Raw genomic sequence first — 108,576 nt, 5'->3', positions numbered from 1 at the left:
CAGCAGGAATCTCACTTCACTCAAGTAAAGTCTGAAGGCTAAATAATTGGGCTATATTTTAGAATAAAATGAGCTATGTTTTGACTACTATTATACAAACTGTTAAAGGAATAATTTATAGTACATAACTATATATATATAGTATAATAGGTTTACTTAGGTTAGCTTAGCAAGCTAAATACCTAGTCTGTGGAAACAACTAGCCTGGCTTTGTCTAAAAGACACAACAAAATCTGCCTACCAACACCTGTAAGTCCCACTAATAAACATTATATCTCATTTGTTAATTACATACAAAAAACGAATTATAGTAACATAAAATGCACATTTTAAGGAGGGTTAGTTCTTTGCCACCTTTTTCTTGAAGGGAGGTCTTGCCAAGCAACCAGCTGAGACTCAACTGCCAAGAAATAGTGGGTAGCCTATAAAAATGTGAATTTTTACACTTCGGGTTTTGGTCAAATTTAAAAAAGGAGATCTAAGATGTTAATTAATCACCATTTGAGGTGGTGGTAAGTGGATGTGTTACCTTTGGACAGACCCAGGCCCCTTGTTTCCAGTCTTTGTGCTATGCTAAGCTAACTGGCTGCTGGTGTTAGATTTATATTTACTGTAAATCAGAGGGGTATTAATCTTCTCATTAACTTTTGACAAGAAAATCAAGAAGTGTATTTCTCCAAATGTCAGACTATTCTTTTAAACAGAATTTCAAACATTTTAGTTTGTTTTCTATAATTTTGTGTTTGTCTTCTATTCTTTCAACTACAGTATGTAAGCTAAGTTATCACCTGCTGACTGGTGGCTAGAATGAGTGCTATCAATCTTCTTATCTAACTCTCAGCAAGAAAGTGATTAAGCATGCTCTGTTTACCGAAATGTCAAACTACCGGAAGGTGTAACTTTTGAAATTCACTTTTCTGAGAGAATACACTCAAGAGTCAGTCCTGAAACCAATGACACTATCATATTACACATCAATAAGCTATTATTCAGGAAATGAACAATAAAATAATACTTGCGCTTTTGCAGTGAAATAGTCTCTCACCTGCTTCAGATGGGGTAGGTGTGATACCTGTTGTAGTGATACATCAACCTGCCTCCCTCCAGGCTCCCCTGTGATGTGATGTCCTTGAAGTTATATCGCGGGATGCAGGAGGCAGGCGCCAGACTGCAGCCTCCTCACTCTGACAGGAATGCAAACACCAGCAAAGTCCCAAGGAGGGAGTCTATATATCCAGCACAGTTTCTGCTAGAGATCAAAGGGGATTCCCTCCCCCAAACCTCAGCTACATCCTCTGAAATGAGACATATAAGGGCTCAGATATAGCTGGTATAATGTTAAGAATAATCGCTTGAGCTTGTTTTGTGGACGTGTTATTTTGGCACTCCACAGCCACTTGTGATAAACAAGCTGTCTGCAATTTACAGCATCATCAAAAACCATCATCTGAATGACAAGTTTTCGGGGGCTGAGGATGCATCTAGTGTTAAAGAGCCATACATCAGAGAAAGGGCTGGGTGAATGAAGCACAGAGATGTATGACAGGTAGACCTACTAACTGTCTAGGTGATGGCATATAAATATATCTACAGTAAATCTGTGAGCGAGTTTAAGATACAGGTTGTTTACAGTATGCTTAGTTAGTCTAAAAGGTGGGAATAAGGTGTTATTTATCCACAGATGTCAGGTTTTTGGTATCACTGCCAAAGAAACAGAGAAAGTCAAACAAATGTATTTTGAGAGAGATAAACCACTCAGGATAGTCGTTATTATGTGTCCTTGTACACATTTAACTTCTGAACTAACCTAGTCAACAGGCTCTGGATCAGCTAAATTGAGAGAATTCTTGGAGACAAAAACCACAAAACGACAAAAATGTCATCGGGTGACACCAAAGGCTCGGGTGGTGAATCTCTGACTTACATTTAATAAAATTTTGTTGGTGATATCTATCAAAAAGTGGATCTTGAATTTACAAAAACAAAACCTGTGTTGTAATTTGACAATCTTAACTCAAGGTCAATTTATAATCGCTTCATCTGCAGCTCCCACTTTAGCCATATCACACAGTCTTCATGAACAAATGGAGTTTAGATGGATCTCTTGATAAGCTGTTTTCAGTTGGGAATATTTTGTCCAACAAAAACACACTTATTTGCGTTCTTTCTGTGAGTTAGATCAATAGCACTCTTGCGTTTGTGCAGTAAATATGTAGCTGGAGCCAGCAGCCGGTTAGGTTAGCTTAGCTTAGCACAAAGACTGGAGACAGGGCTAAAAAGATACCCGTACTCTGTCCAAAAATAACAAAATCCACCTAGCAGCGCATCTAAATCTGTTGAAATTTCAGTCTAAATTATTAGGGTCTGACCTGGACTTTCAAATTTGTCACAGGGTACTTCTTGAGGTTTGTCAGTGTAGCAAGGACAGTGTTAAGATGAAAGAGGTTGTACGCTTTCACACGGCAGCCCACCACCTGGAGATTGCACAAGACAATCCCCCGGCCCCCAGTTAGTCAGAAAGACAGACAACCAGAGCATGACTCAATGTTGCATTTGAGCATGTACGTCCATTTTGTGTGTGTGTGTGGTTACTGTGAATCACGTCGGCAGAAAAAGCCAAATGCATGACCAGTTGTGCCAGGAAGCCAGAAGAGAGAGCTAAGTGTGAAAGAGGGAATGAGAGACAGAGAGAGAGAACATTATAATTTCCTCTCTCAGCTGCTGGACCATTGCAGTGGAAGGAGGGCGTTAAAAAATGAGAGAGGAAGACAGAGCGATGGAGGAGGATAGGACAGAGGATCGGAGCGATAGGGGTTAATTATTCCAAATGAAAGGTTTCATCGAGGCAATGTGCAAAACCAAATTGTGCAATTTCATGGCTCACAGTCGCTGGTTCTTTCTTTTTTCCTTACAATTATTATTCCTGTTTATAAGTAATGTAAGAGCCGTCCTCCTTAATAGGGAATCCTATTAATCTGTTATACCAATGTGACCTCCTCCATTTATCCTAACCTTGAGGAATTTGCTCTTGTTTACCTGCCACCACATGAGACAGCCTGTAAAAAAAAATTTGAATTGTTTAGCAGATTACATCAGACAGTACATTCCATCCAGGCAGACTTTTCCATTTGGAGGCTTGTGGTCAAACTATTTTCTGTTTTGTTTTCATAACCTGCTCTGGTCATTTTCATACATTTGTTAGATATCTATTCACTTCCTCAGGGAATATGATGATTTTAAAATGTAAACACCCCCGCTGCCTGTTGGGACGGGGGCGCCATCTTGTGAGGTAACGGCTGGTTCACCACTTTGGGCCAGACTGAAATATCTCAACAACCTTTTGATGGTTTGCCATGAAATTTTGTACAAAAATTCGTTATTTCCAGAAGGATGAATCCTAATGACTTTGGTGACCACCTGCCTTTTCCTCAAGCACCATCTTGTGTTTACCTGTGAGCCTCCCGGTTGCTATGGTGGTTACCTGATTACCTACTGGGAGAAATTGAATGCCAATAAATGATATTTGGACAAACTAATAACAAACAACATACATTTATATGACTTGGCAGCCCAAGACTGGATTGCAGACCAGGCACACTACTTAAGACAATGTCGAGCTTTTTTGACTGAGTGTGTACACTTTGCATGAGTTTGCCATAATACACATGTTTTTCTACTTGCAGTGGGCAAGTCCTACAGTGTGTGCATAAACCCATAATTCAACACAACATGACGTCAACTTCGCACTCCCTAATGAGTGCAGACTGTGGAGAAGTAGATTATTGAATCCATAGAATAATAACTTCTTCTTGTGTTCACATTTATTCAGAAGCTGAAGTTGATGATCAATAACAATATTAATGTAGTATACAAATGTCACACTGTACCATACAAAATGCTCTGGAGCAACGGTAACCCGATAATGGTGCTGAGGAAAAGGCAGTGACCAGTCACCAAACTCATTAGGATTCATCCTCTAGAAATCAGGAGTGTTTGTTCAAATTTTCATAGGAATCGATGTAAAAGTTGTTGAGACATTTCAGTCTGGACAAAAATGGTGAACTAACCAACTGAAAAGATAGTACAGATTCATACAATTTAACTATGATTTATGTCTGTGAGCTGAACGTATCACTGTAAACAAATCACAACATGTGGAATAAGGTTAGTTTTTCTTGTAAACTCGCTTGATCCATTGATGCCGTTACCGCTCACTGTGTCTCGAGTACCATGTGGACAAGAAATCCCTCTCAAGCGTTGTCACACTTGCATGTGCCAAATTCCACATTTTGCCTCTTTCTGGTAAGTTCTCAACCACTCTGGGAGACTCAACATGTCAGCCAGCTATTCTTGGAGTGTAGTTTCCTGCTCACGCACATGGTGTTTGCATCAATTTCTGCCTGGTGCCAACAAAGAAGATCAGTGTTGAATCAGCGGTATCACATTCAGGGTAGAAGTAAAAAGCTGAAATAGCTAACGTATGGTTGTAGATATCATAAATAATGATGCATTCTTTTTTATCATTAATGCTCTTCACAGTGACTTTTTAACAACACCATGGAAAATTGATGGAAATGGGATTTTCTAGTTTGGGAGGATTAATATTATTGTCACTGTATCAATGGAGATTCTGTGCCATGAATGCTGTCTAATTTAACACTGCCGCAGCTCTATAATTTATATGGACCATAATGCACTGCATTTCTGTAAATGGAATAATTCAAAGCAAATACGTGAAAGATGATAATACAGATTTTAATTTGAATGATTGATTGACTGCAAATGAATGGAGTACACCGTCAATTTATTCTCTGTGTCCTCAGCTCAAAGCAAAACTAGAAATGTTAGCGATTTACCAATGACCCAGCATGACATTACACACACATATACACACACACACACACACACACATGTCCCAGCATGTGTTACAGTAATGGGCAAATGGATTCCCTTAGAACCAAGGCTAATTAGCCCATCTTATTATGAGCCATCTTAGGAATAGTCTCTGCAGGGGACACGACAAAGTAATGAGAGATAGGAGTACGGTATATATGTGTGCGTGTGTGTGTGTGTGTGTGTGTGTGTGTGTGTGTGTGTGTTGTGTTGTGAAAGAGAGAGAGAGGGAGATTTCACTTTAGACAAACGTATGTTTAAATGACTGACTGACAAATTATAGTTAGAAAGTCAAATTGTGGAATACATTGGTCCAATGGTTAAGACACAAATTAATTTTTTTTTTCTAGCCAGGGACCTTTGTTGCATGATATGCCCCTTTTTATCCCTACATTTTGTGTCCTCATCTACACTGCCAGCTGTCCAATAAAATAATATTATTAAATTAAGTTAAATTACTCATGACTCCGACTTCTTTATTTCAAAATGACAGCAAGTCCCTTAATTAAACCATTTACACTATTCATTAGTTCAGTAACCGCAGCTTCACCAAATTTTAAATGTCTTTCACTTTGGTTTTATAAGTTTAAAAGGATAGTCTGACACTTGAAAAATACAGTTATTCGCTTTCTTACCCACATCAACACCACTCCGTCTGTAACCAGTTAGCTTAGCCTAGCATAAAGACTGCATCATAAAACCACAATCTGTTGTTTTTATATTTCATCTTGTACCTGTATGCCTAGAGCGGTAGGTGATTAGCTTAGCTTAGCATAAAGACTGAAAACAGGGGGAAAGAGCTAGCCTGCTTCTGTTCAGTTTTAAAAAATACACCGATGATCAAATGTAAAGCTCAATAATAAAAGTAACATGTTAGCTGAGCATTAAACAAAAACTATCTGGAGAATTTGCTGCTGACAACCACGGTGTAGACATGTCACTCACAAAATTGGTATCAATCTTCTCATCAAACTACCTGAAGGAATGTGAATGAGTGTATTTCCCAAAATGTTGAACAACTGAAATGTGTGTGTGTGTGTGTGTGTGTGTATGCACTTGCAAGAACATATACATAGCGGGTGGATACTTGAAACGTTTTAAAATGCTAACGTTGTCTCAATGTGTCTCTGCTGATTCATGAATGTTTAGCATCTTACACTTTGAAGGTGTTAAACTGAGATGAGATTCCTTAAATACCTGCCTGAGTTAAACCTAGAATTTGCTTTATAGTCTCACAGTAACAAAATGCACCGTCAGTTTTAAAAGCAACATTTCATTAATTAATCAATGAATGAAGTCTCCCACAGAAACATTACCACAAAACAGAAAATTTGAATATATACTGTATATATCTTAACAATTTATGCTAGTCCTTATGCTATAAGTTTAAATAATACATCCCCACAATTGTAAAAGATAAGGCTGACATGACGTTACATTTTTTTTCTTGTTAACAAATTCTAATAGGACCAAAACGAACAATGTGTTAATCCATCTCTCAGTACTTTCTGATTTTAGTTCCCTGTCTGTGGCACTCAGCCCTGAGCCTGTTGGTTCCTATGAAGATGGAAAACTCCTTTCAGATATATAGTTTATTTTTTATAATGTTACTCAAATAGGAACAAGTAGTAAATGTGATGAGGACTCATGACCTGATTCACATTGGCTCCAACACTGTGACATGCATCGTGATTTCCATGAGATCGACATCCGCTGTCTACTCTCTGCCTTCTTGCTATGCCGTTTTAATTGCTTCACTCTCATTAATCAACACTGTTCTACCTATCTGTACTTACCCACATGGCTAAATCTGGCACATTTACTTTACGTACATGATGGACCCACGTGTTCATGTTAATTAGGGTGCATTGTCCCTTCTTAAATGAAAAAAACATCTACTCCAGAAATAAAATTGACTTGACTGTTTTCAGCTGCTGATTGATACACATTTGACTCACTACTAAGTATATAGGCAGAATAGGATGGTGTACATGAGACTGACTCAAACTAAACCACAGTGCCTGTGTCCATTATTATAATGGATGGGCAGTATTTCTTATAAATTTATTTAAGATACGTATTTGAAATACAAAATTGGATTTGGCATTTAATAGGGTTGATGAAAATAGATATATATATATTGTATCAAAATACTTCAGTGTTTTGTACTTTGTAGCTTAAAAATACTGTAAAATACTTTTGTGAGAAGTGTACATGGTGACATCATGATTCATCCATCAAGTTTTAGCATAAATGGCTACAATTCTTTATAGTTCGTTGTACTAGCCTAGGCAGAATCATTTACCAAATTACATAATGTTCTAGCTAACTATTTGATCTGCAAAGCAGTTAATGTTACCTTCTTTCAGCCTATGGTAAGTTTTCATCGGTTGTGCATGAAAGACATAATAATAAAGCATTTCATATTTGAACTGTTTGTCAAACATTAAACTGTTTAACCTTCATCTGGGTGATCGCAGGATTATGTGAATATTTGTTTTTGTATATTTGTATTTATTTGTTAACTGGTTGCATATGTCAGATTTATCACAAGATTCATTGGGCAGAGAAAAGCTGTTGCTCTCATACATTTTCCACTTCATTAGCTGAGTCAGTGTACTAGTAAAGGGAGAGATCAAATAGACTGATTGATCAAATGTTTGTTAAGTGATTTCATGGTACCTTGGAAAAGTATATTTATCATTTTTGAAATACAAAAATTACATTACATTTAGCTGACACTTTTATCCAAAGTGACTTGCAATTGCTATATATATCAGAGGTTGCACACCTCTGGAGCAGCTAGGAGTTAAGTGTCTCACAGCGGATTCGAACATGGATCTCTCACACTAAAGGGATGTGTCTTATCAACTGTACCATCACCACCACCCAAAAACACAGCAGTCTATTTTGATACATGGCTTTAGCTGCTATATTTTGTAACTTATTGCGATACACTTAAAACTAGGGTCTTTAAAATACATATTGATGCATTGTTGCCTATCTCTGATTGTACTGAAGAAACATGTCAGCTGATGGTATTGCTCATATGTGTTTTAAATACATACACAGGGTCAATTAATTCTTGGTTTAGTTTTTTTAATTGGATTTGTTGAATGAAGAACATAGTCAGCCTCACAGATAGGTTTCTGAGACAATGTTTGTCCACCATGTACTGTGGTTTTTAAATCACAGTCCAACTCAACTCAAATATTCATGATGTCCTGCAAAGCCTATACATTTTAAACAGGTCACATTCTCTTTGATCACTAAGAGAATGAGATATTTCTGGTCTCATGACAAATAAATAAATAGTACTAAGCCATCATCTGACTGGTTTTAACTAGAATTTGATCAACATTTCATTAAACATGCAGTAATGTATAATCACCAGTCTCTTATTCACACAGTTGGCCTGTGGTGAGATGTTTTATTTATATCATGGGTAGGTTCAGCCAAGCAAACTGATTTATTAAAGACGGGTACTTCCAACCGTGCTGTTAATCCCAATAAAACATGGCTAGCTAGGCTTTATTGGGATCTATGCCAATTCCTGTGGTAACAAGGGAGCTAGTTAGCGATTTCTCTTTTTCTCTTCTGTCTTTGATTCAGATGTATTTACAATATTCTGAAAATACCTATTATACACTTGAGGACACGCCTCACTGTATTTATAAGCACTTCAGTGCTGCAAGTCGGATGCAATAGCAATGCAATACCCATAAGCGCAGCCTTTAAAGCGAAATGTGCAAATGATGACGACATACTCTCATACGCTGCTTCCATTTTCTGGTCTTGCCTTATGTACATATCTGTTTTTTAATCATTTTTTGACCCCAGTTGTTTCAGCTCTGGTTGTAGACATTCAAGCACCACATATCAGATTTACCTATCATGTTAGAATGTGACATGCAGAGGTTTGATGTAGCTGGTGGTGAATAATCAATATTTTGATTGCTCATGGCTCCATAGTTTGCTGGTCAAAATCCTGTAATTGTTTTATTTATAATTTATTTGGTCTAGTTAATTTCCCAATAACAGGTCATTTCAAAGATAACTCTTGTTTACTTGTACTCTTTTCTTAGAATATGACTAGCTCAAATTTAGTCCAATATTTCTTTTTGTGACCTTCTTTTCAAAATGTAATTTATTTTCCACTAGGTTTGCAGGTGTACATCGGCAAGTAAACACTGCAATGACTAAGACACTAAAAGATACAGAAAAGCAACAACCTTAACACTGACCTACCCCTTGCCCATGGTCTTTCTCTAAATTCCACAATACAGGAAGGATATTTTACTAACAATGCATTGCAAAGTAATTTTGTATTTTGACCAAAACTTTAAATCCTCTATGTAATTCAACTACTATAAATGCATAGTGTATCACAAATGTATGTAGAGAGCATATTGGCTTTGTAAATTAGTTTTTTCTACAGAAGCTGCATCATTTATGAATGACAAAGGCCATGATACTGGGGTACCATCTGGGACTTACAAACCGGCTCTTATCAATTTCTTATCAAAACATGACTGAGCTGGGGTAAAACATGTATATTTTTTGTGTCTCTCTCTCATTGGGTGAATTTCTTTAAACAGTCATAAACCTGAGATCATATCTCTTCAATTGATTTAACAATGTTTTTTAAAGAGACTGTTTAGGACCTTATTTTGAGCTGACCAGTAAAAAAAGAAAAGCTGACCATTTCCTGATGAGGCTTTTGAGATGTTCCTACTAAGGTAGATGATGAATGGCAGTTGTCACCCATGAGGAGCTGGCAGGCTAAAACAAGGCCATGGTGATGACTTGCTCCAATTAACAGTGTAAAATGATGGATATGAACACACCACAGATATCTGGGTGCTGCGCTGTCCTAATACAGATCCCATCAGCCTCATCTGTAATCCCTCCTCATTATGCCATTCACTTCTCCTTCTTCACCGCTTTCTTCCCCATGTATCACTTCTTCTTTCCTAGGGGCACATTTTGGAGGCCACATTTGAAGGAATATTCTGTCATTTTGGGATATATGCTTAGCTGCTTTCTTGCTGAAAGTTATGTGAGAAGATTGATAAGTAAAATATAAGGCTACAGACAGCGGCTTATTAGCTTAGATTAGCATAAAGACTGGAAACCGGGGGAGACATACCTAGGAAGTCATTGCTCCCAGCCAAGAAATATAGACCCTTGTAAAACTACAAATGTCAATTTTACATGCTCTAGAGGTGCTAGTAGAAGGATTTTGTTACTTTTGACAGAGCCAGGCTAACTGTTTCCGTGCCCAGTCTTTATGCTAGGCTAAGCTAACCAGCTGCTGGCTGTAGCCTACTATTTTCCATATGTGAGAGGTATTGCAACACTCTGATAGAAGGTGAACAAGTGTATTACCCAAAATTAGTTCCCAAAATGTCAAACTACTATATTTGAAGGTGCAGTGTTAGGAACGTGGTTCATTCATTCAACGTGGTCTGATGTCTGATGAAACAACAGATATATTAATCTACTTAAACACAACACTGTAAAAAGAGCAACAGGTTTACCACAGTGTTACAGTGAGAGGCACCGCCAACACTGCACTAAAGTACTATCAACAGTTCCACTTATGGACGCAATTTACTTTGCATCACAAAGCCATCATGTGTAGAGGGCAAACCCACTAATAAGACAGAAACACGGCAAAGGCCCAAAAATAGAAACAACAGAGCAAATTCAGTGGAGCTACAGCCACTCAAATGGAGTTGTTGTGAGTCATAAGTGTTAGTTTTGTGTCTTGATGACGCGGGCGGATGCGTGGGTGACACTGGGGGAGGGTGGGTGGTTGGGAGCAGCAGATGCATCGCTTGTGTTCCCCCAGACCCTTGTCATCCACTCAGTCTCGGCTTCATTCAGCTGGTTGTTGCTACGATACAACATGGGAGATGACACTCGAACTGAACACGCAGACCAACACACAAAAGCTGTTACGTTCTTACACATGCTGGGAAATCTTGTCTGTTTCTGCGACAATTGAAGCGTCTTACCCATGTGAAGTTGGTGTGGAGTGAAACCAGGATAATTTAGCGTTTAACACTTAAGATATCACACATTAACTAAGTTTGACATGTTTATTACAGCAGCTTTTCTGTCAAATGAAAAGGATGATGACATTTTCCTAGTATTTGGATTATATGGGGAGCTCTTGGCTCTCAGGTTTACTTCCTCTTATGTAGATAATGAGGAGGACAGAGTTTGGGAGCTGTTTTGATCATCAAGCTTAGTGCACTGTGGTATTTCCTCTGGTATTTCCAAAGTTGAGGGCCATTCAGTTTAGAAAACTATGCAAAAAAGGGCACAACTTCACAACCACACTGAGAAAAGTATTTTCTAAACTCACTTGTGTTAAATGTAGTTGTACCCAGATAACAAAATTTGTAAATTCAATGTGAAGTTATGGTCACTCTATATGGTCTACTTCGAATCAACAGTACACAAACAACAGTTTAAATGCTGACATAAAAACGTATTGGATAAGGGCAAACACGTTTTCAACAGTGAAGTACTAACATTTATTCAATATTGTCTCAATACTGCAGCTTTCCCACCAAAATACAACCAGTTTTTATTCACTGTCAGTATGAATATATCCCTGCTGCTTATTCAACATTTTCAATGTGAGGCATCAGTGTAGATTCAAAGCTCCTGTCTTATGATATTTCACTATTGTTTCAAACATATTTTGCTGTCTGGGTAGCTACACGTGTCATCTTGGGAAAACACCTTTGTAATTCCAAAATAACACTTTGTACAGTTGCTTCACTTTGATGACATAACTTTTCCCCTGCCGTTTCAACTATTATTTTGAACAGGCAATGGTAATACAGAATTTTTAGACGATGAATGAAGGCACTTCCTGTCACTCCCAGAAGGGTACAGATATGCCAATAAATAATACCTCCTGTGACATGTTTTCTGTGACAAACTGCTCTATGAGAGTGATAGCTGCTGGAGTGATCAGTGCTCCCCTGGTTTCGCACCAGCTCAGCTGTAGCTTGGCATTACCCTCACACATTAATCTGTCTGACAAATGTGTCAGACAGATTAATCAAAACCAAAAACCCTAACAATGTATCTGTCCAAAGTAAAATTTCTATCTATTTCAACGGCACAAGACAGTTCTCCCTCCATGAAGAGAAACCAAAAAGCAATAGCTTTTATAATATTGCTCATGAAAGTAACAAATGGGCTCGAAACCTGACAGCTTCTGGGCAGCATTAGAAAACATCTAGGACATTGGAGAGACGTTTCTGTTTCCAATGACAGGTCTCCTTAAGAAGAGCTTCCAGAAACATAATGAGACACTGATGAAACGCTCTGGGGCTCAGGGAGATGGAGGAGGTACGTTGACCAGTCAATATGACAGATACTCTACCTGTTGGCGTGTTTGCTGCTTCACCGTCACTTATCATGGAGTGGGAACTTGGCTGGAGAGCTGCCCAATGTAATGAGATTGGAGTTGGCCAAATGACAGAGGCACTGTTGATGAGACACAACACTGGTGGGACAAAGTCATTGTCTTGCAAGTCACAAAGTAAGTCTCAAATATTGGTGAGTCAAGAAAAGTTTGTGTTTTGAAACCTAAACTAAATCCTATGTCACTAAGCACCCTTCACCAAATTTAGGCTAATGCCAATTTCAAAGTAAGTGATGCAATAAATGTCTTTCTGTGACTCAGTCCACCACTTTGGTTCAGACTGAAATATCTCAACAACTGTTGGATGAATTGCCATGACATTTGGTACATACATACATAAATGTCTCCCTTAGGATGCACTGTAATACCTTGGTGATTAATTTCATCTAGCACCATCATCAGACCAAAGTTGAACTTTTATCCAATGTATACCAAATTCCATGAAAATAAATGATGTTCCTATTTCCCTCAGCTGTAAGTATGCAAATGTTAGCTTGATAACATGCAAAACTAAGATGGTAAACAAGGTAAATAGTATACCAGCTCACAGCTTTTTAGTATTGTCATAGTGAGCATTTTAGTAGGCCTAATACATTTCTTACTTACAAAGATGATAACACAAGTTATGATCTAGTTGTTTGATTGGCTCAAAGTATATTTGATGTCAGAAAAATAAATAGTTTATTCGCTGCACACTTTTTAAATAAGATGATTTTTAATCTATAGGCTTGGTCTTGGTCTCAGTCATTCCAAGTTTAAAGGCTAAAGTCTAAGTTAAGTCACAAGTCGTTGGTATTAAAGTCGAGGTGCAAGTCTGTTTTAGTCAACTCATCATATTAATGACTCTGAAGTCTGACTCAAATTCACACCTATGGGCATCACAATGCTTCATCACTATAAAGACTTTTCATCTCAGTTTTACAATGTAGTCACCGTGTTGTGAGAGGCCAACTGCCCATTCAAGTTTGTATTAGCCTGCTTTGAAATTCTTCTCACACATCTCATAATGATTAAATTGTGTCAATGTCACTTTGAACTGAAGGCCTGTATTTTATAACAGAGCCTAATTTTGACACTGAGCCCTATTAATTGAGCTCTCCACAGACATCTCCCTGTATCTAAAATAGGTAGGAAGTCCATTGTGGAGGTGAAGAGGGACAAAGTAGGCCAAGGACTCTCACAGAAAATAGACTGTGACTCACTGAGAGGCCGTATCATCTTGGGAAAGAACAGGAAATGGGAAAGAATGTGGGTTAAGAATAATCCTCGAAATTACAGGCCCCATGGTGTGATGAAGTGAAGAGGTAATATGTGTTACAACTGTCTGTCAGGCTTCATTCAGCTAAAATAGTGTTAAGGTGATTTGATATTCCAAGCACGTATACTTCGTCAATAAATAGTAGATACTCATTTTATGCTACTTCCTCTACCTGAATATTTTCAGAGTATAATATTGTATTTTCCTTTTACTCCTTTACTGTTACTAGTTACTTTGTAGGTAAGGATTTCACACATGAAACTCACTTTATAAAGAAATCCACATTGTTATAGATTAAACGATCCACAAGTATATAAATTAAGTAAGATTAGCTCCATCTTGACAGCAGTGAAAAGCTTACACATTAATGCATCGTTGATATAAGTCTGAATAGTGTCATACTGCAATTGCATTTTAAGTCAGTTTTGTTGATAATACTTTTTGAATAACATTTTGAATGCAAGACTTGGAGTACTTTCAGACTTTGGTATTGCAACTTCTACTTAAGTAAAAGACCTCAAACCACTGATCATCTGATCACATGACGGACACTTGATAGGATCTGGTCACTCCCATGTACATAAACCGCATATTTGCACATTTTAAATGTATAGGCACTATCACACTTATATTTAATTTTTCTGTTCGTACGGACCATACTCCCATCCATACATTCTGTAGGATTGCTGCTCTCTTCATTGTTTGCTTGTATATATTTTTCCTCTCTTTGCTTTTTTAATGCCTACTGCATAGCTATAACAAGCCATGTCACAAGATTTTCTCTGTTCTGGGTAATGCAATGTTATTCAGTACATTATATGACAAATAAAATGACTTTCACCTCTTCCACCACTGCTTGATATTAAAGTGAATGTAAAAGCCTGTTTCTCCATCTATTTTGTCCGACTCCTAATAATCTCAGCCACTGACAGTATCCTCCTCTTTTGCTTAATTGGTGATCAGTCCTCTGTATTTGTAGTAAATATGTAAATGAAGTTGCCTAGTATTCCATGTGGCAAAAAATGAGAATTTTGTTCACCTGCACTGCCCCCATGTGGCAGTACCAAAATAAATGAACTGTTCCCACAGACAAAACCGTTTCAAAACATCAGCCAATCTTTATTTACACGTACTAACTTCACAAAAAAAACAAAACAATCAAACATACAGATAGTGATGGGCTCAACCCTATACAGAGGTAAAATGGTGAGAAACTCTTAAACTACAAACAAAGCCTGTGAAAAAAAAATGATCCTCTCAACTTATTATCAGGAGTAGTGATGCAGTTGGTAGAGTATGATGTGAAGGTTCAACATCTCAAGTACAGACATACAATTAATATATTTAAACTTGCATATAGTAGATTTCTCAGCTAGTTAGTTTGTACTTAACTTTGACCAATAAGGAAATTACCTATAGAGAAGATTACCAAAGACAAGTTGAGGGCCAATTCTATTAAGACAAAACATATTTTAACTCCACCGCATTCACCGATACACACGGGCACATTCATGTTCAATCCAAACAGACAGACTTGGTGCTACCTTTTCACACTGCAAAACTACACCAAAGGATTCACAGCAATGAAGGCATAAACGTGAGAGATGAAAATCCGAGTTGGAGTGACGTGGGTGGAGGTAAAAGTGACATAACAGCAAAATCTTTTCTTGTGTGGGGTTATTTTTAAACCATTCAGCAATACCACTACCACCAAAGGGCAGGCAATGAGGGGTGTGCTGATAAAAACAAACCCATGGCACTTGAACTAATGCAGGAATAAAATCCGGCACTGGAACAGGCAATAGATCTGTGGTAAGGCGTCAACAAGAATATTCATTATCATCAAGACTCACACAAGAATTTCACACATGGTTTTGTCAAAACTCCGCATACAGAATGATGTAAAAGCACTCTTACACGAAGCTCAGTTGTCTCTCTACCCAAACTGAAATCCCCTCTTTGATGTTGCGTCATTAAAGAACATCATAAAAGGTGGTTTCATCTACCAGTTAGCACATTCTGCAAACTGGGAAAGGGGTATCTAAAAGACTTGTGCATGCTTGTATCTGTTGCTTTAACTGGAAATACAAACAGCTGAAAACAAAGATGCAATTTCACTCACATACCTCATTAAGTATTCCTTGGACTTATACACCTCAAACATTAAACTCTATCAACAGCATATTATAGTTTGGGTTTCAAACCTAGTGTCTTGTGGTTCAGTGACTATCAATATGTTCATTACAAACAAGAGGATAGGCATAAGAGGTGCAGTGGAGAGCAAGCAACATGATGCTGTGCACATGTGCAAACTCAGTACTGGGATGCAAATATTAAACAGCAAAGATCCGAAGTTATTTTCCCTCCATACACACTGTATTAAGCTACAGTACATCTCAGCATGTACACAAGATCGGTTTCTTATGTACATAAAAGGTTTTCAAGTATGTTAGAAGACTTCTTTACATAACTGAAAAAACAAACAATAACATGTTTATTTGCATCACTTCTGTGGAAAATAGGGACTAAAGATTTTTTTTTTTTAAAGGGACATTCCTCACTTGTAGTCCCATGAATCTGTTCTAATTGTTTGGATGTCAGCCTCTCCACAATGTGCTATAACACACACACACACACACACACACACACACACACAGACACAGACACAGACACAGACACAGACAGACAGACACACAGACACAAAAATAAAATCAAAAACGCCCAGACACGGCAACTTTCTGGACCGCAGTGGAACCAGTCTGCTGAGTCCTCATTTAAAAATTATTCCAAAAATAAAAAGCCTTTTACAGACAGAAACAGACAGGATGCAACACGCGATGCAGTGCTGAAACTGATTATTGTTATGGAGAGTTGACTGTTCCCCCTCACACCGCACCAGCGCTGTGAAGTTCGCATTTGGTTTTCAATGTCTGGGACAAAGTGTTTTTTTGTTCTAACTCTGGCAGACAGCTATTGCCTTGGGTCTGAGGAGCAAGGTTGTGGATCCAAGGGTACATATTCCACAGGCAAAAGCCTAAAAATAATAAGGGAGAGAAAACAACAACATCTAAGAACCTACAAGTGAGCTAAAACATTCTGCCACTGAATACATTACCAACAATAACCTACCACATGCCTTCAAGGGTTAATTTTACAAAATATATATGTAAAAAAAACAACTACAATCTACTATCTTGTCCCAACTTACATGGAGCAGCGAATCAGGTATTGATAAACATATGGTTCAGGCTACTTCCGTTTCATAGCGGCAGTATCTTCATCCTTCAGGACGAACTTTTTCCTCAGAGCTTCTGAAATCAGACTGGCTGAGTCCTCCTCTCTGAGGGACGTACAGCCTCTGTTGTACCTGCACCAACCAAGATACAAACCATATAATGTAACAATGGTTCAGGGTTATCAAAATACTGTCCTAATCAAATGATGTAATGACAGGGAGAAATGTTAGGAATATTCTTTAAAGCTGGGGTAGGTAGTGCTGAAGAGACTAGCAGCAGGCAGCTAAATTTTGAAAGTATCCAACCAAACAAAATCCCCACCCTCCCTTCAGGCCTCCCTCAAAATACATTTTCATGAGCAACGATTGCATGGGCAGAGTGAGCGCAGGTCGGCAGGCAGAGAGTTAGACAGGTGGGCCAGCCAGTCATTTCATTCGGACCAAATGATTGTCCGTGCTTATTACATTCCTGCGACAGCCAAAGAATTCTTTTCATGTTTTCTGTCAGAGCGTTGGATTTATTGATTACTGTCGGGATGTATGATGTATGAATTCCAACAAATATAACAAAAAATGCTACTGAAACACACTGCCTACCCTAACTTTAAAGGAGTTGTGGAGCATTTGGGAAAATATACTTATTTACTTTCTTCCAGAGAGCTAGATGAGAAGATGGATACCACTCCCATGCCCATGCCCAAACCAGTAGCAATTTTCTGTTTCACAGGACGTTATGTGCTGGACTGTATCTTGTCCAGACACAGACACTTCCTGGAGTCTCTACTCACGATGACGCCAAGATTCCCGGAGAGTTGCCTTTTTTATGATAGGACAGTTGAGAAACAGGAAAGGGGGTGACATGCAGCAAAGTGCTGTGGGTGGGAACATGCGGCGCACGCTCTAGTTGCAAGCTAACCGGCGCCCGACAATGTGTTATTTAGGAGAGATGCTGATAGTTGGAATTTTTTGAACAATTCCATTATCACACGCACATAACAAATAAGCAAACTCAAACTTTGTAGTGTTCAGCCAGCTGACAACCCTTACCTGTCTTTGCTCATCTTCATGCGGTTCATGTCCTTCAGGATGTCCATAACATCAGCAAAGCTGGTGGACTTTGACAGCGACACTGTATCCTCCTCTGCCTCCCGGAAGTCCATGCTGGGTCTGTCCAGGTCAAAGGTTGCTGATGCCGTCATGGAAACAGGCGGCAGAGGGTCGGGGACAAGCTCCGACACCACAGAGACAACATCTTTCTCATCTTCATCTTCTTCCTCCTCCTCCTCCTCCTCAGTGACATCGCTGATGACAAAGGAAGCGGCAGCCGTGGCAGCCGGCTGGTAGGGCGCGGTCTCGAAAGGCGCCATGGAGAAGCTCATACTGGTGTCGTCAGGGGAGAGCAGGTCTGGGGTCAGGGGGTTGGAGCCTGAAAGAAAGAGCAGGGTGGAGAACTGAGTGGGTCTGTAGTTTGACAGTGTTGAGAAAAAACAGATAAGGAAACTGAAAATATCCAGTAGTCCAAATGCCATTTCTATTTTTCTGTTTGTTTCCAATGTGAATTTGAAGCTTGCATATAGGTATGTTGTTTTCAGTAGCTTCCCTCCCAGGCACTATTACAACTTAAGTTGAGTGCTATGGGAGGGTGTTCTCTTAGCAGTATGTGATTTCTTTATAAGATAAGCATTTATTATTTTATACCCCTGAAAGCCCACATACTTCAAGGATCACATTACCTACCCCACAGCTAACTGCATCATTGTACTTATACACATGACACTATGATATACAAGCATGGAGGCCCAGTCTACGTGAGGGCCTTCCCCTAATCACAGACCATCTCACGGCACAAAATCCACAGAACTCAGGGTGCAGACCAGCTTGACAATAGCTATTTAAATCTGATAGCTGAAGTCTCTTATGTTCCTCTTTTAGAGAAAGAATTAAGTTTAAAATCAGCGGGAATACAATACACACGATCAAGGCACTTTCTCTCATGCCATCCCAGTTGGATTTTCAATGAGTGACACCCAACTGACCCTGAACTGCAGAGATTATCTTTGGTCGCTAACCTACAAACTGATGCCAAGACATCGTAGTAGCAAAGAGCTTTAGGAGAATTAGGTCAGCTTACTTGGCAACAAAAGGATCCCAGTCACATGAAGACAGCAACTCAGTGCTGAAACACAGGCTCAATAAAGCATAGTCTGAAGTTTCAATAAGTAGAGTTTCAAGATTTGTTACCATATCTCACATCCCTGTGTGTTTATCACAATTCAAATCTACAGTCAGTGTTTCTCACAGAATTAGAATTTTCTGAGTCAGCTCTACAATGAGATACAACTTTACTCATTATAAATAGTAAAAAAGAAAATTGAAAATAGCTATGTTGTATGTGATATTGTGGCTGGCTGCCACAAATAAATCAATGTATGGGAAACGAGTTTAAATTATGTACACTGCAACCCTTGATTTGGTTACCTACCAGAATCACTTGCCACAATCTTGGCGATCTGCGCACGGAGTCTGCTGAGCTCGTCCTGCAGGGCGGTAGTACGGTTCAGCGCCGTCACCCCAGGCTTCCTAAGTCCCTCCATCCTTTTGCCCTCACGGCGGAAGTTAGGCACAGATGAGTTCCTGTGGAGAACCAGGAGGGGCGTGGGCCGCCATTCGTGTTTCAGAGGACGAGAGTCACTCCTGAAAACAGAAGAGAGGGTGATCAGTGTTACTGAACAGTAACCTTTATTATATCAAACCTCATAGGGTTGGGTCCAGCTTATGAAGAATGCTGCATGCCATCTGATGCATTTCTGTTCTCCTCATAAAATGTCGCAGTATTAATCAAAACTTTGCCAGCAGTTTATTAAAGACACAGCCCTATCCAATAGCACAGTAATAATGCCGGTCTTCCTTAAGTTAATAATGTTCAACTTTCACCACAACCTAGGGCTGGATAAATCATTATAGAGCTGAATGCACACCTCTCTGACACAGTCTCAACAAAAACAGGAAATTATAACCATATACTGCATTTCTTTAGGCTGCACATGTGCTCCTAATAACTTAAAAGCACAGAAAGTATCTGATAATGCATTTGTGGAGTAGTGACTTGGCATTACTTAACAACCTTAGTGGTTGTCACTTAGGGCTTGACTGGATAATTACCGCACTCTGGCATATGTCTCTTCTTCATCTGCAACAATCCAGGCTATGTCTGCCAAAGTAGGAACCATAGGGCCATCCATAGGCCTAAGAGGGGGCAGGCCTGGTAGTTCCTAATACACAAGGACATAAGTTAATGGTGTATACACATGCATTTCTATTGGGGAATATACTTTATACAACAAGCATGTAGGACTTATGAGATCTGATATGTACCTGGAAACATGCCCTTTGTGGAGGTCTAAGTGGAAGAGTGGAACCTATTCTTCTCACAACGCTACGGGTGGATCCATGAGGCTTATTCTGCCAAATGGGAATTACTTCCTGCAAAGCATTTATAAATGAGTCTGTAATTTGCAATCCTGTACAATAAAGTGGGAGAAAGGCACTGTTAAGTTTAACAGGTTATGGTCAGCTAGGAAGCAAACTCACTGTTTCTGTTTCCATGATGATAGTAGTTCAGTCTCGTTCACTGGGAAGTTGCACACCAATGCTTGGTGAGGAAGAAGCAGTTCAGTAAACAGCCATGCCAGTACCACTGCCAACTCTTGGGATTTAATGAGTGATTAGTTACTGGAGCATCTGTTGATATAAACAACCAGCAGGAGAAATTAAGTGCATCATTACTTTACCGCCAAATTAAAACAAACAGTTTAGAGAGCATTAGAAAACTGGCACAAGAGAAACTAATCATTATTTTGATGACTGATTGACTAAGCAAGTAACTTTTCATGGTAAGGTCTCAAATTCATGTGGTTGATAAAGCTTCTGAATTTGCTTAGTTTTTGCTTTTTAGTATCACTAGAAAATACATGATATTACTTGGGTACGTACGCTTGCTTATGTTGGTAAACTTAATCAGCTCACCGTGGTTTGATCAACATATGAAGGAGCAGTGCTAACACAGCTAGCTGACTAACCAACACAGATTGTGTTAACGGTGCAGCTACAGCCTACTTTGACGGACGCGGACAAAACAAAATAATGAACGCCAGAAAGATCACATTTAGTGCAGTGATTTGTGAATACATCTGCTCAGCTCATCATTAGCCGGTAGCTAAGTTACGGGTATCAAAAACACACACCGTCAGTTAGCTTTAGCAGCACCAACAACGACCCCCTAAATGACCCTCAACTGTACACAAACACCAACATTTTTCAGTATGTTTCGCTTAAATGCAATCAACGGTGCGAGAGTCCGGGAACTTACGGTAGATTATGCCTGTATGTGGAAAAACTAACCCGTTAAATAATTTACGAGACACGGCCTCTCCTGTTTGTCTTTCAGACCGGAGTTGTGTTGTCGTTCTTTAGGCCGGAAACCTGTGCCTCTTCTTCTTCTTCTTCTTTAGGGTTTAATGGCGGTTGGCAAACCAGTTTAACGGTGCATTACCGCCACAAGCTGGACTGGAGTGTGGAACGAGAGATTAGGCAGGAAATAAATGAAATAAACAAAACCAAAACCAAAAAAAAAAAAAAAAACAACAACAACAACAAAAAAAAACCAAACAAAAATAAACATAAATTAAATTCTTTTTCCTAACTCAGTTTCTTTAAGAAACTTAATTATATGACAATATATCTGGCCTGCTGTTTTCCCCAAGAGACCCGCCAATGAGATATCATGATGTTTTGCCTTCCGTAATGACTGAAAGAGGCGTTCCCTATTGATAGTGTATCTCCTACACTGAAGGAGAACATGTTCAACCGTTTCTAGTTGGTTACAATATATACATTTCCCAGTTGGGTGCTTACCTATTTTATATAATGAAAGGTTGAGACCTGTATGTCCTATTCTCAGACGAGTGATATATTTTCTTCCCTACGTTTCCAGCCCACCATCCTTCCGGCACCAACCTGTCTCTGTACATTATATAGGTGCCTTCCAGTTTCACTGTTGTCCCAGTGCTCCTGCCAAACTGACTGTGCATAGGTCCTGATAAATGTCTTAGCTTCATCTTTAGTTAAAGGGGTTTTTAGGTCTACATGTTTGATTTTGAGTGTTCCTTTGGCCAGAATATCCACCTGCTCATTTCCCTCCACACCAACATGAGCAGGAACCCAAAGGAAGCATGTGGATAAGCCCTTTAGCTCCATCCTGTACAATATAAGGAATATGTCATTGAGGATTTTGGATCTAAATGATGATTTGCCAGATTTAATACTCATTAGAGCAGACAAGCTATCAGATGCAATGACAGTATTATTTGTTTCCCTCTCTTCTATCCACTGCAGGGCCAGTAATATTGCAGTCAACTCTGTGGTATACACTGAGACATGATCTGATATTCTTTTCTTGATATATGACTCACTTGCTGGGAAAAAGACTGCTGCACCTGCACGCCCTGTATCAGGATCTTTGGAGCCATCTGTGAATATAAACATGGAGTCTGAAAAATGTAAATCAAAGTAATTCTGTACTATACTGCATGCTGGAAGTTTCTTTGACATATCCTTCAACTCCTGCTGTATGTTTAGATCTACAATTGGTGTTGGGAATAACCAGGGAGGAATGGAAGACTGTGACACTGTAGGGCTGTAGTCTAATTGTCGTAATCCTATGACTTCTGCCTTTGCATCACCAATCCACCCAAAACTTGTGAAATTTGTCTCATTGTGTTCCCAGCAATCTATTAAGAGACTCTTGGCAGGATGAGAGTCACATTGCCCCTGGAGATTAACCCAGTATGCCAACATTAACTTTACTCGCCTGATTCTTAACGGCATTTCTCCCATTTCCACCTGCATTGCTGACACCGGAGATGTTCTGACTGATCCACTGCAAATTCTCAAGGCCTGAGCTTGTAATACATCCAACTTCTTAAGGTTTGATTCTGCTGCTGACATGTACGCTACACATCCATAGTCAAAAACGGATCTCATGAGTGCCCAGTATATATTTTGTAGAGCTGCTCTGCTTGCTCCCCACTCTTGTCCTGACAGACAACGAAGTATATTGATGACCTTTTTACACTTGTTCTTAACTTTATCTAAATGAGTATTCCAGGTGAGCTTCTCATCAAACCAAACCCCAAGAAATTTAATTGTTTTGACTTGCTTAAGTGGTTGTTCATATAACTTCATGGAAATAGGCGTGACTTTATGCCGCCTTGAGAAACAGATCACCTGTGTTTTGCAACAGATAACTTGAATCCCCATTTATTTGCCCATTTTTCCACAGCAGCTATTGCAGCTTGCATTTTCTTACTGACGTGCAACACATTGCGGCCTCTTACCCACAGAGCCCCGTCGTCTGCGTACAAAGATTTCCCTACGCTTAGTTCAACCTGAGAGAAGATGTCATTTATCATTATGTTGAATAGCAATGGGCTGCACACACTACCTTGCGGAGTTCCATTTTCCACCTTATATACACTGGAGTATTCTGTGCCAACTCTTACTTGTATTTCCCTGTCAAATAGAAAGTTCATAACCCAATTATATGTTCTACCACCAATACCCAATGACTTCAACTTAATAAGTAACCCTTCTTTCCAGAGCATATCATATGCTTTTTCAACGTCAAAAATACAGCTATCAGTATTTCTTTGTTGGTCTGTGCTTTCCTGATGTCTGATTCTAGGCACAGTACTGAATCCATTGTATTCCGACCTCTACGGAACCCACTCTGGTACGGGTACAGAAGAGCTTTACTCTCTAGGAAGTATGTTAAACGCTCTGTGACCATTCGTTCCATAATTTTGCACAAGTGTGAGGTTAATGCAATAGGTCTATAACTGGAAGGGTCTGACTGATCTTTTCCTGGTTTTGGAATGGGCACTATTATTGCTTGTTTCCAAGCTAAAGGAAGTTGGCCAAGATCCCAAACTTTATTAAACAAACCCAACACCGTGTCTAGTGCACTATCTGTCATGTGTGCCAACATTCCATAACATACAGCGTCCTTCCCTGGAGTGGTCTGACGAGCACTCGTAATTGCTCTTCTTAGCTCAAACATATTAAACGGTAGATCTAACGGATCTCCTGACACCTCCCTTTTCTCTGTTATTTTGGGATTCTTCATTAAGATTTCCTCTCTACACTGCCTAGCCTCATCTGTGAGATTACACGAACTATGAACCCTTTCAAATGTTTGTGCAAAAAGTTCCGCCTTTTCTAAGTTATTGACAGCCATTTTGTTCCCAGTGTTCAACACTGGTATCTCATAATTTCTTCTAATCCCCCCCATTCTTCTAATCATGCCCCATACATCTGACAGCTGTACTTCCCTTCCAATAGTGCTACAGTACTGCCTCCAAAATGTTCGTTTTTGTGTTCTAATTGTCCTCCTTACTATTGCTTGGGCCCTTTTATACAGGATCAATGCATCCTGAGAATGAAGTTTCTTGAGTTCTCTAAATGCTTTATTCCTGGCCTTTATGGCTTTACTACAGTTGTCATTCCACCAGGGTACACTCTTGGTCCGTTTAGTTCCTGTACTCTTAGGGATTGTTTCCTCAGCAGATTGAATAATCTCATTAACTATTGTACTATTGATTATGTTTACATCTGTCTGGTTCTCCTCTTTGAGTTTCTTGAATCTGTTTGTACTGATCTTTTGAAAAACATCCCAGTTAGCATTTCCCAATTTCCATCTGGGAGTTTTCTTTCCCTCATCATAAAAACCTTCAATGCCAACTTTAGTTACCACAGGGTAGTGATCACTTCCTATTGTGGTATGTTTGATCACACTCCATGTGCTTAAACCTGCTATTTCACTAGACACCAGTGTTAAATCAAGCGCTGCCTCTGTGTTTTGCACACTATTGTATCGTGTTCCTTCCCCATTATTAATACATACCAAACAGTGATTATCTATAAATTCTTCAACTGCTAAACCATTTAAATCGGTTTTATTGCAACCCCATAGTGAGTTATGTGAATTGAAATCCCCACACCATATCACATTATCTTGCAATAGTCCTCCTACATTCTCTAGTATATCTAGACTTATTTTCCCACAAGGATTATAGTAATTAATTATGCCAATATTACCTCTATTAGTCCATACCTTAACCGCAATTGATTCATGATCTGTGCTTATACGTATAACCTTATAACTCATTCCATTTTGTATGAATGTCACAACGCCTCCACCGTTGCCAGGATTTCTGTCTCTCCTAACAGCAGTATATCCCTTTATAATAAAGTCCAACTGTGGCTTTAACCATGTCTCCTGTATACAAATTATATCAGGTTTCTCTTCCAATTTATCAATATACTTTTTGAACTCTTGGCCATTTGAAATTAAGCTTCTTGCATTCCACTGGAGTATAATTAGCACCATTAAGAGGATCCAACACATGTCTGAGATGACTGATTATCTTCATTAAGAATGTCTTTAACTGTTTCCCAGTGCAGCCCCCTCACATCAAGGTACTTCTCAGCTGATTTGACAATTATTTTGATCCTTTCATTTCGGCTTTTTGTCTGTGCTGAACAGTTGACAATATCTGCCATAAAGAATACAAAGTCATTCTTGTTCACAATCAGAGTTTCCTCCTTCACTTTATCGCACCCTACACATTTCCCTGCATCTTTATTTCTAGTGTCATTTTGCCTTGTCACCTGCGCGTCTCCTGAAACCTTCTTTGCTGCCTCTGCGTAGCTTATTCCCTGAGTAGCCTTGACTCGCTGCACCTCTGCCGCTCTTTTACTAACTTCGCATCCGCGGTAAGCTGAGCTATGTTCTCCTCCACAATTACAACACTTCAGCTTTGTCCCCTCTGCACATTTGCCATACTCGTGGTTTCCACCGCATCTACCACACGTTTGCTTTCCCTTGCACACGGATGCTACGTGTCCGAACCTCTGACATTTAAAACATCTGAGAGGTGGGGGAACATACGGCCTCACATCATAACACATATATCCAATAAAGATCTTTTCCGGGAGTCTTTCCTCATCAAATGTGATCAGTACAGAGAGACTGTCACTTTTAATCCCATTTCTGCTTGCTTTAAGACGTCTGACTTCACTCACTTTGGCATTTGTTACATTTCCTTTAACATCATCTGCTGTTACATTTACTGGAATCCCTGTAATAACTCCCCTGACCAATTTTCTGTCAGTCATCAGAGAACATTGTACTTTCTTGCCATTTATTTTATTCATTCTGACTGCTTTTCCTTGTTGTACTCCATCCTTACATATAATTAGTAATGATCCATTTCGCAATATTTTAGCACTCCTTACCTCCCCGATTTCTTTACTTATGGATTTAGTTAGCTGTATTGGATTCCAATCGCAGAATGAAGCCCCATCTTGCACAAGTTTTACTATTGCCTTGAAATCCTCTCTCCTCCTTTCAGTTACAGTTGCTCTCCCGTCACTATCACTCCCATCCGATCTTAGGCTCTTTTTACGCTTATTTTTCCTACCTGCTATATTCCACTTTTCATAACTCCCGCCACCTTCGACCATCTCTCCTAACTCACTTCCTGAACCGTCACTTCCTTCTGCCATCTCTCGTCCACCAACCACAGCTCAGCTGGTAGATCAAACCTGTGCCTCTCTTTCCTGTGATTTGATTGGCTGAACCGACACGAGCGTTCTCTATCAGAACTGGTACAAGAGCGCCCCCACAGGTGGAGGTGAGCAGTGCTGAATGCAGGATACTATGGAGTAAACTGTAACCCATGGCAAGCCGGTTTAACATTTATTCCTTAAAATTTACTAGTCGCTATTTAAAAGATACTAGTACTTATTTACTAGTCACGAGTAACTATTCAATTAGATACTCTTTAATATTCCCGTTTTACTAGCAACAATTGATTAGATACAAGTACTTATTTTCTACTAGTCACTATCCCATTCTTACTAGTAAAAATGTTACTATGACTACTACTACTACTCATTAGTGAATGACTGGTAGACTCCAAACATTACTAGTAAGAAAGAAAATGTTACTTGTAGGCTATCTTTTGGAATAGTTAGCCTACAAGTGACAAATTAATAGGTACCAGCAGGCTATCTAAATTACCATTAACTAATAACTATTATTAATAACTATGGAAATAGTTACTAGTAACTATTCAAATGGTTACTGGTAACTAATGAATAGATGATATCTGAGCTGAGCTCCATAGATTACAATGGCAAAAATGTGCAATTAGTCACTAGTAACTAAATATAGTTACTAGTGACTAATGGTATAGTCACTAGTAATTAAAATTTAAGGAGGCCTACTAGTATTTAATCGTTACTAGTAAAATGGGAATAGTTACTAGTAATTAATGTAAGCAATCATTTACTACCACTACATGTATTGAAACGATATTGTGATATTATTTTAAATAATTTAAGATTCAGCATAAGTCTGCAGGAAGGATTCTTTCTGCTGCTACTGGTTTCCCAATGTAAATTTTAAGTAAAACAAAATACATACCCAATTGACCTCTCAGCAACAACTATAATGCTTCTGAAAACAAGCTTATTTAAATTTTTGTTTTTTGTTTCTTTTTTAATCTCATAAAATATTAATTTATAATCATGAAGATATAGAAAAAAATATAAAACTGTTAGTGAACAAGAGGCATTAAATAAAAAAGAAATACTATAGGATTAAACAACTGTATACAACAGACACAATAACATAAAAATCAATTTAGAACTCAAGAGCAAATCAATAAAAGAGAAATGGGTCCTTGGGGTCTGAAATCATTTTCAGTTCTTCATGAGCTCAGAGCATAGACTGTTTATAAAAAGGCTCAGAGGAGAAACTTGAGATAATATGTCTGACGGTCTGACAACACAAGATGAATCACTCCCAACTACTTCTGCCTTCGCTGTTGCCTGCCGGTTGGGGGGGAACTATCTTGACAATCGGTGCGACAGCACTGGGCGGAGCTTGAATATTGAACTTGTTAATGTTGTCTGCGGTGATACCATAAACACTGCAATATGAAGACTCACATGACCGCCACCCGTTTCCATCCCTGAACAACACACAGGTCAGTAAAGATACCGCTCACTTTACATGATGCCCCTATGAGTTCTTCATTTCTGCTAAACTGCTGATGTAAAAAAATTAAAATAAAAAAAATTCTGCCATAGCTGCAGTCTCGATCATTCTGTAATCTCGTCTGAAATGCTTCCTTCCTCCACGGGTTATCATTGCAACCCCAGCATTTACAGGAAGCAAAATGTAATTTCATTGTTTTAACCATATGCCTGAGTAATGTGAGAAGCTCTGAAGGATGCACGACCAAGCTAAGCTAATCCTGTTGCTGCTTGTAAGGCAGAGATGACTGACAAATCACCACGCGAAGGGATGTGTCATGAGTTGCCGAAATGAGGCTTTTGCACGATGTAGCCAGATGCATTCCATGATATGAAATTAGTCGTGGGTCATGTAAAAATATTTCTGTGCACTGCATACAGCCAGGCAATACAGTATGTGATCCATTTAGATGCACCATATTCATACATAATATTTTACTTCAAATTATTATATAAATATTAATTCTTAAACTAGTCAGAAGTGCTGGTCAGCAACCTTGGAGCACAAGTTCAGAGATATTGATTTCAAGCACACTCATGCAGGCTAATTATATGGATTGACAATTAAATTGAAGGCTCCATTACAATGTTAAATGTCTAGCTCACTTCCTTATGGGGGGATTGTGGCTGCAGGTACAACTTTGACCCCTTTCCCTCCCTCTGCCTAGATGTTTGTAAAATCAGCCCACATTTTATGTGTAGGTGCTGTAACTGGGGCAAAAAGTAGACATGGGGAATAAAAGGAGGAGGGAGGATGCCAGCTGAGACCCTCATCCCTATACAACTGCCAACATCAGACTAAAAAAAAACACAGAGAAAATGGCTCAGTCTGTGAGGAGGCCCAAGATTCTAGGAGCCATGGACCACGAGCCACAGAGGGACATGACCAGGACCAGCTACTTTGGCAACGTCAAGACCAGGTCAGGCCTCTAAATACCTGCTGGATTACTGGAAGGAAAACAAAGGAGAAAGCTCCAAGTGGACATGTGACATGTTTGGCTGGCATCTGCTATACAGATTTAAGCATGCTACAATTCACTCTTTCATTATTCTATTAATTTCATAAGAAGGGTGTCGTGTCCAGTACCACTAAGCAGGTGTCAGACTACAATACATAAAGGGTCTATTTTTTATCCGCTGTTGTCACTGAAGGACTCCATCATGTGCGTGAGAGCTGCGGCATGTTGCCAGAAACTTCCCTGGCCATCGCGCAGACGACTCCCACTCCCCTATAAATAACTCTGATCAGACTATGAACGCTGCTCTATACAGCTATTTACGCATCAAATACTCGAACAACGAACCCTTAAATCCCTGCAATTAAAGGGGAAATCCAAATGTATTTTTATAATTATATTATTATTTATATATATTATATATATATATTTTTATAATTCTATTGAATATCCACGCTCATATATATATATGAGCGTGGATATTCAATTTGACCATAAGGAGCGGTACATGTACAGATGATGTAAACTTAACGAATTAATTCTGAATAAAGACTGAGATGTGTTTGAAAGCTGCAAAAGCTAGTATGTGGACCTTTGAACTTAGACTATTTTGTTACTATAATTTTGTTGTGTATAATAATTAGTCGATTGACAGAACATTTATTTATATAACTTATAATCACTTTGATAATTTAATCATCCTTTAAGAAATCTTTCCAGCACGAATGCCAGAAATTCCCTGGCTCCTGCTTTTGAAATGTGTGCATTTGCTGCTTTTCTATTTCTTACCTGATACTAAATTGAATAACTTTGGTTTGTTAGATAAAATGAGCAATTTTAAGATGTCACCTTGGTTTTCCATAATATTTGATGGCCTTTTTTCACAATTTTCCAACTATTTTATTCTATAGACAAAAAATAATCAGTATAAGAATGTAGATGTATTATAGGTAGTATTAAACACCTCAGTATTTATTTGTGAATTTGAACCTGCAGCAGAGACTGTGGAGATCATTGTTGTCAATAAAGAAATCAGCTGTTTTATAGACATTGGAAAAAACAAATCGTATGATACATGACCATATGATTCCAGTGAACTCATAAAGTGGTTTTAATGGAATAAGAGGACCTTTTTATGACTTACATGGACTGAGTTATTAATGCTTTGTTGTTTTTTTTAGCATAAATTTAGACTTGTGTGTGCAGATGTGTAACCTACTTAAATATAAGATAATGGATTCATTTACATCTTATCCGTTTTTTCTGCTCTCTCTCTCAGACTGGGTTCCAAGCTCCCTCCTGGCGTCTCTCAGCCTCCGCAGTTTGCTAAGCGGCCCTGGGAGACTTCACCCCGTGTGATGGAGGAGCCAGCAGCCAGCAGCCAGCGGCAGAACCAGCCCATTGTGGGCCGGCCCCTGAACCACATCCCCCACATCAGAAATCCCAAACTGCGACAGTACTACCTGCAAGGTGCTCCTGTGCTGTTTTCTATCCCTGGGCAGGGAGAGGTGCTGTTTGCATCCAAGTAGAGGCACAGGAGAGGCCGTAGGATGAACTCCAGCTTGAATTTACATTTCATAATTCTCACACTTTAAGTTAATAAAAGTTATTTTCATACATAGAGGAATGGCGAGCATATGCGCCATAGTGTATTAATCCTGTTAGGGGCTCTGCTTCGTCACACGTGCAGGATGTTCTGTCACAAGGCGTGACAGAAATTGTTTTTTTGTTTTTTTTTGCTTACAGGGACTTCATGGGATTTAAACAATACTGCAGTGATGCAAGAGCACAAGGATGGGTCATCAGATAACAACACAAGCTGCAGGGTGAGTCACATGTTTTTGACTTTTCAGGGAACAGGTAAGAGAAGAATTGGGAAGTTTGGGAAGTTTGACAGGCAGATAATGGATTTATAACTGCATCTCTATATAATCTGGTTAGGTATGCTGGAGGAAGCCTGTGGCTGCTCGTAATTGGTTTCACAATTTATAGTCTTTAAAGTGTTTGATAAAGAGCGTCCAAGGTTCACAGCTGTCAGAGCCGTTCTCGAACACCATGAGAAAACAGAGTCTCTTTCAGAGCCTCTGCCACAAGTACAGCCGGAGGAATGTCTATTCAGACGTTTATTCTAAGGTATTTGTCAGCTGGGTTTGTGTGCTGTTTCTGTCTGCCTGTGAGTATTATCATGAATCTGGAAAGGGAGTTAGCGCTTATTACTCAGCGCTCTAGTCTGATTTGTTTCACCTTTGCTTGGAAATTTACCACATCATCCTTGTTTATCATCATCTTTCCTTTTCTTCCCTTCCATGTTTCCTCTCGCTTTCAAGTCATTAACCTTTCACAGCTTCTTTTAGAAATAGATGATTTTTCCTGGTTGCAGTTGTAGCATTCATATTTTTGAGCCGAAGAGGAAGCACAATGTAAAGTTGCCAGTTTATTAGGTACACCGACCTAAAACTAATGCACTCTAACACAACAACCCTGCTTCAGTTATTGTTGAAACTGTTGTTGTAAAAAAGGGGTTGATTCAACTTCATGTATTTTGTAGTGATGTTGAATTGTATTGCTTTATACTAAGATTGAATGTTAGAAACACCTCTCAGAGTGTATGTTGACAGTGAAAGTAGTGATTTAAAGCTGCATATCCTGCTTTTTTAAATTTCTGAGCAGCTTGTGTTTGTAGTCTCAGAAGTCATGTTTTAAAACAAGGGAACGTTCAAATCACACATACAGATCCAGACACATCCACACGTTCACACACATAAAAAAACTACACCGTTTTTTCTTTACTCGAAAATAGTAATGTATTATATTCACGCGTTTGCATCCAGTTGTTCTGATTCACAAAGGTTTGAACTGATTTAGAGTGGAAGAACTGCAGTGAGACCTGCACAACAATAAAAACCTAATAATTATAGAATTATTAATAAGTAGTTCCTGAATATCTCAGAATCGAGGACTGTATCGATGATAATGGAGAGTTACAAGAGAACAGACTGGGAGATACTAATAGGTCATTACATACTGTAGTATTAGTTCATAAATATCTTTGTGAGTGCAGTTTTGACGATGGATGCAAAATATGTTGTTCACCCCCAAAACAAACTCACTTATCTTACAAATGAATTTAGAACACCTCCTTGAGAACTGGAGTGTGATCAGATTTTTTGTATTTTAGGGTCTCCCTGAAGACACAGTGTTCAGCGTGTCATCTCAGTTCAGCAGTAACAGTAGGTCCTCGGCAGAAGGAGGCAAAATGGGCCACGTTCCCTCCCATTCCTCTTCAAGTGTACCCTCCTCCTCTGCTTCCCTCCTCTCTAGAGAGGTAAGAGTCAACTGTAAGCACATGATGGAGCTTGACGCACTAATTCAGTGTGTGTATTACATGTGTAAAATGATGGCACTGTTTTTTTGCCTGCTGTGGTTGACTGGATTTGCAATGCAAAACAGGACATTTGACCTCTCTGCCTTATAACATCGGCTACGAGTTTAGCTTTGGGCAGGAAGTGTTGCTTCATCTTAAACTATTTCAGGCAGTCAATACCTCACCCAGACACCTATCCTTGTGAGCAAACACAGACTGATAATATGTAATTTGTACTCTTTATTCACAGTCTTTTTAATGGCATATATTGTAGCTGTAAAAATATTCTTCCAGCCCTCATCCAAAACCATCATGAGTCACATGGAGCTGAGATGTCACTACAAACAAAGAGAAGTGGGGAAAACAGGCCTGTAGAGAGAGGAAGTAGTCACTCTTGTCACCGGGTTATAGTGTGTATCTATTTCAATGTCAGAGCTATTCTTATCATGGCTTTCACTCTGAAGCAGCTGGTCGTACCAAAGGGAAAGAACACTCCCACCGGTGGAGGATCGTCTCAGCCAGAACTGGACTCTGATCTTAAACCAAAGCAAGAGCGGGTTGCAGATCCAGACTCTTTGGATATACTCGCTGCTCAGCCTCCTTCCCCCTCACCAGACGCAGAGTATGACAAACTACTGGTGAGTAGAAAAAATAACTTCGATGACATTTTCTGTAATTCAGAAAGCACTAATTTTGCGATGTGCTATAACATACACGTGTTACTGTAGTGAAGAGCAGTGGAAAGTAAAGTACTCTAGTACTGTACACTTTATACTACTTTAATCCACTACATTTGTTTTACAGCTGTAGTTACTAGTTACTTTTCATATTAAGGTTTTAAGATTGGGGGTTTGTAAGATTTTACATAAAATACATTACATTGATAAACATTAAGTCAGTGATTTCCAATCATGTTGACCATTCTCCCCTCTAAACTTTGGTTTCATTTGAATAGCCATTGAAATGGGTCAAATTAATCTATTATTTACATTACATTTATTCATTTAGCTGCCGGTTTTATCCAAAGTGACTTACAAGGTTTCGAGAGATGCCTTTGGAGCAACTAGTGGTTACATGTCTTGCTCTGGGACAAATTGGTGGATGTGTCACAGTGGAGAATTGAACCCTGGTCTCTCACACCAAAGGCATTAGTCTTATCCGCTACGCCATCGCCACCCCTATTTCACAACAAGTCAAAGATTAAAGAAAAGTAGAAACAAATTTGTGTAGCAGAACTTTCTTTTTTCTTCTTTTCTAGCCCCATTAATTATCTGACGACACCTCATATTATCTCATGACTCTTTGGAGGGGCCTGACCCGTAGGTTTGGAACCAGTAGACTAAACCACCTAACTGTTTACAAAGTAAATAAATCAGCTCCATGTTGACCAGCTACAAGTTACACATTGAGGCATCAGTATAATATAATATATATATATATATATATATGTGTGTGTGTATATATGTGTGTGTGTGTGTGTGTATGTATATATGTATATGTGTGTATATATATATATATATATATATATATATATCTCATAATGTATCATTCACAGGAGACATTTTACTGCATAACAAGTAATTTTATTTTGATACTTAGGAGTTTGAATTCAAGAATTTTACTTGTCATGGAGTATTTTGAATCTGTGGTATTGGTACTTTTACTTAAGGAAAGGATCTGAGTACTTCACTTTTCACCACTTGTAGAGAGAAGGATGAAGAAGCGTTCCTTAGGTTTTTGGGTTAAATGATATATTGATATATCTTGCCACGTACATTTAAGAATAATTTGTTGAGTCTAATTAAGTGTCAACTGAGAAAACTTCAGTTGACTTCAGCTTTCACATTTCTCTGCACTTGCGCAGGAAGTAATTGAGATAAGAAAGGTGTTTTCATCACAGAGAAAACCATATAGACACAAAAATCTTTCCTTTCCTTTTTCTTCTGGGCTACAGTTGCATTGCTAGCATTTTTAAAATTTCAATTTTATATGGGGCTGCAACTAAGAGTTATTTTCATTGGTAATAAATCTGACAATTATTTTCTTGATTAATCATTCGATCTGTAAAACATTAGGAAATAGTAAAAAAAAAAAATTCCCCATAGCCCAAGCTGACATATTAGAAACCCAAATATATTCAAAAATCACAGGTAGAACCAAACAAAGGTAGAACCAGTACATTTTTGCTTAAAAATGGACTTTAATGGTTAATCACTAATCATAATTGTTGTGGACTAATGTAAATGCTCCATTTCTAGTCTTTTCGACCACTCAAAGCGCTTTTACACTACCAGTCACACACATTCATACACTGAGCCTAAGTGCTCAAACGGAAACTAACATTCGCACTCACTCATACACTGGCGGAATTGCCGCCAGGGGCAATTCGGGGTTCAGTATCTTGCCCAAAGACACTTCGACACGCACGGGAGCCAGGGATTGAACCGCTGACCTTCCGATTAACGGCCAACCCGCTCTACCTCCTGAGCCACAGCCGCCCCGTAGCATGACAGCTTTTATTTTATCATAAGGCTTATTTTGTTAACACTGATGTGTACTGCTGACAGGATGTGGAGGCGGTGCCGATGCCTGACGGACAGCTTTGCTTACTGGCTCTGCCACCAGAATGCTGTCAGGGGGAGGGACCAGAGGCCATGCAGTACCTCAAACTGTTCTGTCGCTACATCACCGACCGTAAGGTGGGTGTGGGAACTGCACTTGCGTCAGATCTCCATTTTCTACACGTGTAGACATATTTCAACATTTCCTTTCCCTGTCTGTTAGGGTGTGGTTTCCGGTATCCTGTTGGTGACTTCTAATAAGATCTTCTTTGACCCGTTTAAAACCCATCCTCTGGTGAAGGAACATGGCTGTGAGGACTACCTCCTGTCGTGCTCTGTTGACAATCTGGCATCTGTCTCCTTCTTCTCTGACATCTCGAATATTCACTTCAACACATCCCAGCAGAGGTCAGCAATGATTCTCTGTTTCTAAACACAACACACAAACTCACTGGATTAGATTACATGTAAAGTCAATACAAGTGTTTTTTTTTTATTATTTTCTTAATAGGAGAAAAGGAAAGAAAATGTTCCAGAAGTTGAAAACTGCCAAAAGGCGAGCAGGCGGATTCCCAAACCAGGAGGAGTCAGTCCCTGCTCTGGTGTCTGTGGCTCCGTCAGAATTGTCCAGTCTGGCTCTGAGTCTGACCAAAGAGTTCTCTGAGGAGGAGGGGGCAGAGAGCAGAGACATGGCAGAGGCCGAGGGGAGCTTGATAGCAGCCCGCTGGAGGTGCTGTCAGAGGCTTCTGTGGGTGTCCTGGGGGTGGCTGTCCTGAGCAGTGCTACCACCTTCTGCTGTGGAGGTCAAGAGGAGGCGAGCAAAGTGAAGACGGAGCGGCTGCACTCCTCTGTGAAGAGTCAGACCGCAGGTATGGACGTGAATTCAGATCAGTCTGAGAGATGGTTTACTTTCTTGTTTTATTTCATTTCCTCCAACTCTTGTACTTGTTTACTTTCAGCGCCTCTGAGGTCATCAGCAGGTAGTCCCGGCAGTCTGATGTTTGTGCGACTGCGGGCTCAGCCGTCTGCAGGAAAGAAAAAGGGTGTTGGAGGCCTTCAGCTGGGGTTGGCCAAAACCTTACCCAGAAGGGATTCCTGGCTTGCCCTCTCACAAGACAGGTACAGTAATGGCCCTAGTCTGGATAAAGCTCCAAAAACACTAGAGCCTACATTTCCCATAATGCAACTCATTAGCATCTTTCATTAGACTCTGCCTGCCCAATAAATACCATCTTCATTTAAATCCCGCACTTCCAGTTTGTGTTAAAAAGTTTATATCTCATGCCCAAGCCAAAATAACTCTGATGACATCACTATCACACATCAGGGTTATTATTATTCAGACTTTTGGAAAGCTCCTTCAGAGCAACAGAAGACATTACATAACTGTTTTCATAGGCTGTGTAGAACCTCACCTGAACCTCCCTGTCCACATTAACATGTTCCATTGTTCCATCGACTTGCAACGCTCAAACTGCTTCAGATGAATATTTACTTTCTCTGTTAACTAATCTCTCATCACTCATTAAACATTGTCAAAACATAAGCATCACCTTGACTATAGTCCAAAGGTAGCTCTTTTGAAAATAAATCTGTCAACAGTTAGTTACATATGATTCAATCATGGTGAAAGGGCAAGTATGGCATCCAAACAGTAACCAAGTAACAGTAATCAAGTGTGGAAGGTAAATAAATATAATTACTATATATAATACTGTATTACCTGTACTGCACAATTTTGAGTTACTTGTACTCAGTTATTATTTAGATATACATACTCAATACTTGAGTATTGATTTTACTTACTATACTATACTATAGTTCTATTTCACTACATTTCATAGGCAAATATTGTACTTTTAACTCCACAACATTTAATTCACAGCTACAGTTACTAGTTACTTTAAAAAACAACATTTATCAACAAAACGTGTCATCAATTTATGAAGATTATGTATTTTTATGGATGGAACTAACACAACACTAATAAGGTCCTTCTGAAAAATTACATACTTTTACTTATGATACTTTTAGCACGCTTTAGTTATCAAGACGTATGCTCTTACTGAATGCAGGACCTGCAGTGCTTCTTTACTTGTAATGGAGTATTTGTATAGTGTGTTATTGCTACTTTTACTTAAGTAAATTACCTACATGCTTACAATACTATTATGTAAATGTTACACTCTCTTCTAACAAGTGGTCCTCTCTGAAGAGGTGACCATTTAAAACAAACAACAAAAGAAAACCTGAGTACAACACTGCCTCAGTCAAAGGAGAATTACTGATTTAAGAATATATTTATAAAAGTACCTAAAAGTTACATTTAAAAGCGTCTCAGTCTCCTCCTGGTTACGTCTCTTCTCACCATGTTGACACAGCTGTTGGGGTTGTTTGCCATTTTCAACATGTCTTAGCCGGTGCTTTCTTCTCCCCACCGCCCCCCCGCAGCTCTGATGAGCTGTATGCCTACCTTACACACTGTCGACCAGATTTATGTATACTTGAGGGAGGAGAGGAGGAGGGGGAGGCGGACCACGACGAAGAGGAGTTCGTGCTCATAGAGGACAAAGAGGAAGAGGAGGAGGAGGATGAAGAAGTGCTCCAGAGGCACCGCAGCTCAGGTGACGACTGGGAGGTGAGTGTTTACTTTCACAGGAGAGAAGACTTATTGACTCAAAAAATTTGAGTTTTCAAGCCTCCAGACATTCTAGAACGAACCGACTTCTACGTTTTGTTTTGTATTTTAATGTGTTGATGTTTCTCTGCAGATGGTGTTGATGGAAGAGAGTGAGGACAAGCTGACCCTGGTCATTGACAGGGATCCTGAAGGTCTCAGTAATATTGTAGAGAGCAGCCGCATTTTAGAAGCCGCACATGTCCGAGAGGTGAGTGACACACACAGCATACACAGACTTTTCACGCACATCTTCAGGGTTCTTATAACTACTAACTTGGCTGCTTTGGAAAGAGTATATTTCAAAATCATGTTGCATCATTAAAACTTATGAAACACTTATGATATTTCTCCAATGACCCTTTTCTTACTTTTAACAAAAAAAATCACATTGACAGTCTTTTGGACTGCAAAAGGGACTTCAGCTGGACTTTGCGACTTTAGAAACGTGTAAATCAGTTGCTAGGAAAGATCTGTAGTGTTGTCCAATCAAAAGCGATCAACTATGTAAACAAGAAGTGGCTGTAACATCACCAGTAATATAAAAATAACAGTTTCAGGGGGGCCAAGCGATATGTTAAACTTAAGTGCCAATTGTTTGTGAATGTAGGTGTGACTTACGTGTGCATACATGGGGGAATATGTATTTCAGAAATAGTTGTATTAATTAAGCAGTTTAGAAGTAGAAGTACATATTTAGTTTAACGTTATAACTCTTCTGTTTCTTTAACGTACTTGGCATATCTGAATTAAATAGAATCTGTGATGATGATGGTTAATAAGCCTGCTGAAGCTGCACCTTCAAGTGTCAGTAAAAAAAGCAAGAGGTTTCTCCCTTTTTTTCCAATTACAGTTTTCTTGGGGAGTCTTGCCTTTAATGTGATTTTGGGCTCTAGAAATAAAACTGACTTTAGTAGAATATAATCCATATTACATGTAGACTTCCTTCTATACAACTTATAAATTAGCAAAGTAGTTTTGTCAGATGGTTCAGTCAGCCATTGAAAAGTTAGCTACACCAGGGAGTTAAAGTAGGAGGTTAAATATTTAACAGCTAAACTCTGTAAGAACTAGTTCGTGTGGTGTAGCAACACTTGTGCTTCAACCACACATAGTTAAATTCAGAAGAGCTGGTGCGACTGGGTCCAGAGCCAGAGCAGAAGAGTGCGCTGTTTGTTGTGTGGATCAAAGTTATGCTAATTTAGCTTTCAATGGCGCATTAAAATCCCCTTCTTATTGTACACAAAGTGCTACGTACCTAGCATTTAGATGTCAGATGTTCATAGTTATGCTCCTTCCTTCCTTACCTTTGTTAAATGTTTCTTCCCTGCTTTAATCTTTTCTCAGCTATGTAAGGAGCTTCCCCCCAGGACTGTCGGCTACACCTGGCAGCTGGCTTACAGTACGTCCCGTCATGGCTCCAGCCTCAAATCCCTCTACAGAAAACTCAGTACCACAGACTCCCCCGTGCTTATAGTCATCAAGGATGCGCTTGATGAGGTAAAACACACCTGGACGTTATCTCTGATATCGGTTATAGATGTTTGTAATGTCTAAAAAATTGTTTTGTTATTGTTGCCGCCTCTTGTGGATTTGCTATATCAGATATTCGGGGCCTTCCTCTCTCACCCTCTGAGGATCAGTGAGACATTCTACGGCACAGGAGAAACCTTCCTCTTCATGTTGCATCCTCGCTTCAAGGTAAGCCACCTAACAGAAATTTAGCATTTTATGTAAAGTCAAAATGGCAGAGTGCTCTAATTAAATAACTAGGGTAAGATAGCTGCATGTGACAAGTAAGTCGAATCTGCCTTTTCCCTGCAGTGCTTCAGATGGACAGGAGAAAACTCCTTTTTTATTAAAGGAGACTTGGACTCCTTTGCTATTGGTGGAGGCAGGTAATGCATTCAGTTTTATGTTCTACCTGGAATTTATTCAGCAGATGTGGTTAAAAAAAAGGGGGGAAAAGACACATTTCTGTAAAAACCATTTCTTTTTCTTTCCTACTCTTTGTCTCTTTTTCCTGCAGTGGTCACTTTGGTCTGTGGGTGGATGAGAATTTGTACCTGGGTCGCAGCAGCCCCTGCTACACCTTCAATAACTGCTGCCTCTCCGAAACTGATGACTTCCGGGTAATGGAGCTAGAAGTGTGGACGTTCAGCTGAAGAGACCGAGCGGGCCGCTGAAATTCTCTTTGACTCACCTCGTCCCTGCTGATCAGCTTTTATGAAGACAGCGTTTATCACTGAGCAAAAACAAACACAGCCACTCATTCATTTCGTGGTTACATATATGTCAAAAAAAAATCTACCACAAACTGCTGAATCATCCGTGTGATTAACTGCTGTGGATTTTAGTGAACTGAAATGAACTGATCTTGAGCAGCTCGATGTCCCAGTGTGGACTGTTTCGTGGTTGACTCATTCCTGTGGGTTTGGCAACCAAGCTGAGTTCAGCTGAACTGAGCGGAGCTGAGCTGTTATGAAACTGGATTTTTGAATCCTCATTTTTGAATGGAGTTGGTTACAAGTCTGAGACTGCACTTTGCTCTTAATGTGAATCAGTAACTTCATGATGTCTCATCGTTGATCGTCCGAACATGACAGTACACCTGTCTCTATAGGTAATGCATGTACCCACTTTCTCTGTGTTCAGTTGATGCTGGACGTTTGGAGCACACATTAGTCTTCTTATGAATAGATTTCTCTATTGAAAACCATACAGCACGTGCACAGCCCACAAATACAAGCGCCCTTCATCAGACTCCAATCATTGTTATGGGTGGTATAAATTAGCATCAAAGACAGCAGAAATGAATGCTGAAAATAATCGTGAGGAGAAAAGCTTCCCAACTGAAGAACATCTGTATTTTCAATGGATCTTAGTCTCATTCACGACTATTCTGGACTCTTTTCATTCCAAGTGCTGACTCATACGCCACTGTGGTTTCTGAACATGAAAGATAAAGCTCGAGAATTAACTTCAAATCATTCAACTGTATCCGTAAAGTGCTGTCACGCCGAATGCTTGATCTACTTGACTTCTACTTTGTAGATTAGTTAATAAAATCAGCACAAAGTGAAAATGTTAACTCTAAAAACATTTGTGTGATTGTTAAACTGTACTGTGCGTGCTAAATGTTTCCAAAAAGAACACAATTTCAGTTTGTAAGAGTAAAACCGGTTTTATTTGACCACAGAATAACAGTGTTGCCCCCCTACAGGCTCAGAGCAGTCAGATGTTTCACCCTGTATGACCTTGAAAGTCAAATTCCAATTTATCAAATTTCCTTGTTACTATTTCTAATTAGTTTACCTGTTCCCCCCCGTTTTCTTCCATTTCATACTTAAGAACAGAAACTAGGACCTGAAGAGGATTTATTTTGTAATGACTGGAAAAGGTGATAATGAGACAAATTGTGAAAAAATAGCTAATTATAGGTCCAGATTGTCATCAAGGATTGCCTGCTGTCTAGCTAAAGACACAAGAAAATACATAGCTTTGATTGGAGCCAAAAAGAGGATAACTGTATACAGTAACATGTGCCTCTCGTGATACTTTGACTATTTGGTTCCATTCGAGTTACATAAATATGTAACTAATATGTAAATGTAATGTAAATGTAATGTAAATATGATGTGGCACCCAACCTATGCAGGCCAGCTCCTGTACATATTAAAAACAATGTTCTTTGTGTGGTCACATCATCTTCATCAATATTAAACATTTGGTTTCAAACTCAAAATACAAAAAAAGCAACTGAATTGATTGCTTTATGTGCCACAGTCCAGTTTCGTTTATTATTTTTTTCCTGCTGCTTTTTGTCCACCGAGTCAGAGAAGGGTGTTCCCCTCCAGCAGCCTCAGCATTAACATCAGGCGTTGCCCGGCCCCGAGAGAGCTTTCAGGCAAAGTCTTCACAAACTGCTGAGACACAACTAAGAGGTAACAACTGTACCAGTCCCGTCTCTGGCTCAGCAGCATGGGAAAAAAATCACTCAGTCATTATTAAATATTGCACATGCAACACCAGAATATAAAAAGAAGAAATATAGGATGTTTCGGTACGTTATGATGCACTTGTGATTTGTCGTAGGAATGGCCTCTGACTACATTTTATATAAACATTAATCAGCAGCTATGAGCAGAGAGAGCAGATCTACATGTGTTTACGTATCTGTTACTGCTCAGTGTGCATGTATACTGTACAGCCAGTAACATTACGTTTGAGATGTAATATTTCCCTGTAGGTCTATATGGACTGTCACAATACAAATACAGTATATAAAACTTTATGACCAAGAGAGACGCCCACCTAAATAAATAGTAACAAAAAAAGACAGAAGGCAAAAAACTTTTTCAGCTGCCAACACTGATTCGAACACGTGTCTACATAACCGTCGGAGGGTTTTCCTTATCTTAGATCATTGCCCAGAGGAATGACTATCGTTTACTTCACACAAACACAAATTACTGTGCAATGTACTCCTTGGCTTTTTCCAACCCCTCCTTGAGGAAGCTGATGTAAGTGGATGTGGAGGGGTCTTCAAACCCGCCAGAGAAGCTGAAAGTTGCTCCTTCCTCCTCTGGTTTCATGGCTGTCTGGTCCAGGAAAAAGTTGGCATTGATGTGGTGGACCTAAAGCCAAGCACAGGAGGCAGATGAAAGCCTTTATTCATCCCAGAAAAATAAAACTATAGATTATATCAGTAAATATCACATGTCATGACAGTGGGACTAAAACTACATGAAATAATTTAAGTACAACTGGGATGAAACATTCTTACCTCAAAAGTTAAAAGGGGACTTTGACCTAATAGGTTCCAATTTAAGCCTTGTCCTTGATTAAATTTATTTACTTAGTAATGATTTCATCAGGGGTGCTTCTACACATGATTTCCTGGATGTTTCACACATTGTAGGCTTTTAAAAGAGTGAAACACTTACAATAGTTCCATTTGGCAGTGCCACCATCATCTCCACTGGGAAGCTGTACTTCTCCAAGTGTAAACGGGCCTTTTCACTCAACGCAGGGTTCTGCTCATCAGCCTGTTTAAGAGAAGAAACATTAAGTACAGCATACTTACTTAAGATTTGAAAATGACACAACTGTACTCCATGTGAATAGAGTATCATGCATTTTTCAGTCAACTGATGACTGTCTGAATGTCTTGTTGCTCTGTCCTGACTGCTCACCTGCATGTTCTCCAGCTCTCTGACCAGAGACCAGCTGCTTATGAAGCTCTGGTTGAGCAGGGCCAGGACGGGCGAACTTTCCAGGACTGTCTCCCGGAGAGTTCGCCCCGAACCTACAGGAGTTGCGACAGAGGGGAGACGGAGATGAAAAATACACCAAAGTATACAATTCAAAACCCTTTATGACGAAATGGTTATGCTTTTAAAAGTGAGACATGGAGATTCTGCTGAACAGCGGTCATGGTGTAAGCAAGGGACAGCAATAGAATAATGCTAAAACGCTAACATTAGCACAAGTGGAGAAGAGTCATTGAGTCAATGTGCGCTATAGCTAACATTAGCCACCACATGCTAATGGTCAAACCAGACCGAATAAGGCTGCTGCTGCAAAACCACTGAGGGTACTGAACTAAATTAGGGTGTGTTTTATTGCCTATGAATGCAACTTTTTATTTGTAAGAGGAAGAATGTGTTTTTTCCTTTTTTTTTGCTCTGTGACAAACCAAGTGGCCTGAAACTTGAAAGTGCAGTCTTATCTTCACAGTTAACACTGATATAAAGTTGATTTGATATAATAACAGTAATAACAGTTAGATGTTTCTACTGACTGAAGATTAAACTAACTGTGCCAACGGGCTCGCAGACTGAGCCCTGCTTGTGCCTGAGAAACAGAGCTTTTGAACCATGTCTTATATAAACCTGTTTTTACCACATTTGGATGTAGTCCGTTTTTTGGCCTTGTACTTTAAATCTTTTCTCAGATCTCAGTAACAGAGTGCAAAGCTGTGAATCAACCGCATGTTAATGATCCCACCTCAGCAGGACTGGTCGTCCAATGCTCCCCAAAGCAGAATGGAATGCACCAATTTCTTCTCTGCGTCAGCTCGCTCAAAGGCTTCTGAAAAAGGCAAGTAGGGCACCTGGGTAGGAGCACAACGAGAACCATGAAAGCAGATGTGAGGACAATGAAAACAGCTGTGTTTAAGCAAACGTTGCGTTGAGTAAACACTTTGTGGATGTTTACCTTCTTGAAGGGGTAGAGGGTGACATCCAGGCGTCGAGCAGCTTCTTGCCGACTGATCTCTGAGGTCCAGTGGATGTCCTCAAAGACAAACTGGATCGGTTCAGCGCTACCATCTCGACTGTCGATGATGTTGCCCTCCTGGTCCATGATGATGGAGGGTGTGGACGGGCCTGTGGACTGCAGCTCTAACTGTAGACACATTAATAACTTTTTATACAATGCATTTATAAACATTACATAATTCACTGTGACTTTATTTTTGATTATCTTAGAGAAATGATTTTTATTATCTTTAACATATTTCAGGTAGAATTAGTAAGTTAAATGAAAAATTAATACCTTGGGCTGCACTAAGATAAGAACAGGACGCGCTGGAATATCACATCAATGAAGTAATAATACATGCATCCTTTCAGTGAATTGCTGCAGCTGTACCTGTGGCAGGTATCCGATGTCCACCTCCATGTTGCTGCTCTCACTGGCACCGTACAGCCACTCCATGTCCACATTCAGAGACCTGGGACACAACAGGACACATCACACCAAAGCTACAGCGGCTGACAAGACGCCAAGTGGAGACTGTATGCACAAAGGTGACGGCCCGTGTGAAGGATTTACCGGTCTCCGGGGACATAGAGGTGAAAGTGGCGGACATGAGACGCATCTTTAGACAGAACAATGTTGCCGGTGAATTGCCCTGGCGTGAACCAGAAGGGGAAGTCTGGAACATCATTGAGCTGGAATTCTGCGTGAATCCTGTCAGAGGTGAACAGAATGAGTAGTTAGCACCGCAAGATGTGTGACAGTAAGTGACAGGAAAGCCTCCGTGTAGCCTTTTAAAAGTACATTTCTAGCCTCTTTATCACAAATTGTGTATACTTAACATTACTGCTGACCACTTTCCAAACCATCAGTTATAGATTGATTCCAAACCTTCCAGTCATAGGCTTTATTCCACAGTTTATAAATAGATAGCTTTATATTTGCTAATGTTGCATTACTGTCACACGGAAATGTAGTTGTGAGTGAGGACTGCTTTGAAAACTCCCTAAACTCTGACATCTGAAATTTGAGGCTGCCGCTAAAAAGTACAACAAGGCGTCAGCACAAGATGTCTGAAAGTCAAAGTTTTGCATTAAAAAACGTTGCACTTCACATGAGGTGCTGCAGTGCTGCTTTGAGCTAGTTGAGTGGACTCACTGGGGTGGATCAGTCTCTGCATGCTGATATTAAACTGAAACCAATGGCTGCCTGCCAAGGAGGACATCACTTTCATAGTATGTTCTGGACATTAGTCAGCACTAATGTAAAGTACACAGAGTGTTTTAGTTAATAGGTTAAAAGAGAAAAAACCTGAACCCCTCCTCACCTGAAGACGATGTCATAATAAAAGTCGTTGTTGGCACGAATGCAGGCGACTGTGCCCTGAGGAGCAAAACGTGATTTGATGAAGGGCCGAGGGTGGAACATGCTCAACAAGGAGTGGATGAGAACCTGCAGCGGGATAAGAAACAGCAATCAATATGCAGTAGGATTGTCCCAAGTCTCAACCCAATCGGACGCTAAACAGTGTGAGAATCAGTCTTTGGGATACCTCTTTGCCCTTCGGCGAGGGAGGGTGGTAACGATTGTTGGGCAGGTATCCAGTGAAGATGTTGAGCTCGCTGGGAATCACCCACCACGTGTCCCCCACTTCGACCTTGTTTTTTGGGGGCAAGAAGACCCTGAACTGGCTGGCAGAGAAGGAGGAAGATGGCACTGCTGGGCTCTTCCAAGAGCGCAGCCCACTCAGAGAGCTGTGAGACACCTGCAAGAGCATGATGAAATCAACTTACTCTTAGTGCATTCTTCACTAGAAAGTTTATGTTCAATTAAACAAGTCTAAGATGATTACAAGTTAAATCTCTGCTATTTCATTGTTGATTCAATTCTTGCAGACATTTTGAATGAACTGCCTACACCAAGAGCTGACTCAGAGAGACACAATTTATTGCAATATGTTTCAATAATAATTATTATTTCCAGTAATTTGAAGTATCTTGTTTTGATGGTTAGTTTTAAAAAGTTTGTCCAAGCTTTCAGAATTCACAGTGAATGTGTATTTAAACTCTTGGTGCAGGCTCTTCTGTGGAAGGGCATGTGTCTTTTAACAAAGCAGTCAGCTTACAGCGCCTCTACAGTAGTGCAGAGAAAGAGAACAATAAAACTACTACAGTTTGGTCTTGTCTTACCCCAAGGAAACCATCCTTGCTTTTTGTCATGGAGTCGAGCAGCAGAGGCTGCATTTTGGCCTCCAATGTCAAAGTTTCTCCATTGGGGTCATGGGTCACTTCCTCCTCAAAATCCACCGGGGGTGAAATTCCTGTGTGGAAGCCACAGGGATCAGAGTCAGCATCAGTGGAGAAGGTGGCAAATAAATGTGCTGTTCAGCAAGAAAGATAACGTGATGTACCTGTGAGTTTCTCAGCAATAGGTTTAAACTCCTCCGGACTGAGATAAAGGTCATGGTCGGTGTCTAGGGAGGAGAAGAGAAAAAGCCCCTCGGCACCCAGAGTCCGAACACTCTCTTCCTATTGGATGGGGGGATGTGTGTTAGACTGATCCTTATTGTCATTTTAACATGCATCAGCGATTTTCAATGCAGCATCACAGCGTGAGCTGTCTCAGAACAAAAAACACAAATACTAACTGGAGTGATAAAAACACTGTTATAGAGGCATGATCTAACATTATGTAATAACATTCTTATAAAAAGATGTTGCTGTTACAGTTTTGTCCCTGGTGACAGACCATTAATTCAACCTCAGCAGTGTCGGCTGGATAAAGATCAGCCCAGAGGCCACAGATTCCTAGCATGTGTTTCAAAGACCACCCTTTCCCAGACAGATGCGTGCCTACTAGCGCCTGTACAATGGAGGGAAAAGGGGGAGGGAGGCACAAGAACAACTTGGAGACCCTGTGTAGCCAAACAAACGTAGATTAAAACAAGAGGTTGAGTTTTACCAGCTGTGGCACAGACCCAACCGCCCTCTAATAAAACACCATGGGATGGAAAAACTGCAGATGTGGTTATTTAGTGGCGACTGATGTATGGCAAATAATTAACTTACTCTGAACACACCTTTTGGGGAAAATAGTATTGAAATCTAAAAACAAATTAATTACATTGTACCAGACAGTCAATACAAAGTTTATATTAATACAGACATGCATCTTATTTTAAAGAGCCATTTATTTTCCAAGTTGGTTTCAAGATAAAAACAACACGAAATTAAGATCACTGCTAAATTATGAGACATGTGTAACGTTATTACAGATGTGGATCTCACATGACGTTTGAGGAGCTGGGCATCCAGGTAATACTTGATCCCAAAGGCGAGAAGAGGGACAGTAACGAGTACGAGCAGAGTCCACGGCCCCTTGGAGATCCAGGATCCAGAGCCCGGACTCCGATGCCCATTCTGAGGGGAAATCTTGCTCTCATCTTTCGGCGTTGTTTTATCCACGTCTGCGGCCATCCTCGACCTCCACGGCAGCTATTTAGACGAGGGCATTGTCGTCGACTAACGTACGAAAGGGCATCCAGCGGTAATCGGTTAGTGTGAACTTTCTCCTTAAAGTGTTTAGAATCTACCGACAGTTCTGTTTTCCTCTGCCCGGGGACCGCCCGTCTTTTTCGGTTAGCTAGCAGCACAGATTTCTTATTTCCCACATCAAATCCAGGGACATATGGACGAGGTTCAAATGCGTCAAGTGAGCAAGTAATAGCCAGGATAGAACCGGATATTTGACGTCCGTGTGCTCAAAATAAAAGCACTTATGCCTAACTAGCTAGCCGCAGTTGTGAACTCTATCAAAACGGTCGAAACGTTATTCCTTGTCTGTTTTCCAACAGCTGGTTACGTATTAAACTGTAAGTTTGTGAATTCAAGGTGTCTGCTTGCTTATTATTTGATTTTAAAGTTGGTCGCCCCTGACATACTCTTTATATTCCCGGAGAGACATCCTTAAAGTCAAGGAAATACTTTTGAATATACAGCACGCTCCCGTATAACAGGCAAGGTTTTCTCAAAACACCATGTTTATGACTGAATAACGGAGTAATGTGCGGACGGGGTACACTATTTGGGCCCCCCTAAATGTAGCCGCCAGTATACATTCAAGGGCTTTATTTTGAAAGTGATGACCGGAAGTTTGTTTGGATTCTCTCTAACTTAGCAGACGTTGGGAGCTGGGACAGAAGCCACATTTAAAGGGGCAGGCTTGCATTGTTCATCCCAGGAATGTCTGCTAACAAGCTTCAATTATACGTTTCTCTACCAAGGGAGACAGTCATTAAATATTTTGTAACTTCACCAGTGGAAATGAAGGCTTTGTTTCTACTGGAATTTTAACACATCCTCAATTGGGCAGTTTTATAGTCTCATTTTCACAATAACTTCATTTCACATGTGCTTTTTTAGATGTGTTTGTTCTTCATAAAGAGGAAATATGGGGAGAAATTAAGCAAAGGTTAAGCACAGGTTATGACCATAGTGTGATCAGGAGTTGTGCTCAATTCAACCGAAGAGTCCTTCTTACATCGTTTCATTTAATATTTTTAGATGCAAAACATTGGCCTCATTACAAATTTCTCAATATTCGGCATGTCCAGTTTCCTCAATTCAAAATATTATGTACAAACAAAATGACAGTTCAGCCCAATCATCAGGCTCTGTAAAAGTATCCAATAATAGATCTGCTCTTTTTGTCTCGTCTAGTGTCAGTTACTGTGTCCTGTTGTATGGCGTCTTGTCTTGTAAGTTGATTGTGATCTTGTCTAGCACTATGGACTGTGAGAAATGGCATTTCGTTCATTTGTGTACCTGGTATGTGGATGAATGACAATAAATGTAAATGTAAATGCAAAATGTCCCATATGAATGCAAACTGGCTAAATCCACCCTGTGTTATAGTTTATTAGCAATCAACACAGTTCTACACATACTCAATATTTACATAGGTACATGTTGCATTACATTACCCAATATAAGGTAAGGTTTTCCTGATCCTGGTGATAGCCAGAAGTCTTAACAGCCATGCTTTAAGTGTGTCACATAAAAAGCATTTAACAATGCACTCAACATTTGTGACAGCAAGGAATAACAGAAGCATTATCTATTTTGTTAACGCTTCTGTTATTGAGTTTATCAGTCCATGTTAAAGAGGGCAGCTCTCAGTCCATGTCCTCTTCCACAGGCTGTGTCTTCACTTCAACAGTTTTTGGAGGGATGTAGGAGCCCATACCTGCTGCTCTCTCTGCCTCTGCCTGGGTGTAGGGCTCCTCTCTGAGCTGTTTCAACCTGGATGGAGAAAGAAGAGGTGCTGTAGAAACAAGCAGGAATACATGGCCACTGTGCAGTTGTACGGGGCATAATGTTGTTTCAGTTTTCATTTTCAGTCAAGAAATGTGTGTATAACAGAATACATGGGTGGGATATGTTGCCTTACCGTCTTTTGTGCACTTTAGTTTTAAAGTGCTCTTTCAAGGATCTCATATCCACAAAATATCTCCTGCAAGACATGAAGTTCCACAGTGTTAGAAGCTAACTTACTAATGTACTGTTTTATTATTATTTAATCAGATTATTTAATTGATCAGGATCTCTCCAGCAGAATTCATAAGACACACAGCCAGTCACACACAGTTCTGATTTTTATGACAGCAATTCTTGAATTTGCAAATAATCAATTTGAAGTTAAGAATCAGCACTATTTGTTTATCTGATCCTGTCGGACAAAAGAAAATTAACGTACGCGCAGTGTAAGCAGTAGTGTTGTGCACATCCTGTCACATCGTAGTCCACCTCCTGATGTAGCAGCTTGGATGCAGTCTCAGGCTTCATGTCTGAGTGGATCTGGTCCAGGTCTTTGGTCCTGCGCTTTGTCTTCCATGTCTTTGAGATGTTCTTCTTCTTGTCACTCTTATGGTTTCCTGTTTGTTTGGACTTCCCCATTGCGGATCCTGCAGGATCGGATGAAATAAGACCAACACAGAAACTTGGTAAAGTTGCCTGTAGATGGATGGACTAAATTATCACCACTATTTGGCGATACGTACCGATAAAACCTGTTGAATTAATCCTGACCTGACTGTCGACTAACATTAAGAAAACAGAAACTCCAGATGTCAGCCAACGTAGAAGTTTTAACACCGAACATGCTATTTTTGTGCCACCGAATCGGGTCTTGTGGACAAAAATGTGTGCCCAACTTCAAATTTCAGCTCAAGACAATCAGCGATACAACAAATTTGCTTCTAAAATGCCATTTGTATATGAAACTTAAGCTTTGCTTACCCTTCACACGTGCGGCCAAGATCGGGATGAAATTTACTTCCGGGTCAAGAAGCATTATGTTATACACCTGCTCACCCGTAGAGAGCGCCACATGCCAGTGTATGAAAGAAAAAGATACGAAAAATAACGTGGAGAACATTAATGATAAAACCAAAAAGTTAAATTTGTATAAGCGTATAATCTTTTTGTTTTTCTACTGAACCAAACTCCCACTTTTATATAATTAAGCGCATGTTAAATAAAAACGTATTAAATGTGTGTGCAAAATTAAATTGCACACGTTTGCTATGTTATTTTAATGCGCCCTGCTAAATGGATCAATCAGGTATGCGAAGCTACGTGACATGTTACATTCCTGTGCTCTTCGTAACTTTCTAATGTCAACGTCACCTCGATTAAGGTGTTTTGATCAGAAATGCTAATAGTATGGCAATAACAAAATGAAACCTGTAAGAGAAGTGTATTTACTATTGTCGTAAGCTGTATCGTTATATATGTATCTTTATAGACTCCATGATGAAACAGCAGGACAGGAAGAAGGCAGGAAAAAGAAAAGCATATACCGACCAAGGGTTGAAAAAAGGTTTATAAAACTAATTGCAAGTAACAACAACAACGACGGCAACATCCAAATACAATACCAACAAACTTAACGTCACATTTATACAAGTTGCCCCCTTATGCCATACAGGCTATGGTTAAGGTGTAGTTCAACTGACACATTTTAATATTCCGACAGCACTTGAAGGCGGCGTCAGACTGCACTGCATACGCGCCGTGGCGGAGAGCGAAGATGGCGGAGAATAATGTCGAACCGGAGCACGAATGGAGCGACCGGGCCCTGGACACGGCCGAGGACACTCTGGTTGCAATGGAAACCCTGCTGGCCACACTAAGAGCCTTCGAAGACGTGCTCAGGCAACAAGACTTATCCATAGCATCTTCCACGGAGTACTGCGACAACTTCTGTCAGGTAATGTGTACATGCAACATCGAAGCTAACTGTTAGCTTAACGTTAGCTCACTCAGGATTGTTTTTCTCGCAGCCTGCAAGCTAGCTAATCTGCGACGGCTGCTGCTGTTGGCCCGCTAGCCACCTGGCCAATTTTAGGTTCGTGTATCGCCAAGGAACGACTGCACAGTGCGTATTTTTGGACACATTCACGTGTGCATATAATTTTACACTAAAACAATTTACTACAATTGGCCCAATAATAATGTAGTTACGTTGGCAGATGAGTGATAACGTTGCCTGATTCAAGTTGATACAGTACGTTAAACTCTCCTTACTTTCATTGATATAATAAATCGTTTAGCTGCATCTTATTTCAAAGCAAACGGGAAAAGAGGAAACCTGAAGGATATTTGCATGCGCATGGCATTGCTATAGTTTGCACATTATGCATAATTGCATGTGTTTGGGGCGGGGCAGAATCGGGGTATGTTTGGTTTAATCACATTTTGTAGCTAGTTGGGGCGTAGCTATTACTGCGACATGGCATTTCGGTAAATTTTCAGTAGTTGCGCTTGTCTGTTACCTATCAAATTTTATGTTCTTTGGTTGTATAGTTTCAAATTCTGTGCAGCTGAGCACTTGTTTGTATGTTTGAGTGGACTGTCAGTGTTGTGGATCTGCCATGATGTATTTTTTCTCATCAACATGCATAAGAGATGTATTCTTATGTGCATTACCTTATGGATTTGTATAGTTAATTTTAAAAACAAGTATTCGTATAAGGGAATCAAAATGGGGAACTACCCTGGTTTCCACTTTTTATGGTAAACTATTTAACTACTCCCAACAACAGCTGTCACTTTCATTTTCAATGTTTAAGCCAAAGTACATGTTCAATCAGAGAAGAGCTTCCAGTGAAACTTCATTACCAGTTAGAGTTGAGTGTTGTAGAAGAGAGTAAATCATTATCCAGCTCACTCAAACAGTTGTTCTGTCTTAAGAGAATAGCTACAGGAAAAGTGTTTTTGATAGTTTGTCTTTTAAAGCAGTACTTGAATACCAAAATTTTCATTGAAAGAGTTAGTGATCTCTGTAATTGTATCTTCTTTTCCACGCTAATCAAAAGTTAGTCTTTTTAGTGCATAATTCCAGCTTTGTGTTTTGCTGGACAGCATTTTATGGTTGAACTGCAGTGGAGGGATAGTAACACAATGAGCGAGTTTTGTACTAAAAAAGTCTGTAACCTTGGAAGATGCCCATTTGCTTTGTCTAACTCAGACTGCGAAGGCCTCATGTACATTTTTGCACAGAGAACAACAGTTTGATTTTTTTTTTTTTTCTTTACAGTCATTCTAGAAAGGCTCCTCTTTACAGCTAGTATGGAGAGGAGGAATTATTGCAGCATTACATCATTGAATGTACACATAGGTTGTAACTTACTGAATTTTGGGTTGATAGTAAACAGAAACAAATTGTGTTGCATTTATTTTCTGTTCAAGTCGGAAGTAGTCTGGACGTAATTAGTACACTGATATAGGTCTCCCAGGGTTGCGACCTTATTCTTGGCTCCCTTTGAGAGGTTACCGTATATTTAGACTGAAGGGAATTAATTTAGCGCCTCTGTACACACAAGCACCAGCCTGCAAGGTCTTTGCTGTCTGGCAAATGGGACTCCTGGGATGCTGATAGTGACGATGATTTAATGTGTAGCTACATACCGGTGTCACAGTGGTTTAGACACACTGATGTTGACCCCTCTGTACCTGGGGACAGTTGGCAGTTAAGACAGCATTCCCTGAAAACAATATTGTGCTCTCTGTTAAATGTAAATCATATTTAAGGAGATAAATAAAAAACCTTTTTAAAAATTATTTTATCCCTCGCGCACTTGCTTTGATAAATTCATACGTTTTTTTTATTTTTTTTATCTGTATTTTGATAACTGGTCTACTTGAAGCTCTTATTGTTTTCTGTGTTCAAATGAATTCGTCGTATGTGTTTTTAATGAACCTGGTGAAGCCAAAGACGAGTTTCCAGAAATGGATAATAAAGTTTTATCTTATCTCTGTATTATGTCTTGTCATCAGTGAAAATCATTTTGGTATAATTCAGAAAAATACATTTTTACATTTGAATTTGGTTAAATTAAAGAATGGAATTAAGTTTGCATTCATTACAAAAACATTTTGGTAAAAACATCCTCTTAACTGTAAAATATTAAAAGTAAAAGTATGAAAAGGTGAAAATAAGTCTTAGTACATGTGTCCCTCCTGGAGTGTTTTATTTTTTTAGTGCGTGTTTACTGCTCCTTATTTAACGTTCGTTGTCTTATGCTGTACAGTCAAGTCCCCTCAGACCCAATCAGGAGCATCTCACACCAGACAGTGTCAGCTGGGATCAATCCGGTATAGACTGATCTCTCCCTCGGGTGGAAACCCCCTCTTTATCCAGACACCTGTCTCTCATCTGATATCTCCCCTTCTGATCACTATTGTGAAGTGTTTTTCTTCATTATTTAAATTTTTTTGTTTGTGTGTGTTTATAGGCACTGATGCACTATGCTGGGAGCAGGAACTCCATGGAGCATGGTCTGCCTCTTCTGGAGGTCTACTGTCTTTCCATAAACTGTTTTGCTGCGGCCCGTTCCCACCTCACTGCAGAGTCCGACAGGGTGGCCCTTGTTTTGAAGAGACTAGCTTTGTGAGTACTGGAAATCCAATGAAAATATACTTTTGGATTCAAGCACAAATGTGTGTTGTGTACATGCTTACTTTTATTGGTCATTATATGGATTTAAAACTTCTTAAATTTTTTATTAAATCCTTTTATTAATAGCTTGGCAATACAAGCCTATAATTTTTTATTTTCCTGAGGCATTTGCTTCATTTCATGTAGGCTGCACAGTTTTGATGATTGACAATTCTTTTCTTCACTCAGTGATCAGTATTTTGCACCCTTCACGTACCTTACTGGATGAATGCACAGCCAGCAGGGTTGTCATTTGTCTTTTCGCCTGATTTTCAATGTTCCAAAACAGGGTGGCTCTTCTGGAAATGTCAGGTGCCTCTCAAACTATCCACCAAATTTAGTTTCTGACAGACCGCGAGCGTGCTCTAAACCCCTACCTGTAGTTTGCTGGTATTTTGTTCGTATCAGGTTGTGCTCAGTTACTGGTGGTTACTACCCCTGGTTGTTTTCCAAGCTTGAATCCTATCAGAAAACTAAAATACAAAATGTCTTTGGCTTTGTGAGAATATTACCATACTGGTGTGATGTTGCATTGTTCATTAGAAGATAGTGGGTACTTGTCATTTATTTTTCATTTAAGATGGTTTTCTTGGTCAGACAGAACTCACGAGGGCTGGGCGAGATCTCCACTCTTTAAAATGAGGCACATTTTAATTATTTGCACTTAGACATAAAAAAATACTGTATTATGACTCTTGAGTAAAATGTATTTAATAAATTTAGTGGTCAAGGACACTTGTAGGCATTTGTTTGCTGAAATAGAAAGTCATGGTAAAAAATAGTCTGTTTCACATCTCTTGCACATAGCAAAATAAGTTATTTTATAAATTGATGGGATTAACAGAAGTATGGCTACACTTTAAAGTATGTTGTGACCCAAAATGTAAAACCCACATGCAAACACTTGTGTAATAACCCCGGTCAAGTGTGTGATTTTCTGTCCTTGCTTTTCTTTTTCTTTTTTGGCTTAGCACTTGGCAAATATGACATGGATGTGTTACAGTTCATGGAGCAACTTGCTTTGTGTATCCTCTCAAAGCCGTAATGTTTTTATCAGCAGTAAAAATTCCAACTCAACTAACTCTGTTATGAATTAACCCACGTATAAGCACAGGCTGACAGACAGTGATTGGTTGTCACTTTAGGATTAGATGTGATTCTTGTTGTACTTTCAGATGCAATAAATGGTTCATGCTGCAAATGAAATCCTGTCTGAACGAATTTATAGACATGACTTAAATTAGGTCAGTTAGAGATTTGTAATGTCTTTCAGTTAATTGCTAAGCTCACACACTACAGCTCCAGTCACTCTGCTTCAGTTTGCAAATGTTCCTGCGAGGGGAACTGGTGTTTTCAGATGAATAAAAAAAATCTGACATGACTTTTAATAGTTACCTTGTAATAGTTAAATTTAACTTCTGGCGGATGTAAAAAGTATATGTGGTATAGGCTCAAAAACATGTCACCTCTGTTCAGTTTATTTTCAAATGAGTTTTTGACATGTTTTAATATATGGAGATGTAAAGCTGACTCTTCTAAAACATTAATGCAGAGATTGAGAATTCTTTGTTATATCATCAGAAATGTAGTATGAGATCAATATGTCCAGACTTCATACTTGAAGAGCCTCTGTTTTCTTTTTTTGTCAAGAATAGAACTGTCCAGAATCATCATAACTTACAGAAATCATTGTAGTCTTGTTTTCCTTTCTTGCAGGAGCTGTTTTGAACTGTTGCTGTCAGTGCCTGAGAATGAAATCCGTATGAAGCCTGGGTTCAGTTCCACCACTCTGTTCAGGTAGAGGACCTTGTTTCCCATGGGTTGCAGATTGAAACCGTAGAGAAAAATAAAGTGGTGGTGACTTAAGTCAACAATGCCATTCTGGTGTTTGTGTGGGAGAGAAAGAGAGAGAATTTAGGGAACTGGATTATTTGTGCCTACACTTTTGATGGGAAGTTAGTGAAGCCTGAGGGGGGGGAAAATGCCCCAAGCTGGTGTAGATAGCAGTGTTTTGTTTCTGTTTGCCCCATGTTGAGTCTAAATTGCTTGTCAGTTGTGTACCTCAACTGTATATAGTCTTAATCTCTAAGGATTTATGGATCTAAGATTTGCAAAATTAGAATAAAAAATTTAATCCATCCAACAATTTTGTTTGTAGGTAATGAGCGTTTTAGTCTCATGGGGTGGCTAATGTCACTGCAGACTTCATGTCTTGGTGTGCCAAATTTGTACTGAAGGGTTTGCAGTACACCGTGTAACATCGGTTCAGTATGGCCAAGCTGAACAGAACTGAGTTCCCATGAAGATTCATGAGAAGTCATTACCATACTGCAGTTGCATACAGTCTTATATACTTGCTTTTAAAAAAGTACTGTGTTTTCTTTGCTGTCAGATTGTTCCCAGCTAAGTCACTCTGACATGTGTCTTGATTCTTCACAAGAATTACATGGTTTGATATGATCAAATAAGAAAATGTAAAGTGTCTGTCAGCAGGAGTTGACGACAAAGCAAAGATCATTTAAAAATTGGGCAACTTGAGATGAGCTGTGATCAAGTTTTATTTTCAGAAATGAACAGTGGTGTTCACCAAATCAAATGTTTTCTTTTGTGTAGAGTAGATAAATTGTTAAAGTGGGCCAACAGATTAAAGTTAGTTAAGTATTATTTCATGGCATTATCATATGACAGTAGTGAAAGGAAGGGAAAATATGGCATAATTAATTAATTTATGGATATTTGTAATCAAATTTTTAAGGAGCTGAACAAATACAATTTTTATTGGATTTTGATATAATATGTTTTGTGTATTTATTGCAGATTGCCCATGACAGCTTGTTACAGTATGGCAGCACAGACCTCCAAGCTTTACTCCAGATCACAGGAGAGGGAGGAGCGTGGAGCAACCCTGTCCTTGCTTCTCTCCTCACCGGCCAGCCTACCAACCCAGAAGAAGGTTGGAGTCTAGTTACTTTGTTAACTTACCTAGGTTATTTCGTGTGGACATGACAACACATGCTTTACCTCTTTAGCGCTTATTGTCACATTGGCCTTGTCGTGCTGGTTTGCCAATCAGATTTTCTTGGATTTCTGTCGCTAGTTGATGCCTACATCAGCTTGGAGGGCGAGGGCTTCATGGAAATGCGTGTGAAGCACCTGGAGAAGATGGGCGAGGTGGCCAAGGCAGTGGTGCTGGCCAAAGCTTGTACTGAATGCAGCTTCATCTCCAATCAAGCTACTTTCCGTCAGACGTATGTCTCCCTGCTTTGTCACCTGCTGCCCAATGAAGAAGCCATCATGGAGGTATCTCAACACTTTTGTTTTTGTGAATAGTGATTGTACTACACCTTTTGTCAACTGTGATTTAATGTTACGTAACAGCGATAGTTCTCACAGGTACTCCTTTTATTAAAAAAAAAAACTCAGCTGTAAAACCTACTATATGTTACGATCTAGGTCAAAAAGGTAATGGCTAAATGGTCGAAACGTCCATCTTCTGTTGCTGTCTGATGAGGCATATGGTTGTGGCAGGTTGGGTTGCTTGGTCACAGCAGAGTGTGGTCTCCAGATGAAATGGCCTCTGTTGTCAGTATTCACTCACACAGACTGACTCTAATGCGCACACACACACACACACACACACACACAGGAACAGCAGTTTTGTCCTTCCTGGTAATACAATATTTATATTATTAAAGTTGTGAATAAAAATGTGGACATGTCTACAAGTCAAACCTTTTTATAATTAATATGAAAAAAAGTTATCTATTTATAAAGTTTATCTGCACCGTCTCCAAAAATAGAGCCCCACATTCACATGCTAATTGGGCTTTCTGGAATTTGGTTTGAACACCTCAGCCTTCAGGGATTCAATAAAATACTGTGAAATCTTTTTTTATTTTCCCCATTGATTTAAATCCATCTTTTTCAACAGTTTGAAAGGCACCATGTCTTTAGATTGAGGCACTGAATAGTTCTGGTATCTGTAATATCTTTCCACCACTGGCTTTTCTGAGCTTTTTATTACACTACAGATAGTTTGTTGGATGGAGTGCATTCACGGGTACTCCTTAGACTCTGACATTTCCTCATTGTTTGGTCCTGCCTTCCTCACCATTTGTTGGTATGCTGTCAGTTGAAAACCTTGTATGTCTAGTTTTAAATGGTCATGCTTTCAGAGCTATTAAAGCATCACACACCCGAGCTGTATGTTGACATTGTTATCCCAGTAAAGTGAGGCTATTGTACTAACAGGTGAAATGTGCAATAATTGTTCAGATCTTATGTGTGCTGGTTGTGTGGCCCAGCCCACCCCTCCCAGGAAGGATCTTGGATCTTTCCATTTCATCTGTCCTCTGCCGTGCTCACACATCCTGTTTGTTTTTTGTTTAGGCCTGAGGGTGGAAGGGAGAGAGACAAAGTTCAGGCAGTCAAAGTGACGACCCTAGAAAAACTTGAACATTTAAAGCCTTTTTTATGTGCGAGTAATTAAATAGAAGTGTTTCACAAAGAGTTAAATCTTATGTTTAATTTGTGTTATGTCAATTTGTATCGATTTTATTACTTCACTACATTGTTTGTTTTAATGTTGATATACTTTGATGAGCTCTGCTTCCCAAGCCCCCTAAACACTTGTTCATCATTTTACTCATTTTAGAAATCATTGGCATGCACCATAAATAAGACCTTGATTCTTGTTTGAATACTGCCTTGTTTTTCTTGATATGAAGAATCCTGAAAAATTTTGCTAAATAATTGACATTATTGTCATCTGTACTATATTTTGCCACCTTATGTTGGCAGTGGTGCATGATTGTATGACAGAGATTGTAGACAAAATGTGCCACAGATACCGACCTGTCGCATCAAATTGGTGCATTACTAATTAATGTGTTAACTTCAGCATAATTGCTCACTGGGTGTGAGAGGCTAGAGGACTGAAATATGTCTGGTATTACCCTTGGATTTCCAGATTTAGAAGTAAATAATGCCTGAAGTTGTGCTGTCTGTCATGTTGTTTTCTAAGCAGTCAACTTTGTATTTACTACCTGAACCAGATATCCAGACTCGACTGTAAGGATGTGCTGGAGATCACATGTAATTTGGAGACAGAGGGGGAGGAGAACACAGCCTTCATCTTGTGCACAACTTTCCTGACACAGCAGCTCCAGCAGCAGAGCCTTTACTGCTCCTGGTGAGTGTTTGGGGGACTGCATGTACTATACATTATGTATTTATGACTACAGTCAAATGTAAGTTGAAAATCAGCCTGGATGTCAAAAGATCTCTCTTCAAAAAAAAAAAAAAAAAAAAAGACTTCTTTGTTATTGCTATCATCAGAGAGTCAGTCGAGTGTGAGTTTATTTTGGAGAAAATGACTTTATTAAATGGACTAGTTTTTTGTTTTTTTTTTTCTTTTTCATAGGGACTTGACTCTGTTGTGGAGTAAGCTTCAGAAGAGGATCGACCCCTCGTTGATGTCTCTTCTGGAACGATGCCTTCAGCTAGGTGCCATTGCCAAAACAGTCTACCATTTGCTTTACCTGGTCCGTGTCATTCAGACAGAGGTGAGTCCAAAAGCAATACTAAAGATGAAACGCTGTAAAACTTCCATATTATTTGCTACAAAAATTAGAACTGTTGTCAGTATTATTGTGGTAAAACTTTGGTAAACTTATTTTGGTTAGTAAAATGTGCTGAAATGTAAAAAAATAAACAAACAAAAAAAAGCAAACCCTGATTCATACACTGAAATCATTTCACCGAATGCATAGCAATAGCAGCACTATTCATTTTTTTTTTTTTTGCATAAAAATTATAGTAATAATTTTACAGCCAATACCTGTAAACATATGAAAACACATGCACAGCAAATGTGCATTAACATTAAAGCTGTTCTAAAGTAGTAAATGCAGTGACCCCATGCAAAATTTACAAAAATACAAATGAGTGGTTTTACAAGAGTAGGTGACACTGAGAGCTTCAGTTTACAGGCTATTCGCAAGTCACACAGACAAACCATGAGATTTTCCTCCACATCATGCGTTGGGCTGAAGTTAACTTTCCTTACATTAGTCATAAAGTGTTGGGGGGTTGATGAAGATGAAGTATTGTCCCTTTTGCAGCGATTTTTTTTTTTTGTTTGTTTTGTTCAAGGTTCCCTCAGCACTCTTATAAAAAACAAAATTACGACCACACTTAGTAGACTTAGTACCCTGAGGACTCAGCTAAAACATCTCTGGAGTGCTGTCACTGCTTTTTAGCTGTGTTTTCGTTCATGCAAAACAAACCCAATTTGCATGCTGCACCTGCATCTTGGAAACTGTTGCTAACTTTGATTATATTTACTGTAAGTTTTTCAAAGCACAGAAATCAACCGTGGTTTTGATGATAATTTAAATTTTATGGTGGTTTATCATTAAACTGGTTACCGTGTCCTCCCTAAGCCATACTGTCAGTTTTCATACTGGATTCAAGTTTGTGCTTCGTTACACAAGACCTCTTTTTCAACCAACCTAGTAGTTCCATGTACATATGCTGTCACACCAAACATGAAGCAAATCTTTTCCTCTCAGTCCATTTGTTTTTTTGCTAGAGTAACAGAAATAATTAACAATAAGAACTCACAACTTTATGTGATTTTAATTGCAATAAGCTGTTAAAATGGCTGCCAAAATAACTACACTGAACAAAATTATAAACACTTTTGTTTTTGCCCCCATTCATCATGAGCTGAACTCAAAGATATAAGACTTTCTCTATATACACAAAAGGCCTGTTTCTCTCAAATATTCACAAATCTGTCTATCTGTGTTAGTGAGCACTTCTCCTTTGAAATCTTGTGTAAGATTAGTGAACAATATTTGAGAGAAATAGGCCTTTTGTGAGTGTTTATAATTTTGTGTAGTGTACATCATGATGCTGATTTGTAAAAAAGTCTCAATTTGTGCTTTGTCAGGTCTGGTCGCAAGACGACAAACAAGCAACTTTGTTTTCTGGTGGAAAACAGTGGATTTCAAATCCATCAGGGCAATGCAACACTAACTTGGTTCTGACTGAACTCATCGGCCTTGCCTTGCCATCTAGTGGTGACAGTAGGCTTTTTCCACAACCTGTGTAGCTGTGATGTAGCGTGGTGCTTTAATACCACACTGCACAGCTGGGTGTGGTCAGAAGTACCTCTCCACCACCTACCACACCATGCTGTGATGTTGGATGTGTTGGATGAGGTTCAAGAGACTAGGGATGAAACGGTATGAAAATTCCATATCACGATTATAGTGACCAAAATTATCACGGTTATCAGTATTAACACGGTATTGTAAAAATGTGCAGAAAAAGATTAAAATGTACTGATACACACACTGAAACCATTTATACAAGTTTTATATTGAAAACTACAAATACAGTTGCCATTTTGTTTGCATAAAAAATAAAATAGCAAATACGTTTTGTAAACATGAAAATCATCAGTGTACATTATCAAGATTTTATATTATATAGGTAATACAATGACCCCGTGGACAATTACATGACAGACAGTGATGGTAACTGTAATGAGCCCAAAAACTGACATAAATACAGAGGAGTCTGTAGCGTTTCTAAATATGCTGGTTGGTTGCCTAAACTGCGTAGCGTGTTCTCATGTCCAGTGGACGACTAGACTCTGCCGACGCACACAGCAACAGAACAACGTGTTGCGTATTTACAAGAGCAGCAACACGTTGTTCAGTTGCTGAGAGCTTCAGTTTACACGCTGTTGGCAAGTCGGAGAGACAAACAAAGCTAAAAGTTAACTCACCCTGCGTTCTTCAATCAAGTTTCCCTCAGCGCTCTCATAAAAACTAAAATACAACCGGACTTCAGAGTGACTGAAAAATCTCTGCAGCATTGTCTTCCGCCGTGTTGTCATTGACTCAAACAAACAGACATTGCATTCTGCGCATGTGCGCCTGCTTCTGGGAGACGCTGGACAGTGTTTGCCGTGAGATTATAACAGTGCGGTTAACCGTACCCGGTTATCATGGTAATTAAAATGTGTACAGTAATAATAACCGTCGGGAATTTTAACATGGTTTACCGGTAATCGTTTCATCCCTACAAGAGACTTATACTGTACCTTTCACCCCATAGAGTGCTACAGCACAACTACTTTTCTCCTTCCAATATCAAGTGTGGGGATACTCTTTAATCCGACAAATTTACCACTCTAGGTCCCAAGCATTTTGAATTGTAGTAACATTTTACCATTTACTTTTTAGAATGTGATGAATGTGATTTCTAAAATTGACCTATGATTATTTGAAACAAATGTGTTTTTTGTGTCATTGTCTAATGCTAATAATATATCACTCTCTTTTCAGGCAGTGGAAGTGGGGGTACCTGCCTCAGTAGAACTTTGTGTCAAAGCCCTTCAACTTCCAAAGCAGAATGACTCAGAAACGAGGATCTCCGTCTGTAAGATGGTGTCCTGCCTTCTTCCAGAAGATCTTGAAGTGTTGCGTGCCTGTCTACTCACAGAGTTCCTGCTTGGCCCCAGCCAGGAGGTCTTTAGGTGCCTCGAAGAGCTTTACTTACGTCCAGATCAAAAGCATGACCAGGAAAATGAGGTTATTCCCAACTCGCTACGCTGCGAGTTGCTGCTAGCACTGAAAGCATACTGGCCTTTTGATCCCGAATTCTGGGACTGGAAAACTCTCAAGTATCACTGCGTCTCCCTTCTAGGGTTGATGCCGGAGTCAGACGGGGAAGAGGAGGAGGCGGTAGATAAACAAGAGAAGGGAAAACAACAAGAGCTGCAGGGAATCACAGTTAAAGTAGAATCTGAACCGAGGATAAATGGAAGTGTTGATGTTGAGCAGCAGGAGAAAAGGCAGTCTTCTAACCTACCAGATGTCCAAGGAGAACCGCAGACAAAGAAACACAAGTTCTGCTGTCGGATTTGTAAGAGGTCGGTCACTGACACCCAAATAGTTCACCACTCCAAAAGACACGCAGAAGACAAGCGCCACCCCTGCCCTGTGTGCTTGGAAAGGTTTAAGAGCAGAAAGGAACTCGTTCCTCACATGAAGCAACATATTCACAGTGAGACACTTGACAAAAATAATGTCAAGAAAGAGGATTTGCAGAAACGGATGGATGAGGAGGACGATATTGAACCAGGTGAAATCACCATTGACCCTTCCTTAATGCTGTATTACAAATCCACACACGATCCAGATGTGCTGGACCACATCGTGCAACAAGCCAAAACTGTGAAAGACAAGCATGTGGACGACGATGAGCATGTAACATTCGATTACATTGAGCAACACTTCAACCTGCAGAACCGGGACGAGTATCTGTGTCCAGGAACCGGGTGTCTTCGGACCTTTAAACATTCCAAGTACTTATATGTCCATTTAAAGTCTGAGCACAGAGGCGATGAGAATGTGAAATATTTTCATCAGATGAGAGACAAGCGGGAGAAGTGTGTATTTTGTAGACGCCATTTTGTCTCCGCTTACCATCACCGCAAACATCGAAGAATTCACTATGGTGATCAGCCTTACATGTGTGTGGTTATAGGTTGCGGTGCTCAGTTTAGTACTTCCAATGAACTTGTCACACACAAACAGACCCATGGCTATCATCTCAGCTACCAGTGTGAGCTCAAAGGCTGTTACGTCACTTACTCCGACTTGGGACAAATCTATCACCATGAAGCACAGCATTTCAGAGACGCAGCATTTACATGCTCCAGCGCTGAATGTAGAAAATACTATTTGTCCAAAAAGGAATTCATAAAGCATCTATCCACACACAACATCACCTTCTCTGAAGACGACTTTGAGGCCCAGAGGAAGGCAAAGCGGAAACTTTTTAAGACTGTGACTGAAGCAACACCCCACATTAATAAATCAGTTGATGATGCAGAAAAGATAGTAAATGGAGATGTCCTGAACTCTTCCTCAGAAATGTGTGCCGCCTCTTCGCAAGCATCTGACAGCAAGGAACCCAAAGCAACAATGACCCTGGTGGCTGTGTGCTTTGATGGAAGTAAGTTCACCTGTGGTTTCGAGAAGTGTGGCATGACTTTCTCCAGAGCCAGAGATGTCCAGAGACATCTGAAGTGTGCCCACCCAGAGCACCTTAAACTGGAGAACAAAGAACACAAACATGACAAAGATCAGGGCTCCAAGTCCAAAGGGATAAAGACTGAAGCTGAGCCAAACAGTGACGAAAGGGGGAAAAATGAGCTCTCGACTCCACTTCAACACATGGAGGCTGGCAGAGAAAGAAAAACGTCCACACATTCCAAAAACAATGAAACAAACTCTTCAAGCCTTCAAAGAAAAAATGATGCCCTGAAAGAAATTCTTATTGGGCTCAGTAAACTGGACCTGAATTCTTCTTCACCTCACAGTGTGCCAGATGAGCCCCCACAGTCCAGCCCAGAGTCTAATGCATCACAAATATCTCTTCATCAGGCAATCATGGCAAAGCCTCCTGTTGTATTGCTTCAGAAGAGACCTCCACATCTGCCTGATGAAACGGTACAAGTCAAAACTGAACAAGCATCAGAGGCTGACGAAGAAGGCGGTGAATCTTTAGCCACTGCTAAGCCATATACCTGTGAGATGAAAGGTTGCGGCTTCAGGACTGCTCAGAGTTACAGCTTAATGCGACACTACAACACCAAACATGGCCGTACTGTTGAACAGGCCAAAAGGCTGACTTCTTTGAAAACAACGTCTTTTAAGCCATATGTGTGCCATCTTTGTTCCAAGAGTCACAGACAAAAACATGTGTTAAAGGCCCACTATGTTCATATACATAACTTGAGTGATTCTTTGGTGGACAAAATTAGCTGTGCATCTGTACGGTATGAGGGCAAAAAAGACCTTTCAAAGCACAAATCCCAGCATTTGACAAACCACGGTCTAGCAATGAGGAAGAAACAGATGCCCAAGTTGCAACGACAACACGAGAAAAAAAACTCAACAGTGATGAGTGAAAATGGACAAAATTTAGACAATCAGTCTCCATCTGAAGAGGAAGGAGAAGATGAAGCAGAGAGTAGAGAGGAAGACAGTGAGCAGAAGGGAGAAAGTGAGGATAGGACCACGCAACAGGTCAGAACTACGAGACGTTTGGTAGCAAAAAGTAATCTCTGCTATATACTGGATAAATTCAGTAAACCCTTCCATTGTGTAGCAAAAAACTGTGATGCCGCTTTTTCCACGCAGGGAGGCCTTGTGCGCCACCTGCAGTTGGTACATCATTACAATCGCTCTCAGCTCCTGTTGGAGAAAGATTTTGATGCGCATCACAGTCCAGAAGTCAGAAAAGAGCCTGCCAAGAAAAGGCCTCTTCCAAACTCTGATGAACCTCAGCCCCAGTACAAATGTCACTTTGCTAATTGTAGTGCTTCCTATCACCTTAAAAGCAGCCTAGTGCGTCACACTCGTGATTATCACTCGCAGCCACCAGAGCTAATAAGGTGCAAGTACGAAGGCTGTACAAGAGTGTTTAGCCATGATGATGCACTCAAAAAACATACGCTTTATAGTCACTTTGAGTACTACGATTCACTGGTGGTACGTCTACAGAGCACTCACAAAAAGTCAGTTACTGGATGCCAAAAGAAGCTTATTGTCACACCACAGACTCCTCAGAAAGAGGAACCGGTTTCTACCACCACGCAGGCTGAGACCTCGGGTCCTGAGCCTGAAGTGGCTGCCCCTTCGGAGGAGATGGGTGAACAGGAGGGTGTTGTGGAGAAGAAAGTTTCAGGTGAAAAAAAAGGGAGAAGAAATTCTTACGATCGTTTTGTCTTCAGATCTCATGAAGAAGCACTACAGATGTGCCAAGACCGCTGTTTGCGTGTGGCCTATCCATGCATGGTTCAGGACTGTGATTCTGTCGTGACGTACATGGGGAGCTTGCACCGTCACTACCTGAAGGTTCACCGTATGCGTCGAGACGATCTTGTAAAGAATGACGATAAGCTTGTTTTCAATGCAGAGCAGCTAGAGGAACTGATTCAGAGGAAGTCAGCCAGGCCAACAGTTGCAGGAGCGTGTGCCCCTAACGGAGTTCGCAAGATGGAGTATCAGGCAGAGCCAGAAAACACAGGGGGGCAGCCTGCCCCCATGAGCTTACACTCTGTCAAGGCAGAGACACAGGATGAGGATAATCATGATCCACTGGGATTCTCTGAGGAAGAAGAGGAGGAGCCACCACCTGTTGAGAGAAATGGCGTCCTTGTCGGTGCAGATGAGGTGCTGTACGGTGAACCGAGCACCGGTGGGCACGCTGAAGACTCTGCTGCAGCAACACAGAACAGTCAGAAACCCGAGGAGAGATTAAGCTTGGATAAAATCAAACCTCTTCTTCGCACTGTCACTGTTGACCTCTCTCCTCCGTGCTCACTGCGCTTTACTACTGAGGAGGGCTTCCAAGACACGTCGAGCTCAAAGGATGGCGGTAAACTGTTGAACGGGCCAGCCACGTTGCCCACTCCTCCTGTTCGCCAGCCATTAAAACGGAAAAACGAACTGTCTGAACAGCCTTCAAACTTGATAGACACTCAGCCTCGTAGCCCTTCTCCACGCCCTTTTGACATCGCTGCATATAAGCCTATTGGCTTTGAGTCCTCATTCCTGAGGTTCATACAAGAGACGACCCCGAAAGACAAAAGCGCGGCGCCGGCGAAACGGCGAGACGCTTTCAGACGCAGTTGTTCTGTGAAAGAGAACAACCAGCTGGGAATCTCTCACACGCGCAGCAGACGCACTCATTCCCCACTGCTGAAGCCTCACGCTATAACTGGAGACTTCACATCAGTCCAAAACTTGAAATCCATCTTGGACAAAGCCCTGGCGGGGTGTGGGGACCTGGCTATTAAGCAGCTTCAGTACCTCAGACCTGTGGTGGTCCTGGGGAGACCTGTGTGTACCGCCACCCTGCCTGACCTCTTTCCATCAGACACCAACAACAGCAAACTGCTTCTTGGAAGTTAGTTTAACTGAGGACCTTTTTAACATAGCTATGGCAAATTACTTTGTATTTTCACAAGCTGCGTACCAGTATTTTTATTTCTCTCAAAATGCTAGTGTTGTTTTTTTTTGTTTGAGCTTTGTTTTTTTAAGTCTAACTAAAAACTAAAGAAATTAGCGTTAAGTCAAGCTTAAGCAGTGCACATGAAATCCAAGTGGGTTTTTTTTTTTTTTTTTTTTAGACGTCTGTTATTAAAGCATTCAGATAACACATGCTAACTCATGATCACAAGTGTATATACTGTAGTTCTCTAAGATAACTGTACAGATTTTCAAATTGTTAGAAATGGTCAGTAGCGTATTGCAAGGCCTTTCAGTTGTGTGAAAATGTGACTGGGAAACATTTCCTTACTATCAAGTGCTTGGGGAATATGTTTGGTTATTTTTCACCTCAATTTATATTAAATCAGTGTTGGGGTGCAGTGGACAGAAGTTGGCAGACATGTATGTAACACTTTCTAATAAAAATAAATGTGGAAATGAATAAAAAGCCCCTTTCTTTCCAAAAGTTCTGTACAAATCACAGTGAAGTGGCAGCAAAAGAGCTGTTCGCTAAATTGAAAATCCACCTAACTCATGATGTAATTCTGCTGCCTGAAATATGGCATTAAAGCTTAATGGTACACAATGAGGTACTATTATAAGAAATTGGCTGTGTGTAAAATAAAGATTCTTGGGTTTTCTAATTTTTTCAAGTGATGATCATTACTGTTATTAGTTTACTATCACAGATGTACAGATGACTTTTACAGTTAAATGTATTGTCTTGTATCCAAAAAATAAGCTTTTCACTGTAGGGGTTTTGTTAATTTGCTAGGCAAAGTTGGATTACCAACCGGGCAAAGTGGGCAACTGCCTGGAGGCCTAGACCACATATACTTTGTGGCACTTGGTGGAAATTTGATGAATTATAATTTTGTGGGCGGAATATGCAGAACTACAAGAACAATATCAACTGACATGATAAAAGGCCTTCAGGTAAATCACTGTTTTAATACCTTGATTATTTTATCTGCTATTATGACTAGGTAGTGCACATTATTTAAGTGTTGAATTTAAGTACCACAAAACCTGGAGCCATGCAATATTGCAGCATACAGGCACTCAACCCACTGCACCCAGAGTATGAAGAATAGGGGATTAGTAAGGTCCTAGCAGCTAATTTTTGACCTGGGAGCCATCAAACATCTTAATCTGGCCATCTGTAGTTATATTATTGATTTCATCAATTGCAGTGATAAAATGGAAATTGATAGACATGGAGACCTAGTTTCATATATATATATATATATATATATATATATATATATATATATATATAAAACTTTACATTAAGACATAACTTTTTGCACAGGTCCCATGTTTGACTAACAGTTTGTCTGACTGCTTTCTGTTAAAAGCAGTCTGCCGTTCGAACCTGAATGCGATTTTAGGAACTAAACACCACTCTTGGTTAATTTATTTGACCAGACTTCCGTTTAATTTGCGGACGATTTAGCGATGGATACAACATTCAAACGTTTAGGTTAAGACAAACATTAGTTGGGATATCTGCGCATTGGAGTATGTTACTATTAAGACCTAAAACTGTGTTTGATTTCAGTGAGTTCCTTCAGTGAGTTCCTTTTCATGTGTAAAATGAAAAGGCTGCGGAACCAAGTTATAGCAGTGGTTTCCGTAGGGGTAGAATTTGTTGCCACACGTCATCGTCAGACTCGCATCTCGCATGAATGGAATGATATTAACTGTAAAAGCCTTGACTCAGAAATGCAAACTGGATGCAGACATTTCCGAGTTAATATTTTTAGTCGGTGTCTGTCGATCTAAAGCGGAACAGGTTTCCCTCAAGTCAGCTTGAAAGCGTTGTCTGTGTGTGTTCAGAGCTGAAGCTAAGTTAGCTGCTAGCCTGAAACTACCAGTCAGGCTAGGAAACGTTTAACCGTTAGTCTGCGAGCTACTCATCGCTGCTCAAACAACATAACGTTACACCAAAACAACTGAGCAAAGATGGTTGAATCTGTATTTGATCTCCCGGTGGAAAAACTGATATTTTATGCTGTTTTGGGATTTTCGTGGACAGTGTATCTGTGGGAGGCATACCTTTCTTACAGACAGGTAAGTTAATCATTTGTCAGTATCAGACGCAAAGTTTGAATTAGTTTAAATCAGTATTGAGATGCAGTGGACAGATGTATGTTCCTAATACAATAAATGTTATAATAATAACATACAAGGCCCTGCATTTTCTGAATCGTGTAATTGAAGTTTCTTCTTAGCAAGTTCTGTAAAGTCACGATTAAATGGCTTCTTTGGAGTGGTTTAGTATATTTCCCACAGAAACAGGATATTGTGTCAGAACATAATGCAGCCTCCAGCAAAAGTGTTAATAAGTGCGATATGTAGTTTAATTAGATTGCAAGGACAGGGGGGCAGGGGTTTGATTTTTTTGTGGTTATTTTTGGCAAATTTTGTTAAATTGGGTGTATTCCCAAACTTTTAGATTTTTAGAGGTTAAAAAAAAACCCTAAAAAAAATGAACCTATCAAAGAAAGTAGGTAACTCAAAACATGTGATTGTATGTGATGTGCATGTTTTTCAAAGTTAGAATTAAGAGCTAGATCTTGGAAAAAGTGAGAGTATAAATCTGATTATGAACAAAATCTGATACTATCGATCAAGCAGGTATACATGATATTTGTGCTGATCTTTCCCCTCCACAGAGGAGCATATACAGATCGACGACACATGTGCCACAGGAACTAGGGAAGATCATGGATTCTGAAACGTTTGAGAAGTCACGTCTTTATCAGCTGGATAAAAGCAACTTCAGCTTTTGGTCTGGACTCTACTCTGAGACTGAAGGGACGGTAAGAAAGCCAGTAATTTAAAAGTCATAGATTGCATGACAAAAAAACCCATTCACAATCAGTGAACAGTGGGCTGTGAGTATCAAAAGGCTGGTTCTTAACTTGCGTCACTTCAAGTGGGCATAGAGTATTACTTTAAGATTGTTTATGTTACCATGAATATTCCACTATAGTAATAGTAGTAATTTTCATTGTGTGTTTATGCCACAAATTTAAGTTGATATGTAAAATGTTTTGTGTTATGCCCAATTCCTTTTAGTTGATCCTGCTCCTGGGTGGTATCCCGCTCCTGTGGGGTGTCGCTGGGTCTGTGACAACTCGCTTTGGGTTAAGTTCAGAGTACGAGATCACCCAGTCACTCGTGTTTCTGATGCTCGCCACGCTGTTCAGTGCCTTAACTGGACTTCCCTGGAGTCTGTACAACACATTTGTCATTGAGGAGAAGCACGGCTTCAATCAGCAGGTACACTCACCGAATAGACCTCTGGAGGCCTGAACTTCAGCAGTTAAATGTTTGTAGTTTCCTTCCTCAGGAAGAACAGCAGTTTTTATCAGCTGGATCCCCTGACTGTTAAAATGAATTGCAACCAGTGTGAATTAACATCTATTAATTTAGCTGACGCTCTTATCCAAAGCGACTTAAAATTGCTATGCATCTAGGGATTAAGTGTCTTTCTCAGGGACATAATGGTGGATGTCTCACAGTGGGAATTGAACCCAGGTCTCCCACACCAAAGGCAAGCATCTTATCTATGCGCTATCACCCCCAAGTGATGTGTCACACACTAACCGTCTTATGGGATCCAAAACTGCAATGCAAGTAGTGTGTTTAGCTGCATTGGAAACATGCAGATGGACAGCAAAGATTAAATAATGCTGCAGGACTTATAGCAGATATTTATACAAACATTAAATATTTTTTCACTGTGACTGCTTGTCACTAAATTTCAATAAAAACCTTTTTTAGCCACATCAGAAGTCGAGTTTGCCTATTTTATATTTAAAAGATCAGTTTAAGACCCAGGTCACTGTTGGTCATGCATACACACACGCGCACACATCCTGACAGCGCCCTCTCTTTTTCTGTTATGCGCCATTGTCTTTTTTTATATCGGTGTCTTGTCTTCCTGTCAGACGATGGGCTTCTTCCTTAAGGATGCTGTAAAGAAGTTTGTTGTGACCCAGTGTATCCTGCTGCCCGTCACCTCGCTCCTGCTGTACATCATCAAGATTGGTGGAGACTATTTTTTCATCTATGCCTGGCTCTTTACCCTGGCTGTTTCTCTGGTTAGTGCTGCATTCTCCCTGCCAGCTGTTAAACAAATGAACTTGTAGAAATCTGTCTGTATGTAATATGGAAACAAAGTAACTCGGAAGTAAAACTCTGTAGTTAGCCTAGTTGTTTGGTACTAACAATTCAGTATGATGCGTCTCCTCTTCTTGTGTGTTCCCAGGTACTAGTAACAATCTATGCTGACTACATCGCTCCCCTGTTTGACAAGTTCACTCCTTTGCCAGACGGAGAGCTGAAGACAGATATTGAGTCGATGGCCAAGAGTATAAACTTCCCCCTTACTAAGGTGTATGTAGTTGAAGGTAAAGTAAATCTGTTAAATCCAGGGTGCTCAAATGTGGAACCACATGCTTGTTAAATCATCAAAGCTTCTTGTGTGACATCTTGTCATTATTACAGTATGAATATTAAACGTTTTTAAGATCTGTTGAGCATTTCTACAAGTTTGTTGTTGAGACACCGCCCTTTGATTGTCTTCAACGTTTTTCCATATTTCCAGGTTCCAAGCGCTCGTCCCACAGCAACGCATACTTCTACGGTTTCTTCAAGAACAAGCGCATTGTGCTGTTTGACACTCTGCTGGAAGACTACTCGCCTCTCAACAAGTCTGGAGAGCCGCAGCCAGAGAGCGATGATTCAGCCAGTGACTCAAAAGCCAAGCCCAAGGTCACATAGGGTGTATTCAGAAACGTTCCTAGTGCTATGATAGAAACCAGGGTTCCATCAGCATGCATTGTCTCTTTGTTCTTCCTCATCCAAGAATCATATAATGTCCCGACTTCACAACAATTTAAGGATAAGTGCCTTCTGTAACCTAAAATAAATGCATAATTCATTAGATTTGACACTCTTTATAATCTGTTCACTTTGAGGAAAAGTACAAGTAGCCCAAGAGGTTGGGGGACCTTTTTGGTCATCTAGCAATATTTCTATCCTAAGCGACTTGTTGTGAGTGAGCAGAGAAGGCTTAAGTGTCTTTTCTCAAAAGCACACATACCTATTAATGTTCAAACCGGCTGTTGTAAGGCTAGGGTAGGCAAATTATTTCAGATTTTTGTTATATTTGTTTAAATTCTCATTACATCCCGACAGCAATCAATAACTCAAATGCTGTGTCATAAAAATTAAAAACAAATAAGGCATCTGTGGCTGTCACAGTCCAGCATTAAACATGTTTTGGGGGAATGGCTTTGGAGTGAGGCCTGACGAAATGGGGTGGGATTTGTTTTTCGTTTGGATACTACTCTCTTGGAGACCTTTTCTAGCTAGTTTCTCCAACGTTGCCTACTCCAGCTTAAGGATCCCTGTGACCTGGATGTTAAACCATTGTTTTGTCTTTCTGTGTGATCAAACTGTGTTGCTCTCTTACAAATACGTCCACAGAACAAGAAACAAGGATGCAACAACCCAGAGATCCTTGCAGTCCTGGGTCATGAGCTGGGCCACTGGAAGCTTGGCCACACTGTCAAGAATATCGTCATCAGTCAGGTTACGCATTGTCTCCGTTAACAGTTGTTCTCCTGACTCTGTAGCTGAACTAGTTGGCCTGTGTGTAACACAATAAGATAAAGACATTCAGATGTAAGTTGGTGTGTGCCTAACATCTGCTGACTGTTCTTTCTGCAGATGAATTCCTTCTTGTGCTTCTCGCTGTTTGCTGTTCTGATTGGACGCAAGGAGCTGTTTGTAGCTTTTGGCTTCGATAACAGCCAACCCACATTAATAGGCTTGATGATTATCTTCCAGTTCATCTTCTCCCCGTACAATGAGGTGAGTGTGGGAGTGATAAATATTGTTAGTCAGTTTTGGACCTGTTGACTCATTTAACGTCATTATTTGCAGTCGTCCTCAAAAAATCAGATTTATGTTTTTGTCTTTGCAGCTTCTGTCCTTCTGTCTGACAGTCCTGAGTCGCAGGTTTGAGTTCCAGGCAGATGCCTTTGCACGCAGCATGGGCAAAGCCTCCGAGCTCTACTCTGCCCTCATCAAGCTCAACAAGGACAACCTGGGCTTCCCCGTGGCTGACTGGTTGTTTTCCATGTGGCACTATTCCCACCCTCCCCTCCTGGAGCGCCTCAGAGCGCTGGGCAACGTCAAGCAGGACTGACGGGGCTGGAAGGGGGAGCGGCGACCGCTGCCTCCTGCAAAGGGCCTTCGCAGACCGCTCCTGGCCCTGTGACGCACCCCTGGTCTTTTTCAACCCCCCCCCCCTCCCCGCCTTTTATCTTATTTTAGTCAATTCTCAACTTGCCATACTTTCTATTTTGTTCCCTTTGAAACTTTGTTTTAAACAAAACCAAAACATATCAGCACAAGCCAGCGTAAAAAAAAAAAAGAAAAAAAGAATTGAAACTTGAATTGACGTCTCCGCTCTTTCTCTAGAGACACCTAATAAGCACTCACCTAGAGCAATACTTCTGAGCAATGTGTGTTCAGCAAAAGCTATTGTCATTGAAATTATTTAATTTCTGTACATTTTCATTATAACTTTGTCCTAAAAGATTTTTACTTGCTGGACTATGTGTTTCTGTTGTGATGTGTACATGACATCCAACTGTTAACGGCATAAGTCTTTTTATAGCTTTAGTTTATAAAGTGGTTAACCTAAACAGTTTTATTTATTGTGGATTTAAAAAAAAAAAAAACAAGAAAACATATGATTGGTGGGCAGACAGACAACTTCATACATACTCATGACAATGCTCTTCGCAGATACACAGGCCAGAATTTGATTTGTCCTTCAAGTGCAACTGTTTCTTTTCGAAGTATCTCTAGGCAAGCTCAAGAGTAAAAATGTTAATGTAGTCATCAACTCAAATTCTCAGTTTTGCATGAGGAACTATCTAGATGCTTTGTCACAGTGAATAAACATGAGGGCCTCTAATTAACTCTGTTTTTGTTCATATAATGGACACCTCATGAACAAAGCGGTGCAGAAGATTTCATTTAAATTTAGGTTGGGACTTGTTATTCATTTTTTACATGCATTGGCGGGGGGGGGGGGTTATTTTACTTTTTCTAAAGCACTTGCTTGCCGACTAGATTCCAACCTTACCTGTACATATGTAACTTTGATGATTATAGTAATGGCGTATGGTGTGAATTGTGAAAAATGTTGAATGTGGTTTAAAATTTTGTTTCTTAGTTTCTTCTCTTGGTTTTGGGCCGGAGTGAGCCTTGATTTTCCTGGCAAGCAAATATTTATAGGGGACTTGGGGAAGGGGGGAAGGAGGTCTGCAAGGCTCCTTCCACCACATAAGCCAGTGCTTGGTTTGTTCAGTGAGGGGACTGTATACTTTGTTTGCAGCATTGAATAAAATCCTTCAAAGCATTCCATATGGTTTGTTTTATTTTTTTCTAATATATATATTCAAATTAAAAGTAAAAAGTAAGTTTGTCCTTCCAAGCATGACAGAGCTCAGCTATGTCCTTCATTTAGAGCCGACAGTGACGGTGTTCAGTAATACACCATGATGAGTTTTAGTTTAACGCAAGCCAGCATTTTGCAACATGGCATACTACTTTTTATTGATCGAACACTCACAACACTTGTGTAGATACACAAGGGTTATAAGGGTTTCCTTTGGACTCATTTACAACAATAGACTGAAATGATCTGTCATGAATCTATTGTAGCTTTTTAATATACAACATATGCATAAGATTTTATAAAAATCTAAAGTTTTTATTTATTTTCTGGCTTTTCCCGAAATTTTATTAAAAATTCAATTAATAAAAACATGCATAGTAAAAAATAAAATTGAATAGTCAGTGACGACAATTATTTAAACTAATACAGACAAAAAGAAGCAGCCAGGGTGTTGTTAACATTAATAAATTCACTTCAAACTCCATAAATAAATGACTTGGAAATTTGTTATGCTGGTTTTTGCATCATATTGCTACCTTTTGTATAATTATGTATATAACTGTAAAAAATATACATATATTTCTATTCTGTTCTAATTAGAACTATTTGTATGTATTGTGTGTGCTGCCTGAAGGAGACTGAAACCCTGTGTAAAATGATAAATGAAACAAATTTTAAGTGTTACATAATGTTTTCAATAGTATAACTAGATTAATAGATTGTAAGAGATTCAATAATTTGAATGTATGTGACTGTATAAAAGGGTTTTGCATGGTAAAATCTCCAACTTAAACGTCTGATATTAACGTGCAGTCAGCGACTACGTAAAAAAACGTGCGGAGTCACGCTGTCCATTTTTGAGACCATACCATTATCAAAAAGGGACACGGTATTTTTCCTTACACTATATTTAATTACTTGTTACGTATATAGAAACTAATTTGGTAGCGTCATGTAATAATGTATCATTAAATGAAGTATTAAGTACCTCGGTTTCTCATTACAACAGCGTCACGCTCGTGTCGTCACCCCCGTCTGACTAATAATGGCGCTGTCCTGTGGCGTAATTTTGGGGGACAAGGGCAAGTTGCTGTCAGTGTTGTTTTCATATGATAGTCAAACATGGCGAGGTTTCTAAGGCCTAACATCAGGAGTTTTGTCACTTCACAGCTGAGAATGTCATCCGACCAGGTAAAATACCTCCTGAAAATAAACTACTTGATGTGAAGATCACTTTTTTGTAACGTTACTCTCTCATGTGTGTGAATCATTTTAAATGAGTTAACGTTAGCTTAATCGTCGTGCCTAATTGAAAGCCTTTATGACAAGCAGGTAAAACAAACTGACGGTGACATGATTGTAGTTTAGAGGAATTTAGTAGAAATCAAGTTTTAGGGCATTGATCAGTGGGAGAGATTCACAACAATGTCGAGGATAAATGAGCAGGGATTCATTTTAATCAAGTTTTGTCAAAATAAAATACACGAGTAGTTGCCTCCAAACCAGTTCATTTAGAAAATAATTAAGTTCTATGAGTTGGTTTGTCCTCTGAGGTTGGGGTTGTGTAGTTGTCACTCAGACAGTTTCTGGTCTGTTCCAAATACCTCTATCACGTTAAAAAAAAAAAAAAGCTCTTTCCTCTTTGTGAAGTAAACTGAAAATTGACCTTCAGAAAGGGGTCAGTTTCATTGCGTCCAACTGACTCTACCTTAATATATCACAGTCTTAATATAAAAAAAAACAGGAACGAAATTAACTTTGCTAATTTGAAGTCTCTCTCTTTGATACATGTCTACAGAGCAAAGCCCTTAACACCTCTAAATGTATACTAAACATTTTCGTTTTGACTGCTTCCCTGCCCGACTCAGCTGGGTGAGCTCGGTAAAGGTGCAGGTAAAGGTGGTGGCGGTGGAGGGTCCATCAGAGAGGCAGGTGGAGCCATGGGGAAGAAGCAGGCCGCTGAGGAGGAGATGTACTTCAAGTATGCTTTTCTTTCCATTACAGCAACCAAATGTGGACTGAGAGTGTTAGCTCTGTTACATCTTTCTAAATCATGGACCCCAAACCTCTAAGTCACCAAATTGTGTTTTAATTAAAATCCTCTTTGTCCACTGTCCGTTCCCTCCCTCTCTTTTCCCACTGTTTATTTTGCTCCTCCATCATTATATCTGTCCATCTGCACATAAGGCGTAAGGAGCAGGAGCAGCTGGCTGCATTGAAGCAGCATCACCAGGAGGAAATTGACCACCACAAAATGGAGATTGAACGTCTGCAGCGCGAGATTGACCGCCACAAGGGAAAGATCAGGAAGCTGAAGCACGATGACTGAGTGAAACCTTCATAAAAAAAGTTACAGTTTTCTCAACAATTCTTCAGATTGCTGAATGGACCGTGTCAACGGGCCAGTCATGAATGTGTGGGTGATTATTCTGTAAATGCTTGAAAGTTATTAAAACGGTTCATAAAATGATTAGTGTTTCCATGGCATGCTGTGACACAAGTTGTAAAACTTTTTCATCACTGTTTTGTAGTATGTCAGTGTGCTGTCTGTTGCAGGCAAATGGCTTAAGTGTTAAAACTTAAATAGCTTTAATGCTTCATATGGGAACATCAGCTTATAATCTTGAGTGATGTATAAATAAACTTGTAATGTAAATGACATTGGTAGATGTATCTTTTAGTACAGTGACAATTAATTGATCAACAGAAAATTCAATTCTTTTAATAATCAATTAATTGTATAAACAATAGTTGGCATATTCACTTGAGTGAATTATCATAAGTTGCATATGAGTGTGTGTGTGTATATATATATATATATACTCAGCAAAAAAAAGAAACATCCTCTCAGTAACGACTGCTTTTATTTTTAGCAACTGTATAATTTGTATGAACATAAAAAGATTCAACAACTAAGACATGAACTGAACAAAGTTTCACAGACATGTAAGAAACAGAAATGGAAAAATGTATCCCTGAACAAGGGGGGGTGGTCAAAATCAAAATTAATTGTAAAAATCTGGTGTGGTCCTGTGCAGGTGTTGTCACATGTGGAGTGCCACTGCCAGAACGATCAGCTGTCCTTCCTGTCTCCCTGTAGTGTTTTCTTAGGCATCTCACAGTACAGACATTGCATTTTATTGTACACACATCTATTAGCTAACACTCTTATCCAAAGCGACTTACAATTGTTATGTCCGAGGTTGCACGCCTCCGAAGCTACTAGGGGTTAAGTGTTTTGCTCAGGGAAAGGGAATTGAACCGGGGTCTCTCACACCAAAGGCCCTTATTGCTCTGGCAACATCGGCAGTCCTAATGCTTCCTTGCAGCATACCAAAGGCACGTTCACGCAGATGAGATGAAGGGACCCTGGGCATCTTTAATTTAGTGTTTTTCAGAGTCAGTAGAAAGTTCTCTTTTGTGTTGTAAGTTTTTACAGCTGTGACCTTAATTGCTTACCGTCTGTATACTAAATGACTATTTCACAGGTGCATGGTCATTGATTGTGTATGGTTATTGAACAAGCATTAAAAACATTTTTTGCACCCTTTACAATAAAGATATGTAAAGTTATTTGGATTTTTACAGAATTATCTTTATAAAACAGTGTCCTGAAAAAGGGATGTTACTTTTTTGCTGAGTTTATGTACAGTATATAATCACTGACATAGGCAATATGTACCTTGGACATTTTGACCCAAATTTGGTTTTAAAAGCATTTTGTTTATATGTGATTGTGCTGACATGCAGTAACTATGAGGCCCTCAGTCCAGTGTGGGTCTGGGGCCCTGGTGTAGTTGCTCACTTTCCCCAGTTGTTAATTTAAATCCTTGAAGCACATATACCCACAAACTGGATTTCCAAGCTGAATAAATCAGACAGATTTCCAATTAAAGTGCACATTATCTCTAAATTAATGAGCCTACAGAAGTAATGACATTTGGATGGTTCACAGTAACACAACTTTTCTCCAATTCACCCCAAGCCCATTCTTAGTTGAAATCACTTGACAAGTGATTAAAAGCGCCATACAGAAGGATGGTGCATTGAGTTGGATAATGTTTCTATGAGTCCAAGTTTGAAATCTGACAACAAAAATTGCAGAAAGAGAGTTGAAAATATAAATTCTAAATTGGAAATCAAGAATACATCAGAAATAGAATCTGGAACAAGACGAATCGACAATAAACTACACTTCTCCCTCCACATAACGGAGGCGATGCAACAAGTTCACACTTCCCACGAGAAAGAAATGTAAAAGTCGTCACTTCCGCCTGCCCGTGCCTTTTACCACGAGCAACCCCGTGTGTCTTTCTTTTCGCACATCATGGCGGACCGGTTCAATAAGGTGAGCACTTGCTGCGGAATCATAATGTCTTTTATTTGCTTTTTAGTTGAGGTTGAATCTCGTCTTTTACAGTTAATATGCGGGCAATAACCACGGGACACCTTGGTGTGATCGTTTTTTCGTTCGGTGTTTGTCTTAAGAGAAGATTTTAAAGCATGTTTGAGACCGCTAGCCTTAGCTAACTAAAGTGGACATGCCTTCATCATGGCAGCTTCCCCAACGAGTTAGTGCTGGTAGCTTGCTAAGTTTAACTTACGGAATATGTGCAAGTCCAGGTAACGGACCAGTAAGTGTACTAAATAAAACAAATATTCATTTTTTTAAAATATACATGAAATCGTTTTATGTACGACGTTATTTAGGTCTAAATTATAGTTAACGTGTCAGCATGCTTTGGCGTTGATGCTAAGCCAACATGTCTTAACGTTAATCGTGAACTGTCAGTGTGGCGATGCAACAATACCTTTCTCAAAGTTCTCAAACGTTTCTTAAATTGGCAGTGATTGTTTAATATGCGATTTCTGCTTAGAAACGTCAACTATTAAGTATCACTTCGTGGAATATGACCAGCAACAGTCAGGCATTGGCTTAAGTTAAAAGCGCCTGTATGATTTGGTTAACGTTATCATGCAAGTTTATAGGCAAGCTCATTTTTAGGTCGAAGAAATAACGTTACCCCTCTTTCAAACCTGCAGGTTCTGCTGCTTGATGGCAGGGGCCATCTACTCGGCCGGCTTGCTGCCCTTGTGGCTAAACAGGTTCTGCTGGGTAAGTTTTAAAATAACAATTTGAGGTGTAATTTATGATGTAATTGTCTTGGCTAAATCCACAAGTCAACGCTGTATTTCAATACTGAACCGAGAAGCCACTATGTTGCTCCAGTCTGTCAATGATGATCAGTTTATCTACCTTGCTTGAGTTTAACGACCATGAGAAAACTCACATGCACTACCATCTGAGACGGGATTGAGATGATAATTACCGTGGCTATATATTGTCCACACCCAAAAACTCATGGTTTTCTTTCTTGTCTTTCAGGACACAAAGTGGTGGTCGTGAGATGTGAAGGCATTAACATCTCCGGCAACTTCTACCGTAACAAGCGTAAGTAGGGTGTATATATATGTTAAATTAAGCTTTTCTTTGTGTTCCTTTTTGACATGCTTGTCAGTGATGTTTTACCACTGTAATTCGAGTTTCAATGACCATGAGACTACCTTACATGCACTACCATCTGAGACATCAGCATTTCATACTGAAGTAATGGTTCCCACTGCTTAGTGGAAGTATTTATAACACTGTTTAAATATCTGCATTATGTGCCTCTCTACAGTGAAGTACCTGGCTTTCTTGCGTAAGCGGATGAACACCAACCCCTCTCGTGGGCCGTACCACTTCAGAGCTCCCAGCAGGATCTTCTGGAGGACCGTGAGAGGTGAGAATGTGGCACTACTCGGACATGGAAACTTCATGAAATTATTTCATTACTGCTGAACAGTTCTTAAAGAGAATGTTGCAAGAATATAAACTGAACAATTGCCAGTGTAATTGAGAAATCAGATGCATGTACATTTTATTTAATAGGTTACATCTTGTAAAGCTGTGAAATATATGCATTAGTTTGATCCAGCGCAAGTTGTTCCTTGCTTGACAGTGATGAGCTCTTTATCCCGAAGCTGATCATCTATTGATGAGACAAACTTTTCGGATCTGATTGCTGAGTTGGATGGGGACGGCGATTTGTGCTTGGACAGTAACGGTGTTACAGCTGCAGTGGTTTCTAACTGAAAATGTATAGGTGACTTAAGTATCTTCTCTGCTAACCAGGCATGCTGCCCCACAAAACCAAGAGAGGCCAGGCTGCTCTGGAGAGGCTGAAGGTGTTTGATGGTATCCCCCCACCTTATGACAAGGTGATGAATCTTAGTTAATAACAAGGCTTGTAACTCTGCTGTCTGTGATGTCATTTTTATTACCTTACCTACCTTGTTTGAGTGACTTTGAAAAGAAATACTGTCTGAGACATGCCTTCCTATCAGTGTTTAGACAATGTGTTTTCTTCTTTTATCTCATTCTTGCCTTTGTTCCACAGAGGAAGCGCATGGTTGTTCCAGCTGCCCTTAAGATTGTGCGTCTGAAGCCCACTCGCAAGGTGAGCCTTGAATATTTGAGTCTAAAATGAGATTTGACAGACACACTTGACTTTAACTGTCGAGCCTGTATGGCTGTAAAATTTACAAACATGCACTCGCATCGAAATGCTTCAATTTTACCTGCCACAACAGTTCTTAACTTGACAGTGATGAGCTTTTTATCCCGAAACTGATCATCTTTTGATGAGACAAACTTTTCGGATCTGATTGCTGAGTTGAGTGGGACAGGTTGTGTCACAAGTTGAAGCTTTAAACATATGTCTAGACTTGTTATATGCAATATCAAGGAACGCATCCAATTCTACTTAAGGTGTTTTGTTTGTGAAATCATTCTCAATTTTTAAGAAACTCTGAATTTAGACATTTTTAGCTTGTGGTGGAACGTCTCAGGCACATGTTTAGTTTGCCGATGATATGCAGTGAAATGTCCCGACTTTGATTTTCTTTCCCCCTCAGTTTGCTCTCCTTGGGCGTCTGGCACACGAGGTTGGCTGGAAGTACCAGGCTATCACAGCGACCCTGGAGGAGAAGAGAAAGGAGAAGGCTAAGCTCCGCTACTCCAAGAAAAAGACAGTGACCAAGCTGACCAAGTTGGCAGAAAAGAACGTTGAGGCCAAGATTGCAAAATACACAGACGTTCTGAAACAATATGGAGTCCTTGTCTGAGCTTATACCTGTCTAATAAAGATAGATAAATGTTTATAGAAAGTGTATTGGCTTTCATTTCTCATGACTGAAAATTACTCTTCAGTTGAAACAAAGTATATTTGAAGTGGTATCAGACTATATGAAGGTATGCATGCTGGTAGTTCAACTGAATATATTGAATCAGAATCTGCTATAGGGACAAGGGGATACTATAGTATGAGCAGCTACAATTTACATGCAACCTGGGCCTTATCTTCAAAATGTGGCTGCCTATAGTAAAGTTATATTTAAGACCTGTTATGCAATTGTGTACAACAATCGCCACATATCCACCAACGTGGGTTTTTAATTGTTTGTTTTGGTTTAAACAATTGAGACCCTGCAGCACGTTGTTCCTTGCATTCAGTACCATATCTTGCATTAATTTGAAAAACACCACATTCTACTTCCATTATGATGACAGGGATCTGCAAAAATCTGCTGGTCATTGATTTCTGCTTTCCTGGCAAACTGAAGTGTACAGGTGCTGGTCATATACACTGCTCAAAAATAAAGGGAACACTAAAACAAAACATCCTAGATCTGAATGAAATCTCATTAAATACTCCTTTCTTTACATAGTTGAATGTGTTGACAACAAAATCACACGTCAATTGAAATCAAATTTATCAACCCATGGAGGTCTGGATTAGGAGTCACACTCAAAATCAAAGTGGAAAACCAACTCCGGGCCGATCCAACTTTGTAATGTCCTGAAAACAAGTCAAAATGAGGCTCAGTGTGTCTCTATGTGCCTGTATGACCTCCCTACAACGCCTGCTGACACACTCCAGCCACATGAGGTCTAGCATTGTCTTGCATTAGGAGGAACCCAGGGCCAACTGCACCAGCATATGGTCTCACAAGGGGTCTGAGAATCTCATATTGGTACCTAATGGCAGTCAGGCTACCTCTGGCGAGCACATGTAGGGCTGTGTGGCCCCCAAAAGAAATGCCACCCCACACCATTACTGACCCACCGCCAAACCGGTCATGCTGGAGGATGTTGCAGGCAGCAGAACGTTCTCCACGGCGTCTCCAGACTCTGTCACGTCTGTCACATGTGCTCAGTGTGAACCTGCTTTCATCTGTGAAGAGCACAGGGCGCCAGTGGCGAATTTGCCAATCTTGGTGTTCTCTAGCAAATGCCAAACATCCTGCACGGTGTTGGGCTGTAAGCACACTGTGGACGTCGGGCCCTCATACCACCCTCATGGAGTCTTATTCTGACCATTTGCGCAGACACATGCACATTTGTGGCCTGCTGGAGGTCATTTTGCAGGGCTCTGGCAGTGCTCCTCCTGCTCCTCCTTGCACAAAGGCGGAGGTAGCAGTCCTGCCCTCCTACGGCCTCCTCCACGTCTCCTGATGTACTGGCCTGTCTCCTGGTAGCGCCTCCATGCTCTGGACACTACGCTGACAGACACAGCAAACCTTCTTGCCACAGCTCGCATTGATGTGCCATCCTGGATGAGCTGCACTACCTGAGCCACTTGTGTGGGTTGTAGACTCCGTCTCATGCTACCACTAGAGTGAAAGCACCGCCGCCAGCATTCAAAAGTGACCAAAACATCAGCCAGGAAGCATAGGAACTGAGAAGTGGTCTGTGGTCACCACCTGCAGAACCACTCCTTTACTGGGGGTGTCTTGCTAATTGTCTATAATTTCCACCTGTTGTCTATTCCATTTGCACAACAGCATGTGAAATTGATTGTCAATCAGTGTTGCTTCCTAAGTGGACAGTTTGATTTCACAGGAGTGTGATTGACTTGGAGTTACATTGTGTTGTTTAAGTGTTCCCTTTATTTTTTTGAGCAGTGTAATTAGAACATCATCAAAATTGATTTATTTCAGTAATTCCATTCAAAAAGTGAAACTTGGATATTATATTCATTCATTACACACAGACTGATATATTTCAAATGTTTATTTCATTTAATTGTAATCATTAAAATTGAAAACTAATGAAAATCCCAAATTCAGCATCTCCAAAAATTTGAATATTAAGACCAATACAAAAAAAAGGATTTTTAAAAATGTTGGCCAACTGAAAAGTATGAACATGAAAAGTATGAGCATGTACAGCACTCAATACTTAGTTGGGGCTCCTTTTGCCTGAATTACTGCAGCAATGCGGCGTGGCATGGAGTCGATCAGTCTGTGGCACTGCTCAGGTGTTATGAGAGCCCAGGTTGCTCTGATAGTGGCCTCCAGCCCTTCTGCATTGTTGGGTCTGGCGTATTTGCATCTTCCTCTTCACAATACCCCATAGATTTTCCATAGGGTTAAGGTCAGGTGAGTTTGCTGGCCAATTAAGAACAGGGATACCATGGTCCTTAAACCAGGTACTGGTAGCTTTGGCACAGGTGCCAAGTCCTGTTGGAAAATGAAATCTCCATCTCCATAAAGTTGGGTCAGCAGCAGGAAGCATGAAGTGCTCTAAAACTTCCTGGTAGACGGCTGCGTTGACCTTGGACATCAGAAAACACAGTGGACCAACACCAGCAGATGACATGGCACCCCAAACCCTCACTGACTGTGGAAACTTTACACTGGACTTCAAGCAACGTGGATTCTGTGCCTCTCCTCTCTTCCTTCAGACTCTGGGACCTTGATTTCCAAAGGAAATGCAAAATTTACTTTCATTAGAGAACATAACTTTGGACCACTCAGCAGCAGTCCAGTCCTTTTTGTCTTTAGCCCAGGCGAGACGCTTCTGACGCTGTGTCTTGTTCAAGAGTGGCTTGACACAAGGAATGCGACAGCTGAAACCCATGTCTTGCATACGTCATACGTAAGTGTTGAAGGAGAAAAAGCGCATTAAGATAATTGTTTCAGGCATGAGAAGATTTTAACCTGCTTCCATCTGGAGCTTTGAGTCTGTTCCCTTTTCATCCTTTTTTCACTTAATGTTTGCAGTCTCACCCATTTGTTTCACCATCTGCTGCAGATCTAGTGAAACATGAGAACAGGATTTTAGGAGTTTCAATATGTACCAGTTTGCTGCAGTATTTTATTACATTATTTTAATAAAAAAGCACATTCAAGACAGTGGACAAGATTGTAATACCACAGTGGCATTCACTCCATTTCTCACAATTTAATCATTTGCGGGGGAAGTGTTTTGCAAAAATTAGATGAGGCCTTGTTCCTACTGCAGTTTAACCTGTCTACCAGCAGAGAGCAGTATTATACTTAAATTCACTATACTAGTAAAACAAACTGGAACACTAACCTTCAAGTGAATGAAGTGTTTTAGAGTTTGATTTCCAAATAATATAGTATTTATTGACTTATCCTTGTCAAACAGTAAGTACTTTTTAAATTGTCATTCAAGAACCTACTTAAAAAACATCCTGAGACTTGATCTGGGCTGTCCCTCTAATGTCAATGTGTCTTCAAAAAAGTTAATGAAATATGAGTAAACTAATTTAAAATACAATCATGCTGAAGTGGACATAGTAAGCTCCTCAACAAGGTGTTTAACTACATGTATGTAATATGGTTATTAAGGACTACCCTCCAGAAAAGCCAGATAATTGCAGCTAATTCTGTTTAGGGGGTAACCATACAGTACAGGTTATTTGCTGTGAGTATCTTAAAATAATCACAGCAATTTAGCTGTACTTTTATAGCGAAACTGAGTCTCCTGGGAAGGAATGGGCGGCCTTCGGTGCCCTTTCTTTGAGTTTTCTGTTCCTCCTTTACTTAAAATAGGCCAGACCAAGTCATTCCCTCTTCTTTTTTTTTACTGGTGCTATTTTTTAATTTTTTTTAAACCAAGCCCTTCTTTTACACAGTCTATGACCCAGCCTAGAAAAACAGTATCACTTAATGCCATTTGGTGGTTCAAGGTGAGCTGGTGAGAGATAACTGAATGATTGAAGCAAATTGCTCTGTCAAAGCCTCTGTTGAAAATCATACATAACATCAGTTATATGGATCCACTTAATCACATCTGAAATGGCCCAAGTGCTTTTACATGACAGCATACAATCCCAGTGATTAACTTTTTCAGATATTCAGATAATTTTGATCCTTGTGACTGATCATGGGAAGCCTTGAAATGTTCAACGGGGATGTTGACTGGTGTTTCATTTATGATGTCTATTTTTCTGATGCACTCTTTCCCAGACCGGCGGTTTCAAACCTAGGGGTTGAGACCTTTCCAAGGGGTCAAAACTTAAATCTGAGGGGTCGCTAGATGATTAATGGGACAATCACTTTCACCACATTAGTCCAGACTGAAATGTCTCACCAACTACTGGATGGTCATTCTTATATCCGTAGCAGCTTTGATGATCCCTTAACTTGCTTTATGGCGCCATCATTAAGTCATCAAATTAAGGACATTCCCATCAGCCTTAGCTGTACTTTTTGTTTACTGGCAAATAGCAAATGTTAGCATGCTATCACACTAAACTTAGACATAAACATACCTGTTAAACATCAGCATGTTAGCATTGCCATCATTGTGAGCATGTTAGCATACTGATGTTAGCATTTAGCTCAAAGCACAGCCTCACAGAGTCCCTCACATGGCTGTAGACTCTTGTTCTTAGTCTTGTGAAACACTGATAGTTTTATTTCTACTGGTCTCTAACTGTTCAAATGAAACAATCCAAGAAGTTTAGAGAAGAAAATCACTCTTAGACGTGTAACCTATGGCAAGGAATCACAAGTTCATTTTATGAGGTCACAACCTTTTGATATACAGTCTGTGGTCACTCACAAGCCAAAATGTTTGTTAACAACTGTCCTAGACCATTAAGCATGCATACTAGTGGATCTAATAACACTGACCTCTTGAGTTTACAACAGCTTTATTGTCTAATTGTGCTGCTAAATTATTAAACAAAATATAATTCAGAGAACCTAATCTGTTGCTTTATTGATGTATTGTTGAGATCATTTGACTAACTGTTTAGCTGCATATCTGCTGAGTCTTGTAAAACTTTCCCACAGTGCGTTGTCCCACTCTTTTTGAGTTGATAATCTGTATATGAGGTTGCCTCCTCTCTTTCCTGTTTCGCTCTTTCATCTTAATCTCATTTTAGAGTAGTAAAACATGTGTGGTGACGATTTTTTTATATACCAGAACATGACAGCTTCAGACACACTATGTAGCTCATGTCTATTTGCTGAAGTTGGATTCTGATACTGAGACGAATGCTAAAGGATATCCTTCAACAAAAACCCCTCCATGCACCTGCCTTCACAGTTCCTCAAAGCATCTTGCGATAATTAGTTGCGCGTGTACATGCATTGTATACATGTCATATGGCATTTCTCATTTTGAATGACTCCATTTGAGGTGAAACGTTGGTTATCGTCTTGATTAAAGCATCTGGTGTAGGAAGGATTTCTTGTATTACCAATAGCTGGCAAGACATCCCATACTTTCTATGTTTGTGTCTTTTGTCTCTGTCTCATAGATATATATATACATATACTATAAAACACACATGCCCTCCCTAAAAGCAGGCCCACCATGGACCAGGCGGGAGGCCAATCTGATGCCTGTCTACCTGCGTTAAGGAGGGACGTACTGTCTCCAGCAAGCAGATGGAGAAATCACTGTGACGGTTCTCAAAATTAGATTTTTGGATGATGCTGCCTGCAGTAGATCGCTCTCTAATCACACCATCTGAGACAGATTGAAAAGACCATGATTGTTTGAAACTGCTCCTGCAGGCCCAGCCTATTATGGGCTCCAACAATTATAGACTTCCTCTTCCTCCTGCTTTGACTGGCTGGTGTTCAGTTTTCAGGTTCAGAATGGGAGTGCTCATCTGTGTGAGAGCCATAACGTGGAGTCTTGCAAATGGATGAGATAAGTTAAACTGAAATTTGGATTCTCTTCACTTTTTGTGAAAGGATATAGGCCTAGAATAATGATACTGCAGCCACTATGCAAAATTGTTCCATTTTCCAAAAAAGGATAAAATACTTTTTTGACATATTAGTCGAAACAGTCAGTCAGGCCTCTGGATGGGCGTTTCACATGAGAGACTGACTTGGAGACATGTCAACTTCTGTGGAGGGTCCTCTGACCATCTGTCATCACTCCGTGTAGCCCTCCAACATTAATTTAAGACATTTTCTTGTTTTTCCAAAGCCCACATAGTTGTGGTTATGTACCATGTCAGCTTTTGAGTGACAGCTGTCCCTTTACAACAAACAGTAATATTCAGCATGTAGACTGAGCTTGTGCAGTCTGTAGGCCTGATTCACTCGGAAAGTGGAAGCTAGTTAGCCTAGCTTGCTAACATTAGCACTGATTCCAACTGTTACTCTTTGTTCCTGTTATTGAAACACCTGCTGAATCAGCTGTCCCCCCCCCCCAAAAGAGGGGGTTTAGCTAGAACTAGATCTTCCCTTCATGGATCCAATTGTGCTGATGGCAAATGACTAGACTGTCAAAACTCACAGAAAGTTCTGTACCTGTGTTACTCTGCGTATCAAATCACGACACAGAGTAACTAATATGAAATCACAGATGTCAAACAATATCTGTTCCAAGCTGGTCACTGTATCCAATGGAAATGAAGGGATTTTATGATATTTAATACAGATATTGCATCAATAAAATTACAGTTGGAACCAGTGAAGAACACCAATGTGGTGGGTGCTGTCACAGCAGAAAAGTAAATACAATTTTAATTAGTTATTTTTGGTTGTCCCAAGTTTGAAGAAGTAAATACTCTTCATAACGAGTAGCAAAGATACAGTATGCAGATTTCCTTGAAAAGATTTACTTAAACTTTGTTTGACTTTAAATCCTCACTTATATATTGTTATGTAGGCTAATAAACATTTATTTGGCTGGTCATGGAGTGACACACCTGAAAGATTACACCATCGTCTTCTGATGCAGAGGATGTTTTACCACAGTGTGCATTCAAAACACAGCGTGTGAGTAATGAGAACGATAAAAAGGCTTTCCCACATACCAGCATGAGCTGATTAGTTTTTCAAGCTTTTATTTGATGTTCCAGTGATGTCTCATTTCTACTGACACTGTCTCAAGCTTATGCTGTTGAGTCATTATCGAACCAAAGATAGCTTTAAAATCTGATTAGCAAAGAGGAGCACATCGGGTTGCACAGTTTGAATAACATATCTAATTTATTCCTGATGAAAACTTGCTAAATTTTAGTATGAGGGTTTATACAGATGCATCAGAGAGCTGACTCCCTTTTTGAACAGTTAGAGAAAAGTGTTTCCAGTCTCTGCCGATGTCACCCTTGAATGGGAACAAGTCTCAAAGGCTGGCTTCTTGAAAGTATAGGAATAAGATAAAGAGCGAGAGAAGAGTTGGAGTTTGGAGTAGCTTTTACACAGCAAAACTATATTATTATTCCACAGATAGACTGGCCACTATATTCAGATGAATGGTTTTCATTCCTCTTCTCAGAATTATGTTCTGGAAATCAATACAACTTATTCATGCTATTGATGTACAGTGAATGCTCTGTTTGGTTTCCCACAAAAAGAGACAGACAAGACTTGCAGATGTGTAGAAGTGTTATATTTCCTTGTTGTTATCAGCGACTTAAAATTTTTTTTACAAATTGCATTTGAATTCTTAAATTGGATGTTATTTTATATGCTCAGTTATATATAAAAGTGGATACTGTAATAAAACAAATAAACTTGACCAAACCAACCTAAATGTTGACAACTGAACTGTCAATGTTTAGGTTGGTTTGGTCAAGTTTATTTGTACTACTACCAACTTGATGTGAAGCTGTATGTGATCAACCATTTATGAATTACTTTGAGTTATTTCAACCCTTGTTCTATTCCTTTTAGCTAACAGTTTCAGTCTTGACCATTACCTTTATCTATCTGATTCAACCATTTCTTACTAGCTTTAACCATTTATCCAGTATATTTAGAGAATTTAAACCAACTATTTAGACCATTTATCTAATCTGATCTCTGATGTATTAGTTTTATCTTTCAACTATTTTCCCATTACTTTTGGCAAACTGTTTAGGCCTATCTGCTCACTTGCTAGTTTTCACTTAATCGCAGCATTTAATGTTCAGCTGTTACAGCTGTGTCAGTATGTCATCAAATCATAATTTCTAGTTTTTCAAACTAGTTGAGTTATACAATTTTTCCATGTAGGGATACATTGCAACTGCAGTAGTACCTGGGGGTGTTGGACACACAAACATATGCAAAGCCAAATACATGTGAATCAAACCTTTGTACATGATGTATGCATGTGTGTGTGATGCATTTTTATAAACACAAGGTAGAGCATGCACCTTGTTTATGTTCATTGACCTCTGAGTGTAATTGAAATGATTTAGAATGACAGCAGTGCAACTCGATTTATTCAGAATGCCAGAATCCATTTACAGACAAGAGCATCTGTAAAATTCAGACAAGAGAGAGAGACTGGCGGTGAGAGACTGCTATTGGACTCGAGTCACAAATTGGATTCAGAAATTGAGATCCGGGAAGAGAGATTGACCAATCACACAAAACCTTTATCGATTTCATTGTAATGAAGCACCTCTGACACAAGAACACACAAGACACACTTTCAAAGAGCTCAAACACAAAGTCAAGAGAGACTTAATGAATGGCTCCATTGCTATTTTCTGTGACAGCCAATGTGCCAAAGTGTCCCTGAACAAGATAAAAACCGTTCAGTATAGCTGCAGATGGTTGACCCAGTAAAACAGACATGCACAAGCGTCTCATGGGAAAGTACGAACAAAACAAATCCCTAATTAAACAGAGTGTCAGACAATGCACTAAAAACAATCAGTTTCTTTTTTTTTAATACAAACCAATTTATCAGTTTTGTAGTGGTGTTATACCAGCTGCACGCATTTGTAACAACTGCTGAATTGAATATATGACTTGCTGCATGTAAATGAACTTTGCTGTGTTGACAGCATAGACTGTATATAAAAAGTGGAAGCAGTCATCGTGATGTGAACCCGTTGGTTTGTGGACTGCCGTTTTGAAGCCTCAAGTTTGGCCAATAGGGCGCCGCCATGTTGAGTTTTTGCAACCACCGGCAATGGCCGTGACCATATTTGGTGGAGACGGTGGAGCTAACGGCCGTGTGTGGCGCTAGCTTGCTTAGCTAGGTGAATTTGTAATTCACACTAATTGTCATTTTAACAGGGCTGACAATTTTGTAATTAAGCTTCAAACTTGTGCTGTGCAATCAAATATTGATGCCACCTACAGAACATACTTCAAATCTAGTGGAGTTTCCAAAGATAGCCAATATGTTTTTGTGCCAAGTGACTAATTGGGACGACGAAATGGGTCCAGTACTGAGGGAGTGCGCTGCAGCTGGCCACAGAGAGAAAGGGCAGCAAAGTCACACAATAACACAAAAAGACGAACTGACCGAGGCAGTGGTAGTCCCTCATCTCTCGTGTTCTGTAAGGTAAAATTAAGTTTTTATCAATAGAGTCTGGTGGCTTTGACAAGAGTGATGTAGGCTTGTGACTGTTTCTGGTTAAACAAAAAGGCACCATACTCTTTTAAAAAAGGATCTCTGTACAAATCCTTTCCTTAAAGTTGTCAGACACTTATAATAACAATCTGAGCCTGTCAGTGGCAAAAAGAAGCACTTGGAGTACTTTGACAGGGCTCAATTGCCTGCAAGGATTACATTGCAGCCCTGTCTCGCTCGCTCACTACTAGACCAATTTAATATTTTTTTGTCTCAATTAGCCACATAGACACAAAAACATGGGAAAATAAGGTCCAGGTTGAAAAATACCGAAATGACCCTTTATGGGGGATGTAAAAGAGGAAAGTGGTTTTTATGGGGTTTTAAGAACTTATTGTCCGTGTCAGACTAAAAGTATAACAAATTAAAAATCTGTTTCCAAGCCCAAGAAGGAACCTTTGGTCTCAATTGATTAACCATGTTTTAGATTTAACAAAGACTTTTCTTTTTGGTACTTTACAAAGTTTTATTGTTGAAAAATTAAACTCACACCACATGAATTTATCTAATAATTTTAATATTTATAGGTCATTAATATACTTCAAAAACAGTGTAATGGGCGGACATCACTGTCAACAACATACAGAACAATGCAAATAGAAGCCATATACTTGGAGTTCAGACAAAACACTGTAAACATTTAATATGAACATAACCTATTAAGTATCACAGAGCATCAGAAGAGCCAACATACAAATCTTGATCTGTGTAAAGTGGAATAGTCTCCATTTCTTTGATAAAGGAAAATACTTTGCACTCTTTGATGATAACTTCATTTAAAAGCTCAGTGCTGTCTAAATGGGGTGATTGGCTCTTGACTTCATCCTGGTGGGCGTAAAACAACAATATAGCTCTGTATGATGACACATTGTCATGTTGCAGTATGGGAGAGAAACAGTGTTTGCATAATAGTCTGAGTGCATCTTGTGCTGTAAGACAGCCTCAACACTGGAGTGATTGGAATGAGTGACTCCCGAGAGATTGCTTCCTCCAGCATCTTGAAGGCATCCTTTGAATGTAAACCCATAAAGACTGTGGAAAAAAAGGGAAATTTGACTTATTACACTATATTTATTTTTTCCATTGTTCAGGGCTCCAGGTTTTTACACTTTAGTGCTACAGGTACAAGTTTATTAGTGAGCTAGCTTTGACTTGAATGCACTCTTTTTCTTCATTGTTAAATATTTTTAAAGTTAATTTAGCAGCTTTTTGGTCTTTGATGCCTCACACTCTACCTACCAGTTATTGTAAAAATGTTGCCTGTCTAACCTGTTTTTGTGGTTGGGTTACTATCTGATCCTAAAATTATGGAACTGCCTTGTTGGTTTTAGCTGTAGTACACACAACTTCACACATTTTTCACTGTTTTTGTGAAACCTGCCTCTGTTAGGTTGTAGTATTTTCTAACTGTCAGCTTTTTAGGAAGGACGATGGAAGGAAATTCATAGTCAATGAGGGTTATACCCTAGGAAAAAACAAGAAGAAAATCACAATTCCTGAGGGCAGCTTTAACCTTCTCTATCTGCAAATGAAAGTGCCGTAACATAAAGAAATGCAAAACAATGACATCAATATAGTATGAGTTGAAGAAATGGAATTGGAAATAAATCCGCTTTAGAGGGGGGAAAAACTCCAAAAATGGATGCTGAAGGTCACTTTGTATTGACCCAAAGTTTTAGCCAACATGGTGTCATATCAAGTCACACACAGAGGCACAAACAAAGACAAAACTCTCAGCAGTACAGCTCAATTTTTCGATTGTGAAGTTGTGGAGAGGACAGGAGAAGAGAGGTGTGACTAGACAAGATCATTAATGAGAAGTGAATAATGAGAATACAGTAGGTCCAAGGAATGCCGTTCTCAGTTCAGCAATATCATTTCGAGCAAAAAAGGAGAAAACAGGGCTAAGTAGTTTCTGTATCCTCCCCTCATCATTCGGCTTCATTGATTTTTTTTTTGCGTGCGAGTTGCTTTTCAGCTCCATCAATTATAAAACCTAACTTTGAACAGGAGGGGAAAGAGCTGTAATTGCGCAGGATTATCAAAGTTGACGGACAGAAGCTATTTTCAGTATTGCTCTCTGTGGAACAATAAACAAATGCTGTGCATTGATTCTTGGTTGAACATTTATAAGGTGTAACTTCAAACACAGAGGCAATATATGTGATATTACATTGAAAATAACTAACGCTCAATGGATTTCCTCAAATAAATTTCCCGGTATGCACTGTAAAACAAAAGACAAGGCATTTACCCCTGGGCTATGTGAAACAAACGCATTTCACGTGGAGTTAATGCTTTTGCTAGATGCATCTGGAAGGCTTCCCCGCTGCCTTCTTCTGTCTCTGTCAGCATGAACGAGTCTTTAAAACTGGCATGGGTACGTGTCTGTCCTGCTGCACCGCAGACCTCTCAGCAGCACAGCACGTATGCCATTAAGGTTTCAGATGCAGCCATCCACCTCCCAGCGCACACACGCACACACAAACCACCCCGACTGATAGAGCTCATCCAAAACGAATTCCATCTTTAATGTATCAATTTGAACCTTGCAATGTGAACTGTAAAGTTATAAATAATTTTTCTGTTTCTCAGATTTAAGGAGGCTTTTGCTGTCAGGGACAAATTTCAAACGGATGCGTCCTCACCCACTGAATAAACGTCACTTTTCAGATGAAGAAAAGTTGAGGAATACAATATTTCCAGGTAATATGCACTGTATGTGGGTCATGTATAACAGTGTTGAGAGATTTGTGAGATAAACAAGCCTAAATATGCATTCTCTTCCTACTCCCCAATGACTCAACATACATGCACACACTTGTTTAAACTATGCGATTAACAATATATGGAATCGCTCCAAAGAAATCTGTCAATGCAAGAATTCCCCTGAGTGTGCTGGTTATCCACTGCTGCTAGAGCACGCTGGAGTGCAGACAATCCCTGTGCCAGCTCTTTTTATATGTTCCCTGTTCACTGAGGTTATGATAAGCCACAGAAAATATAATAATCTTCTTCATAACTTCCAGCCATCTTTCTTCTGCTCAAGCAGCTCATATCCGTGTCCACTGGTTGGGATGGGGCTTCAGATGTTTCCGTGTAGACTTCCGTCTGTACTGTCCTTATGCTGAGTATTAAGAGTGGCACTTTTTTTGAAAGCTGGAGTTGAAAGAAGCTCAGTCCCTAAAAGCTCAACACCATTTGAAGCATCATTTGCATAACATCCCAAATGTGTGATTGATTCTGGCAGCAGATTGTTGCTAAATTATTTGCAGCACTGTGTGCAGGTGCAGATGTTGAATCTACTGTATGCAGCTTATAGATTATACATTTTGAATAACAGACTAGACTGGATGTGACTTCTCTATTCCATTTCATTCAGAAATGTGTCATGTTACTGAAGTTATAGAGGCTCTAATTGCTGTTTCAATGTGACTTTAAGGTATTAAATTAAAAATCCCACCAGACAGTGAAATATATCTGTATTCAAAACCTGTACAGGGTTTTAATTAGATTAAATGCTGAGGCACCAGAGGAGAAGAGGCACATTTCATTAACAAACATATAAAAAAAGCAGCAAGAGCTTTCGCAGGGCCTTTGCAGTTTAATGAGAAGAGTTTAACTGACTTCAAGCTGCAAAAAAAATCTGGGTTTCATTGTTCGCTGGATAAAGCTGGCCAGGGAATCTTAGTTTACACATACAGAGGCAGAGAGGGATGTTTGCATACAGAAACCCACACAGTGATAAACACCTCTAATAAGGCTTTCAAGCCGGTGTGCTCGAGAACAGCAGCGTATCTCTGTACTCGGAGCAAGACTGTACTCCCACATACCGACCTGCAAGCTGGAAAATTTGTTTGAAAGTACGTTTTCCTGTTTTCCTCACTTATAAGTAGGAGCACGATATCCATAAGAAAAGAATGAAGGAGTTGTAAATTGATCATGATACATATATAGGTACATAAAATCACTGAGATGAACATTCGGTATTGATTTTGAACAGTGTCAGGTGTCGTCTCCAGTCATATTTAAGCTTCTACTTGACAATCATTGATGGCTGTATGAGCAAATAAGATGTGTCTCTATCACCAGTGTGCACAGTAGTCACAAGGGACCCTCTGCTTTTTCCATGTTCTAACAAAAGCTCCATTAATCAATTCTCCAATAAGCAAAGGGCTTGTCTGGCAACATCCCTCAAGACAAACTACGTTACCTCTCAGTTCAGTTCTCTTTTCTCCTGTTATTCTGTGGCTCTCATTTTCTTTTCTTTTGTTCTTTTCCTCATTTTTCTTTTTAATTATTAAACTTTTTAAAAAAAAAAGCTGTATGACCCTTACTATTTGACACTGGGGTATCATTTCTGTGTTTGTTTACATTGTATACTGCTCTTTTGGATAGACAGTACAGACTAAAATGGTATTTTAGCATTATATATTTACAGAGCAGCCAAATTCCTCTAGCTTTGTCCCTTTTCTTGTCATGAGGAGAGACATTTTGAGTGTGAGCTAAAGGCAAAGAGATATTTGAAGTGTTCATCCTAAAATAATTGGGACACTTGAGTGAGAAAAATAGAAAAAGTGAATTATTGAGGAAGCCAATTACCTTCTCACATCAAACCGTTTACCAGCATTTGCTTTTTCCCTGAGTGGAAACAGAGCTTCAGTTTTACCATAAAAAAGAAAATGTTCATTGGATTTTGTGAGTGTAAGGATTTTGTCTTGAACCTTGTTGATCCAGGTTTTCCTTTCAACTCAGTACAATTTGCATGCATTTTAAAATGTTTTTTCCATCCACGTCAGCTCTGCATTTTTTATATTAATACTATATTTTGTATTTATCACAAGTGCGACTAACAGAGTAAGAAATCAAGGGTTTAGGCCCAAATGCAAGCAAGCAAACAAATCCAATTGGGAGCAGGCAAGAATAAAATTACAAAGTCCAGAAACAGGCAGTCGAAAAGCGCCAGGAAATACAAAATCCAGGAAACACAGGGAGGATAGGGCTTGAGCCCAAGACAAAACACAAACTAGCACAGACTGAGGGAAACAGCAAGACTAAATACACTGGAGAGATAGAGATAACAAGGGACAGGTGAAACTTATCAGACAATCAGGGAGCACACAGCCATGAAGCAAAGTTCACAATAACATAAGAGGAAGGGTTTACCAAAATTAAACAGTAAATACTAACACAAAACCTAAAACCATGACAATATCTTCTCATTTTCAGGATGCTTTAATCAACCAGACTCCACGATACATCCTGAGAACTCAACGCACTGCACCTGTAGAAAACAAATGCAAATAGACAAATCACATTCAAAAAGTGGCATAATGACATGCGTCGAAAATACAGAAAGTGCAACAAAATGGATAGCTAATTAGGCAAACACTGGGGTATAGCAAATATCTGCAATAATATCTAAAATAATACAATCAGAATGTTAAAACTAAAATAAATCTTAAATAATTTAAGCCTATTTTACAACATGGACGGATAGACAACTTCCGTAACTTGTGTTGTCTGCATTTACAGCAGGTTCCTGCATTTGATTGTGTTGTCTGTGTTTGCCATGAGTTTCATTGAGCTGTGAATGGGTTGGCAAATTGGTGAAAATGTTTTCTTCATTTACTTGTTATTTTGTCCACCTGGATGTGTTTTCTTAAGTGGCAGTGTTTTGAACTCTCTGGGCCACCGTACCATGGACATCAGAATGGTCAGAGGAAATTCAGGTTAACTGTGAAGCTCAAAGCTGAGATAAATCTGCATCCCCTTCACAGAAAAGTAGAAAAAGTAGAGATCATGTCTTATAAATATTTAGCCCACATTGACAGGTAAAGCAAGAGTTTCCAGATTCAATTTACCATGTCATTAAACTTCAAAAAGTCAAGTCAGAGCTTTTGATGTCTACAAGAATCTCCTCTTTTGACTTGACCACAGTATTCAAACTTGTGTTTTCTTGAAAGCTTGAGAGGCTTTTAAAAAAGTAATGTTAAAATCAAAAGTTGTAAAGAAAAATGTTTCCATTTTTGCCTTGACCTCAGGTAACTCCTTTTACTCTGTTTTTTTTCTCCATGTTCTTGTTTGGCAAAAAGAGTTGCCCAATGGAACAGTAAGATTTAAATTAATTTAAGTTGAGGTTAGTGAAGTTCAACCTGACAAAACAAAGTGTGAATATATTCTCTTTCCAGTCTTAAAAAGTCCACCTTCTACTGGCATCTGTTAACCATGTTTTAGCTTGAAAAACAATTGACATCCAGTTATTTTTCTGTGTGGATCACCCTGTCTGAATCTTGTGAAGTGAATGTTTACAGAATAAAAACTCTCCAGTTCCATTATCACAATGCTAAATGCTTGACCATTTGTCTTTTTTTGAGCTGAACCTTCTGATGAATGCTGTTGGTTTTCACACCTGATATGCATCCTCTTTTCCGTATTTCCTGAATTGTTTTTGAAGGTGTGATAATGCAGCACATTTTGAACAGCAATTCAAGAAACAAGCCATTTGTAAGTATAATAGCTTTTACCAAAATGGTATTTATTTGGTGAAAATGGTGAACAAAGCTCCTTTGGCATGTATTCACACAAAAAATATACTGTACAATTCAGGTATTCCCCTTTTCAGAGAGAGCCAAGTCAGGACTGCTCTCTTTCCCCATTACCCTTCCATTTGGTAAGTGAGCCACTCACTATTTCATTGCAACACAGCTGAGCATTTCAAGCTAACTCGGGAGAATTCATTGTACAAGGTAACGCTATATAATAATAATAGTAATAAATAATAATTATTTGTAGAGCACTACAAAGTGCTTTAACAAGTGTAAAGACAATAATACCCAAAAGACAATACAAGATAAAAGCAAGTAAACATTGAAAAGACTAAAATACACGTTTAAGATAAATATAAAATAAGTAAAATAGAATAAAATAAAAGGGATAAAATAAAGTTAAATAAGATCGGGAAAGGCTCTCCTATAAAAGTATGTTTTAAGAAGGGACTTAAAAGAGTTCACTGACTCAGCCGACCTGATTTCCTCGGGCAGGCTGTTCCAGAACCTTGGGGCCCTGACAGCAAACGCTCTGTCCCCTTTAGTTTTCAGTCGAGACTCTGGAACAGACAACAGACCTCTGCCTGAGGATCTCAAGGTACGTGCTGGTCTGTATGGGACTAAAAGGTCAGAAATAACAAGGCGAGAGGCCATGAAGAGCTTTAAAAGTGATCAATAGAATTTTAAAGTCAATTCTAAAATATACTGGGAGCCAGTGTAATGAAGCAAAAAAAGGGGTAATGTGGTCATATTTCTTTGTTCTGGTTAAAAGCCTGGCAGCTGAGTTCTGGACAGTCTGTTTGGGTTAAACAAGTGAAAAGGCTGTTGCAGTAATCCAGGCGTGATGAGATGAAGGCGTGTAAAATGGTCTCGGTGTCCTTAAAAGTTAACATAGATTTAATTTTTGCTATATTTCTAAGTTGATAAAAACATGATTGCACAAGCTTTGTGGTGTGCTGCTCAAAATTTAAATTACTATCAAACCAAACACCAAGGTTCTTTGCAACAGGCTTAATGTGATTTACTAGGGAACCAGCAGATGGCAGTATTTGTTTTGCCATCTGCTTGGACCCGATGACCAGGATTTCTGTTTTGTCTGAGTTCAGCTGGAGGAAATTATTTGACATCCATTGTTTAACTTCACAAAGGCAGTTGTTAAGGCAGTCGGATGACTAAAATCCTTAACCCACATAAAACTTAAGTAAAAAACTTAAGTTAGATATGCAGACGACTTCCTCTTGTTCCCATTTCTTCAATTACTTCCATTTTGCCACTTTTGAGAAATTGTCTGATTATAAACTTAATTTGCGGAAAACCAAATTACTTAACTTAAATAGTGATACTGACTTCTGTCACATGACTTACGTTATTGACTTCCGTCACTGACTTCCGTTACGTGACTTCTGTCACGTGACTAACGTAATGTACTGACTTCAACCCAAATCATAACATTTTCCAAAACCTAACCAACCTAATGTCATGTGACATAGGTCATGTGACTTAGGTAACATAGATAATGCTTATATGTGTCTTTTTGGTAGGCATGTACAAACACCACCAGTAGGGGCACTAATTTAGGAGTGACGCTCTTATGGGTTGTATTGGGAGGCATGAATAAAACGATGTATGCTGTCGTTTATGTTGGAGGACTTGTTGCATTTAAAATGCACAAGAGCAAGTGGTATGAATACACAAACTATTCAAGTGCAAATTAAATCATAATTTTAAATAAAACATATATACAGTATATATACACACTGAATACACCCTTTGGCACATAAAGTTCACTGGAGTGGACAGATGTATTTTCAGTCACAGAACAAAATGTAATGTAAGAAAAATATTATTAATCTGGATAAAAGTATTTCTCACATCTTATTTTGTTGAACTTGTTTACAGAGATAATACAGTTATTCCTGAGGTACTTGGTTCAATTCCTCTTCCCTACACTATTTAGAATTTATGATGCAACATCTCAAAATGACAAAGAGATACAAAGATAATATTCAAATGGAATTGAAGATCACTTTGGGGGTTCACCATACGGTGGTTCGGACAAAATAGCTTCCAAATACAGTATATGTACACTCTTGTGAAAAGGTTTTGAAATAAAAATTAAACAGTAATGAACAGTACACAAAATCCATATTGCGGAAGATGTACTGTGAATTACAAGCTGAATTATCTCCCTCAGAAGCTCCAGGAATAAAATATGCACCCCCCGTGAACAGTAACACCCCCTCCTCTCTTTTCTCCACAGGGACAAGACGAAACAATCAGAGAGCCATGTATGAATGCTCTGTATGAAAGTCTGGATTTATTCATGAGATGTTCCACTGGAAATAAATCATTTCTTTCCCAGAAACCTTCCTCCTCTGGCCCCTGTACCCCTCCAGTTCTCCCACAGAGCACTAGAGGCTCAAACAGAAAGAGAGAAACGAACAGGAGAGAGAACAGGAGAGAACTCATTTCCCTCGGAGGTGGAATTAGTTATCACACTCACAAGTACAGTACGTTTGCTCAGTGGTGCATTAACATGTCGATGCTGGGTAAGTTTTCTTTGAGTTATGGACATATATTAACCTAGAGAGCATTCTAGAAATATCCCAATATGGGATAAGAGACATAGAGGCTGTTTTATTTTGACTATCACATGAATAGGGACATTCCTCATAGAGGTGTATATATTAGATCTATGACTCAGGTAAAATAACACTAAATATTCTCCATTACAAGGAAAAGTCCTGCATTGAAATTCTTACCTAAAAGAATAGCTCAACATTTTGGGATATATGCCTATTTGGTTAGAGTTAGATGAGAACACTTTCATGTCTGTAGCTTAGCATTAAGACTTGAAATGGGGTGAAACAGTTAGCCCTGCTCTGTCAGAAGGTAACCACAATCTTCAAAGTGTATCAGTTAACACATTATATTTAGTTTGTTTTATCAGGACAAAAACCAAAGTGTAAATACAAAAAAATTATATTTTAAAGGGGGTCATTTCTTGTAGTCTCTACTGCTTACCTATCTCCTGGTAAAGAAATAGTCCAGCACATAATCCCATAAAATGGCGAATAGCAATTTTTTACACTTAATATTATGTATAAATTAAGAGGGTATCTGTTTCCCACTGTTTCTAATCTTCTTTCTAATCTATGACAGTGGTGGACAGTAACTAAGCCTCTTTCTACTTCTATTCCACTACATCTCAGAGGGAATTTGTTTGCATCTTTCATGCAAAAACATTTCATGGTTCCAGGGTCACAAATGTGAAGATTTGCTGCTTTTCCTTTTAACTATTTTAATATTTTGAATGTAGTGATAATAATGTTGAGGTTTGGACTGTATTATGAAGGTGCCACTTTGGACTCTTTGTAATTGAGACAGCATTTCTCACTTTTCAAAGAAACTATCTAATGATTAATTGAGAAAATAATCAGCAGATGAATTCATAATAAAAATAATTTAATTAGTTGCAGTCCAATATAAAATACTTCAAAATGAGTTCCACCTCAACAACAGTGGTAAAATCTTTTACATGAATACATGAATAATAATCTAATGATATAATGTGTAATAAGATAAGATAAGATATAATTTTATTAATCCCCCATAGGGGAAATTTAGGTCAACATAGCATGCACGAAAGAATATAAAAGAACAGATGCAGTATTGTAGAAGTATTAACACACTATTTACACTATACAATCAATAATAATTATTTACAACCATTTACAGCCAGATATTGTCTCAGATATAATCAGGTACAAATCTGTCAGTTTGGTGCTGTGGTGTTGTAGAGCCTGATGGCTGTGACTATAATAGTATTATACTTTTACTTTTAATACTTTTTAGTACATTTTACTGATGAATACTTTAATACTATAATTTAAATAACATTTTTAATGCAGTACTTTTACTTGTAAGTAACTTGTAAGAGTATTTTTACAGTGTGGTTTTAGTACCTTTAGTGAAGTACAGGATCTCAATTCTTCGTCCACCACTGCTTCATGATAAGCTAAAATGTACAATATTTCCATCTAAACTGTAGTGGAGTAAAAGTATTATGTAGAATAAAATGGGAATGCTCCATTAAAATACTTAAATGCTACATCTCAAGTTTGTATTTGAGTAAATGTATCTAGTTACATTCTACCACTAAAATCTCCATCTGAGGAGGCGCAGGGTTCAGAGTAGTGTTATAGTCAAGACCACCCAAACCGAGACCAAGTCAAGACCAACACCAAGACTTTAAGGGGCTGAGACCAAGTCAGGACCAAAACCAGTTCCCCACATTACATGACACAAAATAAAATGTGGAACAAGATCATAGGTACTTCTCAAATTGATCTGAAAGATCCACATTCCCATTAAAACACCCACATACAAACACTAACAGCTGAAATCAAATTAAGCATCTTTAGTCAACACTCCTTTTCCATGCTTACCATCGCGGGGAGGGGGGACGGTTGTTACAGTAACAACACATTTTTAATTAGGGTTATTGGTTGCATTTGAAGCTATATGTTTTACATCCAATCAAAGTTAGGATGTTAACAAATAAATCAGACAATATAAAAGCAATTTATTGATATTCCCAAAGTTATGGTCTTTACTGGTCTTGAAATAAAATCCTGAATCCTTAATGTCCGAGACCGAGACAAGTCTTGAGACCAAGACCAGTCTTGAGTACTACAACACTAGTTCAGAGGGTGTCTGGTTCACCTGGGCTAAGCCCCCTTTTATCAACCTGTTGATATCCTACAGTATAAACCTCAAATAGCCAATTATTAGCAATCAGAAATACGTCATTAAGTCTGTGAGAAGTCATCTGTGTGACCACCTCATCTGTCCTGGCCTGCGTTGGATCCAATTACTCCAAGTGGATGGGGAGTTTGACACAGATTGTAGGTGACAGAAAGACAGAAACGCAGAAACAGTGCAGGTTTTCAAGGTAGTGGAAGCAGCAGATAATCATATGTGTGTCAATGTGTGACTTGTTACTTGTCTGATACATACATTCCTAGTGTCTTTTCCATTTCCATGTCTCAAATCCACTTTGCACCTTTTAAATGTCAGTCACTGTGTGAGTAGAATCTGTAAGAGTCTAATAACACAAAACGTAGATCTTTGTGTGCTTGTGAAAGCCCAGGTGAGAATGAGAGATGGAGGCAGAGGATGTGCTCGCATCGGTGAGCCCACATGAATTCATATTTATTACATACGTGGGAATACACTCTTGTATGCTCACAAACTCCTTTGATGCCTCTCTCACACTTGCAGACATACACGCACGGAAATACACAGTTAAATTACATTTTTACCAACTCTCGCTATTCAGATATCCATACTTTATCCATACCTCATTTCTCATGCATAATGTCATTACATCAGTGGGTAATGACTGTGCCGCCAGACTATATGGATTCCTCTGAGACTCCGCCTGTCAAGCTTTGGATTTCTCCACATGTTGAAGAGGTGTACGTGGTGCTGTAGAAAGAGTTTGGAAGGTGTTGTCTTTTTTCATTGCCTTTCAAAAACCAAAACAGAACAGAAATGTAAGGAATGGATTTAACCGTTTGTTTTTCTGCTCTAATGTAAGCTGCAAATTTTAGCAAGTCCAGTTAACTAGCGTACTACCTTGAGTAGTAATGCTAGCGTAGGGTTATTTCCAAGGCCAAGGAGCACATCATGAACTAAAGTTACATTGTTTTGTGAGGTTACAGGTTACGTTAGAAAAAACCTCATTCAGGATAGAAACATTCTCTGGTCTAACTGGATGAGACCAGCAACTCTCGTGTTCTGCGCGGAAAGATTACTGTTTTTATCAATGGAGTCTGGCAGCTTTGATGAGAAAAACATAGAGACTGTTTCTGGTTAAACAAAAATTATCTAAGTCTTTAAAAAAAAAAGGTCCCTCTCTGTAGGGATCCTTTCCACAATGTTGTCAGACACTTGTCAGAACAATGTGAGCCTGTCAGTGGCAAAAACAAGTAATTTAGTGGATGTACCTTTGACAAGGATTACATTGCAGCCTTGCTGCTGCTGACTGCAGCGCGCCTGCTCAATACTGGACCAATTTAAAAAAAATACCGTACCAATTAGTCACAAAAACAAACACTGGCTGAAATGAGAAGAATTCTGTTGTCTAGCTTTGTCTGATATCAAGAACCCATTGGTTCAAAAGTTAATAAGCATTTCTTCGGTTAAATCTGCCACTGTTATTATTGTAAACTGTATATGTGCTGTATGAGAATGGAAAACTTGACAGGTAGCAACTATAACTAAGGGTTTACTCAGGGATGGAATGTGGATGGAAACCTCGTCACTGAATGGCAGAGAAGTCACTTGTTTAGGCTGTATAGATACTATATTTTCTACTTTTGCTATTTACACTTCACAAGTAGTCATTGCTCTGCAAGGCGGAAAATGCTGACACCAGCTACATACACACTGAGAACTAGACACAACCCTTCGGAGTTCAGTGAAATGAGTTACCTGTAAGTCACATCAACTTCCCACGAATAACCATCTGCAGCAGCAGCCTTGGCTTGAATGACTCTCATCCTCAAACTTCTCTTTCTGCAAGTCGGGGTGAATTTTGGAAGCACGACATCGAATCACCACCTGTGCTGTAAACTTCAAACTGAACTTGAGGTTGCTCCCTTTCTCACTTCATCCACAGGAACTAGTGATGTTTATCTTTCCTTCTTCAGGTACAAGAAGGAGAAGTGGGAGATACATCTTAGGAAATATTGTGTGTGTGTGTGTGTGTGTGTGTGTGTGTGTGTGTGTGTGTGTGTGTGTGTAGGAGGGAAAGTAATGGGAAAAAGCAGGCTGGTCTGGGCATCAGAGGAGACTTCAATCACCAGATGCGAGGTGAGGAATGCAGGGAGGGCCTTGAATAGATCTCTTGTATTGTTCATCTCTGGTGGGTCTGGGTATAAGCAAACAAGATGATGACACGTGCAGGTAATCACGCTGTCTTCTACGGTTTTCATTCACTCTGTCTCTCTCTCTCTCCCATTATGTGTCATCTCACTGTACAGGCGCATGAGCACTGTAATTGACGCCTTCAAACCTGACACATTGCTCACTAAGGAAACCATTGCTGCAGAAAAAAAGCTCAACCTTGCATTGACTTATATAAGCAAATTCTCTCTGCTTTTTATTAAATCCTAAAATATAATGTACATCCAGTTTCAGGCACTTGAGGGTAATTCCTCTCCCTCGGCTCTTTAACTTGACAGTTGTTGGACAAGACAAGTTCAATTTAAAGCTGGAATGCTTTGTCAGTTTAAAAGAGGAAAATCCCTCATGGTGACAAAAGTAACAATGTTTTTTTCTTCTGACTGAGAAGGAGAAAACTGATGTAGCGTTCACCCCTGGCCTGGAGAGACAGAAGTGAGATGGAAGTGAAGACTGCTTGGCTCAGACGGTGTCATCTCATTGTTTTTAGGGTGCTGCAGGAGATGGCATGTTGTTTCAAAGAGTTTTAGTAAAGTGCATAGATGAATTCTGAGTTTGTTTATGCTGGCCTTCATAAATTCAAACTACAAAAGTTAGGAAAAACATGGACATTCACAGTAAAGCGATTCAATAGCAAGGGCCACACCACAACGACCATCGTTGGTATCTTCACCTGAGGCCAATAGGTTACGTTTGTTGAGTTTCCTGGGAAGTGGTGAAAGGACAGCATTGTAAGTGGGGGATAAGTGGTGGCGTAGACCCCCTCCCCTGTTCAATGACGGCTTCTCAACCCTGGTGTAGATGGCTTCCTTGACACCTCTTTCAAACCATCCATCTTCTTTGTCTAAAATGTGCACCTGGTGGTCCTCAAACGAGTGTCCTCTGTCCTTCAGATGTAAGTAGACTGCAGAGTCTTGACCTGAGGAGTTGGCCCTTCTGTGTTGAGCCATGCGTTTGTGTAGTGGTTGTTTAGTCTCCCCACTGAGGTTTAGTAACCCCCACTGAGGTTAAATAGCTGAGTTTCCCTGCCAGTCAGTCAGAACTGAAGAAGTCCTTTGGATGAGGGACGAAACGTCTTCCAGTATCTTCAACCAAGTCCAGTTGCCCTTCATTTTAACCTTCGTTGGATAACTATGACCTGGATGACTGAGAATCTTCATAGACATGAGACAAATATGTTTACAATATTTCACAACAGTTTATAACTTTGAAGGTTCATTCACCCAAAAAAACTATCTATTTTACCACATTTCCCTTATTTTATCTATCCCTGCAGATAGTTTTGGTTTAATTTTAGAGATTCTGCCTCCACTCAAATATGATGGAGGTGAATAAAAATGTATTTGTATTGCATGAAACATGAAATGTCATGAAAGTTACATTTACAAAATGCAACTGAAATATTTATTTCTAATATGAGTATCTTTGTTACTCTTGACGATCCTCACCAAGTTTCCATCCACCTGCGTCTAGGCACATTTACAATTTGCACATTAAAAAAACCTGAATGGAAATGCTGAATATTGGAAAAAAAAATGCTATGCCTGCGCTCCTAAAAATATACTTTTTGGAACTACATTTTACCTATGAAATAGTCCCTTTGAAATATATTGAGAAAATATACTTACTGTTACTAAAGGCAAAGGCAAGTTTATTTGTATAGCACATTTCAACAACAGGGTAATTCAAAGTGCTTTACATAAAACATAAAAGCAACAGGGAAATATAAAAAAGTTTTAAAAGTTTAATAGAAAATTAAAACAGGCAGGTCTCCCACCTTTGCTTATTTTACTCCTTTGATTCCCTATCTCCCACTCTATCCCCCTTTAGTTACTTAGGGACTCTAACCCTAAGGCGACTCTAACCCTTCTTTAGATACAGTCTAATAACACCAAAACTATCTGCATGGCCAGAAACATGACCACGAGTAAGATGGGAAATGTTTTTCATTTTTTGGATCAACTGACACCTCAACTTTTTATTGTACTGCTGTATTGAGTTACTGAGATGGTAACCCTAACCCGGTAGAATTTTGCAAAGTGATATTCACATCACTTTTTTAAATGGAGTTTGAGAGAAACTCTCAGTTTTCAAAGGTTTTGGCTTTGGCACACACACTACATGCATTTTGCATACGTTTTTGTTATTTGTATGCTAGGTTGGGTCCAGCATGCAGATGTGACATATGTGAGTATGAGGTTTGCTAAAAAAACACTGCAAAGAAAACATATTATTCAATATCAAATGATAATTACTTTTTCAAAAATTTTGTAGTGCTCTTTTGATGAAACCTTTTAATTTGAGCTGTAACCAAGACGAGAAGGGAGTTAAGAGAGGGACGCGATGAGGTGAGAGAAAAACAAATGCAGACCATTAATCATGACAGTTGACTGTGGTCTGCAATGCAAACATCTCAAATTGCTTTCCTGTCTCTGACATTCTCATTAGCTCCGCTCTCCATGATGTCTGTCTTTCCCTCTCGCTTCTGTATGTGACTTGATTTGGAAAGCAGCAGTGACAGTGAGCTAGATTATCTGTTTCTTCCGGTAGAAAAAAGACTTGACCCAAAATACAATAAATCACTATCAATAATGCAGGAGTTAAAAAGTAATTGCACTCGCTTGGCATGACTTTGGATGTCATCTACATCAACGTAAATGGTAGCGACTGGAGTACTGAAACTACAGCTGGTGTTAACGAGAAATAACCTTGGATAGTTTTGAACTGCACACAGCATACTCCAAGGTGGGGCGTGAGATTAAACACAGCAATTTAAAAGGCGGGGGAACATCAAGGTTTGAGAGCATGTAAAGAAAAGATGGATGTGTTCACTTTTCTTGAAACTAAGGCAACAATCAGGCATCTCATCAGTTTTTATGAGAAAAAATTAACTCAGAAGGTACAATTGCTGCAGCCTTGGAGTACCAGCGAGTGTATCCATGCATGACCAAGAGGCGCAAGTGCAATCTGGACGCAGTACAGCGCAAAATGGAAAAGAGGCTGAAGCCGGGTAGATACATTATACGACGAAGGAATCAAGTATCAGCATGTAGATGACCTTGAAAAACGACAAATAACATTAGCTCCTCTCATGATAAGCCTCAGACAGGTTAATGGGGAGCGACGAAACCCCAGGGACAAGTTTCACAGAGGCTATTTATGAGCCTTCTAAGCAGATAAATTTAGGAGTCCAAAAGGGCTCTTGAATGCACATGCATGGGATGCAAGTATGGTTTTGATTTTTTTTTTAAATCTGCCTTTGGACCCTGGTATACTTGCTAGCAGATTTAGCTTTTGTTTGTATCTGAAAATATATTAAAAAGACGGACAAATCTTCTCTTTCAGAGTTTTATCCTCACATGGCAAAGACTTAACTTCCTGACCCTTATTTGAAAGGAAGGAACGGTACTTTATTGTCACAAGTATGCCGAGTATATCAAGAATTGAGTATATCAATGGTACTGACTGGAGAACCTAACATGTTTTTGATGGTGGGAGAAACCAGAGAACATTTTTAATATGTCGCCAAACTTTTTGCTGCACCGTGTTCATTGGGTCCTCACCATAACAGGGTCCCATACGAAGTTAAATTTGTATTTCAGGAGTATGCTGTAAGTTATATTAGAAGATATCTGTAAAGATTTTCAGTCATCCAGGTGATAGTTATCCAAGGAGGGTAAATCAAGGACAACTGGACATGATTGAAGATTCTTGAAGACGTTTCTCCTCTCATTTGAGAACTGAAGAAGTCCTTTGGATGAGGAACGAAACGTCTTCCAGTATCTTCAACCAAGTCCAGTTGCCCTTGATTTTAACCTTCATTGGATAACTATGACCTGGATCACTGAGAATCTTCATAGACATCTCATTTGAGAGGCTTCTTATGTTGTAAATGACCGGCAGGGTCCCAGGTTGTTATGAAGGCAATGGATTGCTTGGTTCGTTAGTGCTCCTGGCTGTTGTAATGGCAGCTGTTATGGTCGTTGGAGTCACGTG

General features: G+C 39.5%; 7 protein-coding genes, 2 long non-coding RNA genes, 5 other non-coding genes and 1 pseudogene across 19 annotated transcripts; 11 read left to right on the top strand and 4 right to left on the bottom strand.

Annotated features, from left to right (window-relative positions):
* Positions 1-14,696: 14,696 nt before the first annotated feature.
* Positions 14,697-21,331, bottom strand: mtfr1l (mitochondrial fission regulator 1-like). 3 transcript variants are annotated; one of them, XM_038728999.1, is made up of 8 exons: positions 21,206-21,331; positions 20,428-20,577; positions 20,212-20,319; positions 19,999-20,108; positions 19,319-19,530; positions 17,884-18,262; positions 16,810-16,968; positions 14,697-16,635 (listed from the first exon to the last, which is right to left on the bottom strand). In XM_038728999.1, the coding sequence occupies exons 2-7, from the start codon at positions 20,440-20,442 to the stop codon at positions 16,851-16,853; spliced, it is 942 nt and encodes a 313-aa protein (XP_038584927.1). In that variant the 5' UTR covers positions 20,443-20,577; positions 21,206-21,331; the 3' UTR covers positions 14,697-16,635; positions 16,810-16,850. The 3 variants fall into 3 exon arrangements, with proteins under 3 accessions (XP_038584927.1, XP_038584929.1, XP_038584928.1); XM_038729001.1 differs by having other exon boundaries at positions 21,238-21,322; XM_038729000.1 differs by having other exon boundaries at positions 14,697-16,968.
* A 6,459-nt stretch (positions 21,332-27,790) lies between these two features.
* On the top strand, positions 27,791-28,797 carry LOC119910214. The gene is made up of 2 exons (XR_005445598.1): positions 27,791-27,947; positions 28,699-28,797. It is a non-coding gene; the product is annotated as an uncharacterized LOC119910214 (long non-coding RNA).
* A 13-nt stretch (positions 28,798-28,810) lies between these two features.
* LOC119910212 lies at positions 28,811-41,256 on the top strand (annotated as a pseudogene).
* On the bottom strand, positions 35,794-37,355 carry LOC119910215. Its single transcript, XR_005445599.1, has 2 exons — positions 37,246-37,355; positions 35,794-35,902 (listed from the first exon to the last, which is right to left on the bottom strand). It is a non-coding gene; the product is annotated as an uncharacterized LOC119910215 (long non-coding RNA).
* Positions 40,719-47,530, bottom strand: selenon (selenoprotein N). Of its 2 annotated transcripts, XM_038728684.1 has the most exons (13): positions 47,103-47,530; positions 46,564-46,677; positions 46,226-46,343; positions 46,005-46,135; positions 45,368-45,580; positions 45,143-45,267; positions 44,392-44,529; positions 44,209-44,290; positions 43,774-43,962; positions 43,564-43,669; positions 42,750-42,862; positions 42,501-42,602; positions 40,719-42,191 (listed from the first exon to the last, which is right to left on the bottom strand). In XM_038728684.1, exons 1-13 carry the CDS (start codon positions 47,289-47,291, stop codon positions 42,024-42,026), a joined length of 1,788 nt encoding a protein of 595 aa, XP_038584612.1. In that variant the 5' UTR covers positions 47,292-47,530; the 3' UTR covers positions 40,719-42,023. The 2 variants fall into 2 exon arrangements, with proteins under 2 accessions (XP_038584612.1, XP_038584613.1); XM_038728685.1 differs by lacking the exon at positions 46,564-46,677 and having other exon boundaries at positions 47,103-47,528.
* A 1,177-nt stretch (positions 47,531-48,707) lies between these two features.
* Positions 48,708-50,268, bottom strand: znf593 (zinc finger protein 593). 2 transcript variants are annotated; one of them, XM_038728990.1, is made up of 5 exons: positions 50,112-50,181; positions 49,874-49,912; positions 49,570-49,777; positions 49,264-49,326; positions 48,708-49,115 (listed from the first exon to the last, which is right to left on the bottom strand). In XM_038728990.1, exons 1-5 carry the CDS (start codon positions 50,164-50,166, stop codon positions 48,989-48,991), a joined length of 492 nt encoding a protein of 163 aa, XP_038584918.1. In that variant the 5' UTR covers positions 50,167-50,181; the 3' UTR covers positions 48,708-48,988. The 2 variants fall into 2 exon arrangements, with proteins under 2 accessions (XP_038584918.1, XP_038584919.1); XM_038728991.1 differs by lacking the exon at positions 49,874-49,912 and having other exon boundaries at positions 50,112-50,268.
* A 472-nt stretch (positions 50,269-50,740) lies between these two features.
* On the top strand, positions 50,741-67,335 carry rlf (RLF zinc finger). The gene is given in 9 exon segments (XM_038728989.1): positions 50,741-51,084; positions 53,612-53,766; positions 55,531-55,568; positions 55,571-55,611; positions 56,632-56,767; positions 56,912-57,114; positions 58,869-59,005; positions 59,237-59,378; positions 62,175-67,335. Coding segments are annotated over 9 exon segments (5,673 nt in total). The 5' UTR covers positions 50,741-50,904; the 3' UTR covers positions 66,816-67,335.
* A 1,185-nt stretch (positions 67,336-68,520) lies between these two features.
* On the top strand, positions 68,521-74,348 carry zmpste24 (zinc metallopeptidase, STE24 homolog). 2 transcript variants are annotated; one of them, XR_005445624.1, is made up of 10 exons: positions 68,521-68,966; positions 69,572-69,718; positions 69,978-70,181; positions 70,853-71,005; positions 71,173-71,314; positions 71,512-71,678; positions 72,396-72,500; positions 72,639-72,782; positions 72,895-73,201; positions 73,248-74,348. XR_005445624.1 is itself a non-coding variant. In XM_038728988.1 (9 exons), the coding sequence occupies exons 1-9, from the start codon at positions 68,859-68,861 to the stop codon at positions 73,117-73,119; spliced, it is 1,395 nt and encodes a 464-aa protein (XP_038584916.1). In that variant the 5' UTR covers positions 68,521-68,858; the 3' UTR covers positions 73,120-74,348. The 2 variants fall into 2 exon arrangements, 1 of the variants encoding a protein (XP_038584916.1); XM_038728988.1 differs by having other exon boundaries at positions 72,895-74,348.
* Positions 74,349-75,415: 1,067 nt separating this feature from the next.
* Positions 75,416-77,043, top strand: atp5if1b (ATP synthase inhibitory factor subunit 1b). Its single transcript, XM_038728987.1, has 3 exons — positions 75,416-75,573; positions 76,251-76,363; positions 76,570-77,043. The coding sequence occupies exons 1-3, from the start codon at positions 75,505-75,507 to the stop codon at positions 76,709-76,711; spliced, it is 324 nt and encodes a 107-aa protein (XP_038584915.1). The 5' UTR covers positions 75,416-75,504; the 3' UTR covers positions 76,712-77,043.
* A 1,599-nt stretch (positions 77,044-78,642) lies between these two features.
* rpl13a (ribosomal protein L13a) lies at positions 78,643-81,587 on the top strand. The gene is made up of 7 exons (XM_038728985.1): positions 78,643-78,730; positions 79,426-79,498; positions 79,769-79,834; positions 80,064-80,165; positions 80,558-80,643; positions 80,823-80,882; positions 81,340-81,587. The coding sequence occupies exons 1-7, from the start codon at positions 78,710-78,712 to the stop codon at positions 81,547-81,549; spliced, it is 618 nt and encodes a 205-aa protein (XP_038584913.1). The 5' UTR covers positions 78,643-78,709; the 3' UTR covers positions 81,550-81,587.
* Positions 79,613-79,695, top strand: LOC119911073. Its single transcript, XR_005445772.1, has one exon. It is a non-coding gene; the product is annotated as a small nucleolar RNA Z195/SNORD33/SNORD32 family (small nucleolar RNA).
* LOC119911074 lies at positions 79,894-79,974 on the top strand. Its single transcript, XR_005445773.1, has one exon. It is a non-coding gene; the product is annotated as a small nucleolar RNA Z195/SNORD33/SNORD32 family (small nucleolar RNA).
* LOC119911078 lies at positions 80,379-80,454 on the top strand. Its single transcript, XR_005445777.1, has one exon. It is a non-coding gene; the product is annotated as a small nucleolar RNA SNORD50 (small nucleolar RNA).
* On the top strand, positions 80,681-80,758 carry LOC119911077. Its single transcript, XR_005445776.1, has one exon. It is a non-coding gene; the product is annotated as a small nucleolar RNA SNORD34 (small nucleolar RNA).
* On the top strand, positions 81,025-81,100 carry LOC119911079. Its single transcript, XR_005445778.1, has one exon. It is a non-coding gene; the product is annotated as a small nucleolar RNA SNORD50 (small nucleolar RNA).
* Positions 81,588-108,576: the final 26,989 nt, after the last annotated feature.

This window comes from Micropterus salmoides, unplaced genomic scaffold (assembly GCF_014851395.1).
Source record: "Micropterus salmoides isolate LMB-PRFRI ecotype aquatic unplaced genomic scaffold, ASM1485139v1 Ms_hic_scaffold_19, whole genome shotgun sequence".
NCBI lineage: Eukaryota > Metazoa > Chordata > Actinopteri > Centrarchiformes > Centrarchidae > Micropterus > Micropterus salmoides.
The sequence above is the reverse complement of the archived record's forward strand: the minus strand, read 5'-3'. Positions and strand labels throughout refer to the sequence as shown.

Bases quoted from the DNA above. Each gene is read 5' to 3' on its own strand.
- mtfr1l (XM_038729000.1), bottom strand. The intron at 20,109-20,211 runs GTACATATCAGA...CTTGTGTATTAG, and splicing joins CACAAAGGGCATGTTTCCAG to GAACTACCAGGCCTGCCCCC. The intron at 16,969-17,883 runs GTAAGGGTTGTC...TGGTTGGTGCAG, and splicing joins ATGAAGATGAGCAAAGACAG to GTACAACAGAGGCTGTACGT.
- znf593 (XM_038728991.1), bottom strand. From the start codon at position 50,250: ATGTTCTCCACGTTATTTTTCGTATCTTTTTCTTTCATACACTGGCAT. The intron at 49,778-50,111 runs GTAAGCAAAGCT...CCGATCCTGCAG, and splicing joins CTTGGCCGCACGTGTGAAGG to GATCCGCAATGGGGAAGTCC. The intron at 49,116-49,263 runs GTAAGGCAACAT...TTCTCCATCCAG, and splicing joins ACTAAAGTGCACAAAAGACG to GTTGAAACAGCTCAGAGAGG.
- zmpste24 (XM_038728988.1), top strand. From the start codon at position 68,859: ATGGTTGAATCTGTATTTGATCTCCCGGTGGAAAAACTGATATTTTAT. The intron at 68,967-69,571 runs GTAAGTTAATCA...TCCCCTCCACAG, and splicing joins CATACCTTTCTTACAGACAG to AGGAGCATATACAGATCGAC. The intron at 70,182-70,852 runs GTACACTCACCG...TCTTCCTGTCAG, and splicing joins AGCACGGCTTCAATCAGCAG to ACGATGGGCTTCTTCCTTAA.
- atp5if1b (XM_038728987.1), top strand. From the start codon at position 75,505: ATGGCGAGGTTTCTAAGGCCTAACATCAGGAGTTTTGTCACTTCACAG. The intron at 75,574-76,250 runs GTAAAATACCTC...TGCCCGACTCAG, and splicing joins TGAGAATGTCATCCGACCAG to CTGGGTGAGCTCGGTAAAGG. The intron at 76,364-76,569 runs GTATGCTTTTCT...TCTGCACATAAG, and splicing joins GAGGAGGAGATGTACTTCAA to GCGTAAGGAGCAGGAGCAGC.
- rpl13a (XM_038728985.1), top strand. From the start codon at position 78,710: ATGGCGGACCGGTTCAATAAG. The intron at 79,499-79,768 runs GTAAGTTTTAAA...CTTGTCTTTCAG, and splicing joins GGCTAAACAGGTTCTGCTGG to GACACAAAGTGGTGGTCGTG. The intron at 80,644-80,822 runs GTGATGAATCTT...TTTGTTCCACAG, and splicing joins TCCCCCCACCTTATGACAAG to AGGAAGCGCATGGTTGTTCC.